A 144179-nucleotide genomic window follows, 5' to 3' on the forward strand; every position below is an offset into this window, starting at 1 on the left:
TGCATTCCACAGTAGCTGGAGCCTTGTTGTTGCTTCCCTTTTTAACTTTAGATACAGTAACACAGTGTGAAAATGACAACTATGTGGTTCTCTGGGGCCAAGAGAAAGGAGTGAAGTTACCTAAGAAGAATAAGGTATTTTTCACCACTGGGTAGCTAGACTTAGTAACAAGACCCAGAGTCTCCCCAGCACTTTGACAAGAGGGGAGACACACTTGGCAGAAGAGAAGGTCAGTATCTTGCCCAGCTCTTCAAAACTCTTCCCCTTTATAATGAGCATTATGGGGCTTAGCTGGCACTACCTATTTCTCATCCATACATTGATCTCTTGAAGGCATCACAACATCCTTGCAATTGCTCTGGTTGTGTCTGTATTCCATTATACCTCGGTACATGGGGAGATTTCTAGCCAGTTAAAAAACAGAGGAACTATCCATTTTATTCTTATATAATCTAGATTCTTTGCTGAGAATAAGATTCATAAATGATAACATTCAGTAGTTCCAGAGTAGCAGCCGTGTTAGTCTGTATCCACAAAAAGAAAAGGAGGACTTGTGGCACCTTAGAGACTAACAAATTTATTTGAGCATAAGCTTTCATGCGCTACAGCAGATCTCAACTCAACTCCCTCACTCAGAATGTTCCCTTTGTCCTGAAACACAGTATCCCCTTATCCTTGTTTTAAACCCCTACTCCATGATCAAGGCATTTGGCCTTTTAGCTTGTCTACTGAGGAAATGAATTATTGCCTTGTAAAATGGGGCACCACTTCAGATTTGGAGGAAACCACAGGCTACATCTATACTATGAACCAGGAGTGTGATTGCCTTGCTCATGTTCACCGAGTACATACCTGAAACCATCAGATATGTACTCGGTGAAGCTCAGCCATGCCTCCACTGCCGCCACCTAAGCTACTGTGCCTACACTAATATTTATATTTATTCTATCTCAATGAGAGCTAGTGTAAGTGTGTGTACACAAGCAGGGTAATCACACCCTCCGCTTGTAGCCTTAGAGTACCAAATTCTGTTCTTAGTTACACTGGTGTAAATCCAGAGTAAGTGCATGTAAGTTAATAGATTTATACCAGTGCAGCAGAGAACAAGAACGAGGCAAAAAAATCACCTTGAAACTAAGGTACTATTTTCATTCCTAAATCCTACCCTATATCACACGGTAGGATAGTTTACTATTCTGCATAGACGTTACTTGATCCTCTTATGTTGCTGGACCAGACATTGGTTGAAGAAAACCCACATTTTCCCTGTTTGCTTCTTTATCCTTTCTTTACACTGTACTGTTCTGACAGGAAATGGCAAACAGATGCCCCTGTGACCTTTTGTTCCCCTAAGGTGACCAATCAAAGTGCAACATGTGGTCCCCTCATTTGGGCAGGAGCCAAAGTCTGTGCTCTTTAATTGGCTGTGCAGTCCCCTACAGCTGCAACAGATTAGTGACAAATTCTTTTCAAATAAAGCTGTGTTTTTTGTGTGTTTTTTTTGTTTGGTTTTATCATGCCTGGAGAAAAAAAGTGAAGTTAATAAAAATGTCAGGTAGGCAAACAAAATACCATTCATTATTAAACAGCAATAAAAGACTGCATTGATGGGTGTAAAGAAACAGGCAATGAGGAAGCTTCAAGAGGGAGGAAGAGAAGTAGAATCCTACGAATCATTACAAAAGTTTGCTCCATTCTTCACAATCTAGACTTCGCAATCTACTTTCTTTTTTACCTTAACATTTTAAGTCCCTAGCATAGGGCCAAACTCTCACGCTTCCTCCCAGACCTACAGATGTATATGGCTGAAAGGTAGTGAAACCAGTATGGCTCTGTTGTGATGCCACTGTGAAAAGAGGTCTGAGGCAAGTCAGAGACCCAGGGGAGTCTCCATAATACCAGTGCTCCATGGGTGAGGGAAGGGGCTAGATTAATGGCAATGAGCAGGGAATTTTGAAGATGAGTGTAGAGGGGGTGTATATATCTATAAGGATCCACTGACGATAACCTTCTCAAGAAAGTGGCCATACTGCTGGTCAATGGGCACTCCACGGCCTGTCTGTGGGAATTATTCTGTCCCCCACTCTCATATTTCTCACTACAAAAACACCTTTGCTCAGGCATTGCAGAGGTTATGAGGGATTTGTTCATAATGCCGTGCTTTTTTTCACAGCAGAATATTGATAGTGTGCTATCCTTTCCATAGTGTGCATTATATTCTGGGAAGTGCTTTTTTTAAACAAAAAAAAAGTGGGGGGCTATGTTTTGCTCACAACTAACTATAAATTAGCCAAAATCAAGTCTCTAGATCTGTATATCACAAAATATAGGGTGCTGGAAATCCCAAACTTATCTGAATGCAAGTGTCCATCTCTATACCTAATCACTGGGAAACAGCTGTCATCTTTTTTGGCGAGGAAAATGAATGCAATGCCATAGTACAAAATAGACACTCATTTTAGTGTCATCTCAAAGAGCAGAACCAATATAATCTCTCTCAGACACTGAAGACCCCAAATAATGCTCTAATTAATTATAGGTGAAATAATATTTTGTTATTTTATTTAGAGACTTCCTCAGATGTCCCAAGGCCAACAGTACACACTAACCTATCTTTTGTATGGTATGTTCATTACAGAAGTGCTTTTACATACTGTACATTCAGAACAGAGATGTCTAGCTAATTTTTCAGCTGAATTTCTAAACAGATTTTTACTCCATCTGCCTTTGCTAGAGCTACCTATGAAGAAGAGAGCAATTCATTCTTAGCAAAAATTTCAGTGGAAGCTGCTGACTATCTGTACCTTACAGACTTTTAGACACCCAGTTTCTGAATACCTGAGAGCAGACTCCTCTTCCCACTAGAGATGGCTCTAAAAAAAAAAACAGATCTAGAATATGAATCCTCCAAAGTTTAATGATGGGAGAGAAGAGCCATAACAAAATCTGGACTTGGGTCAACATTGGGATTCCTTCCAGCCTCCCCCTGCAAGGTTTCAAAGTGTTCAGAGCTGGGGGGTTTCCTTTGAGCCCATCCCCAACTTCAAGCAGATTAAAGAGAGACTCATTTTGCCTTGGGAGAGCCTATTCCTCCCTGCTCTTCCTAATTATCTGGTTTTGGTTTTCCCCAGCAGGGAATCTTAAATAGAAAAATCAAAGAACAATGGAGGAGTGGAGTAAATCTTTGTGGTGATTCAAATCTTTAATAAGATTGTAATGCTTCCAAGAGGACTCTTTAGTTATATCTGTTCACATGAAGGGGTATTTTCTTCTCATCGTACATATTAGCATTCATACATTGGTGTTGCATATGTGCCTTGCAAGGGAAATACCCTCATAAAATGTTCACATAGTCTTCTGCATTTACTTCAGAGTTATTCTTAAAAGTTTCATCAGCTAGAGTTGATAGGTACTTATTGTGTATTTCATCATATCAAAACCAAATATAATGTCTCACAGCGCTAAATATAGTCTTTTCTTGGGCAGTAAAGTGATTTTACATCACACTTTTTGAACAGGCTGCCAAAAGGGTGGGAATAAGCCTAGCACAAGTTCTCGTTATATCCTCAGATTGCTAACGTCCCACAAACAAACACAAGAACAAAACAAAACAAAAAGGTATTTTGTGCTGGGAATTTTTGCCTCACTGATTCAGAAGCAACAATGAGGTTCTTTGGGCATTAAACCAAGGTTCCCACACGCTGATTTTTTCCTCTATTCAGCTAAACCATGAAGTATTTGAGGAAAACAAGATTGATAAATTCTTTGATAGCCACCTGTTTATTGAAGCCACAATCTTCCCCTCACTGCCAGCAATCAAAACTTGTCCATGAGCTGTAATTTCTTTATTATTCCACTTCATTAAAAAGTGGTTTTCCATTACACAGGACAATTGCTAGTTCATCAACTACTGGAACACATCACCAAAAGGAAACATCTTCAGAGGCATGAGCAAAACCACACAAATTTTTGCACATGCTGCCCAACATATGATGGCTACATACAGAAAAGTGGAGTCCCCCCCCAAATGTATAGTGAACCCTAATTTGCATGACTCATTGTACTACTTGCCTAACCTGAATTAGATGCATAGTTGCTTGAAAATTTGGCCCCGAAACTGCTACCTCAAGTATGCTTTACGCAGTTGCATAAGTACATTTTACAAAAGATTATTTTATATGTTCTCAGTGCAACCTCTATTTATACATCATTAATCCACAGACTCAAGACTTTAATTTAGCTGGATAACTTCAGTGATCATGTAGCTTTCCAGTGCCCCTTGCCTTGTCCTGTCTTATCCTACAACCATGCACATGGAACCCTTCCATAGAAGACACCATAGCTCTGCTCCCACACTGTGCTTTGGCTAAACACAAGTCTACTGGACCTGTGGGAGTAGAAAACAATATACTTCCACCTCCTGCACCTCAGCAAATCCGCATGAAGGGAGGAATGTGTGTTTGAGGGGGAGGCTGATCAACATGCAGAGCAAGAACCTCAACAACATCTTAGGGCTAAGTTCAGCTCAGGACTGGAAGAAGCAAAGTAGCTTGAGGCCCCTCTCATTCTTGACCAGGTTCAGCAGTTGTGATACACAGGCAGGGAACTAGGAAGCAGTCCAACCTGCTGCACTGGGGCCTCAACTCCAGGCGTACCTGTTAAGTTCCTCAGTTTTGTGCCTGGAAGTCATGTGGCCTGCAAAGAGAGAAAGGCACAATGAGCCTTCACCTTGAGGCCCTTCACATGTGGGCCAGTCACCATTGCAATCGCTGTGCTTCCCCATGCACAGGAAGAACTACTTCCTTCAAGAACACCTGCCGGGAGCCCAGAAAGGACAGAGTGGCAACTGGGTTGTACAGTGCACTTCACCCGGCTGTCAGTAATAAGGGAGGGTGTAGAGAGTGTGCTCTGCCTGTCGGCAGGGCCGGCTTTAGGCACCAACTTACCAAGCTGGTGCCTGGGGCGGCACTGCTGAAGGGGCAGCACTCCCACTGTTTTTGGGGTGGCACTCCGGCAGCAGCCGCGGCGGCAATTCGGCGGCAGCCCCTCTCCGTGTGTTCCTGCGGCGGCAATTCGGTGGCGACCCTTCTGACTCGGGTCTTGCCGTCGGCGGCAATTCAGTGGCAGCTCCCTTCGATGTTCCTGTTCTCTCCAGCGGCGGTGTATTTGGCAGGTTTTTTTTGCTGCTTGGGGTGGCAAAAAACGTAGAGCCGGCCCTGCCTGTGGGCAGACTTTCTGCAGACACTAATAGAATCCAAGAAGTGACTCGGGCCAATGAAGAATAAAATAGATATTTTCTCTCTTTCTATTTATAGAGTTCTAAAAATAATGGTAGCAATAATAATAAAGTGCCATATTGTATTACATTTGGGATCTTTCTAACATTGCCTGGATCAAAGACTGCACATATATACTCAGAGATTAGTCTGGAGTAACTCCTCTGTCTTTCACTCCCTACCAGTTAACTAGCCCTGCCCCACTTGATTGAGATATGCTGCCTTTAAAAAGGTAGAGTGCACACAAGTTTGTGGGACTTGCCAGCCTTTGTTTCAGTGGAAATAAGCAGTGAAAGTCATTAGGACTGAATAACGGTCGTTTATATGGAACATTAAAATCCCCTACCCTTTTAACATTATGTTTAATATCATCCTTTCTGTAAGGAGAAAAAATGCCTTTATTCATTTTTCATTGTATTAGCCTTCTACAAAAGATAAACAAAATGAGAGGAGAGAAGATGGGTTTCATTATTTCTGTCATGACCCACAGGTCTCAAACCCAGGCCTGCTGGGTTCATAGGAAAACTCATGCACCAACCCTTCACCTAGTAGCCTGCTGACAACTACTTACCTGGGACCCAGGAAACCCAGTCCTAATGTGAGGCTCCAGTTCTGAGGTCTGATTGGTATAGTTCAGAGTTGCTGATGGGCTCACTGAAACCTACTAAAGACGGCAGCAGGGACAGGAAGCTGTCTGAATAGCTGGGCTTCACCCTGCTTGATTTCAGGGCCTCCAGGTTGGCTCCTGCCTCTGACCTGGCCCGACACCTGCTTCTGATCTCCATTTTGTCTCCAGCTTCCCATCTCCTGGTATCCTGACCCAGCTGACTCTTGACGCCTGTTGTGTTATTGTGGACTGCTCTGACTACTAGGTCTGGCTGCCCATAACCCAGTCATGATAATTTCCATTTTTTGTTGAGCTATGAAGCTAATTTCCTTAAGATTTGTAAAATGCTTGGAGGTGCTGGAGGGCAGGTCCTGTAAGAAGGAAAAAAAAGTTATCCTTTAGGATACAAGCTCATCTTCACATACAGTTTTTGATCCCTAGGAGCTGAGTAGTCCCTTAAAGTTTCAGGCAAGCCACTTGGGGGTGTAGGAGAAGAGGTGGTTTGTGGCCTCTGGAATACAGTGGTGGCAGAGATGCTTGGGAAGACATCATGCTGAAGATAGAGAAGAATCAGCACAGAGTGGGGAAGGCTAGGGAGAGGGGCAGTAGACAGGAAGCCAGTTAGCACTGTCAGCTAGGGTCTATCAAAGGGTACGTTCCAGTGCTCAGCCATGAACAAGGGAAAGCTGGGGAGGTGTGATGGCTTTGTTTACCTGAGAGGAAAAACTGAGTCCAGGCTTTTGCTGGGGAAATGGGGACTGGGAAGATGTAAAGGTCAAGTTTACTCAGCTTCAGTCCCATGGTAGGAAGCAGTAAAGGAGAAGGACCAGATTTCTAAAAACTCTCAGCACCTGGCAACTCCACAGAGAATACTGAGCTCCCCTTTGAAAACATAGTCAGCTAATTAGATGCTTAAATAAATTCTGAGATCTTTTGAAAATCTGTCCTGAGTACACTTTAGCAGAAGTATGTAGAATACACTGTATTGATTACACATGAATAAGTGTTTTCAGGAAAAGACAAAGTGTGAGACAGGAAACAGACTTCCCTAGGGCCACACAGCCAGTCAGTGGCAGAGCAACAATAGTCTCCAGGGTCCCAGTCCAGTGCCCTACACATGTTAGATGTGGGGATAAGCTAACGTGGAAATTGCACTGCACTGCATAAAGTAATAAGTGACTCTGATAGAGTATGGGAGTTCACCTATTTCAACCCTTAACTTTCATATATGCATACTTCTTTAATCCCTTTCCCAGAAATAAAGATTTTAAAGAAAGTCTTGTGCTTGGAAGAGAAGAAAAATATTTCTTAATGTTCTTATCTTATGAACACAAGTAATGAGACTGCAAACCGTTTTTTTAACTAAAAAGAAATGTGGAAAATAATTGATTTCCCAAGAGTTAAGCCCCTTTTATCTGCCATTCCCCGCCCCCACACTTTTGCCCCCAACTGATACTTTTCTTGTACTTGCCATAAATGACGGCTTACTAGCGTTAAATTTAAAAAAAAAATTGCGGCAAAGTGACCCAAAAGCATATGAAAATCCAAAATGATGGACATTTTCAAAATGGGCTAAAATTTCACCCTTTACATTTTCTACTGCCAATAAATACATTTTAAAAATATTTAATTTTTGGCATTTTCGGTTTTACAATCACTAGTTCCCAAAGAGAAAAGGAGTACTAAGGGCACCTTAGAGACTAACCAATTTATTTGAGCATAAGCTTTCATGAGCTACAGCTCACTTCATCGGATGCATTCAGTGGAAAATACAGTGAGGAGATTTATATACACACAGAACATGAAACAATGGGTGTTACCATACACACTGTAATAAGAGTGATCACTTAAGGTGAGCTATTACCAGCAGGAGAGCAGGGAGGAAAAAACATTTTGTAGTGATAATCAAGGTGGGCCATTTCCAGCAGTTAACAGGAACATCCAAGGAGCAATGGGGGGTGGGGGAGGGGGAATAAACATGGGGAAATAGTTTTACTTTGTGTAATGACACATCCACTCCCAGTCTCTATTCAAGCCTAAGTTAATTGTATCCAGTTTGCAAATTAATTCCAATTCAGCAGTCTCTCGTTGGAGTCTGTTTTTGAAGACTTTTTGTTGTAATATTGTGACCTTTAGGTCTGAAATCGAGTGACCAGAGAGATTGAAGTGTTCTCCGACTGGTTTATGAATGTTATAATTCTTGACATCTGATTTGTGTCCATTTATTCTTTTACGTAGAGACTGTCCAGTTTGACCAATGTACATGGCAGAGGGGCATGGCATATATCACATTGATAGATGTGCAGGTGAACGAGCCGCTGATAGTGTGGCTGATGTGATTAGGCCCTATGATGGTGTCTCCTGACTAGATATGTGGGCACAGTTGGCAACGGGCTTTGTTGCAAGGATAGGTTCCTGGGTTAGTGGTTCTGTTGTGTGGTGTGTGGTTGCTGGTGAGTATTTGCTTCAGGTTGGGGGGCTGTCTGTAGGCAAAGACTGGCCTGTCTCCCAAGATTTGTGAGAGTGATGGGTCGTCCTTCAGGATAGGTTGTAGATCTTTGATGATGCGTTGGAGAGGTTTTAGTTGGGGGCTGAAGGTGATGGCTAGTGGCGTTCTGTTATTATCTTTGTTGGGCCTGTCCTGTGGTACGTGACTTCTGGGTACTCTTCTGGCTCTGTCAATTCGTTTCTTCACTTCAGCAGGTGGGTATTGTAGTTGTAAGAATCCTTGATAGAAATCTTGTAGGTGTTTGTCTTTGTCTGAGGGGTTGGAGCAAATGCGGTTGTATCGTAAAGCTTGGCTGTAGACGATGGATCGTGTGGTGTGGTCTGGGTGAAAGCTGGAGGCATGTAGGTAGGAATAGCGGTCAGTAGGTTTCCGGTATAGGGTGCTGTTTATGTGACCATCGCTTATTAGCATCGTAGTGTCCAGGAAGTCGATCTCTTTTGTGGACTGATCCAGGCTGAGGTTGATGTTGGGATGGAAGTTGTTGAAATCATGGTGGAATTCCTCAAGGGCTTCTTTTCCATGGGTCCAGATGATGAAGATGTCATCAATGTAGCGCAAGTAGAGTAGGGGCATTAGAGGACGAGAGCTGAGGAAGCGTTGTTCTAAGTTGGCCATAAAAATGTTGGCATACTGTGGGGCCATGCGGGTACCCATAACAGTGCCGCTGCTTTGAAAGTTTACATTGTCCCCAAAGTAAATCCCAGCAGTCTGCTGATTTTTCTAAGTGCAGAGTGAGAATTTTCCATCCAATCTTGCATCAGGTTCATACATAAATCATGTTTCTGCAGGGAAATGTGGCACGACTATCTGTAGGGAAAGTCAGATCTTAGTCAGTAGTCAGCATTTTTGTAACATTATATTGTCATGAACTCCTATTGTGAACTCCAGATCAGTTGTAGTTCCTGACATTTATGTAACTGCACTGCTAAGCAGTAGACATATTTTGGTTGGTTGATATTTCTTACCGGCTAAATGGATTAATAAGCCTTTTTTTCCCCCTCCCTCTTTCTACGAGAGTATGTCTACTCTTGACATCTTCTTTTAAAGTTGGGCAGAGAGTTTCATTCAAACTGAAATACACAACAAACTCTGGTATTATGAAATATCCAGCTGCTCTTCTATTGTTAAGGAACTGTCACCACCTCCATTTTAAACCCTCTTTTTAAGGAGTTTAACACTCAGCTGTAAATAATTGCTTTGGACTGAAGCTTGGCATACTAGGCTACATAGCTTTCCCTCCCCCCAGATTTCAGTTAGTTTTGTTCTGCTGAGGGCTGAGAAGAGTTGGTAGGTCCAGGCCAAAAAGAAAATAAAGACGTTATGATTTCAGAAACATTGGTCAACTTTTAAAGTTTTATATTTTATTTAAAATCTATTTTATTGACAGAAATATCTAATCTGTATCTATATATATCTCCAAAGTGTGTGTATATGTTATTAAAAAAATGTAATGGGGGAGGTGTTCGGATTTGACCATCACCTAAGGTCTGATTTTCCAACACTAACTCATATGAGTCAATGCGACCACTCGTCAATGGAGATTACTCATGTTAATAAGAGCTGCAAGATTGTACACCTGCCATACAGTACTACGCATTCTGCAGTCTATTCTTTTTATCCTCATAATAGATCAATACAGTAGACTGCTATGTTATGTTTTAATAGCGCTGAAGTAGCCATTAGGTTATTGTGCTTCAATTCCGTGACTTGCTGATTGATGCATTCAAGTTACACATTAGTGCAAAATAAATCTATTATATATATTGTGTCAATAATCTGCGGCACCCAGTAAAAACCCTACATTGTTGACATGATATATTATCAATGGCTAAGACTTAATGTACTGACACGATGAACAGGCTAGATATGTTGAAAAACTGGCATACAGCAATTGCTGGAGTGATTATCAATAGATTAGTTTAGGACCCTCCTGCATGAAGTCCACATCTCCCTAAAAGATCTTTGCACTGAGACAAAGTTCAGGATCTAACAAACCTGTGTACTACCTGTATTGTTATAAGGGTCAGAAACTGGACTCTCTTACACAAGTCTTGGAGTGGCTAGAGGCATTCCATGTGCACTGCCAGCAACAAATCCTGAGCATAAAGTGGTTTGACTTTGCGCGAAATGTCACAAACTCGCAAAGATCCAGTCTTCCTTCAGTCGCTCAATTTATTCTAAAGTGGTGCTGCATGCTCTTCGCCCATGTGATAGTGATGAACAAAACACCCCAGCTCACCGCGCTTTCAAACTGTCCATTGATGTACAAAGGGGTGCATGCCCTGACCCTACCTAGCTTTGCCTGTGGGGCTACTCCAGAGATTTGTAGGACTGAGCCAGATTTGGGAACTTCATTACATGATGCCTGGTGCAACGCCACCAACTGTGGTCGCTCTGGCTGGTGCAACGGTCTTTTGTAGACTGTGCTTCTTTGATTATGATCTATCCTTATCAAACCCTTCTGTATGTAGGCACTAGTCGATTGCATACATTGTTTTGATTTATTTTATGTACACCTGGCACAGAAGGGTACGTTAAGGAAGGAGCTTCAGCTTTCACCCAAAATTCCCTCATTTTTGTTGATTTTATTTAGAACGTGGAGAAAAATTTTAAAAGGTAGATTTCTACTTAGCTTACATGTGTGTACAAAATTGTGTGCACACTTACCCGCAGCCACATGTAAAAATACAAGTACCTGCAATGAATTTTAATATCTGCTCATAAATACTAGAGCGCATTATATATATAAAAGTATCTGCATTTCAAAAACCCATTGGACCAACTCAAAAAGTTGTAAAGACAGATGTTAGATGATTTTAAATATGTGTTCTGGTATCAATTTGTAAGCGGATATGCACATACAACTTTGGGACTGCCAAAATAGAAGACACCCTTTGGAAATTTAGAAACGTAGGATGTGCCATAGTAGATCAGGTATTTGTTCTGTCTAGTCTGATATCCTGTCTCTGATAACTGCCAATACCACAAGTTTCAGAAGGTGTGCAAGAACCTCATAATGTAAAAATATGCTGTGGCCCCTTTAAAACCTCATCCTGAGGCAGAGGAAGTGGTGAGGGAGGGGGATTGTTTGTTTTTTACTCTGAGGTACTTGGTACAAGTGGCCCTAGGGTAGAAGGTAGTTTCCATCCTGTGTTTCCCTACACAGGCTTTTTCTTGGACATAGCGCTCCTGCAGAGCAGTCTCCATCTTGGTCACAAGGGTGCAACAATTACACTGGAATAACCCACCATATAGTAAATTCAGTTAATGGTTGACTCATGCACTGTAGCAGATTGGCTAGAAAAGAAGTTTAATGCATTTAAAATAACTGTGGATTTTATCAATAGCCATGTAGCTATCTAATCTTTTGTAAATCCCACATAACTCTTAGCCTATCTGATGTCTTGAAGCAACGAGATTCACTGGTTAATTAGGCATTATTTTTAAAAGTACTTTTTACCTTTCAATTTCATTTAATGTCCTCTTATTTTGTACATCTGAAAGGATAAGTGGGAATACTCAATTCATAGTTTCCTTAGCATTCATTGTTTTATATATCTCTATTGTAGTCTCTTCTTCCCTCTCCTTCCTAACAAGCTGTCCTAATCTTTTCATTCTCTTGCCATATTAGTCTTTTCACACATTTAAGCATTATTTACTCCTAATGCCAAACTTCAATAAGTTGTATTTTAAAAATTGTGTCTACTTCCTTAAAGAAGTTTCTTCTGACTCTTACTTATGTGGTACAAGTGTACACAGTTTACCAAAGAAAATTAAATACTGAGTTCTTCATACAGTTATGGCTGATGGGATGACAAATAACTCCATAGCAAAGGACTGTTTTCATTGGTTTTAACTGATCCCTGTCTCTTCCCAAAATTATTGAAATTTTACACATGGAACTACTCTATACTTTCTACATTAAGTGGTTCCAACAGAGAGAGGAAACCCAAATAGGATCTTGCATGGTGGTTTTTCCCCTGAAAATGTACCTTTGAGTTTCTGAAGCTATAAGGAATGGAAATACGGAAATAATTGGAAATATATCACTGGCTATTTCCATTAGTGGTATGTAATCCAAGACAACTTTTAGTAAGTTTCACACAAGTGTAAGTTCATCAAACAAACAAAATAATTTTTCACAAAAAAGAAATGGCAAATCCTCCTTATTGGTAAAAGACAAACACGTGTCTCAAGTGATTTAACATGTTAAAGTTAGAAAAATGACCTACATTTTTAATTGATCTATATAAAAAGTTAGGTGACTTTGGAGTCAAAGCCCCAGCCATTATGGCATGTGCATCCTTCATAATGTATCATGACACACAAAAAAGACAGACATTAAAATTTAAGTTCAATTTCAACTTTCCGCTGGAAACCTTGGGTCAGGCTTCTACAGTCTAAAATTTGCCACTGTTTGGGCTAAATGAACTGTTCCTTACAGCTCTAATCATGATGTACAACACAATGTTAGCCATGACTATTTCCTCTCTGTCAGACATCCATCCAAAGTTACTGTTGGATCCAATGTGCATGAGTGGATTGATTTCTTGACATTCTGTCAGTGCCACTTCTCCCTGCATGACCGCTGATCTGATTAGAGAAAGAAATCTGCCTTGGTGAAAGGCATGTGTTCCATTTCCTGCCCTTGGCAGAAATAAGCTCTGCAGGGTTCCCCCTTCAGCTAGTGTTCAGTAAATCTCTTCTCTTCCCCCTCTCCCCATCACCATGGAGTGGCTGAAGAGGAAGAAAAGTTGCAAAAAACACAAGTAAACAGCTTGAGAAATCAATACAGGCAGAAAATTACTCACTGTCCCTAATTCTTTTTCTCCTCTTTTCAGAATACAATGGATCAGACTGGCTTGATTTTAACACTTTGCAGCCAAGGATGGTACAAAATAACAAAATGATAAGTGTACGAGAGGCACGGAGACAATGAACTCCCACATTGTGATCTTAAGCAACTCAGTGAATAGAAAGCAACACTTACTCCCATTCTATGATTGTGCACTATAAACACTAGTATTACTTTCCCACACTGAAAGGTCAAGGGGCAGCCTGGAAAAAAACTGGAATGAGCTGCTAACTAAGCATCCCAATGAAGTGTTTTAGTGGAGCCAGGACTGCCAACTACCCTGATTAGTGGCCCCAAAGCCATCTTTACAATTCAAGAGGTTGTTGCAACCATAGGTGTATTTCACTGAGTTCTTGGAAGCAGAATACAATCCCTGAAGAAGAAAGATTGAGAACGGTTAGAAGAGGAGGATGAGTGAAGAAAGGGAGAAGAGAGATAGATGGGCTTTAGAAGTATATAGGATAAATATCCATGGCTGAGCACTTTACAAGCAGTCACCACATCACCACTAACAAGAGGAAAAAGGCAATGGAATTCAAACTTGAACCTTGATTGTTACTATACTTCAAAAGCATTTTGACCTATTAAAGCATCAGCTTTGTTAAAGTGTTTCCACATCTCCAGCATTGCTCTTTCCCACAGCAACACTTATATGCTGTGGCTGTTCTAGTCATAACATATTTTTGCTGCACAAAATATTTTAAAAAACAACAAAACTTGCATTTTCTTGATGGAAGGCAAGGAGGGAGTTTGTCTCGCTCACCCAAAAATGTGACCATACATGCAGTAGTGATGGGCTCTTCACTCCCCCACACTGTATGAAGCAGGGTCAGATGTTTTTGGCTGGCTGGGCTGAGTATCTAGATAACCACTCCCACTGAAAAGCGTCCCCCCCAAAAAAAATGTTGCTTCCAAAATTAATAACTGTAATAACTGAGTAAAAAAGCTTTCAAAATGTATTAACAATAAGAGATAAAATTGCCCAACACTAAGTAGTAGTAACTGTCCAAGCTAAGGGAAAAAGTACATATAAATCTGGATGACCTTGAAGGCCATTGATTAATGTAAGGACACAGTTTTCTTCAGTTCTTCCTCAAAATAAAAAAAAGCAAAACCACACACAAACCAGCAAGGGTACTGAGAATTAGCTTCCTCTAAGGAGGAGATCAAAAATACAGGGTGGCATGAATTTATGGACCCATCCCCCCCACCAGAATGAAAAAATTGCAGGAGTACAAGACATTTTCTCATTCTCACTGTGGGGATGGGTCCACAAATTCGGGAATTTTTTGTAGCAGTACTCCCTCTCCAGCCAGCTACTATCAATTGTTGGATGGTCTTAGGGTGAGCTATGGTTTGCAGAACCTTCCTGTCAAAGACTCAACTGAAGTCTATTTTATAGAACGTTGTAAAAGTGCAGGGATAACTAAGTTGCTGCCCTGCAAATTTAGTCATATGGTGCACTGGACCTGTCTGCCTGTGTAGCAGCCATTGACCTTGTGGAACAGGTTTCAATCTTGAATGGAGAAGTTTTCCCTTTGATTTTATATGCCTCAGAAATTTACTACCTAATATATCTTCTTGTGGAGGACCTGGAATTTTTCTGTGCCCTAGCACTTCACATATTAAAACGAAGTGAAGATTTTTCTGAAGGGCTTTGTTCTTTTAATATAGATCTTATTTGCTTTCTTTACATCTAAGGTTCCATGACCTTTCTTTCAGATGAGCTGGATTTAGGCAAAAGGAAGGGACTGAAATCTCCTGGGACCAGTGGAAGAAAGAATGTATCTTAGGGATGAATGAAGGATCTGTTTGTAGTACCACCCTGACATTATGGAAAACACAATTTTGAGGGAGAACAGAGAGAGCTCCTAATTCTGAGACTCTTCACAGGATGTCATGGACACTAGAAAAGTGACTTTAAATATCAGGAAATATAGGGATGCTTTGGACAAACATTTGAAGGACCCAAGAGTGCATTCAATGATAGGGAAAGATCCCATGGGGCTACACCGGTAAGGCTGGAAGTTTTGAGGAATTTTTTTTATTTGATGGCAATGGAATAAGGGAGAGCATCCCTTAGCTGATAGAACTGAGGATATAACCACCAGTTAAGTCTTAAGCATGTGTTATACTGCAGCCCTATAGACAGACCTGCTTGTAAGAGTTCTAGGAGCAGCTTGACTGAAGCTGATACTGCCATCTGTCTTCTTGATGTGCACCAGAAATCAAATCTTCTCCATATTATTGTATACTGAGAACTGGTGGAAGAGTTTCTGGACTTCATTAGGGTTGATATCATATCATTGTTTATCCTAGTTCATTTCAATGTGACCTTCCAATAACCAGGCAATCAGGTTCAGAGTTGCTGGGCTGAAGTGGAACAGATGTCCCTGAGTTAGTAGATCTGGAATGGATCATAGTGGTAGTGGAGTTGGCTGCAGACATCTCCTCAAGGTCTGAAAATCATGCCAGTGTGCTGTAATCATAATCATGGTAGCTTGTTATCTCTATATGCCTTGGATAGCATGTGTTATCATGGGAAAAGGAGAGAATGCATATAGCAGAGCCCTTGCCCAAACCTGGGAGAAGGTATGGTTTTCCCTGGTCCAAAGTTCTCTCTTGCTAGCACAGAAATTGTTTGTTTTGCCTTTGGAGTTGGATGCCAAGAGATTTTGCAGCTCAGCCAATCAGTTTGTCTTTGATATGCATAGCTTGGACTGACAGAATTTTCTTCTTGGCCCACCTGAAGAAGGCTGTGGCTCCTGCTTGAAATAATCTCAACCTGGTGCCTCCTTGTCTGTTATATATGCCATAATAATAGCATTGTCTATGAATACAAGTATGTGTCTGTAGTTTAAAGTAGGAAGCAGTGCCGGAAGAGCTAGATGAATCATCCACAGTTCCAAATGGTTTATTGTGTAGTGAGATTCCATCTTCAACTGCTGACCTATCCCTCCAAGCTGGCAGTTGTCGTTATGGCCAGTGTGCAATTCTGCCTACTGGATAACGTGTGTGAACCTTGTTGTATGCAGCTGCTGTCTGATAGACCTTTTTACCATGCAGGGAAGTCTTACAGTAAGAGAGCTGGAAATGCGAGTGAGAGTAGGGAAGCTCATCAGGTACTACTGCAGACACCTGAGATGAAACTTTACCCAGGGAAATAGGTATATGCATGAAACACACTTGCCCAGTAACTAGAGTAAGTCCTTCATGGGGGAGCATGGACTATGAAGGATCTTGTATGTTTGCTCCAGAATCCTATTTCTGGAGAGGAAGGCCTTGTTCATTGTGGTCTCCATCAAAACACCCTCGTGATCTATTGGCTGTTTAGGGATAAACTGGCTTTCCTCCAGATTCATTATACTGTAAGAGTTGTGTTATCCGGCACTTCACCAACTGGAAAGCTCTAGAAACTGGCATTTCGGGATGGAGTGCAGGGCATGGCTCTGGGAGGGACTTTGGGTGAAGGAGGGGGTTCAGGGCAAGGGGTTGGGACACAGGAGGGGTTTCCGGGTATCAGATCCGGGCAGCACTCACCTCAGGCGGCTCCCCGCAAGCAGCAACAGTCCCTGTTGCTCCTAGGCAGAGGAATGGCCACAGGGGCTCTGTGCGCTGCCCCTGCTCTGCCCCGAGTGCTTGCTCCGCAGCTCCCATTGGCCATGGACCACTTTTTATACTTAATAAAAATTAGTTTTATTAGTAAACCCAGAGTAAGTGATTAATACCTGGGGGAGCAAACAGCTGTGCATCTCTCTCTAGCAGTGTTATTGAGGGTGGAAAATGTATGTGTTTACCCTGTATAAGCTTTATACAGAGTAAAATGGATTTATTTGGGGTTTGGATCCCATTGGGAGCTGGGTGTCTGGGTGCTGGAGATAGGTGACCTGCTGAGAAGTTTTTGGTTAAAGTTTGCAGCTTTAGGGGTGTGGACCAGACCCTGGGTCTGTGTTGCAGCTGGCTAACATGGCTGGCTCAACAAGGCAGGGTACTGGAGTCCCAAGCTGGCAGGGAAAACGGGCTCAGGAGCAGTTTCAGCACATCAGGTGGTAGTCCCAAGGCGGTCTCTGTGACCGAACCCGTCACAGTATAAACACGTTGTAAGAGAAAGCACTTGTCCCGAAGATCTTACAAACTAATTGAAAAGGCCGACAGAGGGTACCAGGGGAAACAGAGGTACAAGAAGTGAAGTAATTTGCCTAAAGTTACAGGGGAGGTTAGTGGTAGAGCTCAGAACAGAATGCAAGTCCCCTGACTTCAATCCAGTACCTTATACACCAGAGCCCACTGGCTCTTCTGCTTGTAGGCAAGCTTAATTTTAAATATTGAGAAGTAGGTCTGTGTATGGGAAGAAACACACACAGTACTAGAAACCGTTTTCAACAAATATGCCTATCTAAAACAAAAACACAAGCGTTCTAACCCCCTTAAAATACATCAATGCAGAGTGTTTGGTTTATAAAGTTTTTTAATCCAAACTTTTCACTTCAAGAAACACAGGGTTTTTTAATAAACATGCTGATGACAGCATTTTCTCTCTGCTCTAGATGTATAAAATATATCTGGGATAAAGGCTCACGTGCTTTGTTTATCCACAAAAAAACAGATAAAACAGCAATGTTGCTTTCCCTGCCAGGGAACCTCTAGGTGTCCTTGGGAATTCATGGAAGTTCTGTGCTCCAACAGATTGCAGGACTGCTCTCCTACTGAGCATCATTGCTGACCTGGAGGGAGGAGTAGTTCAGTCATCATGCATGCGTGGGTCTCTCTCATAAGATTTCTATATCAGATACTAGTGATGGCTTTGGTCAAGGAACAGCTGGGCTGAGAACATGAACTCAGTTTACATAAGCCTCCAAATGGAAACAAACTACCTTACTGTTAGCCTAGTCTACATTAAAAGCAAAGGTGAAAGTCTTCATATCCCATTACTGTCCTATAAGCCATTTAAATTCATTTTTAGAATGGGAGGCGGGGGGAAAGAGAGAGGAAACCAGAATAAAATAATTTGTTGAGCAAGACAAGGTCAGAACACCACAGCATTAAGCAAAATATATATATATAGTTTCCTTCTTAGAGCATATGCTAATCAAAAGAAGGCTGACAAGGTTGTTACAATATGACTGCCCCCTCAATGGCTTATGACAAGTTGTTGTGAATTGCAGGTGTCATAAATATAAAGGGAATGGTAACCACCTTTCTGTATACAGTGCTATAAAATCCCTCCTGGTCAGAGGCAAAACCCTTTCACTGGTAAAGGGTTAAGAAGCTAAGGTAACCCCGATGGCACCTGACCCAAAATGGCCGATGAGGGAACAAGACTCTTTCAAATCTGGAGGCAGGGGGGACAAAGGTTTTGGTCTGTCTGTGTGATGCTTTTGCTGGAAACAGATCAGGAATACAGCCTTACAACTCCTGTAAAGTTAGTAAGTAATCTATAAGTAATCTAGCTAAAAAATGTGTTAGATTTTCTTTTGCTTAATGGCTGGTAAAATAAACTGTGCTGGATGGAATGTATATTCCTGTTTTTGTGTCTTTTGTAACTTAAGGTTTTGCCTAGAGGGAGTCTCTATGTTTTGAATCTGATTACCCTGTAAGGTATTTACCATCCTGATTTTACAGAGGTGATTCTTTTACTTTTTCTTTAATTAAAATTCTTCTTTTAAGAACCTGATTGATTTTTCATTGTTCTTAAGATCCAAGGGTTTGGGTCTGTGTTGACCTGTACAAATTGGGGAGGATTCTTATCAATCCCTCCCCAGGAAAGGAGGTGTAGAGCTTGGGGGGATATTTTGGGGGAAGACGTCTCCAAGTGGGCTCTTTCCCTGTTCTTTGTTTAAAACGCTTGGTGGTGGCAGCATACTGTTCAAGGACAAGGCAAAGTTTGTACCTTGGGGAAGTTTTTAACCTAAACTGGTAAGAATAAGCTTAGGGGGTCTTTCATGCAGGTCCTCACATCTGTACCCTAAAGTTCAGAGTGGGGAAGGAATCTTGACAGCTGGTTTGAGTCCAGTTCCTAGAATATAATTGTTTTGTTTGGTGAAAGCCTGTCACAGTGGCAATCTCAGCAGGGCAGAAAGAGTTAACCATCACTGTGCCTTACAGTAGGTTCTTCTCCCCGGTAGCAGAAGCACATTGATGAGGTAATTTAAAAGAAGCTACTCTGTTCGATCTATTCTGAGGATACATAGAGGAGTTTTAGCCTGATACTTCTTCAAGAGCATTATATTCACTTTAAGGAATATATATTTAAATGTTAAAAGTAGTGATAAGACAACGAAACAAGATTACAAGCTTATACTTTGTGAGCAGTGTTTGTGTTTAATTAAAATAATCCTAATTGTTTTTAAAGACATTCAGAATGAATGGCAAATTGATAAGCAATTTTGCTTTGATAGCCTTACAGTGCCAGGGGTTTCTTTTAATTAATTTCTATTTTCCCAGTGAAAGGGATTTGCAGATAGTAATTGAAGAAGACATCTTCATTGTCAGATTAGATCTATTTTTGGTCTCTGGAACAGGTGCAGCTGACCTTTTCTCAAATGCAAAATCCCATTGAACTTCATGAGGACTACTCATGTAAGTAGAGTGAACAGGATTTGGTTCTGTAAATAAAGACATTGAGAAAGGTGTGTTTTGAAACTTGTGCCACAAAACAATTATATAAATATTAACCATTACAAAGATGGCAAACAAAGTATGAGGAAACAGATAGGTAGAAGCCTCTGGCCAGTCACATTAGGGACTAGAAACACATTTGGAGATGGGCAAAAATCAAGACAACTTTGATTTTGTAAAATCTCAGTCAGGTTCTGTTTGGTCAAAAGTCAGTTTAAAACCAAAGCAAGTTGATCTAGGTGCCATTTTAGATGAAACTGCAAAGGGCTAGATGGTGAACCATTTAGTCTCCTCATGAGCACTGAACATTTACTTGCCCAAATAGTCATTATAGACTCCCATGCACATAACTTCATGCATCTGATGAAGTGAGCTGTAGCTCACGAAAGCTTATGCTCAAATAAATTTGTTAGTCTCTAAGGTGCCACAAGTACTCCTTTTCTTTTTGCGGATACAGACTAACACAGCTGCTACTCTGAAACTTCAGACCAGTAATACTAAGAGGTCATTATATAGCCAAAGTTTAAGAGGACAGAGAGTGCATAGAAATAGTTCCAGTTTTTGGAAAATTAGAATTAAATATTCCTACTTGTTACATACATGAAAGGAAGCTGGCAAAAGGATGTACTAAAGATCACAGCACCAGTTAGAAAACTGCATCTGATTCTAATCCCACAGGGACACTGAAGTATCTGCAGTAAAGAGTTTCAGTGGTTCAAAATTGGTGAGGAATCAGTTTCATATCCATTGCTGCTCTGTGTTGTCCTTTCCTCCTAGTAATGAGTGGAGAGGGGAAGGAAGACACTCTCTTTCATTCACTGGCAATGGTGCTCAGATTATGAGAGAAGACTTCACAATTTTTATTTCCAAATATTCTAGCCTTCTTTAATTCAGTCAATATAATGGGCTAAAATAAAGTATCTGGATTGTCACACATTTATGTCACAAGATTAAATGTACTTTAAAGGTGAAGAACCCCAAGTTTTAATTAACACTGTACATGAATGAGTTTTGTGATTCCATATAGTAAAGGGCTCCTCTAGAAGTGGAAAAAATGTGATGTTTTCATTACATGTCAGAAGCAGTCTGGCCCAGTAGATAGAACACTAGACTGGGACCCAGGAGATTGAGGGGGGTCTATTCTCTGCTCTGCTACTGAACTACTGTTTGACCTTGGGTATATCATTTAATCCTTCTGTGCCTTTTTCCCTGTACATGTTTATTGATATTGAAAGCTCTTTGGGTAGTAATGGTTTCACTCTACATAGTTGTACATCTAGACACAGTTGGACCCTGGTCTTAGTTGGGTCCTCTATGCACTGCCATAATACAGATATTGCCGTAATCATCTGTGAGTGAAGCAGAAAGCATGCCCCATTTATGCATCATTAGGCATTCTTCTCATTAGCTTTCAGAAAACAAATGATTTCCTTTCAAACCAAAGAGAAAAATAAATCAAAGGGTTCTTGTTCTGATCTCACACCAGTGAAGTAAAACAGGAGTGACTCCATTTAAGTCAGTGAAGTCACACTAGTGTAAAAGCATGATAAGAGAGATCAGAATGCCAGTGCAGAACAGGTACCATTATGATAATATTCACATCTTCATCAAGTTAACACCCATCCCATTAATGATGTTGGTTTATTATGGAGGCTTTGCCAATTCATCAGTTGTACATCACCAAAGATGCATGAACTGTTGAGATTGAAAAAAATAGCTCATTCTTCCCTTATGTAGACAGTAGTTTGGTAAGTTGTTCCTTTGACCGTGCAAAGAGTTTGGGGGACCAGTGTTTGGGTTTCCACTTACCCAGTTTTGATTCCCTTAGCTCAGTTCCCCTAGTTTCCAAGGTTAGATTCCAGATTTTTTTTTAATAAATATGAATATTTTTACTGAAGCCTGACCTGACCCATGGTTTGGAAACAACTCCTCCCCAGTATGGATCTGCTGCAGTGCTGAATGACAATAAGAGGAAGAAGAAGAAGAATCCCGAGGATGAAAAGTATCAGGAGGACAAATGCAGAAAACTTATATTTTTAATAAAAAAGTAGTACAGCAAATTTAAAAACTAATAGTGCAAAGAGGTCTGTCATCCTGTTGATGCACAAGAGAATAATGTGCAGTATTCTTATTAGACCTAATAAGAGCTACACACATATTCCCCTACAGAGAGAGGTGAGAACAGACCACATAGTGTTTAGTAATTATTGCTGTTTCTTTTCAAGGTGTGTAAACTAGTTGAACTTGCCAAGTTAAGGATAAATTATATTGATTCAGCCACATTAGTAGTAGCACCCATGCTGGCAATCGGATTTCACCCATGGAAAAAAAAAATTCTACATCAAAATTATTTGTTATAACTAGCTGCTGTCTGTGGACATTCAAATTTGTCTCCTAAAAGCAAGATGTATTGAGCCAACATCCCTCGACATTTATAACCAATTTAAAAAAAAAAAAAAAAACAACAGCCCTGCAGGTTTTCAAGTTTATTTTCCAACAGGCTATCAAATTAATAGTAAAGAAACATAATTCAGAACTGTGAGATAGGAAGAAGTTGCATGATAAACAGCTGAAATCCACCAGCAACTATAATCACAGAGTATGAAGAAATACAGCCCTTTTTCATTTGTTTGTTTTAAACTGGGGAAATGTGAAGTGTGTATTATTTAAATTAAGGAGAGAGAATCTGAAGGGATTTTTCTTAGCTTCATTGGAGTATTTATTTTAGTTATATACCTGCTTTATCACAAGGCTGTCACTATTCTGGTTAGAATTGTAATACATGAACCAAAATGGAAGCAACTCTATAGATTTCATTGGAGTTTACACCAGTAGAGTTGAAAGCAAAATCTGAGCCCAAGAGCCAAATGCAGCACCTACTGAAGTCAATGGGGCCCAGATTTTCAAATTTATCTAAGGGCATGTTTTCACTAGCAATGTTAAAGCACTGCCGCGGCAGTGCTGTCACGATAGCGCTTTAACGTGGCTGTTTAGTCACAGCACCAGAGCTGGGAGAGAGCTCTTCCAGTGCTATAAAAACCCCACCTCCATGAGGGGAATAGCTACTAGCACTGGGAGCATGGCTCCCAGCGCTGGTGCACTGTCTACACTGGCACTTTACAGCGCTGAAACTTGCAGCACTCAGGGGGGTGTTTTTTCACACCCCTGAGCGTGACAGTTGCGGCGCTGTAAAGTGCCAGTGTAGACAAGCCCTAAGCTCTTAACTTCCATTGAAAGCAGTGGAAGATAGGAGTGTAAATACCTTTGAAGAATCTGGGCCTAGGAGCAGGATTCAGCCCTGTATAGTAATAAACATTTTAGATGATTCAATATTACTTTTGAACTATAGTATACTATGGATTTGAGAGTCATTTTCTCACATGGAGTATGTGGTTAAGACAAAAGTCTGATGCATGAATATGCTTGAGATAAGCAATGACTAACTACTGTAGTTAGAGGCAGTGGTGTTGTAGGCATGTTGGTCCCAGGATATTAGAGAGACAAGGTGGGTGAGGTAGTATCTTTTATTGGACCAACTTCTGTCAGCGAGAGAGACAAGCTGAAAAAGAACCCTGTGTAGCTTGACAGCTCGTCTCTCTCACCGACAGAAGTTGGTCCAATAAAAGATATTACCTCACCCACTTTGTTTCTCCAATACCATAGGAGATCTCATTTCAGCAATCCTCGCTGTTGAGTGGTGGGGGCTCTTTTATTCAGGAATCAGAGCTATCCCCAGGAAGACTTCTTATGTGGATTGGAGTCTCCCAAGGCCCATTGCCCTTTAATGACAGGTTTCAGAGTAGCAGCCATGTTAGTCTGTATTCGCAAAAAGAAAAGGAGGACTTGTGGCACCTTAGAGACTAACCAATTTATTTGAGCATAAGCTTTCGTGAGCTATAGCTCACTTCATCCGATGAAGTGAGCTGTAACTCACGAAAGGTTATGCTCAAATAAATTTATTAGTCTCTAAGGTGCCACAAGTCCTCCTTTTCTTATTGCCCTTTAAGTGTTTCTTGATTGGGCACTTAATTTGCAAATTCCTTTCTCAAGAAGCTGACAAAATGCTTTACTAAGGCTACTTCAGAATCAAAACACATTGATATAAAAGTACATAGCCAATATTCCTAACTTCAACTACAAAAATGATACACATATACAGGTAGCATAATTATAGCCAGCGAATCATAACCTTCCCATAGACACCTCACACGACAACCTTTGTACAATATTTGCTACAAATATATAACAGTGGTTGCCACAGTGATCTATATGGTTACAGATTCTGTCAATAACATCACACCAGGGAAAGAGATGTAGAAAAGAGCCTACAAGATGAAAATGTTGTTTTATGATCAGAATGTTTCAACACTGCATAAATTATACAGAAAGAGGCACAATGGGATTAAAATATCAATTTGTCCTACCTCAGCAACATCTGGGAAAACATCTACCTCAGCTGTAGGTATTCTATCATGCACATAGCTTTGAATGGTATTACAAAGAAGCAATGCTAAATACAGGTTAGATCAGCAGCTACTGTAAATAGATATGGCTCTAATGAAGCTAATGGAACCGGACCCATATTCCAAGCAAGCCTTTCCAAATCCACTTTTACCTCAAAATTCTGCAATAGTCAATCTGTGAAAGCTCAGGCCTTAAAAAAGGACTTTCAGTTTGTCCTACTAGCTCTTGTTATATAAACAGATTGAAGAACTGATTGCATTCCTACCAAAATGCCCCTAATAACTCTTTAGAGAGTAACAGCATTTTTTCACTAATAGTAGAAATATCTAACAGGTGCTTGGAACTTTTATATCTGTATGCCAATTAAAAAAAGATTTTAATTTGGAAAACTACAAAGGGCTTTTGACTCCAATTACAGGCTCCATATCAGTTAAAAATAAAAAAAGTCATTGCTAATTCAAAGACAAAGACGGAGAATAGGAAAGCACCACAAAGAATTGTGGTGTAGTTCAAGATACAGGAGTGTTACCTGGTCCCCAGCGAACAACAGATTAACTGCAGTTCAGATTTCTCATCCTCTTGCGTGGGTTCTTAGACAAAGGGCTCTAAGAGTGGCTGGTGGGAGAGAATGAGAGATTATACATGGGGTCATAGGGCTGGGATGAACCTAAAGTGGGGAGTTTTCCATTCACTTTTTAATTATGTTCATTCATTTTAAATTGTTGTAAAGACTACCCAAGGGAAGACACATTGCTGACTACAACTATGCTTTTCTTTTCAGCTGACTCATTCTACCATCATGCATGTTCGTCCTGTATCTCATTTCTTAGCTTTGATACGATTCCAAATCCATGTTGTAACCACATCACACATGCAAGTGTATATCTCCTGCAGCTGAGGTTTCCAAAAAGATTCTCCTGTATTTCCACACCTTTATTCTTCATTATTCCCATAAAAGCTTGGCTACAGATTCTTGACCCCCTTGCACTGTTTGTGTTCTGCTGCAGGCTGAACCAATTCCAGAATCCAGGGGAGGACAGCTGTATGTTGTGGGGAGGGAAGCTTTGCAGCCACCTTTATACTCCTCCCTCAGATCCAGTATTGAGAGCTACTCAGCTGGACCCAAGAATTGGGCTTCCTATTCCTAGATCAAGGAATGCAGCTCTTTGAACTCATCAAAACACACATGATTCAGATGGCAAATCCAAAAAAGGAAGTCGCCTTCTTGCAGACTTAGCCCCACCTGGCTCGATCTCCAACTGTGGTCTGGCTGGATATCCAGTTTCTATCCATCACTGGTCATCTTACAGCGTCACTGAAAATTTTGGCAGCCACATCATCATCGGCCATATAGCGGCATTCCTCTGCCAAATATGCATCATAATTCATTGGTCTTGCATCCTAATATTATGTCTGTACCACAAAAGTGGCTGACACTGAAGCTGTGCTGATGGAGGCAGTTTCTAGATTTGGCTATGTATATCCTCACTGCGGCTTTTGTCCTGACCCTTAATATGGAGCAGCTGACAAAAGACAAAAATCAGAAATGTCTATCAGCCACTCTTCAGGCTTCCTCATTGCCCTGTTTCACAGCTGTACAATAGAGTTTGTATAACCATAGTTCGATATATCTGCAGCTTCATAGCAAGCCTGATGTCACAACGTCCCCCCAGAGGCCACTGAAGGGCCCAAACCATAGCAGCAGCAGCTGCTACAGGAGTGTCCACTTCTTTCAAGCATCCTCCAGCACTTTCTATTATGCTTTCCAAGTAATCCCAGGATATAGCACTGTTTGATAAATGAACCATTTATCATATTTCTTTACCTGCTTACTTGACTGCAGTCTCATAATGAGTGTTAACAGGCCAACCTTAAACACTAAGGGGTACATTTTCAGCACAATATAGAGAGATTTGGCTGCACAATTTCCCATTAACACTAATGGGCATTGCATGACTAAATCCCTGAACACCAAGCTGAAAATTTAGCTTCAAATGTGCCCATTATGTTATTTTTACACTCGTAACTCTATTAAACCCTCAAAGCAAACATTCAGTGCTCTCACACTAACAACCGAGAGAAATTGTCTCATGTGGTTTTTAGCCTCAATTTAAAGAGCTGAACATGGGATCCAGTTCACACATTAAAGAACACTTTTAAAGTGCAGTTAGAACAGGCAGTGGTTAAGAACTTCATAGCTTTAGAGGAAGAGAATCTATGAATAGAACGTAAAAGCTTTAGATAAATTCATGACAGCTGAATTTGTCATCCACAGTGAGAATAATACAATTTCTCTCTGATGCAATTTCAAGACAATGCTAAACATTTTTAATGGCAATGAGTGCTAGTTTCCTACACTGATTTGCCATGAGTCTTGGATATTTAATAAAACCCTCAGGAGTCTGTACACTCAATCACGTTTGCAATAAATGGGATATTTGCAGAATTAGAAACAACTGTTAGTATCTTGGGTCTCATGTCTGAGATGTGAATGAGCTGATTGTATTTAAAAGGTTGGCAGAGTTCATAAGAGTAGGAACTGCAGAATCAGACAAGATTTTAATTATGGGACAGATTTCAGTATTGCCAAACAAGCATTCAAAAAATCAAAAGCCAGGCTTCCCAAAACCCACTGCCTGGCCTAAAAATCATGAGGTTTTAAGAACGCTCATTTTGATTCTATTTGCCTTCTATACACCCATAGCGGGGCACAAAGACGGGAGAGCACAAGGAGTATACTACACAATTGTTCATAATTGCCATCCCTGTGCTTTACTGTACACAGAGATTGCTCTCTGTGCTAATGCTCTATTCCCATCCCCACCCCACATGCAAGTAGTGCTTTAATGGCACATATGTACCACTTTTATTTCTAAATCTTCAAGAGTTGCCCAATCCAAACATCCCTTACTTCCGTTGACTTCTGCTGAAATGGGAGTTTTCTCAGAAAAAAGGGCACACAGCACTGAGTCCAGTATTTCCTTTGCTCAAATTTGTCAGTGTGGGAATTGAAACTGCTAAGGGCTCAGTTCCCTTCTCTGTCACATCGAGGTAAATCCAGGAACTCCCCTGAAGCCTTAGACATTTCAAATTTACACTAGTGTGAACAAAAGCAGGATCTAGACTCATGAACAGACTTAGTTAATAGATTGATGCAAATACTATGCAGCAAAGTCACTCTGTATTTCTTCCCGGGGCCTCTTTTTAGTGGCTTTGTGAAGTGGGCTATTGTCCATTACAGGCAGGCATTTAACTTTTCAAAATGCTCATTTATTCTTACGAGACAATAAAATACTTCCTCTTGCACCAGCAGGTGAGCACTGAAGGCATCTTAAAAATCTGACCCCAAGTGGTAAAGACGCTGAATAATCTTTAAAGTTACGTACAATGCCACTTCCTCCCTGTTACCAGGATGTTGTAAAATGCCCTAATTAGTCTTTATAATAATGCTGACACCTCTGCAGCACATAAAAGAAGACTTTTAATTTGTAAGAGACAGTTCTGGATGTCTTGATTTTTTACCTTTAATTAGACTATAACAGCCAGCTCCTTGAGACTGTAGACTAGCAATACATTAATTTGGCAGCTAACCCACATGAGGTGTTCATTTAGAGTACAAGTTAGATTTGTGAGGGGGTTTTTAAAGCTGTTTTCTAATATTTTGAATGGATTTTAATACATGCTGTTTCATGGATTATTTAACCCTTTAATGAGGTAGAAAGAAATATTAAAGCCAACTTTTTAAATGCCAGGCAAGTGAGCAAGTAAAGCAAAGGAAGACTTTTCTGTTTCTTTTCCTTGATCTGGTACCAATAACTGCCTGGCTTTTGGAAGGAACTCTGATGTTTGGATTTTATATTGGCGAAATAATCATGCACAGTAGGGTACTGTACCTATGTGCAAAATTCATTTAAAAAAGAAGAGGCATGATGTAAGATATAGCAAAGTCAGAAGACCCAAAGGAAAGGCATGATGTAAGATATAGCAAAGTCAGAAGACCCAAAGGAAATAGAAATAATTTGAATATGAAATCTTTCCTGCACCAACATTAAGTCAAAATTGCCATACTGGTATGCTGTATTACAATGGCAGGTAAATGCACAGGTTTGTGTAAAGGAGCAATGGCAAATAGAGTCCACTTTTTAGAATTGTCTCTCTCATGGAATCAAAGATAATGGGCAATATATATCTTAGCATTTAATGAAATATTATAGGTTAGATGGTGGTTTTAATACAAGCCCTGAGTAAGGGGCAACACAGTCTGCTTTTGGGGTGGCAAAGCTAAGGACCATCCTGTCCCTCAGTATGGTCCTGGTGCCTCATTTGCTCGGTGGGTGGAAATGCACAGCCCTACATCAGACTGTTGACTTCCCCCTCCATGCCAGATCATTTGAAAGGGAGCAAGGTTGCATCCTGCCCACTCCCCACTTGCATAAGAGGGGAGTAGTATCTTTGAGATTGCTGCTAGCACCCCTAATTGTGACCAATGATACAAGGAACCCATTCCTAAGGCTCTGTCTGTGGCCACATAATATAGGTTATAACTGTTCCTTATACTAACCTTTCAAAAGCAGCCTTAAAATTCACCAGTCCAGAGAAAAAAATATCAATCTAATTGACCATCTTGTACCATGATGGGTACAGAGTTCTGGAAAACATTTTCTATCCCACAGGAAATTCCAATATTTCAGCATTGGGTTTACATCCTGAAGTGGGACAAAGTCAAAATATCAAAAGTTTTCATGGAACCAAAAAGTTGCAAAATATTTTGATCCAGAAATGTCAATTTATAACTCAGTGTTTTGAGTTCTCCCACCCACGGGAGGCAGGGGCTGGGTGAGGGGCAAGAATCAGAAAAATTTGTCCAAATCAACATTTGATGATATATTATTAATCCTTTGTCATGGAATCTCAATTAGTTGAAGCTCAAGATTGTCTCAGGTTTTCTTGTGCTTTGAAGATCATCCCTGATGTGCTGCCATTATAATAAGAGTCTCCCACTAAAAACTCCCACCCCATACAATTCATGAAAAAATCCTTTGTCCATGGGGTATATGCCTATTTCATGCAACACATGTCTGAGCCTATGAGGTGCTGAAGGTGTTCAGCACAATTGATTTGGCTCCAATATAATTAACCCCTGGAACTCATTGCCTCTTGATAAATACTGAGAAAATAGCTTAGTGAAAACTCAAGAAAAGGATTAGAATATAAATAAAAAAGCATCTCAATGATATCATCTAGGAGAAAATTTCAAGGGCTACCAGTCCCATGATTCAGGGTATAAACTGACCACAGCTAATGATTCTCCTCCCACAACTCATTTTGCCACCCCACCCCCCAGTCCCCCCATTGTGGGAGTTTACCTGTATGATATTTGGCATTGGTCACATGAGGAGAGAGGATACTAGATTTGATGAACCATTTGTTTACCCCAGCATGACATTTCCAGTAGGCCAAGTACTAATGCTCATACTCAGGGACAGATTATGCCTATTTACGCAAACACCAGTGCAGGGTCCAGGAAATGCTGTGAGGTTGCCCTTATGTAATAGCTTCAATGGTCACAATTTGTGGCAGGACAACTTTGCCCCTTCATGGAAGAAACTGGAAGCCATGTCACAAGCCCCAGGGTTCCCCAAGATCCACAGCAATCTTGGCAACCCACCAGGGGCACAGGCCATCAGTGTGGAAAGCTTCACATCCACAGGAGCTCTGGGGCCCTGCAGCTCTGCCACAGCTCCCTGCCAGCCCATCTCCCTGACCTGGAAATGATCCCTAAATGAGCTAACCCAGTGCAAAGGGCACTTTACTGAAATGTTAATGCAATCTTTGCACTTGTGCTGTGTACAGCAAGGAACAATGAGTGACCCTATTCCAGCACTGCCTTTCCTCTTGGGTTCATACCTCAATGGGCAAATGGCCCTCAGCATACACTGAGGGAAGTGGAGAAGAGGTCATGGAAGCAGCCAATCCCCCTTCCTATGAGGACAGGGAGAAACATGCACTAGGAGTTTTTTCCACATGTAGATCCTAAAGGCACAATCTGGTCTCAATGACCATCTCAGGAAATCCTAAGGGACCAGAGTTGTTACTAACAACCGAACAAGGACTGCAGAAGCTGGCTTTATATTCATGTTTGCATGCTACCGTGTTATGCTTTTTGGTTTTGTTTTAAATTGTTGCTCCAAAAGTCAGGAGAGAAAGTTTAAGTTTTTAATAATTAAAGCAAACACTTATCTATTCTATAAGACATAATTAAAAATTTAGAAGGTTCATTATGATTGTCTGTTTGCTTCCATTGAAAATGCTGGAAAGAAGACATGAGGGGATTAAATATAAATAAATTAAAATAACAAAAAAAAACCCTATTCAAAATGTGTGAGCAAAAGAAGCAGTTGTCACAGATAAAAAGTCACTTGGGATATTTGTGTGTGCATTATCCCTTGCAAGGCTGAATATTAGGCTAAAGAATGGGATGGGGAATAAAACCAAACACACTGTAATGTCTTTATATAAAAATCAGTGATGCAGGCTCACCTGGAGCACTGGCCACTACATCTTCAAAAGCATATTGCAGAACTAGACAGGAGCCAGAGATTACCAACAAAATTGGTCCAAAGGTTTCAAATGCTTCTCATACGAAGAGAGGCTGAAAACATTGGGATTGTGTATCTTCAAAAGGAGATGATGGATGAAAGGGGAGATGATAAAAGCATATAAAATAAATAATGAATGGTCTAGAGGAGGAGATAGGGAACAGATGTTCCCCCTGGCTCATAACACAAGAACAAGAGGACATTCAACTGACTTAAAGGTAGAAAATTCAACACCAATAAAATTAAATATTATGTGAAAATATTTCCTTAAATTGTGGAACTCATTGCCACCTGATGCCCTTGAGGACACAAATTCAGCAAGATTTCAAAAGGGATTAGCTACTTCTATGGCTATCAAGAATATCCAGAGTTATAATTAATTACAACAACAATTTTGGAAGGATTAAGTTTCATGCTTCAGGGCATTAGCTGATCTCTAACTATTGTAGACCATGATGAGACCTATGTCGAAGGCAGACGGCTTTACATATGCCCTGTAGGCTTCTTATGCCATCCTCCAAGACATCTTATTCTGCCTACCATCAGAGACAGCATACTAAACTATATGACCCACTTGTCAGATCCAATCTGCCAATTCCTACACTCCTATTCCTGGAATACAACTTCAGTTTTACTTTTTTGAAGTCGGGGCAAATTCCCTTTACTCCATTGAAGCCACTGAGCCACAGAAGCAGAGTTTGTCCCTTTATCGAAGGCAGGCAAAATGGACTTAACCTGAGATGCCCCATAATCACTTACATGAAGTTGCTAGGGCAATCCAGCAGGTTCTATAGCTAGTGCAGTAAACTTTATTGCTTAACTTTTTTACTCTTTGTGAAACTGTTTGTACTAAAGCATCTTGGCTGAACATGATTTTCATTTTTCCTGCCTCAGATAAAGGGACAAACTCTAACCAGTGGGCCATATAGTTGAGTATGCTGTCTCTGATGGTAGCCAGAACCAGATGTGTTGGAGGATGGGGGATTTGCAGCCTTTTTTAAATGTTTTTTTTTAAATGGAATTCTTCACTGAAGTTTTATAATAATTTCTATGGGAGCAGTAGTAGAAGCAGCTGCCACCCTAAGCTGGAGTGAGAGTGGCTCCAGCAGTGGAGAACAAACAACAGTGAGTGATATAGTAAGGCCAAGGTAGTTCAGCAGTGAGCGGAGGAGATGGTCCAACAGAGGAGCTAGAGAAGGAATCCTTCCTTGTGCCACTGCCCCTCCACCTCCATTGTGTTGGATGATTCAGTTGGAGGTGGCGAGTAATTTCTATAGGACACAAACTTCTGTAGAATCTTATCATTTTCATCTCTCTAAAGTTCTAGTGAGCTTTTCCACAAGGGGAATGGATGAGGGACTGTGATGAGAGTAAAGGGAAGGGAAGTAAAGAAGCTGAGGACAAAAAAAAAAAAAAAAAAAAAGCTGGGAAGATTTTTCCTAAAAGAGAGCTACCCTGGTGAAAATAGTACCCTTGTTTATGGAAACTACAGCTCTATTCTGTACTCCTATATGAATGATTTACTCAACATCACAGGACTCAACAAATAAGATATACAGGAAAGCCTGAGCAGATAGAACAAAGTAAATCTACACCTACTGACTACCACGACCCAATTTCTGCAAAAACCTTCTTGTTGCAAATTCTCTAGTTTGCTTTGTCTTCAAAACACACACACACCTCCCTGCTGAGAGAGTTACAAGTCCCAATCTGACAAGACTGACATTCTGGCAGCAGCCTGGAGTGTGGTAAATCCCAAGTCTGCAGTGCCAAGAGAACAGCAGATAAATGCTTGACTTAGCCACTATAGACAGGTACCTTCCTTCCAAAGTGATCTGATAACAATGGAAACAGGAACTGAAATGAATAAGCTTGCTGTTGAAGATTTCTTTGCTTAACTGTTCCTTTGCTTAACTGTTCCTTTCCTTTATTCTAAATGTAAATGCCTCAAATTATAGTTGTACACTTAGGGCTAGATTGTGTTCCCGCTGAAGTCAAGCAGGGGTTTGTAATTGACTTCAATGGGAGCAAAATTCGGCCTGTAATGATTTTACCATTACAAGACTGCTTTGTTTTGCTATTGCAAATCATAATCCACAACCAATCAGCCAAGTGGGCAGGAATGCAGGAAGCCTCGGAAGTCATTTCTTTTATTCCTCACACAGAGTCTACCGGAAATGAAATGCCCTTCTCTAGTTTCAATTTCTTCTGTTAAGAGAGTTGCAGTGGGCTGTATTTTGGCATATGCTGTTAAATCAATCACTGTAAAATGTATTAACCCCACACAGGCTAAAAAAACACCTGTGTCATCATAACCTTAGTATTACATGAAAAACAAAAAGCAACCAAAGCAAGGCTATTGACATTTAAAAAGGACACTCCATCTTCACCTCATCTTCTTGTGCTTCAGGGTTATAGCCCATATGGCACATATCTGTTGTATTAGGCTCTTACACTGCACCGTTCACCATGGTACCGAGCACCTTTCAATAGAGCATTAAACAATACAAATAGCATCTGTCCAGTGTGGTTCATTTCTTCTCTCTCTTCCTCTCCCCAGGAGCAAACTGCATGTGGATTTTTTATATTTCATTTTTCTCAAGATCCACATCAGCTGCTGTGTGCATTTTTGTTAGCGAAGTGAAGGTTGAAGAAATGTGCTTTATACGTGGAATAGAAGGGGATGAGGTCTATCGTGGTTCTTAGATCTTGAGGGAGTTTGTACCCCAGTCATTGACTGGCCCCTGAGAAAGCTGTGCCCCCTTCACAAATAAGCTTTATCTTTCTGCTAGATAGAACTATTATACCACAGGAGTCAAACAGTTGACTGCAAATGTTGTCATCAGCCTTGACTGAATTATTTAACTGATTGGTTTAATGCCTATGTAAGCCAGTTCTAAACTTATATAAAAGAGTATCCACATAGGGGCTTGCACCAGTTTAACTAATATTAATTAAAAAAACAAACAACCCCCCCCCCCAAACACGCGCTTAGTTAAACCAGTAGAGGAGGCCTATTTTGCTCATGTGTCGGACCTAAACAATACTTCAAAAAAGTATCATGCTTTAGTATGTTGATTTGATTTCTGTTTCACTGTTTGAGCGGTTACACTTCCAGGAAGGGTGTAGGTTATCACTATGGAAAAGCAGGACTACCATCTTTCTCAAGCTGTGGTTGCACAAGTTATTTGTGCACTCATCAGGAGTGACACAGTTCATCACATCATAACTGTTTCTTATGGAGTTGTTATTTCAATGTAAAATATATGTTCACATATAACCAAGCCATTGGACATTTCATAAGCGAAGGGGGAGACTCAATTTCTATTTGTGACTTGTCTCCTAAATCCCATAGTATGGTTTCTGCTTCCTAACTGGATGAAGCTTTTAAACAGAATTGCAAAAAGACTCAACCACTTTGGATATGAATAATCAGTTATTCTAAAAATTGATAAACTTTCCAAATTTGTGACTATTTTCTTGAATAATCTAGTGTTTGGCAGAATAGTCTTAGAAAATATGACCTCATGGACCACAGAAGAGTGAACTCACTGAATGACATTCTAGGCCCATTGAAATCAATCACAAAACTCCCATTGACTTCATGGGGCCATAATATCACCCATTGTGTATAATTGTGATAATCTTAATGAATTATTGTGGTATTTTGTTGCTCAGGCTGTATATTGAAGTCAAGAATTGGCCCTTAGAGCTCTTCTGAAAACTATATACAATATCCCCAAATGTAATGAAAGTCTGAAAGGTTATAACACTGCAAAATAATAATGTGTTAAAAAATAGTAATTTTATTTAAAGGGCTCCACTATATTAAGTTGCCCTATCATAATGAGTTGGGGTTAACACATACACACACATACACAGGAACCTGAAACTTTCAGCTTTTAACTCTGAAAAGAATGAAATGTCTCACCATATTTAATAAAATAAAACTACAATAAACTATTGTAGTTAAGGGATTGACAAAGTTTCCATTATAGATCACCCAATTTCAGAGTCTATAAACTCAATTAAAATCTCTTGTCTGGGCTACAACGAAGTTTGAAAACATTTTTTCATGACTAATTTAAAATTGTGCAAATAGAAAATTAAGATCTTTATCAGTAGGATAAATTATTGTGTTTGTACAACACAAAAGCAATTAATTAGATGGGCGGAGATCAGTCCAAACTACTCATGTAAATGATTCAGGATAGTTGAATATTGAAAGGTTCACAGGTCTACTTTCGCTAAGTACCAGAAGCTTTAGGCCTTACATCAGCAATGTGCTTAAGGACATTCTTATCTTTAAACATGTGAGTAGCCCAATTGAAGTTAGAGAGTACTCACATGATTAATGTTAGGCATATGTGTACCATGCTGAACCAGAGCCTGATTCTGCATCAGAAATGTATCAAATCATCTTGAGTTTTAAAGTCAGGCTCATGAAAGTTTGGGACTTCCTGCTTCCAAGTGAACAGGAAATGCTACAAGGACACTGGTATTTCTTATGCTTTCTAGTGCTTCTGCCTCTTGTCTGAGAAGCAGCCTGATAGTGCAGACACACACACACACATGAAAATTCATGAAAAAAAAATAGCCAAATTATTCTGGAACAAACAGAAGGTTTTGTTCAGGTTTGGTTCAAGCTGCCGGCTTGATATCTGTTGAATTTGAAATGGTCTCACCTCTAAATAACTGCAAGATAGAAAACCTACAGTTTGATTCTGCACTATAGAAGTAAACAGGAATTTTGCACAAGTGGACCCAGAGTCAAAATTCAGATCCAGATCTGGATATCCAGTCTCCAGTGTTTGGATATGTTTGGTTTCAGGGCATGGATTCAGACAGAAAGATTACAGCTGGCTGCAAAATTCAGGCCTCTATTATGAACTAGGGTCAGGTTGGTTAAATAAGTGGCAGCTTTCTTCCAAGCTCCACCTACAACCTAAGTAATGCTCACTTATGACACCAACAGTAAGATATGGATAGAATAATGGTATCAAGATACAGAAATATAAGTGGGTAGGTAATAAGGTGTAGTTGACAGAGGAAGAGAAAAAACTGAACGTTAAGGTCTAAATTCAAACTGCTCTATGAGATAGAGTTCGGTTAAGAGGTGGGATTTTGTTTTGTTGTTTATGTTTTGGTGTGGTTTTGTGTCTTTAAAAAAAGTGTTCATTGGGGTCAGGGAAAGAACAATGAGAAGAAAACAATTTAAAGATAAATTGAGATGATTTGAGCCTGTATAGGTAAGTGTGCAGTATTAATCGAAGTGTGGCTTCAACTTTTCAAGCAGTCTGTCTACTAGGAAAAGCTTTCTAAATAGAAGGATAGTTGCATACTGGAACCAGGTTACTTAGGGAGGCCGTGGAATCCCTGTCCTTGGAGGTTTTTAAGAACAGCTTAGACAAATCTGTCAGGGGTGGTCTAGGTATATTTAATCCTGCCTCAGTGCAGAAGGATGGATTAGATGACCTCTCAAGGTCCCTTCCAGCCCTATATGTCTATGATTCTACATTGACTTATTTTGAGACATTGGCTATTAGACACCAAATGAGAGAAAGCCCTTAAATATAAAAGGGATGAGTGGTCAAATTATATTGATACCATTACTTTATTGCACTAAATGCTCCTAATGACAGACACTAAAAAGCACTTTTCTTCTCCTTACTAACTTCTACGCTTTAGTTCTTCCAGCCTTCCCGACTCTCTCTCCCCACACACACACCAGCCAACTCATCACAGTTGGGCAGGCTGGCTGGCTGAGCTAGGTGTTAGTGAACCCTTGCTCAAACATCCTCTGCCTGCCCACCCAAGCTTTAAAGGGACAACCCAGATTGGAATTAAAGAGACTTATTTCCACTGAGATGTTCTTAAATGGCTAGTGAATTCCACTAAAAACACATTCCTGTCATTCCTTGGGTTCCTTTGAAGCCTTCTGGCCTGAACATACTGTACATACTAAAAGGTCTGGAGCTCAGAAGCCAAGGACTGAGCGGATCTGCTGGGCCCAGAATGTAAGGACAATGTTAAAGTCTGCATGTTTCATTTTATCTTCATTCTCTACGCTGTAGCTCCATTCTCCCTTTATTAATATACTCCCTGTTTTCTACACTGTAGCTCGTGTATCTTTATTCTTTATATGTGTTCTTTTCACATTACAAAACTCTACCATTCTAATATTCAGACACTAGTCCAGTCTTGCATTAGATGCTCCCCACATCTAATTTTACACACACTCTAGACTCCATTTATGCATTTTAGATGAAATGGCTCTCTTGAATTCAGTTGCTTGCGATATCCTGGTAGCCCTAGACATATGAAATATACAAATTGGCTATTTAGTCCGTGGTTTATCCCTTATTGAGTGTAAAATATCCAACCCCAATATTACAAGTGTCTCTACTTAAGAAGAGCCTAGAACATCATAGATGCTGCAGGTTTGGAAGATGGTTTCAGTTTACCTATCTGTAAAATAGATATAGAACCTATATTACCATACGGCTATTGCAATACACAATCAGTACTATATTATAGCTTTCAAAGCCACTATGTACTGTAACAGCGCAGTGGTGTTCGCTAGCGCATCTGATTACAGGACTGTGGCTTAACAGTCAATAAGTCTTTCCCTTCTATAAGCTTTTTAAAATTCTCCAAGTTAAATTAATGGGGGGGAGGAGGAGAGGGGAAGGGAGAGGAGAGGAGATAATCTGTTCAGTGCAAAGCTGGACTGGATTGTAAAAACTCTGGGAAACATGCACAAGTTTTTTAAGTCTAACAAAGTTATATGCACAAATCGAGAGGGTTTAATTAAAAGCAGAGGATGAGGATGGATTCTGAACATTTTTCAGGATCAAATGACCTAGAAAAGAGAGAAATCCCTGTGTGGATAAAGACTGTTTAGAGTATAAATGAGAAAAAAAAATAAAGTTCAAATAACAAATGTACGTAATTTAAATTGTGAAAGGAACATCAAAAAAGGATTTGCAGTAAGAAACTCTGGGAATTATACACATAATGATATTGGACGCTTCGTATAAAGTCAAAACTTTTTTCCCTTCATTTTTGCATATTCCTTACCCCTCTTTCTCCTGCCTTTTAGTTGCTTCAATAGCTCAGTGTTAATGGTTATTTACACTTTCGATTATTACTATTTTCACTATAAAAGCCAGAGCTTAATTTGTAAAGGAAGAGGTGCCAGGACTCGAGCAATAATGATAATACTGTTCCTAAGAACCACACGTCCAAAATTAAAACAAATTTGAAAGAATACTTACCACTACTAATAGGGCTGTGCTCTACATCTCCAAAAAGGCCCACAAAATCACCTTGGGATATTATCACAGCCACCAGTGGTGTAACTGAGCCAGAATATGCTGGAACGCCATTCTGGTGCTTTTGGGCTTACCGATTCTTTAGAAAGGTGGCACTTTTCACCCAGTTATGGCCTGTGGGTTTTTCGGCTTGAGCTTTTCTTGTAGAGCTTGCTGTACAGACAGTGCCATTTTGCAGTGTGTTGCTCTGCCCCCGCTGGTATGACCTCACTTGCAAGGTGAATGGAGAACACCCTAACAGAAGAGGTGCCAGGGCTGAGCCCCAGCACCAAGTAAGCTTGGACAGTAGCCCCAGCTGTGAACTGGATCCCATTGTACTAAGTTCTGTATGTGCACAAAGAGACTAGAGGAGACATCCAATGGGAGTTCAGCACCTGGGCAACAGTCCCTGCCCTGAAAAGTTGACAATCTAGAACCCTGATTCTGCAAAGATACACACGCGCTTTCTCTTTTCAATAAGATAACCACATACTTGTCCACTGCAAGTAATAGGGACTGCTCACATAAGAACAAGCATGCGCAGTCTTTGCAGGATCAGGGCTTTCAGTAGGGTTCAGATTCTTCTCTCCTGCCCAGACCGTGAGAGCGCTTAGGCAAGTTATTCACTTTCTCTGCACCTCAGTTCTCCATTTGTCAAACCCCACTTATAATACTTCCTTTGTCTCCTCTAATTAGATGGTAAGCTCTTTGGGGTAAGAACTCTTACAATGTGAGCATACAGCACCTCGCGCAATGAGACCCCAATCTTGGTTGCAGGGCCCCTACATGCTACCACAATCCAGAGTAATAAGCACCCTGTGATGATTCAACAAATCACAAACTGTCTTACAGGGAGAAAAATTACTGCTAGCCCAGCCTGTGCAAGAGAGGTGAGAAATCACTCCCACTCTGGTCCAGAATTGGCCTTGAAATTTCTGGGTCCTAAACTATTGGGGCTAAGACAAGGAACTCAGACTGCAAGTTGCATCTTCCTCTAGACCCACAATTGCAGGGGGAAATCACTCACAGTCCTGTTTTTCCATTCCCCACCTTCCCACTTCCAGCCATTTAGGGTATTACAAACCCCCCTTTCTGATTATCATTTCAAAGCTCACGAGCTCACATCATGGCAGAAAAGCTTTCTGAAAACTCATCCTTCAGTTCTTCATTGAGGGCAGTTCTCGACATATCACAAGAAGCCTTAACAATCACAACCTGAGAATTAAAAAAAAAAAAGGGGGGGGGGGGTATATTATGGGTCCTCCAGACCTTTCACTGCATCTTTCCCGGAGACAGAAAAGCACAGTTCTGAGATTTGTTGCCTGCTTCCACCTTCACTGAAGTCAAATGCAAAATCCCCTGTAACTTAAATAGGATCAGGCCCACAATTACATTACAGAATGGAGCCACTGTAAAAACCAAGGGTCCCTAGATTCTAGTCACTAGGATTGATCTGAACTACCATCCTTGTCTGTGTAATCCAAGAAAATGAGCTGTAAGAATTCAGGATATAACAGAGACGATTAAAATGGATCAAGAGCTGCTTAGCTCATGTGGGGGAAAAGCTAAGTCTTCCTGACTCTAATCTTCCCTGACCCTCCATTTCCCCAAGAAGAAAAAAGAAAGGGGTGATGGACTGGGGAAAATACACACAGGCAGGCTTACTAATTAACAGTTCTCATTAGTGTTTAATGGCAATGATAATGATAATCATATCACCGTGAGCCTAGAGAGGCTGCTACTTCAGCTGGATCCCAGATGCTTATTTTTCTTCAGAACTTAAATCAATATCTGCTGAAACATGACAGAGAATTTCATGAAAAAGTGATCAGAGAGTCACTTTTCATTTCTGGAATAAACTGGGAAAGTGCTTAACTATGGAGAAAGGCGAAAGCACTGGTTTGAGTAAAACAGTACTTAAGTGCCTAAAATAAGCTGTTTGCTGTCCCATACAGACAGCCTTTGATTTGAAACTGTCAGATACCTACACAACCAACAGAACTAATCTCCACAATTAGAGCCAATCTAGCTATGCACAATGACAGAACTCCTCTCAGCCCTACATCCTTATGTATTGATGAAAGAGGATCATCTATTGCTTAACCTAATGAAAGATCTGTGTGTCGGTTTAAGAAGTACTATCAATAAAAACACAACACTGTAGAGGATCTGGAACAAACCCATTTTGAGTCCAAACGCCAAATAAAACCAATGGATCTAAAAGGATGCCATGTCCAACTCCCTTATTGTGTTGGTTTTATCCAGACCAAGCACCAAGATGGGGCACAGAGTATATGTCCAGGTAAGGAATACCTCACCACAGAGGGCTGAAGTGCTGTTCTACAGAGTCTACTTCAGTTCTACATCTGACATAACCTACACAAGGTATTTACCTGACCATCCCATGGGAATGTGGAGGAAGGGTGAGGAGTCTGTGGAGTGGAAGATTCTCTGGAACATCCATGCCCACCTTGTGCTGTCCCCTGCACACTGGATTCACACACAGCAGGATTCTAAGCCATGCAGTGCGTGTAACAGTCCCCCAGTCTCGTAGCCCAGAGATCAGCAACCTTTGGCACGCGGCCCATCAGAGAAAGCTGCTGTCAGGCCAGGATGCTTTGTTTACCTGCAGCGTCTTCAGGTTCGGCCGATTGCAGCTCCCACTGGCCACGGTTCACCATTCCAGGCCAATGGGGGCCGCGAGAAGCGGTGTGGGCTGAGGGATGTGCAGGCTGCAGCTTTCCGCAACCCTCATTGGCCTGGAACGGTGAACCGCAGCCAGTGGGAGCTGCAATTGGCCGAGCCTGCAGATGCTGCAGCTAAACAAACCGTCCCGGACTGCCAGTGGATTTCCCTGACGGGCCGCGTGCCAAAGGTTGCTGATCCCTGCCCTAGACATTTGCCTTGCACAGTGGAACTACACCAGTTGTGCTGGTTGTCCTGTGGCTCCCTGTGGCTCCAGGAAGAATGGGCTGGATTTGACCCATTATCACTTAATCAAAATTTGTGGATCAGTCTTTTTAAAAATAGACACACAAACAGAATTCAGAACACATCAGCAAGTTTTCCTTTGGGCCTTGACATAAAATTGGGAAATCGAGGCCAAGATCCTCTAGACCCTCTGAACTGTACTTAGTGCAAGTAGGGAAGGGGGCAGGCAAAAGGGACACTCAGCCAAATATGTGGTTCTGCTATTCTGGTGCCAGCACAAGCCCACCCTTGTCCCTAGAGGCAGTGTGGTTTAGCAGATAGGGTTCTGGTCCTGGAGTTTGGAGACCTAGTTCTGTTCCCAAATCTGCCACTAACCTGCTGTTTGACCTTGGAAAAGTCCCTTCACCTTTCTGTACCTCTGTTTCCTCATCTGTCAGTCAGTCATCATGCTACTTCCCACCCTTTGTAAAGCACTTTGTAGTATCCAGATGAAAAAAATCCCTTAAGGCTCCATGGCACTAGGCCTACTCATGTGATTAAAGTTAAACCTTCCATGTGCACGTGTGCTTTGCTGGACTGGACCAACAAGAACTAAGTAAAGACAGCTCTTCTACCAGCTACCAAGTACCCTCAAGTGCCACTTGGTTACACACCCTTTCCTTTGGGCAACCTCGGCTGTTGGTTCCATATAAAGCATGTGGCATAAGAGCTGCTATGCCTCCCTATAGTGCTCCAGGCATACAGAAATCTCAACTGACTGTATACATGACAAGTTAAAGTCTGTTTTGAACTGCACTGTTCAAAGAACCAGGGCAAGCTGCTGAGAACTAGTTTTATGTGTTCTCCTCCACCTGCCCTGCTAAGGAGACGACAGGCAGGCATGTTTTGGACAAACGGTAGCTTCAACATGGCTTCCACTGTAGGCCCTAGATAGAAAATATTTCAATAACGGTCTGAGTATGGGAGGTGTAGCAGGTTGTGCAGAGTTTATGGAGGAGACCCCCAGACTTACTCTATGCTGAGGCACTCCATTCCAGGATGCGGCTCTCTATGCCAGTGGAGCACGAGGCTGGGAATAGGATGGTGGCAGACTGGAGAGAGAAAAGGGAGAGGCAACTGAATCAGACAACATCTGTGCAGCTGCTCCACACCAAAACAACATATTGTAGGCAGGATTCTTCACCCTTCATCTACTCTAAAATGCCCTGTACTAAGCTAATTTACTCTGACTCTTCCCAGGAGCAGAGGCCAGCACAAGGCACGATGGAGATTGCTACAATAAGTGTCCTCAGACAATTTGTTTTACTTCTAGGGTGTGAAAACATTTGATGCTCACAAGCTGTATTATTCCAGTCAATTACACTAAATTATTTAAAGATGATTCCTTTGAGCGTCTTTTGAATGGAGAATGTCAACTGTGTGCTTACAAGGGGCTGATCAAACAGGTGTCATTTTTAGTGGAGTTCTACACAAACATTTCACTGGTACATTTTGCATGATCTTCATGATTTTGTTTTCCATAAAATTTTGAGGACCCCAAAAGTTACTAAACAGTTTTCACAAGTCAATTTGTAAGATTCTCGTCTAACTTCGAATTTCACACAAAAGTACCAAGGCAGCCATTTTTGACCAAGAAGACAGGAGGGAAAGACCCAAAGTCACAGACATTTTTGAACAGGTTACAAACACATGCTCAACCGGCACACACACACCCTTCTAATCTGCACTTCCTTTCTTTTTAGTCACCAGCCAGCTCCTTCCCCAGCTGGTCTTCATCTTTAATTAGGCCTGACCCACCATCCAAGTGCATCCGGATGGATCAGTTGGCCTCTAAGGCCCATGTTAGCTCTCTCAGAGCCAGCATGGGTATATACTCCATCATATCCCCATTTATCCAGTGGTCCTTACAGTATATTTATTCCCTAGACTATTCACCTAATGCAAACACAGCCAAAGCAAATTCAGTTGTTTATTCCAGTGAATATTCACACCCAGATGGAGATATTTAGTCAGCTCTAATTAGCAGTTTTTTTGGAAAAAAAAAAGTATTGGGGGGGTAAGGGGGATGATGAAAAATTGCCTTTCCTCCCCTACATTTTTCCTTTAATTTGTTTTTGTTTCTTTGACGTTTCTGTTTTTTTCCTGTTAAAAAACAAACAAAAAAACACTAAAAAACCCATCCCACCTGGTTTTCAAAAAGCCATTTAAAAGCTAGGACATTTTGGATGTTTGGGTGTTTGCTGGGGGAGGTGGGAATAGGGTGACCAGACAGCAAGTGTGAAAAATCAGGACAGGGGGTGGGGGGTAATAGGAGCCTATATAAGAAAAAAAAACCCAAAACGGGCTTGTCCCTATAAAATTGGAATGTCTGGTCACCCTAGGTGGGAAAGACACACCAGAAGATGTACACAAAAAGGCTAATTTCTTCCAAAGTATTTCTATGGATAATACATACCATTGTCTGACCAGCTCTACTAGCCACCACCTATAGGTGCCCAACGGGAGACAATGAGGACTTAATTTCACAGGAAGGGAGCACCATGCCCTGAATGACCCTCAAGGCAGGTGCCCAACATTAGAAGCACCAAATAATTATTTTTTAAATACATAGGCCCCAGTGTCTGCAAACAAAGATCATCACATGAAGACAGGCATTAGAACAGGAAAATACTGTAAAGAATGCAGCTGTAGCAGCCAGAGCAGATCTGGGGAGGGAAGAAGGGAGGCAGGCCAGCCGGGTATGCTCCCACTATGTCCCTGACTGAGGTACTAAGTCCCCATATCACTCCAACCTCCCCTTGATAAGATTCTCTCAACAGGTTAGCAGAATCCACCAAGGGATGCCCCACAAGATTCTTGCCCCCCTGTGAGGTTGTAAAGTCTGGAGCAGCACCAGGGAAAGGGGAGCAGGTCAAGCTGGTCAGCCATGTCCCATTCCCAAGACATTGGGACACAAATAGTTAATATTTCTCATATCTGTTGGACATGACCCCAAACAAAAATCCTGCAACGAAAACTCAACACACTTTGTGGGAGAGGGAAGCTCAAAATCTATATGGAGAAGTTGTCCCTGTTCATCTCTGTAAACTGAATGGCAACTTCATTAAAGAATTGATAATTTGGAGGGCACAAAGCGCCAGGCAGGAAAGTGTCACTGTAAATCAATCTAAAATAACTCTATGCTCATGTAGAGCAATTACTTCCAAACCTGTTCCTGCAGAATGTAGGATCAAAAAATCAAAACTAGATACTGTGTAATTAAGCAGTGAGACGCAATATGGAGGATAATATGGGCCTAGATGCTTTATTAATAATGATGCTGAAGGCTGGGACTGTCAAAGCAGATGGAAGTGCATTATTTTATTGCAAAGCTTGTAAAGACCTCTCCTAGGGTAACACATGTAACATACACTGTGCCTGTTGAGATTTTGCCACATTCTACATCTACCTCTCTTCCTCATTACGCCTACCTCAATTGGCTTTCTTCTTCATCAGGCCCCATCCCTTCTACCCCACTAGTTTTGCTTCTTCCCTATACTAATTTCTTTGGCTCTCTGTTTTCAGCATCTGAGATTACAAGCCACCCAGAGACCAGCAGTACAGAATGAAAGAGTTTGGGGTAACAGGGTTTGGCAAAGATGGGTGAAAGTGCTGATAGGAGATGGTGAAGCGATTTGCTGATAGCTGCCCAAACTCTCAAAACTACTCTTCCTTTAAAATATCCACTCCAGCAGCATGTCTAACTTGCTCTGCTGTCCAAATATGACATACTGAATATAAGAGAGGGAGTTCACTCATAGGGAATAATGTAAGGAGGCATCAGAAGGACATCCTTACTGGCCAGTGAACTTTGTATATGCAGTCTCTAGAGAACACAAATTCAAGCAGTCAGGACTGGAAAAAAAAATTGTGCTGCTGACTTCCTGCTCAGGTGCTTATAGCTCTAACTGTAAGGGAGTATGTGATGTGTTGGTAGTATCGTCCCAGTCCCTTCAGAGACAAGCCGGCAGAAGCAGGAGGGAGGACAGAAACGGGAGGTTGAAGGGGGCCAACCCTCAACTTGCAAATATAAGGAGACCTCCCTACAGCCGGGATCAAGTTCGTACAATCCAGCTATGCTTTTGGTTTGCAGCTGGGACTTTTGCTTTTTGCTTGTGAAATGATTTGGTCTCATTTGCCAAAAATGTCTGATTCGACTCACTGTTCTGATTCGCCTAGATTATTTTATTTACTAGCAGATAAATCACTCTGGAGAAAATTCTCTCTGGATGGGGCAACAGAAATGAAATATTTCCATGAATGTCCTTTCCCCCCCTCTTTCTCCCCTCCCGCACTCCATTAAACAGAGCAGAAGTTTAGAACAGACCTGAACAAAGCAGTTCTTCATTAAATGCAATTTTGCCCCCTTTCCCCTCCAAGAAGGTGATAGAGTCCTGGGAATCATCCAGAGAATTCTCATAACTCAGATTGACTAGACTTCTAGTTTATTATAGCAGTAGAACACTAGATGATCACATTGAGGGATTACCTCCAGAGACTGTAGTGAGAATAAGTAAGGTTTATACTGCATCATTTCCCATTTTCATTATGTCACAGGCAAGGATTTAAAGTCTGTTGTATGCCATTGTCTGTTCTTTTTACAATCTCTGTCACTGAAATGAAACATCAAGAATGTAATGCCAACTATAGTCCCTGAAAGACAGTAATACATGGAATTCCTTTATATTTTATAAGTCAATTTGCTGGGCATTCTAGTCCATCCGTATAGGTTGTTGCAGTTGTAGAAGGGGAGAGAGCAAAGATTTTTATTACATGCTAAACCAACACACAGTAGACATCTTTCATAGAATGTATGTCAGTACAAAGCATAGCCTTGTGTCAAAAATTGTCAAGCATGTAACAAGAAACAGTACAAACTTAACACGTTCTCATTTTGATTTTAAAACTGTATCAATGAGGCCCTGTTCTAACGCTGTTATACATTATTTATTTCAACAGAAGGAAAGCCAAGATCTCCTTGCCACCTTTGATAATGAAGGATAAGTTCCCTGAAGCCCCACACATCCTTTATCATATTACAATATAATGTTTTCCTCCTTAGTTTTCTCCTTTTCCCTCCTCTCTCATGTTTCCCTATTTTTCTCATATTTGGTACTGGCACAGATTAACGTCCATCTGTTTTAATGTTAATTCTTCCCCATCCCCAGAACTGATAGCCCATTCAATAGAGCTCTATTGAGGTGTCCCTTTCTGAAAAGTCTCAGTTCACTCACACAGCCCAGTAACAGTGAATGACTCAGATAGCCACACAATATTGGGTCTCCTTACTGTTCACTAGCCCACTGCTTTTCCTACCCCAAATGTAGCCTGGTTCCAAGGATTCCTCTCCTCTCCTCTCCCCTCCCCTCCATATTTTCTTTGGGCACATGGACCTTTACCATGGGAAAGAAGCTAGTTAATGCCTCTTTTATTCTCTTATTAGTTAATGCTGATCTGGGCAGCAACACAGACAAAGGCAGTCCTCTACCTTATCCTAGCCTCAGGCTTTGTAGTCCTGAACTGCACAGGCTGAATCCACCAGAGGAATTTCTGGGGTTGCAGGGTGGGATGCAAGAGAAGGGAGTATATTATGACTCCAGAATTCTACTTTTCTGCACCTCTTCTACCAAAATCTGCAGGTTTGTCCTGCCATCTGAGTATCTAGCCCACTGAAATGGGACTGAATCTCCAAGCTATGCCAATACTTTTCTCTAATTAAGACCAGAGGCAGCACATTATAATCAGGTAGGAATAAGACAAAGACATTTCAGCTGTTCTAGATTCACAAGATAGAGGGAGCTCTGTAGTTAGGGCTATATTCTGCAGCCATTACTTAGTCCTCGTTCATTCTTATTTAGGCAAAACATCTGTTGAGTGGGAGTTTTATCTGAGTATGTGATGATAAAAAGATTGCAAGATTCAACTCTTATTGAAGAGAGGCTAAAAGGAACCATTTTACACTGATGGTTCATTCTCTGCTTCTCAGAGACCCATCCAGCTCAGAATGAAATGCAAGAGTACAGAGTGTGATGTATCATTCTGTAACTTTACAGTCCTTGCTAAAATACACCAGAGAGAACTGAATTTCTCTGGTCTTGCAGAAGTGTTGCAAGGCCAATGCTTGACAGCTTGGCTATGTATGAAACAGCCTCCTGCAGAAAGCCTTTTGCATCAAGGAAACCCTGCATTAAGCCTCTGCAGGGGATAGACCAGGTGCAGTGGCGACAGAAGGAGATCTTCACCACCTTCTCCATTATTTCCCCAAACACGCTGCAATAAAAGCATTACTGTGGGGTAGCTCAGAAAAGTTAAACTCGTTCCATCTCATGTTGATCCAGTGGCACCAAACTTTCAAAGAGAAGTGAGCTGCGAAGCAAACAGCCACTGTGCTGGTATCAGGGCTAGGCTGGAGGAGCTTGCATGGATGCAAACATCCTCAGCCCTCATGGAGTTCCCCATACACCACCATCATAATCAGGCTTTGTAACGGGAAGGCTGAATTTTGGTATTTCACCCTGTATGCATACACCTTAGTGCAACTGTGTCTCTTATCTTTTGACTGGGTGAAACTTAAATGCTCCTTTTCTCTTTGAGGCATACACAGCCAGCAGCTATTGCTTGGGGTTTTTGTTTTGGTTAGTTGGTTGGTTTTGGGGGGTTTTTTTTGTGGTCTGTGCCTAAGAAGCAATTAACCCCTCCCCCCCAAAAAAACCCTTTGATCTATAGCTTTTTGTAGTAAAAGCAATAATGTGCCTGACAAAAAACATTCCTTTCACTTCCCTGCTTTACTTAGACTCAGTTAGCTAAACTACACTCAAGTAATCAATTACCATTTGTTGGCCCATTTGTCTCCTAGCCTCTGTGGTGCAGGATCTGTACAGTCAAAAGCAAAAAAACCAAATAAACAGTGCAATGCAATCAGAGCAAAGGCAACACAATTAGGAGAGAACTGTGCTGTCTGAAGATCAGGTAAAACAGCATTTATAGACAAGTGGTAGTAATGGAGATGCCATGCTGTCCTGGCATTTATAGAGGTATACACCGTCAGTTATACTGATGGAAATCTAGAGTTACCCCATTAACTCCAAATTACTTACTTCCCATTTTCACCAGTGTAAACCCAAACATGATTTGGCTCATAAGATTTAAGATTGTTGTTGATTGAGTTTAGCCAAGTCATAGAGGGAAATATGCTTAGTCTTTAATCAGAGAGACTCCTGAACATGTCACTCCTGAACTGAGGGGATACAATTTTCTCTTGCATCTGTGAAACACAAACTGAAGTTTGCTCAATTCTAATGCAACATGGATCTCATGAAATGGTCTCCCCTGCAGGCCAAATTTCAATCCAAACTACTGGGCTATTTCAAGAGACCACTCAAAGTTGAAGGAATTAGTATGATACATAAATAGAGAGACCCATGAAGAGATTTATTAACATGCTTGTTTTTTTAAATGCTTTAAATTATTTTTAACTTTGTGAAAGTAAGACAAAGAATGGGTGGGCAAGGACCGGAAAAGTTCACAGAGAGGATACATAACCACATATGAAAGACAGAATCATATTAATCGAGAGGTCCATCATGGTTACATTAAGCAAAAGTTCCACAGTGTGATATTTGAGGAACAGGGTTATCCTAATGATGAGGCACAGAGATGGTCAGGTGGGAAGAGCAGATGCAAATATAAACAGTGCAGGGAGCCTGGTAAGTGGGGTTGGCAGAATTTGATTTTGTATTGGTTTATAATCTTCACAGATAATATCAATGTTAATTTTTAAGCATTTTTTAAATTTGTTATCAATTTAAATGTTTACAGTTATGGGACACTATGGGAAGGGGGTCTAAATATAATTATTTCATGCCCATAGATGTTGAGATTCAACAAGTTAAAGCTTTATAACTGTTGACCCACAAATAGTCAACATCACATATCAAAATATACAAAGTAAATTTCTTCAACAAATGAATAAGTTTGCAAGCAGCATTTTTCTTACTTTAAATTTCATTATTGGTTTGTATGTGTACGGTGAAATCAACATCTACTGATAAAAATCTAAGCCTTCGAAGACTACTTGTAAATCACCTGGCAACTTGACACAGGTTTAGCAGCTCTGGGTGGGTGTGGGAGGGGTTGTGCACATTGGCAAAGAGGCATGACAACTGATGGCTCAAGCAGGGAGGAGCTGCAGAGCTGGCTGAAAAGAGCCAATAGTGTGTTAAGCAAAGATTGCAGTGTCGTGGAATCAATCATTTGGTTTCTGACCTGCTGGCATATCAGAGTTAATATAAGGCTTATGGAAGGAACAAAATGTTAGCATCTGTGCATGTGACTTGGGCCAATTTGGCCCGAACAAAATACTAGACCAGAAAGTGATGTTCTGCTCTAATGTCAAACACTTACTAGAAATATACTACTTTGAGCAGACAATTCAGAACAACTTATAAATCACAAAGGTTCACAGATCTAGGCCTAATTGGCTTCAATAGTGAGATCTAACTGAAAGCTCATAGCTCCTCCGTCTTCAGTCCTTTCTTTTGCATGGTATGTTATCTTTTATAGATGTGACAGATAGATTTGATTATACAGCTATACAATTCCTATATGTTGAACTTACTCCGAAACTTGCAACCCTTTCAGTGTTTCTCTTGACCGTTGCTGTTATTATCATCACATATTGTTCTGGAGAATTGCTTATACTCTTATGTGGCATGACCACAGAGAGCTGGGGCTTCAGCCCAAGCCCAAACATCTACACAGCAATTTTACAGCCCCACAAGCCTGAATCAGCTGACCCAAGCCAGCAGTGGGTGTTTAATTGCTGGATGGACATACCAAAAATGTTATAAAAAGGGAGATGTTTGTCATATTGTAAAAGTATACAAGTGGAATTTGAAATCAAAGCCAATCGGAAAGCCCTCTTCTAGAGAAATGGGTAAGAAAAGAAGCCCCTAAATATCTTTTTGAGTAATTCTGGCAATAGTTACAGTACAGGTGCACCTTGGTCCCTCTTATTCTCTGCCTGTGGCACACAATAATCTAGTCTCCTGTAGGCTGCAATACTTTGGTCTTACAGGAGGTGGGACTAGATGACCCAGTGGTCCCTTAAAGCCTATACTCTATGTGCTCTGTCTGAGGGTGGGGTGTTTGTGTTTCAAAATATTGTATCTTTATAATAGCAAACATACAAAAAACTTCAGTGTGAACTTCTGGCATTTAAACCATATGTTCTGGTGAAATAATATATACTGTACAAACTCCAATTGTTCTTCCTATTTGGCCCATGCTAGACAACATACCCAATTTAACCTGGTAAAAAACTGGGTATTGGGTTTTAAGGCTGACAGAGACACTGCACTCTAATCCTGTAAACCTGATGCAAGTAGTCCTTGCTCAGATGAGTGGGCCTTCTGACTTCAATGGGCTTTCCCATTTGATTTTAGGTTTACGTGTGTGAGCAGGTGTTACTAGGTGGGGCCCAGCAGTTCTGATCTTGCTCCTATTGAAGTCATAAGCAAAACTCCTGTTGACTTCAACAGGAGCAGGATCAAGCCCAGAGTAAACATATGCAACATTTAACAGCCTATTCCAAGTATTAATGTACAATACTATAAGCAAGATAATATAGTAGGGGCAATTTAGAAATGAGTGTAATAACAAATTAATAATAAAAAAAGTCTATTCAGTAGTTAGCCTTAAAATAAATGATGAGCCAACACAGAGGCACTGCTTTTCCAGAGTTACAATGTGATATCTGAAGCTCCTCAGGGTGACTCTATGCATGGATCATGTGCTGTAAGTCAACAATAAGACAAATATCCTCAGAGCTGTAAAAGAACATCTGAGAGAATTCCAGTCAAGGACGCAAGAGTCATTCTCCATTCAATCTACCACTCGAGTAATTTGCAATAGCCAGCAAGCTTGTCTTCAGAAGCTTAAGTAATAAAGCAAGCAAAAATAGTTGAATGTGTAGCTTTGCTTAACATGCCAAGTACTTTGCTATACAAACACAGGCCTAATTGCTATGGAGGATAAAATGTGGATATTTTACAGCAAGTTGGGGGTGGTGGGAAGATTTTTAATGAAAAGATAATTAGCAATATGGTGACCCAATGCAGAGTATTACAATACTTAGGAAACCTTTAACAGTTCTATGAAGAATTAATGAAGTTAAAATTGCAATGTATGTAGGCTGTTGCATGAGTGTCTTCGCCATTAGTTTTCTGTTTCCTAAAATACATTGTTTTATTGTGGTATTTGACTGCAGAATGAAGCCACATATTGGAAAATATCTGTTGTCCTGTGTTATAACTAAATTTTAGAGGATGGGTAAAATGGGTTAAAAAAATAATTTTTCACTTTTGTTTTTTAGCCCGTCTGTTTTGCATTGTTTTGTACCATCTTCATTTTAGGGATTTGTTTTTTTCCCCATGAAGTAGCCCATTTCCTTCCAGACTGATTGGCTCATACAATCTACTAATAGCTTGAAATTTCAAGCAATTTTCAAATTTTTGCACATTTGAAATTTCACAGAGCTGTTCCGTAGCAGCTATATTTGGCAATTTGGGCTTATGGAGCAAAGCCAGAGAGGGACTGAGCAAAAAAGAGAGTCTAATTGTGTTGCAACTCGCTGTAATTGTTGATCCCTTTTCACTAGTGAAGGGATGGGTCTATTCTTTTCAGTATTCCTTGTTAGACTTGGTGTTTGGCAATCAGTGAAAATGAATCCAAATTTCTCCCCAGAGGAGGGAATGGAAGAGAGCCGCATATGAGAATGAAACAGATTTAATGTGACCACCAACACTGCTTCAGAGCCTTTAGAGAGTAGTCTGTTAACAAGTATCTAAGCTCCTAGCCACTTCAGTCTGAATACATCAGTTTAAACATGCAAAGGCCTTCTGCTAGTCACACCATACATATTTTACTATATGAACAATAGTACCCACTTATTTATTTTCTGGTTTTGAACTGGGCTTTCACAAATCAAAGTTGAACTGGGAAGTTTCAGAAATGCTTTGGTATCACTTTGCACTACTTTACCCCCTCGTTAAAATAAATTAGTAAAGTTTTCTTGTGCAAACACTTTCAGTTATAAGGCAATAAAGTCATGCAGCCATGTTGATAACACAAACCATGTTCTTGAATGGGTGCAAATTCTGTTTGATACAAGGAAATAGTGGTCCCTTTCAGCCACTCTCTTACAGGAAGGACTCGTGGTTTCTACAGACTGTGGTTACAGACCTCCACTGTAGCACCATTCCTCTTGTCTAGCCTTGTAATTTTTTTTCAGGTACTCTGTACATAAAGCTGTTTAATTTCATTTGCCCTAAGGGTTGCTTGCTCTCTAACTAAGAGGAAGCTTGATGATACTTTGTTTTAACACAGCAAAATGTGATAAATCTGTAAAATTCCACCAGGAAGGAAACTACTGGTTTTATTTTAATGGACTATATTTCATAATCTTTAGCCCTACATTAGCAAGGCAATTTATATTTTTTCAAGATAGATCTTTTACTGGGGTTTGAGGCTGTATTTAAAAAAAATCATTGGTAGTTTAAAACACTGCCTTTATACACACACACACACACAAAATGTGGTAGGTAGCTGTGAATTTTCTTCACTTAAAAGAAACAAGAACAACATGCTCATAAAAACCAAAAATCTCATCTTTGATTCCCATGAATCAGCTCAGCAATGACCATCAATAGTTGTTGTTTTTTTAAATGTCCTTATTGACTTAACAAAAACAACGTGCCAGATCTACAGCTGTTGCAAATCAGTGTAGCTGCCCTGACATTAATGAAACTAGGACAGTTTATACTGCTGAAGATCTGGCCCCCATATAGTAGCTGTAATTAGAGATGGGCCACGGAGGCTGTCTATTATTTTTGATTTTGCAGAACCTGATCAGAGACTGTTGCAGAGCCAAACTCAAAACCAGTGTTGGTTCTCATCTAAGCAGGGACAGTTTTAGGGTCTCATTACTGAGAGGGGGCAAGTGGGTGTTCTTGGGGGAGGTCATGGATGTTGCTCTTTAAAAAATATTCAGTCTTCAAGGAATCCAGGGGCTAGCTAGAACCCTGGAAAAACTTGGATTTTAAGAATTTTTAAAAGTTACAATTTGGCCACTGTGTCAGTATTTTGCTGTGCTTTTATAATTATGATGCCTCAGGCTGCTGCTGTTCACTGCTTAACATTGAATAGCTTTGTACATATTTTGGCTTTCTCACAATAATTTGGGCACCCTAGAAGATTGTTTCAGAGGAGGAGCAAATATCTTGCATGCTAGTTCCACTTTATTCAAATTCCCAATATTCAGATTAAAAAATTCAATTTTTCATACATCTCATGCTATATCAGATATACATGCAGAGTCAGTTTAAATTCCCAAACACACATGCTGTATATTCCTTGCATAAAGCTTTTCATGAGTGCATCCAAGCATCATTCTTCTCACACTAATCCAATCAGGGAAGAGCTATATTGAGGACTATTTAACAATGTAGTCTTGTTTACGGTACATGCTGGAAAAAGATTTGAGACTTGACAGATGAAGTGACAAATGTGATTCATGCTACCCATGGAGTACTTTACTTTAGCTATGTTTCACTTTTTTATCCATTACTGTTTTTCTAGAACCTAACAATAGTGTGTATCCCATTCTTGATCACTGGGGTTATGTACCTGTGCATTATTATTGTTGATCATCATAGGTAGCCACAGAGAGTTAACTGATGGGCTCTAGAGGACTACTTTATTTGTAGCCAGAATCCTACATCTACTATGGAGCCAGAATGTAGGAATTATGAGGGAATGTCAACCTATGTGCACAAACTTTCTCTGATCATCACATCCAGTCCAGCATTTTGCCTGTTTTAGGATCATATTTATTCCCCCATGGGATTGCACATACAGTAAATTCTGTAGAATGGTCTATAAAACAGCTCCGACCTCTTGGCAAAAACAGAAATGTTTCTTGGCATTGGATTGTATTTCCTCCCATAAATACTTGTTTTACAATATAATTGCCAATTCTTTTTTGGAAAAAAAAATATGGAGCTTTAGTTATTATAAATACCTTGAAGAGAAACATAGCATTTCTGTAATTAGGAGAATTAGTTCTTAATGTATTTGAGGATTTGTAATAGTCACATACTGTTAGCTTAAGTGTATTTTAGCCAACATGATCCAACGGATTAGCACTGGACTGGTAAGACAGGGGCCTGGGTTCTATTCCTGGCTTTATCACTGACCTGTTGTGTGACTTTTGACAAGTCTCTTTGTCTTAATGTTCCCATCTGCAAAAAGGGGATGATGCTTTCTCTCCTTTGTAAAAAAACCAGACCTTCAGATGAAGTGTGTGGGCTATTTATCAATATTATTATGAGGACATTTCCCCCCTAATATGATAGATATTTTAATGTCCTTATCTTTTCCCATGAATAAAGATCCTGATCCTGCCCCAATGATGTCAATGGAAGTTTTGCAAATGACTCCAACTGGAGGGTTGACCTCTAAAATAAAAAAATATTGGATTTAACTTGTAAATTACTGTTCCCATTACTGAGTTAAAAATAAATTAGCAGTCAAGTGAGAATATGGTAAAAAAATCATATCAGAGAGCTTCCTCGTTATTTTCTTGTGGAATTCATACACCAGGAATTTCTGAGACGTTATGCTCTCATCAATACAGAGGGGAGTTTTATATAAAAGTATCTAAATCCTCTTCACATACATACACTGTAAATCTTTCTAGTAATAACAAGGGGATGGAACCTCACATGTAAAATTAAAGACACTATTTTGTGGCCCATGTTAACACCTACTGATTATTTCTTGACTGTAGGTTTCATGTAGTTCTAACTAACTATATTATAAAAAAATAACAGGGCTGAGTACCTAAGTGTATTTTTAAAGATTTTAGGCAACATCTTGATTAATGGAACATTGCTGGAATTCTTTGGGGGAGTATATCATGTTAATAAGAAGCTTTTTAATACAGATCTTTGAAATTGTGTTCACAGTGGATATTCATATGGGTCTTAGTCCTGCATGATCTATTTATATGCATGGATTAGAAATGACAGCATGTCCTTTATGTTGAGCTGTCTCATGTGTCTCCCACAATGACTGCAAAGTATAGGCAAGCAGTTTTCAGAGTGAAACATTCTACAGCCCCGATGACCTATAATGTATTAGGTTATATGCTACCAAAGAAAGCATATAAATATTTAATAATGCCGAGTACACAAAAAAGCATCTTTATTTTTATTATATGGTGTTTCATGCCAAGAACAGAAGCGCTGTGGATTGTAAGGGCACTGATTCTGCATTTTATACACATATGAACTGTATTTGATAGCCATATATATCAATCAAATCAGTCCCTTTGTGTTAATAAAACTCCTCCTATAGAGCATTTGTTGGCAAGAAAGTGTTTTTGTTACAAGAGTTCCACACTAGATAAATTTTTTATGATGAAAAGTAGGCTAAAGCTTTGGAATTCAGTTTGCATAGGACCATCCTCTTCCCCTCCCCCACCCATCCTTAACTGCTACGCTACTACATTACTTGATATTGGGTACATAAACTTAGATCCCAATGAGAAGAGAGGCCAGTATAAAGCATTTAACTTCCTAAACAGCATAGACGAAATGTAAAAATGACCTTTTCGATTCTGGAACTTCTTTGAAAATTCAACATGACACACATAAAATCTTTATTGTCAGCAGCCAAGCAGTTCAGAGCTAGTTCTGTAATCCCTGTGCGGGGCCTAAAGTGCACACAGGAAGCTGGATTCAATTTTTCACTTAATTCCAGAGGTTATCCATTTTCCTTCCTCCCTGAGTAAAAAGGGTTACTTTTCTTTGGCATGCTCTTTGGTATGCAGAGCAAACATTGGGATTCAGTCATAAATGACCTGTCAGTATACATTAGATTATCTCATTACAATTGAACATTGTATTGTAGATGTCATATTTGAACTATGAATTACATGAGTCAAAAATCCATTTTTAAAATAAGCTGAGCAGTGTCTGTACCCCCAAAATAGCTACCCTCTTATGTTCTACCCCAGTGCTGGTGGTACCCAGAATGAGCCACACCTTTATGTATGTATAGTATTATTTCACAAGTATCATAATAGTTTATGTCTTAATAAGGGATCTCTCTTACAGCAATACAAGGGAAAGACATCTCAGCCCACAGGGTTTTATTAATCAATAACAATTACAAAGAAACCTGATACAATATGTAGATCTTTAATATCAATAACATAAAACAACATCACTAAGAAGATATATTAATGTATTGATTGGTTGTGCAAGAAAGTGTATGCTTGTTTTGCTTCCATTTGCTAGCGTAGATATATCGTATTGCGCTGGCTACTGATATCTTAAAACCCATCTTTTCCTTCCTCCCCCCACAAGCTGGGACCCATTATACTTGGCATGAAGTAAGGATGTGCAGAACAATGCTAATGTCTATCCTGCAAAAGCTCAACTCACTTATAACAGAGATAAGTTTAAGCACTGGGCACAACTGGAGGTGGTGTGGGCAGGTTCCCCCTTGGCAATTTTTACTGTGTTTTTTTTAAATAAACCTGGTATGTTTTAGCAATCAGAGTTTGTAAGATGCTTCTTCTAGCACACTGAAAGAAAGGATGATTCATGCATGAATCTCTACAAAAAAGTCTAAGATGAATGCAGATTATCTTAAAAGAACAGCTCTTTATTTGCAGGTCCTTCTAACTCCAGGGGGGAAATACTCTGTAGAAGAGGCAGAGGGGAAAAGAAATAATTGTTTCAAGGTCAATTACTTCTTTATTACAGAACACAAGGGCCTACTTCAGTAAGACCAATACACACAGTCGCAGATTTTCTACCGCACCTACCTCTCCCCACCCTGGGCACAGCAGAGAGAAGGGTTGGGGCTGCAAAGGATGGGCCTGTGACTCCTTGATTCTTAGGCTGCATCCAGCCAGGGCCCCAGGATAGCTTAGAGGAGCCTGTGGACTGCTCTAAAGAATACCATCCCATAATTGCTTCCCAGGGGGTATCTCATCAGCTGACGATAGCCAGAGTGTCCCGTCCTGCCCCTGCCATCTCCCAGCATGCCCTCCTACTGCAGTGCTGAGAGCTGTCAGCATCACGACAATTGAAAAATCAGCCATTTTGAAGGGATTTTCAGATGATGAAATCAAGCCAGGTTCCAATCCTGTTGCAGCATCAGAACTGCACAAAAGGGCTAGAATAAGCTTGAGACTTTAGCCCACAGACTTTATTATAATTGATGTCCTTGAGGTGGCCTCATTACAGCAACCCGTGTCATGATTCACAGGTATTTGCCTTTAGCCTTTATGACTGAGCGATCTGTCACACACCTAAAACTTATAACTTCTTACTCCAACTGCAACTCCTCAGAGAGCAAGTTACACGACCTTAGATATTGAAATAGTAGGCATAAGTAGCATTAAGGGAGCTGAGTGAAAGGAGTTTTAATTTACACATTGCCTCTGGATTTGGCCCAGGTTTTTGGGGTTTTTTTAAACTTAGGCCTATTATATTGATACAGGCCAGCTGCAAAGTTTGGATCTCTAGCCAGGTCTGAACTTCTAAAGTTTCACAGGAGTTTGGAATCAGGTTTTGCTTTGGCTGACTTCTAGAAAAAATATTGAAAGAGTTTTTCCTCAGCTAAGAACAGCTCTCTTTACTAGTACTGTCAATGACAAATTAAGAGGTTAGTAACTTTAGACTTAAAAAATGATCATTTTGGATCAAAGGTTTGTTTTTTACATACATTTTTAGTGAAGTCTACAGAGGGAAAGAGGAGGAGGGAAAGAGAGAGAGCAGCTTTTAATTATGCTATGTGTTCTTGCAGGTTGACTGCTTAGAATATTAATTCTCTGATAGCTGTGGGCTATCAGAGAATTAATAGGAGAGAATTGCCGACCAAATCAAAGACAAGAAAAATAGAGCTCAATATTCTCTGCAGAACTTCAGCACATAGGGAGTTTCACACTACATTTTGTTGCTTTGCTTGTTTTTTATTTTTTTTTAAAAGCACGTGTATTTCTCCTCAGCCATAAACGCAACTGCAAGCCATAAACGCAACACACTGAAATGTGGTCATGCTTGGTGGCTATCTTGAGATTTTGCAACAAACAACCATCAGAGAGACATTTCTCAAGTCTCACTTTTACAAGTAGTAGGTCCAAGGTTTTTGGGCCTGATTAAGTAAAGCACTTGATCACATGTTTATGTTTAAGCATATGCTTTAGTCCCATTGAAATCAACAAGATTAAGATTTTAGTTGGAGTTAGGCACCTAGACACTTCGGAAAATCCCATGAGGCACCTAAATACCTTTAAAAAATCTGGCACATGAACTAAACAGGAGCTCATGAGAGATGCTGTTTTCATACTGCTAGAAGGGCATGGAAACAGACAAAAAATATGTTGCTGTAGTTAATATTGTAGCCAACACCCGTGTTTAATTAATCAGGAGAATGCATTATACAAAAGAGCTGTCCAGGAGAATAGCTTGGAAACTCCTAGAGAGATGCATGGTGCAGGTTTAGGTTGGCTGCATTAGTGTATTGCTCTCTAAAATCTCCAAAGACTCCGTCTTCATTAAAAAAGATAACCTTTTTGTTTAGGAAGTAAAGGAATCTTGGAGATATTTCAGTACAGAACAGCTCACAGTTTCTGAACTATGTAGCTGTGCAAGCATCTTCTGTCCATATTAATATTTAATGCAGAACTTCAAACTCAGGCTAAGCTCAACTGGGTTTGAGGTTTATGTGAATGTTTTGCACAAGTCTATAAGAGACGTCTGCTTAGCCACAATTTCTTTGGGGGATGATCTACAACGGGTGATGTCAGCCTTTAGAACCCACTTGGGTTCTTTTGTTAGTAACATCAAGACAAATTTGTATTCGTCTTTATCTCATTTTTATTACATGGCTTGGGGACCCATGGTTAGAGGTGGGCAAAGTTTTTTGGACAGAAAATGGTTGAAAAAGACAATGTTTCATTTAGGTATTTTCAAAATGAAAGGTTTCAATTTTTGGTTTCAAAATGTGGTTCAATTTAATTTTAAAAACTTGAAAACAAAAAGATCAGTTTTGAGTTGACCAGAATATTTCATTTGACCTGAAATGATTGATTGTTTTTGTTTGTTTGTTTGTTTTGCCAAAAAGTTCAAAAAATGCATTTCAGGTCAACCACAAACAATTGTTTTTTGATTCTGCTACTAAATAAACCAAAAAGCCCCATACAGCTCTACCCACAACAACTTATTACAAGCTACTCAATAATATATTATTTAAAACCATAAGCCTAAATCCAGGAGAGCATTACAGAAAAACAGTTTTCTTTTAACTAATAGAAAAAGCCCTACAAAGTGTAATAGAGATTAAACTAATTGGGTTCTATAGCAGTTACTCTAAAAACGTACATATTTTATTAGAGAATGATACCCCTTTCTATAGTGTTTTAAACATCCTATAGAACTCGCTATAACAACCGTCTAATTCTCTGTCTAGTTCTTAAGGATGGTTGACAAATTCTATGCAGAGGTTACTTTCTATGCAGGTCTTTCATAAGGGAAAATAAAGGGAAAGTCACTGTAAGTCCCTCAGGAGTCGAGCTATGAAAACTCTATAGAGGCTGGCCCTCCAAAGCTGTGGCCTTTTCTTTTAAAACAGTCCTCACATACAGTTCAACCTTTACAAAATATATTTCCTACAGAAATATCCCAGGAGACTTGAGTATCATTGGCAGATATACTGTTGGACAATTACTGTGTAAGAATTTGCATTATAGCTTTTTAAGATAAAAAGTTAACTGAAACAGATCATTCAATAGAAAGAGCTCAAATTTCCATTTTGTGGCTTTTAAGGCCTCACATTAGTAAGTATATTAAAAATACTGTGAAAACTATTCCCTACCACTTGCTTCCAGAGAATTCCATTACCTCTTCAATTTCCATGTTTATTATGTTACTTTTCAAACATCAGTCACATTAGTGAAGTTATTGTGAATACTAAAGATTTACCTTTTGCACTATAGATGACACCTAAATGGTAAGTGGGAATGGGAAAACATGAAGCTTAGATTTTACAATGTCAGAAAATTAATTATTTTCCCTGATATCAATGGGGCATTAAATCTGTAACTAATTCCATATGTGTGAAAGCTGTAAGGATTAGAAGTGTATAAGGATGTTGTAGAATAAATCAAAACCATAGCAAATTGTGCAAGGTTGATGAAATGAGCCACTGTAGGCAATCAGGATATGAAAACTAAATCCATTTACTATGGGCCAAATCCTGCTTGCAGTAGTCATGGGAATATTAATAGTTATGTGCATTATAGTAGCGACCAGAAGTCCCAGCCCCAGTACTTCTGGCACTGTCCCCCTATATACAAAATGAGAATCCTTCCCCCATAAGGCTTCTAATCTAAGTATTCCCATTGAATCCTTTTTGTCTAATTTCTAACACTCACAAATCAATGGTCTGAAAGTTCAACTTCAACTCTATCACTCTTGGGTTCACATAGATGGTGGGTGGGGAGAGAACAGAAAGGGGGAAAGAGAAATTCTAATGGAAGAAATAGATACAGTGAGCCAAATCTTGTCATTGGATTAATAGATTTTCAGGCAAGAAGGGGCCATTGTGATCATCTAGTCTGACCTCCTGCATAGCACAGGCCAAGGCACCTCAGGCAATAATGTCAGCCTTGAGCCCATAACTTTTGTTTGAGCTATACTATATCATTTAGAAAGAGATCTAATCTTGACATAAAGACTACAAGAGATGGAGAATCCTTCTCATCCCAATGGTTTATTAATCTTGCTGTTAGAACGGTCTTCCATGGCCAAGACAGCCTGGTACTCACTTGATTGTATGTTGGAACCTGCCTTCATTACCTCTGGCTCCCACAGTACCTCTCTCTCTTGCAGCTGTCCCAGTCATAAATTAAAGTTATTTGATTATAATTGTTTTGGGGCAGGAATTCTCTCTACCTGGGTGTCTGGACAACATGTAGCACAATGGGGGTGCTGATCCTCATTGACACCTCAGGGCACGGCCATAACATAAATAAAGCTGCTGCAGATCGGTTCTTTTTATGTTCCCTCATAACAGACCATTGATAGGCGCATATAGTGAGTGGCTTGCTCTCCTACCCATCTCCATTTGCCTTGTATCTGTGACTGACTTCATTTTCAGTGGTGTGCTCACCTCGAGACTGCTGCCAGCGCTACGTGCCCATCGGTCTGCTCAAGCTCGTACATCAGCCTTCCAAGTTTTGGTGCTTGTCACCATGCTGACCAACTCCCAAGCACCCACTCATGGCCTCAGGTCACTCTACAGGCAGCCTGACTCAGTTTCCCCTCTTGGTTTCTCAATAAACTAAAATAAAAAGACTTTGACAAGTCCATTAATGAGACCCTTCCTTAGGATCTGATTTATCCACATAAAGTTCAGGCTTAAACACAAAAATCCTTGCTTCAGTCTCAAGCTGGGCACAGCCTAAAATTCCCCGATGTCTCTGAATTTTCCTGCTTTAGCATGATACTCCCAGTCCCTCCCCCACCCCATCCCCCGCTTATCACTGCTCTTTATAGAGACATCCCCTCATACCTCTCAGGAGTGACTCGTTCAGTAATCAGGGTTGACTGGCCTCGGGCCTTCCAACCCTGTTACGCTGCTATCTGCACATTTTCCCCTCCATTTTATCTTGCCTCATTTTCGTCTCATGCCCAGTATAGAAGCAACAGGATGATTGGACTCTCTGGGCCAGATCCTCAGCTGGCAAGAACTTTGCATAGAACCATTAAAATCAGTGGAGCTAGGCCAATTTATAGCAGCTGAGACCCTTTGTCTTTTAACAGCCATGTGGTAAAAGTTCAGATTTTAGGCTCACTGTCCTGGTGTTCCAAGGTCGATATAATGGGGCCTCCCTTTAGAATAGTCAAATGAATTTCTTTAGCTGTCTTCTGTTATACATCAGCTCCGTTAATCAAATAACGGAGGAAAGCTCATAAAAATAAGTAAACAAACATAAAAGGCTGGACCTGAGTGCTATAGTATTTCAGAGTTAGCTCAGTGCTCCTGTTAAAGGGCTGCTGCAGACATATACAAAGAATCACATGAATAATGTTGGAGCCATCTACCTACAGCATGGAAATGTGATCTTTTCTGTTCGAATGTGGTTGAAATTTGTTGGAACTGGAAAATAGATTATTCTTTCCTTAAAAGGACATCTTCTCATGTGTACTGCCTATTCTGCAACAGAGCTGGGGGTGGGGAGCTGGAGAAGTATTTGGTCCTTGCTAACTTAATAGCTTTAACATATTTCTTTCTGATTAAGATGAAAAACTAGAGTTGTAAAAGTGGATCATAGAAAGAAAGGAAGGTGTTTAACCAATGAAGGAAAAAAAAGTAGGGAACCTAGTTAAATAAAGTAATGCTCAAAACATTACAACAATGCAAAAGTCTGACCGCTCTATTTCACTGATCTGAGAGGGGTTTGTCATAGATTTTTTGTTTTGTTTTCTGTGGCAGGAAAATTTGGACTAGAGATGATTAACTTTAAAAACAAAGCAAATGACTTTAGCAAATAGACATTCTTCATAAAGAGATCATCCTAAGAAATACAATATGCTGAAAGACAGCAACCAATTGTAACAGTCACGGACTCAGGGTTTAATGAGCTAGCCTCTGAGTTATTTGCTGAAGGAATAGTCTAGAATACATAATATTAGGATAAGTTGCTTCAAGAATACAAGCTAAAAGAATGTTACAAGTAGTAAGAATAGAGATTTTAAGAGGTTAAACATAGAAAGTTGAAACTGGCACATGTAAAAAAAATAATTTTCTAATACAGCACCTACCTGAGTCACCACTTCACACACGGGAGTTCCAGAGACAGGAGAACTGTAAATGACCAGCCCTAAAAGTGTGCAGTGTACATGTAGCCATGTTGGACCCAGGATGTTAGAGAGACAAGGTAACAACTACAACCCATACTCGATGGGGACCCCAGTCTGAAAGAAATTTTTCCTGAACCCCCACTTTTGGTCTTCAAACAACCCCCTCAACCTCTCCAAGCTCATCATCAGAAGCCAGGTCCCCACAGATCAGGACAAACCAACTCAAAGCAGCACCAGACCCTGCCAGAACAACTGATGCAAAACCTGCAGACATATCTCCACTGCTACAATGATCAATACCCCCACTACACACCTTTCAAGATCCATAGGTCTTATACATGCTTATCACAACATGTAGTGTACCTTATCCAGTGCACTAAATGCCCCAACAACTATATGGGTGAAACCAGACAATCTTTACACTCATGAATGAATTCACACAGGAAAATGATAAAAGACAAAAACATCCTCTCTCACTTGTGGGTGAACACTTTGCACAAAGCGATCACTTTCTATCTGACCTATCAGTTCTCGTCCTCAAAGAAAACCTACACAACACTTAAGAACCTAAAAACGGCCATACTGGGTCAGACCAAAGGTCCATCTAGCCCAGTATCCTGTCTTCCGACAGTGGCCAATGCCAGGTGCCCCAGAGGTAATAATCAAGTGATCCATCTCCTGTCGCTCAGTGATCCATCTCCTGTCGCTCATTCCCAGCTTCTGGCAAACAGAGGCTAGGAACACCATCCCTGTTCATCCTGGCCAATAACCACTGATGAACTTATCCTTCATGAACTTACCTAGTTATTTTTTTAACCCTGTTATAGTCTTGGCCTTCACATCATCCTCTGGCAAGGAGTTCCACAGGTTGACTGTGCATTGTGTGACAACATACTTCCTTTTGTTTTTTTTTAAACATGCTGCCTATTTATTTCATTTGGTGACCCCTAGTTCTTGTGTTATGAGAAGGAGTAAATAACACTTCCTTATTTACTTTCTCCACACCAGTTATGATTTTATAGACCTCTATCATATCCCCCCTTAGTCATCTTTTTTTCCAAGCTGAAAAGTCCCAGTCTCATTAATCTCTCCTCATATGGCAGATGCGCCATACCCCTAGTCATTTTTGTTGCCCTTTTCAGAACCTTTTCCAATATATCATTTTCGAGATGGGGCAACCACATCTGCACACAATATTCAAGTTGTGGGCATACCATGGATTTCTATAGAGGCAATATATTTTCTGTCATATTATCTATCCCTTTCTTAATGATTCCCAGTCTGCCTGGGACTTAACTATCTGGAGTAGTTTTGTATCATCTGCAAATTTTGCCATCTCACTGTTTACCCCTTTTTTCAGATCATTTATGACTATGTTGAATAGGATTGGTCCTAGTACAGACCCTTGGGGGACACGACTATTTACCTCTCTGAAAACTGACCATTTATTCCTACCCTTTGTTTCCTATCTTTTAATCAGTTACCAATCCATGAGAGGACCTTCCCTCTTATTCCATGACTGCTTACTTTGCTTAATAGCCTTTGGTGAGAGACCTTGTCAAAGTGTTTCTGAAAATCTAAATACACTATATCCACTGGATCTCCCTTGTCCACATGCTTTTTAACCCCCTCAGAGAATTTTAGTAGATTGGTGAAGCATGATTTCCCTTTACAAAAACCACATTGACTATTCCCCAACAAATTATGTTCATCTGTGTCTGACAATTTTGTTCTTTGCTATAGTTTCAACCAGTTTGCCCAGTACTGAAGTCAGGCTTAGCAGCCTATAATTGCCGGGGTCACCTCTGGAGCCCTTTTTAAAAATTGGCATCACATTAGCTATCCTCCAGTCATTTGGTACAGAAGATGATTTAAATGATAGGTTACAGACTACAGTTAGTAGTCCTAAAATTTCACATTTCAGTTCCTTCAGAACTCTTGAGTGAATACCATCTGGGCCTGGTGATTTATTACTGTTTAGTTTATCAATTTGTTACCAAACCTCCTCTAATGACACCTCAATCTAGGACAGTTCCTCAGATTTGTCAATTAAAAAGAATGGCTCAGGTTTGGGAATCTCCCAACTTTCAAAAGATGAGCCTGGGAGCTTAAATTCATTACTCTACTAGACATCAAATATCAAGGACTGAACAGAGATACTGGATTTATGGCTTATTACAACGCTGTAACCCATTGACCCCCTCTTTTTGTCCTATGACTGCAGAGGTGTTAATGGACTGCTCTACCTTGAATTGTCCCTTACAATATGTGCTAACTACTTGTGCTAAATAGTCTGTCCCACCTTGCATTTTGCTGTGAGGCTGGGCATTCCTTTCCCAGACCTGAAGAAGAGCTGTGTGACTCAAAAGATTGTCTCTCTTACCAACAGAAGTTAATCCAATAAATGATACCACAGCCCTAAAAGTAAACTTTTAAAAATATGTTATCTCCAAAATTTTCTTTAAAGTTCAAACATAGGTTGGTTACATATCTAGAGCACAGAGTAGACGACTGAGTTATGCAATACATTTTTACTTGAATTACAGACTAATTTCAGATTATCCCTTGTTCACAGTGGCTTGCATTTGTGAACCAGCACTAGTTGATTAGAACCTTTATGTGCACATGAAACCTTATTCAAATTATCCCTGCTACCTGGGAACATTTTGAAGCTGCTCTTCAAAATATATTTTGAGTTTGAACAATGTTACTTGGGACAGATCATGTGGGACAAGTCACGGTATTTCACCAATGCCCCATTGGTTGATCCTATATCATGTGATCAGCTGCACAGACTCCCTCTTCATTTGATTTGTGATTTGTAGAGGCTGCATTTAAATTGAGTTCTCTGATTCATCTAGAAAAGTCAGAAAAAAATAAACCATTTCCCTTCTAGCCACTGACTAGTCCCTGACTGACAAACTGTGATCTAATTATGTTATCACTTTCTGTAATTCCCATTGTTAGTCTGAAATGCCTTATTTTATATTATGGACCAAATAAATAGATGCCAATTTTACAAAGGGAAAATGTCTTTTGCTGAGATGAAGAGTTCTATTTTCACATCAGAGTAGATGTCTAATCTATGTATTCTTGCCAGGAGCCTGCACTGATACCTCCTGGAATTCCCTCTGTGATAGGCCACTGTGTCATTATTTTATATGTAGACGCACATTAGATCCTAGGTTTAAAAGTGACATGACTTCTGTTTCAAACTTCCTTTTATTCCCTATTTAATTTTGCTGTGGACTGTACCGCTACAAACACTGCATCCTCTCTGGAACATCAAGAGGTGATGGAAGGAAGATGGTGAAAGCAGGTTCTATGTTGCTATCTCTGACCTGACAGGGGTGTGGTAATGTAGAGCAGTAAGAGGATCAAATCACTGTGTGTTTCAGGGATCTCTTGCTCTCATTCTATTTCAGCTCTTCTCCCCTCCAGTATCCCACTGTGAGCTTGTGCAAGCCTGTGTGGACCAGAATCTTTAGGTTTTAGTAAGACTCAGAACACAGGAAAACCAGGTTTTCCAGAGGGTGGGAACCTGAACCCCTTCAAATTTCAAGGCTAGGAAAATGTGCTCTCGCCCCAGCAATTAGAAAGAGAACTCATGGCAAGTGTTTGCAGCTGGAAGAGAGGGAATTGCAGCAAGCACTTGCCAGCTATAATATGGCCTCATTAGGGCAGCAGCTGCTTGGCTTTGCTATATTTAAAGGGCCAGTCCCAGAAAGTCATAATGGTAAGAAGGGTATGTCTACACTAAAATTAGATACCTGCGGCTGGCCTGTGCCAGCTGACTCAGGCTTGCAGGTCTTAGACTAAGGGGCTGTTTAATTGTGGTGTAGATATTTGGGCTTGTACTGCAGCCTAAGATCTGGGACCCTCCCACCTCCGAACCTCGGCACTGCAGTTAAACAGCTCCTTAGCTGGAGACCTGTGAGCCTGAGTCAGCTGGCACAGGCCAGCCGTGAGTTTTTAATTGCAATGTAGACCTATCCTAACAGGGCAACTGTGCATGGAGGGGAAGAGTTATTAGTGACTGAGCAGTCAGATGCTCGGCAGGGCTGCTTTTGTGTGTTGCATATCACAGAGGCCTTTAGGATCTGTACTGATCAGTTCTGTGCAATTAAAACATAATTACAGGGGGGCCTGAGCTGAGTTTAAATCTGGATCCACACTTCCCAAAAGTTGGAAGCAAATCAGATCTGATATTCTCAGTGAGGCCCATATTTAATTTTGCTACTGGGAAAAAGTGCTAACTCATTGCAACAAACCCAGCTTTGGGTCACCTACTCCTGGAGGCCTAGAAACATGGAGGAGAATCTCTGAGTGGGGGTGGGTTTGTTCATTGCCCCCTTCCTTTAAAGTAGTAATAAATTAACCGTCTTTTGGTATCCTAAAGCCAGCCCCATGCAGCATGGCGTATGTGATCACACTACACAAGAGATTGTTACAGTTACAGAAGGCTGAGAAACTGCTCACTGACCAACCCCTCAACTGCCAACGCCAATTCTGCAAAAGGAATATAGCTGAAATAGAAGGTATCCTCCTGATAAAGCCTGATAATTTCCTCTGTTGAACCAGGGAAATATTTACTAGAAACACCCCCCAAAATAAACCCTTCTCCCCACCCCCAGACATATTGCTGGCTGATGGGTGCTCGGTTTTTCTCTAAATTTTTAAAATCAGCTTCCTAGTTCAAGGAAAAATAATATAGTCTTTCAACTACTCCATATAACCAATGCCAAATATGACAGGTGGTATTAATATAATAAATTGCATAATTATATTAAAGATAATTTGTATAGCTTTATACAAATAAATATTAGAAACTGTTTAGAACTCAAATCAACTATCCTGTATCAGTAGACATAACAATCACAAATGAATAAAATTTTAAAAGTAATGAAAAATCAGCTTTTCCATTTACTTACTTACCATGACCCAGATTCAGCACATTTGTGTAAACTCAGTACCGAAGTTGAAGACAACCTGTTAATCTGCACTCCCTGCACCACAGCCTTCTAGGGAGCCACTGGGGGTGTCCTCAGCACCTGTATGGAAAATAGAACTCAAGACACAGGGTAGAACTGAAGACACAGTTAGGGCTGGCTGGCAAAGAAGAATTCTATTTCACAAAAAATGCTGAGGTATCAACATTTGTTTGCATTGCTGTCTTGGCACGAAAATGAAATCTTTTGAAATTTGTTGTGAAAATTTAAAAGGCAGAACCCAGAATAGTTGGGCGGTTACAGCCCTCACTTCAGATGTGGGAGACCTGGCTATGGCTACATTAGAGAGTTTACAGCGGTGCAGCTGTGCCACTCTAAGCTCTCAACTGCTCCTAGCCGGTGGGAGAGAGCTCTCCTGTGGGCTTAATAACTCCAGCCCCCGAGAGCAGCAGTAACTATGTTGGTGGGAGAAGCGCTCCCGCCAACAGAGTGCTGTCCACACCGGTGCTTAAGTCGGTGTAACTTACATTGCTCGGGGGGTGGCTAATTCACACTACTGAGCGACATAACTCATGTCAACTTAAGCTGTAGTGTAGCCGTAGCCCTAGATTCAAATCTCCACTCCACCTGATCTGGAGGAGGAACTTGAACCTGACTCTCCCACATCCCACTTGAGTGCTTTAACCACTAGACTATACAGGGGGTAGATCTCTCTCTCTTCCTACCTCCCCTCTGAAATTCCATCCTGCACCTCAGAAACCAATACATGTCATCAGAAAAAAATCAACCAGAAGCAGTTACAATCCAGCCACCCTTGCTTATTGGAGTAGTTGCATTGAAGTCAATAGGATTACTTCCATAAAAAAAAAAGTTACAAGAGCTGTCTTTGGCAGTTGCTGTAAATGAAGAGTGATTTTCAGATTATTTGGTTTAGAACAGAAGGGCTTAATTATGGCTCCAATGAGGCTGAGCCACATGGGTCAGGATCATCAGCATCAGCTGGCTGCCAGTGCCAAGAGTCATTATAGAGCACATTTGAAAGATGCTAGAGCAAGCACTCTGGACAGTGAGGCCTTGACCCAAAGGTGCCCTTAGCAACTCCCACAGCAAAACTCTGAAGGGTGCAAGGGAGTGGAGCTAAATTAGGGCTCATCCCTGCATGGAATGAGGTTGGAAAGGCTTCCTAACACTCCCCTTTCTAGTGCTCTCCTGCAGGACCACACATAATCTGGCTTTGTTTGTACTAGTGAGTGTTAGATAAGCACCTGAATCTATTACAGATTTGGGGTCTTAAACAAGTAAAACAAAATGTATGAGGGCTTCTCAGCTCACGTGTATGGAACCAGTTTAAAGGAAAACAAGCAATTTTAATCTCTCCTCAATGGCAAGTGAGTTTCTGTATGCTTCCAAATCCATCAGAAGGCCAAATTCTGTTGTAAATTACCCCCAGACCCTCAGTTTGCAATACAAGTTTACTTTTTTGTTTGTTTGCTTTATGCAGAGCAGTGATAACTTAGACCTCAGTGGCTCAGGAGTCAATTATCGATCAACATTACCCAAAAGAGCCACAGTGGTGTGAATTCATTGTTTCATTTACTCTCTCTCTCTCTCTCTGTATAATTTATGTATTCTCACAGGAAAATGACTGACAAAGTATTATTATATTATGAACTACAGTGGTTAATAACATAGTAAAAGCATCCTGATTGGTTAATGACTTAGACTGGTTAACAGTTAAATCACACAGTGTTTTTATATCATGAGCTGCAAAGAGCTGCAGGAGACACATTAAAGAGCCACTTGCAGTTCACGAGCCTTAGTCTGAGTATCACTGATCTAGAGTATACTCCACTTAATTGAGAGGCCCAGGGATATGTCAGCTCCTATAACGGTTTCACTCACATAATCGCTCATTAAAACCAGTACAACTACTCACATGAGTGAGGACTGTTATCAAAAGATCCATTGTTGGATGTAGCCTTTAAAGAAATGATTTAGCTTAATAGTGAATACCGATGCCTGTTCTTTATTAGGAGAGTGTTTGCAAAAATGCCACTTGTGCATTCAGCCTGTGGCCAAAATCAAAAAAATTTGAGGATGCACTTGGCCAATGCCTAAGGGTTAAGCAAGTGTTCAATAGGCTTAAAAGTTAAGTTCTGATATCTTCATGCAGACTTCATAAAGGCTACAGACCTGATCCTGTACAGATATGAGGATGCTCAGAACCATACAGGGCCAGGCTTCCTCTGAAGAAGAAATAAAGATGAGATATAGTGAATACGAATCTGGTTTTGCACACACTGACCACAAGGACAAGCTCCCATTCACATCAATGATACCATGATTAGGTCTTATATTTACTGTTGTTACTAAGTAACAGCAATTCTCCATTTTAAATATTTTCTAGCTGTTCTAGAAAATGGTCTATTCAGCTGCCTGACTGCTCTACAGACACCATTGCAGGCCAACAACTGGAATAGTCTCCATCAGCTCATTAGAAAACCCTCCAGTACAAGATTCATGTAGCAGTGGAGACTCAGGCCATCCTGGACCCAGCCTCACTCACCCCTGCATGTTTCCGCCCAGGGAGCTTGCACAGGGCTGTTCAAGGAATGCATGTGCATTTCTATTCCCCTATCAAACCACCAGCACCCCAACCACTCATCCCATACACTCATCATGTGCAGTGGGTTTTGAAGTGTTGTTTAACCATGTGTCTAAAAAAACCTAAGGTAAGGTTTAGTTGTATTTTAAATCAATATTTTTACCACAGTTCCTGTAAAAACACCTAATGCTCTAAGCAAAACGTCTAATACCATTTTAAATACGTCTAAAAAACCATATGTATAAATCCACCCCCCCCTCCCCCCAAGGTAGTCTGGGTGTGTCAAACAAGCAGTTAATAACCAGTCATAGTCCAGTGTAATTAAAATGAAATTAAGGAGGGTAGGCTCAGGCTTTGGTAAGGGAATACAGAGCATTTCACCCCTAGGTCACTCTTGGAATCCAGCCCAGGGATTGAATGTTTATACCATATAATTGGTGCTGGATTGCTCATTTGAAGTGAGTTGGTGGTCTCAGACCAGTTCCAAGTGAACACGTATTCAAACTAAAGCACATCCTCAAACCTGGCACAGTTCCTGCACATTTAGCAGAGGCGCAAAATGCAGGAGAAACGGGCATGGAGACTAGACTGCCCTCCTCCCCCTGTTGACGATCCATTCAGTTCAGGGAATGAATCACATTGGTGGGGCACTGTAAGAGCATTGCTCCTTCCTGTGCTCTACTACAGGGGACTTCATTTACAAATCCACCAGTCTGACACCTTTAATAAGCGCTAAGGGCCTGATTCAAAGCCCACTAAAGCCAAGGCTTCAATATGACTTCAGTGGACTTTGGATCAGGCCCTAAAACAATTAACACAAGGCAAAAATCCTACCTTAAGAATTATTAAAAGCAAATGTGAAAATTAGCCATGCTGAACAGTGTTTGTTCTCTTCAGCTCCTTCTTTTCTCATCTTTCTTTGTGACTTAATTTCTGTATCTCAGGGTCTGCAGCCCTCCCCATCTGTGCTCATCACAGGAAACCATAGTAGCTCAAGAGTCTAAAATCTAATGGTACGGTATAAAATATATATACAAATTGAATTCACCTCAGTAATAGCAATTGCACAATTGAATTCTTATATATTTATAGGATCAGACTCCAGAATGTCCAAGCTGAAGCAGCAGTGACAGCAGCCAAGATGGCCTTTCTAACTGTGAATTGTCTTTTTTTCCTGTGTCATTTATGAGTCTGCCAACACTGGTTTTAAGGTAAGCTCAGAGGCCACTACTTCCATAGGATACTGAAAAGTGGCATCTACCCTTAAAAGAAAAATATCAATGTATATTTATGCACTACTTTCTATTATTTTACTAAAAAGAAAAGGAGTACTTGTGGCACCTTAGAGACTAACAAACTAGACTAAGGTGCCACAAGTACTCCTTTTCTTTTTGCGAATACAGACTAACACGGCTGCTACTCTGAAACCTATTATTTTACTGCCTGCTGTATATGTTGCAATGCCTGTTAAAAATTCATTAAGAAAATGGTACTATTTGAGGATGTACATATCACAGAAACAATCTGTTTGGGCATTTTGGTTGCAAAACACCAACCACCTTCTGCTCTCCTACTTCGTAGCCTCAGCAGCACTCCTTGAGGAAAGTATAGGTGTCAGTTTCATGGTTACAAACTTCAAGCTGGATGTTTATAAAGTGGGAACTCTTCTCCACCAGTCACCTTGAGCCAGCCAGGTCCCCGTGAAGGAGAGGTGCATGCAGGGACTAATGCAATAAATTAGTGATGCGTGGCATATATATTTATAAAACAGTATTGTCTTTGATTTCTGTGTACTGCATCTTTAAATTGTAAGAACACTTCCTGTGTGCAGAGGCAGCAGATATTTTATTCTACAGTTACTGAGGCTTGTTACACGAGACATGCATTGTGATCTCTCAGAAAGACTTTACCTGAGTTCTTTCTTGGTATTGTTTCTTGTTGGAGTCTGTTTTTGAAGAGGTTTTAGCCCATGAAAGCTTATGCCCAAATAAATTTGTTAGTCTCTAAAGTGCCACAAGAACTCCTCGTCGTTTTTGCTGATACAGACAAACATGACTACCACTCTGAAACCTGTCTCCCTTTCTAGAGTCCTGAAAACATAGGATTGATCTCAGTGTATGGAAAAGTGTATTTAATACTTTTGTCCACTGTTTCTTCATCTTTTCCCCCCCTGTTTGTTAACAAGCTCTGGACCAAAACATAAATATGGCATAGCTGTGTTGTTCCTATTATGGCACTTCTGTTCTTATTACGGCTAGGAGCCCCAGTCATAGGTCAGGACTCCATGGTGCTAGGTGATGTACAAAGACAGAGAGCTTGTATTTAACAATATCTTTATTTTTATTTAAGCATTCTATAACTAACACAACAGCCACCAGAGCCTGCTGCTGACTGCAGCCTGTAGCCCCCTGCAATCCAACACCCCACTTACAAGAGGGAGGGTGACCCCGGACTTCTGAAGCCACATCCCAGATACTAAGCAATAACAGCTGCTCCACACATTACCCATATATCCAGCCAAACAAGCAGGGGCCTGAACTATGTAGAACCATTTCAGACCATATGATTCTAACATCCAGATGTACCTTATACACAATATGGGGACTGGCAAGTAGAGACAGATACAATGTTTCTGACCTTTACGCTTCAGTGGCTGAACCAAAAAAAAAAATGTATATATTAGTTATAGTTTCAGGTTGACCCAAAATGGATTTTTTCCTCTCACTGAAATGAAAAAAAAAAAAATTAGGATCAAACCAAATGTTTTATTTGCCCCCAAACAATGTGTTTTTTTACTCTTTTTCTTCTTAAATAAATCTAGCTAAATTTCACAATGAAACATCATTTCAAAATAAGAAGTCTATGCATTTTATTTCAAAGTGTTGAAATGAAATGTGACTTTTCAAAATGTTTACTTTTTTTCCTGTCCAAAACTGTATTTTCTGGGCAAATAAACCCCTAGTAAAAAAATTTTATCCCAGGTCTTACGGCAAATCACTTAAGGATATGCTTAGACTTTAAACATGTTACTAAGTGGGAATACTCACGCACAAAGTTAAATCATGAGTGCTTTGCTAGATCAGCGCCTTTTGTAGTGTTAATCTCTCTTGGCCTACCTAATTTTTCATCATCTATTGTTAAAAGGCTTGATTCCGCTCTCAGATACAACCACTTATCTTGTAAAATCAGCAGCTGCGTCAAATCACAACAAACATAGGTGTTGATTTTAAAAGATATGTGGCAACATGAGCCTACAGTGAGTATCTGAGAACAAGATCAAGCCCTGAATATTTTCAGCTGGATTAATGGATACATATTGATCCTCAAATTCCTAAAACCAGACAAGTCTTGTTTGACTAACAGGAAGACCCAGAGCACTTAAAGCATGTCCCAGTCTAAGAAGACACCTTCCTGCAGAACATCCGTGTAGCATTTTGCTAGCAATTAATTTGTCACTTCAGAATAGAATGCTAGAGACTTCAGAACATTTCTTTAGCCTACACTCTATTCTCTCTTCATTGCAGTATTTTAGGTTGAAGCCAAAAACACCCACCCGGAATTATTTTTAAATCCAGCGTTAAAAGACTCTGAACATTGATTGAGCTTTAGGGCCTGATTCTGTCAGATCTTAAGCATATTGCATACATTGCTGGGCACTCTCAATGGCTCTAGAAGGCAAGAGGGGTTGAGGATTCTCAGCACCTTGCAGGACTAGGCCCTAAGTCACTTCACATACTTGTTTAAACTGTACTGTAATTCTTCATCTGCCTAAAAGACAAGAAAATTATTCATTTTCCAAAATTAAACAAAACAATCTTACTTGTTTTTCAAAGAATCTCTGAATATATTTATATTCATTCATGTCAATTTTCAAATTTTAAAAGACCATTCTGATGTAATTTACTTTAAAAAAATTAAGAAAACATGAAAAGCTGAATTTTTAGAAGAGAAAATTGCATTCAAGTATAAATAACTATTTACATTTGCATTCCTGTGTCTATAGGAATTTATGTTCTTTCAAGACATAATAAGAATGCACATAACCAATAACCAATTGTGACCCTAAGAGCATCCCAGTGCCAGAGGGCAAGGGACTCACTGCTATTAGATAAGGAGTTTAAGCTGGCATGACCACTTCAGTGTACCCCAACTCACTATAATTGTAATCTGTATCTAAAAGGTGTCATGTAATATGTCACTGGAAAACTAACAACTCACTGATCATTAATATTCTTGTGTGATGTATGTACACAGTGTATATTAAGAGTTATGGATATATGCTGGAATGATGATTAAAACATGTTTAAGCCAGGCATGTCATGGGGAGTGGGTAAATAGGTCTGCCTTAGACAAAGGGATGTATTTGGTTCTCTGACCAGCCCAGTCCTCCTGCAGAGACAATGAAGGTACATTTACATATCAGGTAAACAAAGCTATTAAGATAACAAGTGGGGGAGGAGACAGCACGGCATCTGTATCCAAGCAGGAGTGAGAGAAGCTTCGTCTGGGTTTTAACTTTCAAAGAATACAGTGCAAAGTTTTACTGGTCTATAAAGACAGGGACTGAAGCCATCTTTGGCATCCATCACCAGAAAGACACAAGGGAACAGAGCTCTTGCAAGCTGAGGAAGATGGGTCCTTCAACTAAGGTGAGGGATGAAGTCTCTGGAAACTGAATATAAGGTGAGAATCCTGCTTAGGCAAAAATCTTTCACCTACAAAGACAGGGGAAACCAGCCTCTTGTACTTCCATGGAAGGTCCTGAATGAGGGAAAGCCAATCAAGGCTGGTGGAAGCCAGAGTGGGGCTGTAGACAGGCTGCTAGGGTCAGAGATGCTGAACCGGGCATGCAGACCAGCACTTCTGTGACCCACATGCTTGCTGCTGATTGTGAGTGTCCCAGACAGAGAGTTACAGTAGCAGAGCATTGTAACGCTGAGTGCCTCACAGAGTAAGAGATGACACAACCCCTCACAGGCCTGTATTGCACCCCATAACTGTGACACCAATCGTGGAATTTCAGTGTGGAATTTCTTGTACTTTTAAGGTTGAGTAATGCTAATTGCTTTCCTCATTCTTCTCTTGCTCTTATAAAATCTAAATGGAAGGAGGTGAATTATTTGTATTTGCAAAATCAGCTTTGGGGGAAAAAACAATGAGTATCCAGTAATATATTATTTTTAAAGGTTCAGTTCTTTTCCATTGTTCATTTTCTGCAAAAAATAGTGACATACAGCAAAGTAGGGCACAGTTCAGAAAATCGTTGGGCTTTAGCCATTGGCATACAGGGAGTTTATTCATTTTGACTTCTTTTTAATTAGATAATGATTTTAATGAGTTTCAGCATTTATATACTGTTCAGGTCTGTCTCACTTTAATCCAACTTTCAGCCACTTAGGAGAAATGCATTTATAACAAGAATGTGGTAAAGCATGGTTGTCAAACACTAGTGGTTGACAGCACAATGCTGACCTTGACTCCTTGTTTTATGAAAAAGGGCTAACGCTGAAGAAAGATGCTAGATTGAGAGAACTGGAAGTTAAATACCTTCATTCACCTGCAGAGCAAGAGTAGAGAGCATCGGCATTATTCATAAGAACTACCTAAAAACCCACAGTGGCTTCAACCCTAGACTTCAAACCACCTTTGTGTAGAATTTCCAAGTTACTTCAGTCTGTGGTATCTCTGCTGGAACAATAATTAACAATGTCAATTAAGACTGGAAGTTTGGGCACTATCCTAGGACTCAGGATTCCCAGGTTCAATTCAGCTCCACCACAGACTTCTGGTATAACCTTGGGAAACTATCAGTCTCCCTGTGCTTCAGTTTCCTACCTCACAGGTGTGCTGTGAGGCTAAATACATTAAAGACTGTGAAGTGCTCATATACTATGGTGATGGAGGCCATATAAAATCTTAGAGTAAACAGAACTATGAAAGTAGAACTTGACCCACTGAAGTCAATGGGACTCTTTCCAGTGACTTCAGTAGTGGCTGATCATGCCGTTTGTGACACTTGTCCATCAGGGATTAGAATGAGACCACTTGCAATTATACAACCCATGATAGGGCAGCAGTTTAGCCAATCAGTACAATGGTCTCTCTCCAAATTCCCACCAGTTAGCCATATTTCATATCATTACTAAACTCAGCTGTTGAAGTTCTTCATTAACAGGCAGTATTAGGGTGTACACAGTAAGAGCACTATATAGCAACAGCCCTAAAAAATTTTCCATTTGCCTTTAATAACCAAGGGCTAGATTCTTGGCCCTTATTCAGCCATGCAATGCAAAGGTAAGGGAATAAGTAGCATTCACCCACTCTAGTGCCCCCCCATGTAAGTACCAAGCAGAACTCTGCATTTGGGAGAGCATAGGACTGCTACTAAAATGTCTCTTCTGGAATATATGGAAGCCCAAAGGGGGCAAAGAGAGTCAGGCAGTTGTCAGACCCATCGTTCCACTCCCTTCCTTCACCACTCAAATACAAGCCATCAGGGGAAGTACATACCTTAAACATTGGGGCTGAAAATGTCCCTGCTTTGTTCCATCACAGATGTGACTTTTCATCGGAAATCTGAGGAGATTCTATTCAACCATTTATGAATTAGAGAAAGTAGAGAAAAAGATATAGAGATATGTTTCCATCAAGAAAAATGAAGACGTTTTGCTCACTAATAATAACACTGGCTGAACACTTAAAGCTTCAGACTTGCTGTGTCTCCTTGAGAAATATATATTTTAAGATTGGGCATTTAAAAATGCTTATGAGCATGCTCAGGACATGCTAAGATTTTAATAGAGTCTGAGTAAACATTGGCCACTAAGTGGGCAAACACTTTTTCCCATCCTAGTCTTACCAGATACCCTGCTAAGAAGTTCTGCCATGTTCAGGGAGCTCAAATGAGTTGATTGAGGAATATACTAAATATCTAATGAAAACCCCCAGAAAAGTCCATCAGAAATCTGCCCTAGCCACAGAGTATGATAAATCATGAGGTGAGAATAAGGTGCAGCTGACAGTTTTAGGGTTACTCTACAATTTTTTGCTGCATTCCGTTTTTTTTTTTTTTTTAATTTTAAACTTCTCATTTAGGGTTATTTTTTCCTATCTGAAGATACAGCTGTCCCAATGTAAACCAAGGGTTGCTGCCCAGTTATATTACATCCTGTCAACACAGCTGATTTTTGTACTATAGGCTGTGTGCTAGACTTGCAGAAAATTTTTCCCAGCCAACCAATAGCAACAGCAAAAGTGCTACTTTCTCTCCCCAACCCCATTCACCTTTAAAGAACTTCAAAGCCTACATGGAATACTTAAGACCTTCCTATAGGTCACATTTTACTGTGTTGGACACCTTGTTAAAACTTCATCTTGTCTATACGGTTGGAGCAAGCCATGTTCTAATTATATTGTGGAACAGTGGCCAGTTTATAATGCTCATTGGCCCACTCCCACAGGCCAGGAAAACCATGTCATAAAAGCTGGAACATTACTGTGTTATAACCCACCAGGTAACTCTGCATGACAGTGAATAACATTATTAAGCTTGAGATATAATCCCCCCCATTCCCATTTCTTCCCAAAGAACAGAAAGTAAATGAAAAGAAGTACTGAGGAACATTAATGGAATAAGGAACAATTCAGGATGACTAAGAAGGCAGAATCTGACCCTAAGTAGCAGGACATGGAAAATATAAGGTTCTGGTAGCAACATTATCTTACCAAGATGTACGTACATTCTATTAAAGTTAGACTGTTAAATGCATATCAAATTATAATATATCATATTATATTTTTACAAGGGGTTCCTTTCTCATTGCCCAAACTCTCAGCCATTCTTGAATAATCTTAGAGAGAGGCAAACAGTGGGAACGTTTATTAGGTAATAAGTATACTAAATTCAGTTTGCAATTTGAGCTGTAATATTTGTAACCTTTCTTGGTTGCTTTTCTGCAACAACTGATGTGACTATCATTCATACTAAAATGTTTGAGAAGGAGCTTTTATTCTTACAAATGGGTATTTGTGCATGAGCAAGATTATTCACACATGAACAAGCACATGTGCACTGGAAATACAAGCCTAGCAGAACTATATTATATACTGTGTATGCAATGACTTGGTGGCCATGTGATAAGACATAAGAGATAGCCAATAAGTCTGACTTTTATCTTTGTTTCTCTCTGAGTCAGAAAGGAAAGTAGTTATTAAAATTTGGGATCCACATACAATACCTAGCTAAATATTATGCTATTTCTTGTGTCAGCTAGTGACTTAAAACATCCAATTTTTTTCTAGGATTGCATTTCTCTTTAAAGTGCTCCTCCCTCCTCTCGCCAAGTGATTTGAAGTCTGAATGATTTCTTTGGACATTACTTTTATTTCCTAATCTGGGAGCAGAAACACCATCATTTCACTCAGTGACTCAGCCCAAATATAGAATTAAGAATAACAAATCGCTGAAGGACTATTAGCTACAACTTCTTTGTGAAAGAATATAGGGAGCCAAAATGTAGGATCAGTTTGTAGATGCGGGTGGGGCAAGACCAAATCTCATAAATAAAATAGCTCAGAATGACTAGTTCACCCAGCTATAGTCATGATTAATTTCATTTCCCTCCTGATTTATTAATAGATCTATATTGCCCCTACAATTTCTCTTTCCGCTCATATCCTTATATGGGAAGAAGGAAGACCTCCAGAGATTTAGAATCTAAAGGTGACTGATGTTATCTAGCAAGACCTATGTTCAAATACAAACATTTCATAGCTCGCATTAGCTCTGTGTCTGTTTGGGTTGCCCACTGTGACACACATCTTTAAAGAACATCACCTTAGAGGTACCAGGTAAGAAAACTACAAGAGGTAAATATATATAGGACCTCTTTTAGGGAACATCCCTTTTATTTTTGGAAGCCCAGCCATCTGTTAAGTTGCCCACTCTGGGCCTTATCCAAAGCCCACTGAAGTAAATGAGAGTCTTTCCAATGACTTGAGAGGGCTTTGGGTCATTCCCTACAAGCCTGACCCTGCAACCTTGAATTAAAGGGGAGCTGGAAAAGTCTGCCTGATCTTGTCATGTCAAAAGGATAGCTGAATGGAACAAAAGGGTGGGAAAGGAGACTAGAGGAGCACATATGCTCCCCCAAAGAATTTGGCAGTCTGTGAAAACTAGGAAGAAACAATCTTCCCCTCCAAAAAGTTCAGCTTCCATTCCCTCCCCTGTCGACTGTAGAGCCACCTGCATCCTCAGGAAATTCTAAGAAATGTCTTTAAAACTATGTATTGTTTTTATCTGTGTTTAAAAACAGGAAAAAATGGGAAGGCATGGAGTGATGTGATTGGCATCTCTTAACTCTACCCTGATGGATAGAAAAGAAGCGAGCAGAGTCTAAGTATTTTGCCATTCTCCTTTTTCATTACTCTTTTCAGATTATTACACACACCACCCATGGTGGAACCTCAGTAGATTGCTTCAGAGTCAGCACCTGCTCTCCCAAAAGATCAGATCAGCACCTTTCACATTTGATACGGTCAGTGTGCTGCCGAGTACGGCGTCATCTTCCTACTAGTAGTAATAAGAATCTTTGACGCACACTTGGTTAGCCCTAAGCAGGAATCACATGTCAATTGTATCTCTCTTTGGACATCTCTTTCTTTTAGTCTGAGATTTGTCCTTTATCCAGTGCTTTGCAATTCACTCTGAGGGATCCTGCATCTTAAAGGATGAATTGTAGGCCAAGAGTAAGGAGCAGGGCACTGCTACAGTGGGAGTCAGCAATGGCTCTGGGCCCAGTGCTGCATACATGCCTATGTGTGCTGCAGCAGCTATGCTGGCTTGTACATTGAGGGGAGAGGGAGTGAGAAGGCTCCGTCCAGTCCCTGTTTCATTCCTCCTCCTCCCACACACCTGCACAAGGGGTTGTAGGGAGGAGGAAGATGTAGCCGGTCAACAAAGCATGTTTCCCCTCCTGCTCCCTGCCCATGGTATGGATAACTGACATGGACTTTACGGAGATGCAAGGTATAGCCAAGCCACAATTTGTCTCTTTAGTGAGTAGAAAACTACATTCAATAAGCTCAACTTATTATCTTTCTTTTGGAAAACACTATCATTTTTAGCATTGCTACCTATACAATACGTAGCTACAAACAATTCTGATATTGGGTCTTTCAAATCCCTCTGAACCAGCAAAGACAAAGTGACCTACATTACTCTGAAGACTAAGATTCACGCTCAGCTTTGAATCTTTTCTTTGCTTTTGTAGGTTTACATCAGGCCTTTAACATTATTAGCATATAGTTGCTATGGTTTGGGTAAGCAGAATAGACTCCCTCAGAAAACATTATGTACAGTGATGATTTAAACTATGATTAGCACGTTTCAGACTTGGGGGTTTTAACTTCCATTTGTACAACTCAGACTTACTGTACAATGATGACATTCTCTCAAACAAATAAAAGACTGGGGTGACTGGAAGAAGCCTGTTAAAAGAGCAGATTTTCCGTGCTCGGAGACTGCTCATTTGCAGTTTTTCCACAGTATTTGGGAGCATCTCCCTTGCACCAAGTTCATCAGAAATTTGTTTCATATTCTCAGGATACGCAGTGCCCACATGTTGCAAAAGAGATCCTTGCAAGTGGAGTGGGGGTGGGAGGAACCAGCATTAGAACATATCCTTGAATTTACAGCACTGCATATTCTATGGGCGAAAGGGGCTTGAGATACTCATTATTTAAGAAATAGATAGATACAGGCACCATTTCAAATGTAACGTGTTAACTCCTCCTGACCAGGAGACATGCCTGAATTGTTGACAGACATGAGGATGGAGGTAAACAAAGGCTTGCCCCTAGTAGATCCAGGGAAAATAGTCACCATGAAAAGGAGAGGGAGGGATGTTCCTCACTCAAAATTTTTTCCCCACATTTTTTTTTTAAAGTTTGTGAAATCTCTGCTTTCCACATCCCTCCCCTGGAAGTTTGTGTTAGTGCAGGACTCCAAGAAGCATCATGGTCCTAGTGGACTGAGCACCAGACTGGGAGCCAGGTACTCAGTAATGTTCTCACCTCTGGTACATAGCAAGGGAGCACAGTTTGTTGCATTCCAATGCCAGTGCAAGCAGCAGCTTCACATAAGCACGAGTAAGACGGAGCGGTAGGCACAGTGCACCACCCTGAGCCCACCTGTTGTTACCTTACTCTCAAAAGCACAGGGTGAAAAACAGGCTGGCTATAGATGGACAAATCAGAGGTGACATTGATCCTCTGCATACGAATAAGAGATGTACTTTCACATTCCTCTCTTTACCCTTACCCTTCCTACTAGGCAGGCATAACTTGGTGCAAAACACACATTTGATGCAGTTCCCAAGCTCGCTGTTCTGCCCATCATTTTTAACTTTGTACTTGTACGTGTAACACTCTGCACCTCAACCGTGGAGGATTAAATGAACAGTATGTTACAAACATTATTTAGCTATGTTTCAGAGTAGCAGCCGTGTTAGTCTGTATTCGCAAAAAGAAAAGGAGTACTTGTGGCACCTTAGAGACTAACCAATTTATTTGAGCATAAGCTTTCGTGAGCTACAGCTCACTTCATCGGATGCATCAGATGAAGTGAGCTGTAGCTCACGAAAGCTTATGCTCAAATAAATTTGTTAGTCTCTAAGGTGCCACAAGTACTCCTTTTCTATTTAGCTATGCTTTCCAATACCCTTGGAGGGGAGAGATGAAGAGGTATTTAGTTGCTTTTGAACATCTCACTGGGCACCTACCTGGATCTTCAGGTAGCTAAATACTTAAAAAATCTGGCCTAAGTGACCTGCACACAGTCTGACAAGTCTGTGTCAGAACCAGAATTAAAACACAGGGGCCTGCTCATGTTAAATTGTGCCCATGCCCAGACACACACAGTTGCTGAATCTGTGCTGAAGCAGTGAGGTGCTGTCTGTACAGGACCACTCCACTCAGCAGCAAGTGTTGGTAGATGTAATACACCATACACGGACTTGAAGCAGACCCTTAAGAGTAGGTCTACTCCCTACTTATGTAGGTACTTACATGTCCCTCACCACTGCAGTATCGTTACGTGATTGATTCATCCTCTCAACACTGTGAGGGAAGTAATGATTATTCTCCCAGTTTTACAGATGGGGAACTCTGGCACACAGAGAATAAGAGACTTGCCCAAGGTCACACAGGAAGTCTGTGGTACAGCTGGAAACTTTACTCAGATCTCGTGAATCACAGTCTAGTTCTTTAGGAAGGGATCCAGACACCACAGAGGCTGATGAGCCCCAGTGAGGGATGCTGCTGCCAGTGGTTTTCCTGGTAGTGGGGGCAGGGGAAGGTCTGACATAGAAGCTCCCAAACTGGATTGCAGTCAGAGGAAAGATTTGCAAAGGCACATGTGGCATTTAGGCACTTACATGCATTCAAACAGAAATGAATGAAGTGCCTTTGGAAATTTCCCCCACCAACAAAAGAACATCAGTAAGTAGAGCTGGAGTCCAAACGGGGATGTGTGAGCTGAGCAGTCCAGAGGAAAAAGCTGTTAATACATCAATATATATCTAACAGTCATACATGATGATGTAAAAACCTTTTAATCCAGGCTGAGAACTAACACAGCCTCCTTCAGATGGGCCAACGGCCAGTAGCACTCCGGTAGGGCTCTGAATTGGGTTGTTTGAGGAGGTTACAGTTAAGGACTGCCCCCATTCTGAATGTTCATTTTTATTTTAATTGACAAGAATACTCCAGCTGTAGGAACTACAGAGTTAAAAAGGGTATGGGGGTAGGGACCTATAAAGAGGGACTGAAGAGCACAATGTGTGCATATTTTAATAGATTAATTCTTGCTATCCCCTAGTGCCACCTCTGGTTGGAACTCACTAACTATGAAAAGCTAATAAGCATTTCTAGGGGAAAGTGAAGGGTAATGTGCTAGACAATTCCTCGCTCAGGCAGAGTAAGGGAATCCTGCTGAGTTCACCACCTTTTCAAACAGATAGTCAAACACTGAATTCCACTGCTCCTCCAACTGAGCAAATGTCTCCTATTCCCACACTATTAATGTTGATGATGAGTTGTTAGCAGTAAGTGGACAGCTTGATTTTCATAACTCCTTAGGCTGCATATATGCTACGGAGAAAGCACACATCCAGTGGCCCTCATTTAAAAGGCTCACTTCACACTGTATTATCTGGAAAAAAATAATTTTTTGTTTCACTATTAGAGTCATCGGCGATACCACCATGTTTTTATTTATTTATCTGTGGTAACAACTGACATACTCTGAGGCCCTGATCCTCAGCTGCTGTAAAATGGCCTACCTTCCAGGGAAGTCAGTGAAGCTTTGCTGATTTACACCAGCTAAAGATGTAGCCCTGGCGGTTTAATGGTGACCACTGAATAAACACTGTATGTCTGCCACTCCACTGCTCAACATCATATTGATGGATGACGTGTGCCTTCAAACATCCATAAGTATGTAGCATAGAGCTGGCCCACTTCATGGGGCACAGAGAAGCAAAAATATGTATTGGAAGAGTAAAGGAAAATATCAATGTACAATCTACAGTATATATGTGTGTGCATCTCTACACCTACACACATGTATACATATATCAAGCTACATATATACACACATATATTTTAACACTTACATATATACATGCACATATGTATACATACAAAGATAATAAATACATGCATGAACATGTACATGCATTTATAAATCATTCATCTAAGATATGCAACTATATTATGATCAGATGTAGAGCTGTTACAAAATGACACCCCCCCACACACTGATATATTGTAAAGTGACAAAACAGACTGTATGTTTGCTCAAAGCTGATGAATAAAAAAATTGAAATACTACATCAAACAGCTGCAAAAAGCTCACAGACCTTCCAGCTGCTGCTTTAAAATTTCAGGTTGATGGTTGCTGCGGGAAGTCAGATTTCCTCTCCCATGCTGAGAGCCAGACTGACTTTGCTTCTACAGTATTTTTACTTCTAGATATTGTGAGCTACAAAATCTAGCCCAAGTATTGTTTTTCTCTGGAGCTATTGCATTGCTAAAACAAATAGGTTGCACTTCAAGGCTGGCAGAATTAGGTATTTAAAAAGAGAAACTGCATCTGGTAGCTCTGTGTGGCACTGGTTATGGTCCTCTTTGACTATTATTACAGAAACCACAAACTGGGTTATGGTAACTCATTCTGCACCAAGGGATTTTCAGCTCAGGATTAGAAAGTCAGCCAAGAGCTCCTCATCTTTCTCGCCCTGATCCCAATCCAAGCATTTCTAATATTACTAGGGGGGACAGCAGAGGAAACAACACCCGATATTTGCAATGTTCATTACAATGCAATGTATATAATTATAATATATAATTTGAAAATGAGTGACGGTGTGATGTTCATGTGCCCATGCGCCTTTGCCCTCATTGCAAAGATAGAGGCATTCCTGCCTCTCAGTGTTTTCTTCTGATGACATCCAGGTCAGTCACTGGCTGCTGTCCTGCAGCCTATCTTGGGGCTGGACCTGTGCCGTCACTGGGTGCCACATGCAACAACCATCCATTTACTTTCGCTAGCTTGCACGCTTGATTGGACACTTGACAAATTTATAGTCTTCAGGTCTATTGTATGTCACATATTTCAGGGAATGGTTGTACCCTATGGGATAGAATTTCAAAAGTGTTCAGCACTCATATTGGGACTGATTTTTTTTTAAGAAAAAGATTAGCTCCCATTTAGACACCTAACTGAAGAGATCAGATTTTCAAGAGAGTCAGCACCAAACAGCTCCCGAATATATGGCCACTTATTTAGATGCCCAGCTAGGAACTGTTGGTTGCTAAGCTCTTCTGAAAGCATGGCCCTAACATTTAATTATATTTATTTAGATTTAAAATGATTAAGCCACCTATCCAAGGCTCTAGATGCTCTGATATAATTAATCATAAAATAAATATAATTAAATTAAAAATCAGCAGCATTGAAATCCATTTCACAGGAACTCAGATGGCCAGCCAGCCACTAACCCCCTTCATCATCTAAGAAGCAGGCCTTCAGCCTTCTTCAGAGACCCTCTCAAACCGATGTCTTTTGTACATGCCTGGAAAGTCACCAGAGCTGGGCTATTTTTGACTAAGGGGAGGAGCAAGTTCCAGAGTCACAAAGGACTCCCTGCCAGCTGCCCCTCTTTATAATGAGAGGATCCAGCTCGAGACCCTGCTGTGGCAGGATGATACAGGGAGAGAGGTGGTTGCTCAAGTAGGCCATGTCTAACCCTTTAAGGCTTCATAGCTCATAAGCAACACCTTAAAATCCACCCTGAGAAAATACACTGAACGTGAGTCAGAAATAGCAGCATTTATACTGCATGGTGACATTTCAGCAAGTTTTTCTGGGTCAAAGAGTTAGATTGTGCCCCACACACCAGTTTCCATGATCTGTGCAGTCCCTGTGTTCAGGAGGTGCAAGGAGTTCAAACCATCTCCCTGCAGGGGGAGGGGACTAAAGGAGTTACTCTGGGAGTGAATTTAGCCCCATTCGTTACTATTGGTAAACACGAGTTATTTCATAGCCTTGGTGTAATCTCCAAGTCAGTGCTTTGGCAGGGGCAAATCAGTTGTCACCCCTAATATTAAAATGTATAACCAGCCACGCCACCGCTAGAACCTATAATGTGAAACACAGGGTGAGGGAAGGAACAAACAAAGAATTCACAGTAATTGATGTTTCCAGACAATGATCTTGGCATCTCTTTAAATCTATTTGTAATTGCTTGGTCCCTGGCCCTGAATATGTATAGGATACTTCACCCATGAAGGGTGAGTACTCTGTTTCTTTCCTGCTTATGAAAGACACATAACTCAAAAGGGCCGCAGCCCAGAGAGAGATGAAAGGCACTTTTTTTTAAACAAGTGAAAGACTGGTAATCACCCTTCATGGGTGAGATAGTCTATTTGTTCTCTAGGGATTCAGTTCTGGTCCTTTTAAATTAAGATTTTAAAAAGAGATTGAATCCAGGAAGCAGACAGTCAGAGAATGAGGTAAATGGGTCTGGAGCAGGTAGTAACAGTGCCTTGGAGGTATGGCACTGTGAACCTCCAGGGAGAATTAATGCGGGCCAGGGCCCTGAAAACAGATAGTGAGTGTGAGTGAAAACAAAAGAATAGAAAGGAGAATGGATGGTGTTTGGGAGGGACTGGCTTTGCTGGAAGCAAAGGAAAACAAACATAGCCCCGGAAGCAGCTAGAGACAGCGACAGTAACCTGGAAACACCAGAGTGGGCTCTATGCTGGAGTATTTGGCCCCCCATCCAACCCAGAATCTCATGGGGTGGTGTTATGCTTAATGTTATGGTCACCAATAGAAGCTATCCCACAGCGGGATTCTGAGGCTGTACATTGGCACAATCTCTCTCCATATTCCCTGGGATGCAGTGGAGATACACAGACTGCACATCATTCAAGATTATGGTGCAGTCTGCTCCCTGTACTGGTCCCAGCCCTGTCATAGAGGACATATGTGGAGGCAATATCCACAAGATAAACTGCAGAGTCATGTAATAAATTGTATTTACCAGCCACCTTTGCCTACCTTATTTGCATTCAGCTTGCTAGTCCATCTCTGTCAGGTCTAACACCCCAAACAGCTTCAAAGAGCGGGCATTTATTTTATCAGCTTAACAAAGAAATGTTTCCTTCCACACTTCCCCCAACTATGAAATTTCCCTCCACAAATTATACTAGCCAAAGGCCCAGCAATATTGAGTACTGTATGCACCAGTGACAAGTTTAAGGTCCAATATGTTGCAATCCTGCTGAGCTACAAATTGAAGCTTCATACCACTGAGGATGAGATATTGCCAGCTTCCCAATGGGGCACTGTGATCAGCACCTGCCCACACTAGGCTCTAAGGGGTTAATAGAGCCCTAGGGAAACTGCGTAGGAGGCAGTCAGTGAGAGACCTGGCAGGCCCCTATAAGAACAGCTGCAGGGCAGAGCAGCTTCAGTCACTCCCTGGAGCTCAAGGGAGGGAGGGCGACTGGCTGCCTTGCTGGGGCCACGGGGGAAATGGCCCAGGGAAATATACTGAAGAGTTGGAGGGGACCGCAGCAAGCAGTGGCCATCTACAGGGACCCAGAATAGTGGGCAGACCCAGGTGTCTCCCCCCTCAGTCACCACTGAGAGAAATGATGGGTCAAGGACAGCAGAGATGTCCCCTGGAAGTGGGGAGCACAGAGTGTGGCACGGCCAGACAGCTGTGTCACTGAAGAGGACACCATGGTCCTTGGAGGGCCATGGGTCTAAGAGGAGAAGAGATGACAGGCGGAGCACCACCAGAGCAGGGCACACTGGCAACCAGAGCTAATTCCCATATCGGCCACAAGGAGGCACCGGAGTGGTGATTGAACCCCATTACAGACACACAGTATTTGTGTCTAACTCTGGAATCATAGAATCATAGACTATCAAGGTTGGAAGGGACCTCAGGAGGTCATCTAGTCCAATCCTCTGCTCAAAGCAGGACCAATCCCCAATTTTTGCCCCAGATCCCTAAATGGCCCCCTCAAGGATTGAACTCACAACCCTGGGTTTAGCAGGCCAATGTCCCAAGATGTGTTAAAGCTGTGATACTTCTTTATATATATAAAACTTATTTGATTTGTGTGTGTAGATTTTTATGAATTCCATTTTGCAAAGGAGTTTTAGATTTCAAAATTTGTCTTTGTTCTGAACACAAAAGAAAACAGAAAATTCTCCACAAAGAAAAATTCAAAAATGAATTTTGTTTCAAGTCCTTTCAAAATAATATTTTTTAGAAAGATACTTTTTGTTCTGAAATGTCAAAATAGGATGTTTTGACTTTGTTGGAACTTTTCCAGTATTCTTCAAAAATGAAATTTCAGCAAAGTGACCTGATTTTGCTAAGCATTTTGATGGAACTACATATTCCAACAGAATATGGTTCTTTCAAAATTTCTTCTATCAGCTTTACTATGAAATAGTTGCATTATTACTAATTGCACACAGTAAAACTCAGACTTGATTTTTAGGGGGTACTAAATACATGGTCTTCAGCTGGTATGGGTGCTCAGCACATTTGAAAATAAGGACCATACACTGGCTTCTCAGCCAAAGGTATACAAGAAATGGTCCCAATAAAATGTCTAAAAAGTCTGCAAGACATCAATAAGAGTTATTCTCCCACTTCTCTAATAGATCTTGCATATACAGATTACAAAATGGTGTGGTATATACAATTCTGTAGATATAAATAATATCATTTTCTTGAGCAATAGTGAAGCTACTGGTAAGGTGTCCTGAATGCTTTCAATATTTCCAGTTTTCATTTGCTCATAAGTAACTTTCCAAAGCTTTCATCTTTTATAGTGAAAGTTTCTAGGTATAGTATCTTCCCAAAAGTAGAAAAATTGCAAATTTGGAATAAAAACAAATACTTTGCCCACTTTTAAATGCAAGGACAGTGGAAAAACAACATCTTGCCTATTGTAAAAAAAAATGCAAACATTTATATAATGGCTCCTATGCATCGTAGACAACAGAATTTCTGCAATGGAACAACAGAACGGCTGTCAACTACTTTAATGTTATGTTACAAATTAAGAAAAAAATAGTATAACATGAAAAATACTTTACCACATCCTGTTCAAGATTCAGTCAGAGTCCTTCCAGGGTCTTGCATATGAGTCTAGTAATCTTCTTTGTTCTAGCATCCCTATTTATTCATGAAAGCAAATATCAGATTAGTGAGTTATTGCTTGTTCATATGTGAAACCAAAGATACAGAATTGGGAGGTCATTATCTATTTGAGATCTGTATCCCTTAACTGATGGCTTAGATAGATGTTTGGTGTCCAACAAATGTCATAAGTGGAATTATGTCATCTCTAATAATCTGTATATTTAAGTTTTCAAGTTACTTAGGGATGAAAGGTACAATGAAGTGTAAGATTGTTATCAGAGCTCATTAGGAATTTTCTGTTATGGATTTTGATGAAAAATGTATTTTCTACAAAACTGAAATTTTCTGCAGGAAAATTCTGATTTTCCTGAAAAATTTTGATTTTCCATTAGGGGGAAAAAATCAATGGAAAATCAGAATGAAATATTATGTTTCAGGTTGGGTCAACCTGAACTGGAATAGTTTGGGTTGCCAAGCAGAATAAAAATGTTTTGTTTTAGGGTCAGCTTTGCATTAATCTCTTTCTCTCTGAGCTGCCACAATGCCTCATAAGAACTTTAGTTTGGGCGCCTCATGCCCCCATTCTCCTCTAGGGTCTTACTAGCTAAACTAGATCTCCCATGATGTATCAAGTATCCCCTCTGGTAGAACTGCCACAGAGTATCATGAGAGTGCCATGACAATGGTGCATCCTGGGAGGTGCAGTCCAACTAGGATGTTCAGTCCATAGGGAAGAATGAGGCTCCCAAATTACAACTCCCAGGCTCCATTGCACTAGCTTGGACAGTTGCAGTTCACTGTCAAACCAAGCTGAAATAAAAATAAACATTTCAGCATTCCCAAATCAATGTTTTATATCTTTCTGCTCCAAGAAAAGCAATCCGAAATTTTGATTCCCCTCCACTGCACAATTCAGTATGAAAGTAAATGCTGAAATATCAGAATTTCCCACCAGGTGGAAATTACATTTTTTGACCAGCTCTAACTAGTTATTAAGAACAGTGAGTATAGTGTGTGGTTTAATAACTCCAAGAGCTTCCTGATCTAGATGCATGAAGACAGGCCAAATCTACCCTGCGAAGCATTTTAGTGCTTTCATCAGATCAGTCAAGGACTCCTCTGAGCTATGTCTTCAGCTGCAGATCAGTCCAACTATGAGCCATTTCACTGTCATCCTCCCAGATGGGAATCATCAGAGGCTTCAGTTATGTCATGTATCTGCATCATGGGTGTTTACCAAGGACAGGATTTCTGAATGTCTGTGTGTTAATTTTACACCAAGGAAACTAAAGGGCAACTGATGTCTCTTAGAAAAAAACAAAAAACTATGTTTTGTAACACAATTTCTGTGTTTTTCATCTCCCCACCAAGCCCCATTTTATTAATAATAACAGGATTTTTATTTTTAAGAGTACACCTGTCTCTGCTCTACTTGCTGTCCAAACTCCCTATCTATGACATCTTGGTTGCTGTGGAGATGATTATGAAATCACAAAAGGAAGATTATGACTTCAGGTTAGGAATAAACAGGAGCAAATTATCTCCTACAAAACAAAGATCCTGTTTTCATGAAAACAGCTCTATTAGTAAAAGAACCAAGGACAAGAACAATAAACTAAAAATATGTTGCATAGTTGTTTCCAGGTACAAGTACAATATCTTTCAAAGATACTCTTTAAGGGCATAATCCAGAGTCATACTGGAGTTCAGAGAGCTTTGGATCAGGCCCCGAAGAGATATGCCATCATGCTATTTAAGAGACAGAGAACGAAATGGCTTCTTTAGCAGCTGAACGGTCTGTTTTTTGTTTCTTTGTTTGTTTTTGTTCTGTTGATTTGAAGCTTGTTTTTGCTATATCTGGTGGGAAGAATTAGGAGTCTTAATCCACATCTGATACTGCCTGCCAGACCTTTGAGGAACTGAACAAAACATGTTTTTAGAAGCCACATGGTCAACAGCAGACTAGCCTTCTGGGTTGTATAACCATATACCTCAGGCTAGCAGTAACATAAAATAAACCGTAACATTTCATTTGACTAGACTCCTATATTAGATATTACTAGAATAGACCAAATGAATCCTAAATGTAACTCCATTAAAGTCAATGAAGTTGTACAAGGGAAATTTGACCCACTGACATTTCTGTGAGAATGTTTGATTCTACAAGAGCTGTATGACATATGAATCCAATGAACAGTTCAGAGGAGGAGAACATTAGTTGTTAGGATGTAAATAGCAACTGGAGTTTAACCATTCCTAATTATCTTCCAAACATTTCCATTAACATTCTTTCAGGGAAGATGAAAGTTCCTCTGGAAATCATGTCAAGACTAAATTTTCTGGTTTCATCATTACCATTTACAAACAAAGTAAATTATATCCTTGGAAAATAATAAGATTCATTTTATATCAAAAAAACTTTGTAGCCCACAGCATGCTTCTAAACAACAGGCTTCCTTGTTCCATACATCACACCCCACTTTGCTCAACACCTTGTATTGAATCACCCCAATGCGACTGGGAGGCTCTCGTGGCAAACAGCAGGCATAGAAGCCACTCAAGCTGCTCTAACTATGGTGCAAGGGAACATGCATATAGATCCATGTATAGCAACAAGATTAGAGCATAGCTCTGTGATCCTTAAACCACCATAGCACGCACATACACCCTGACTTTTGCTGTGTGCAGTTCAGCTGTCACTTAGGCAATTAGGATGCACAGATGCTGTAGCTCAGATAATTCCATTTCAACACAGTATCATCTAAATACTGTTTTCAGTGCATATGTGCAAAGCAGCAATGATGCTGGGGAAAGTAATGCATATTTTTGATGATATATCGGAAGATATAGCTTGTCTGAATTACATTATGAGTTACCCATCATGTTCAGCGTTGCTCTACTTTTGATTTACACTCGTGATCACACTCTTATGATTTTATAGTCACATAGAGGCATAAATGTTTTTTACAGCATAAACTGCACCATTAAGTGTTATATTTGTTACATCAAACAGTTCATAATTGTCACTGTTCTACATTGGGCTTTAAGTTCTCCTCTCCATAAATGAAATTAGAAAAGAAAGAAATACATACACAAATATAATACAGCAAATGATTTTCAGTAGCCCAGAATCCATAAATCCTATAGAGCATAAAATTGCTGTAGTTGGCATAAGATCTAAAGATGAAACCATTTCAATTGTTTACATTATTAGAGCCTGATTTTACTAATGTAACGCATCGTGGTAGGGTATATTTTTGTTTGTTTGTTTTCAATTTCCCAGAGTTACACTTGGGAAATTGCCAGCATAGCTGAGCAGGATGCACCAGCCCCAGTGTATGTTAACCAGAGACAATTAAACAGCACACCAGGAGAAAGAGAGCTTCGTTAGTGAAAAGTTATTGTTGTCACCCTGAATATCAATATAAATTACACGAACAAAAACTACATTAAAAGAACATTACAGTTGCTAAGCCAAGCACTCAAAAGTTAGGAAATGCCAGAATTAAGATTGCCTGTGCAACCTTAATTGACTTTAATGATTATTTATCCAAAGTGGAACAGCTTCAACTGGAGAGACAGAGGAGCCCCCTCCCAAATAGCCAATAGTCCTGTCGACAGGGCACTTGACTGGGTTCAAGTCCCTGCTCAAACCTGCATCTCCCACATCCCAAGTGAGTGCCCTAATCACTGGGTGTAAGGGGGTCCCCCTAGCACCACCATCTGCTTTTTGGTTTTGTGACTCAAGGCATTCATTTTCTTTTCTAAAAAAATAAAGGAAAGGTTTAAGATGGCTGAAACTGAAACAAATCATTTAATTCAAACTGAAATGATTTCTTTTTCTGATTTTTTTTAAATTGAAAATACTGCAAAAATTCTGTTTCTATTTCTACCTGAACCAATTTTTTAAATTATTTTTATGAACTATCAGCACACTGAAAAGCCAGTTATTTGCCCAGGTCTCATTCTGGTACGGTTTTTAATTACGTGATTATACACTGTTTTTTTAATCTGCAGTACCCAGCTGGGTTCAGTCCCCGCACCATCTCCTCCCAGTCTCCTTGCTCAGCTAGTCCCAGGCTCCTCTCCACCCCAGTTCAATTCCATTCTCCTTGCCCAATTAGTCCCAGCCTCCCCTTTCTCCCTGGCTCCCAGTCCCCATCTGCTTGCCCAGCCAATCCCAGTCTCTCTTTCCCCCAGTCCCATCATCACCAGACTCCTTGTCCTAAGCTACTCTTCACCCATTGCCCTCCACCCCACCCCACCCCGCCTAGCTCTTTTCCCCTCTTCAGTAGTGTCAGGTAGCTGCATGCTACCTGAGTAACAGCAATTTGATTATTAGAGCACAGGAGGAATAGGCTCCCTGCTCTCAGTTCCTGTGTTTGGCCTGGAGCAACCAGGACCAGTTTCATCTCTAGCACTGGTCTGGAGGGAGCACATTTAGTCACTATGGTATGAAGTATGTGCTGTCTGGTGACATGTAAGGTGCATGATTTTAGCAACCTAGAACATATTTTTATTACATACAACAAATTCTGCCCTATGTTATTTCCTTGTCTTTTGTTGTTTTGTTTTATTTTAAAGAACTAGAATTTGCTTTTACCTATTATGTAACAAACCAGTCACATGTCACCACTAGGGTTTAAACCCTCAAATTTCTTCACTGACATCTAAGATTTGAGCTACATGGCACAAAGAAAATGCACTTCTCTAACCCCAGAGCTTTCTCCCTGATGAACTTTGAAGGCTTTCGCCAAACAATAGTGGTGTTAGAGCTTCTCAAAAAGTTGGAAAAATCTTTGATAATGGAAATGTTAGTCAACTAAATAGAGGTCAATCAGTTCCTGCTAATTATTTGTTTTGGGATAGCACCTAGCGATTCCTATCATGTATCTGGTGCCTCTTGTGCCGGGCACTGTACAAACACAGAACAAAAAGACAGTCCCTGTCCCGAAGAGTTTACAATCTTGTAAGTGAACTGCTGCACCTGAGTGGTGCCCCACTGAAATCTGTGGTCTTCTGTGAAGACACATAGCCCATCCAAACCAGACACATTGTAGAATCTGGGTGTTAAGTCCATGGATAACTTTACACATGGAAATAGTTCCAGTTTATTCATGCAAGTAGTCCAATTTATGGAACTATTCATGTGTTCAAAGAAATGCACTTAAGGCTCTGCAAGATTAAGGTTCTAGTGAATTCAAGCCATTGCACTAGCCATGACTTATATTTCTAACACCCCAACCTTGTATCTGTAGGTATTCCATTTTGAAACTATAAAGTGCTTGGGGCTCTTCCCAAACATGCATATTGACAGGGATATATCTTCCAAAGCACAACAAATAAGTGTTTTCAGTTATCACTAATATTCATTGTTACTCACTAAAATAGATCTATATTTTAGCCAGTACTAAAGGATTGCAATTATGCTGAATTACACACTGTTCTAACTATGCAATATCCAGCAACATATTTGTTTTCTGTCCATTTGGTTGGAAAGGTTCCTAGTTCTGAAGTGTAATCATGACTGTTAATAGCTTCACCAGGGCCTCCAGGCAAAGAAAACGAAGTGGGGAGTCTGGAACCTGTGTTAAATTCAAAGCTAAAGGCCAGGTTCCTACAAGAGCCCTTTTCAGCTTACTATTACTTCTTAAAAATACTGTTGAATCCTGGCCTCTTATTGCAGGGGTCTCTGGTACTGCAAACCTGATGATGGGCATATTGCTGTGAATTTCCATCACTGTATTACACAAGCTATACAAACTGAAGTTCCCGCAGAAACAAAGTGTAGCATTGTGGACGCTGATTTTTATAGACCAGACGCTGCTGTGGTGTAAATCCACTGAAGTCAATTGAATCACTCTGTATTTTCACAGAAACTGGCCTTGGGGTCAGAAAATCAACAAAAGTGATTATTAGAAAATACGAATATATTATTGTTCCAATTAATTCAGATCTCTGGCAGCACCAAATCAGAAAAATTACCTTTCACTTGATGTTCTCTGAATTCTTTCATGTTCTAGTTTCTTAAGAGGCAACAGGAAGAACACAAATAAGTTAATTTAACTCTGAATCGTAAATTAGACTATCACAACAAAGAAGTATGTCTAGACACAAACATAGTGAAAAGGCTTTTATTTCAGTGCTGTTATTAGCATATTTTAGCATGTTACCTACTGTATAAGTGTTGAGTAACTTAGCATACTAATATACTGCGGCTAAAAGATAAAAATTCTAGGCAGTTTACATACGATTGAAGTACCCCCCCCTTCTAAATTCTCTATTCTGTACTCCTTGTGAAACATACAATATGGTTATTAAGATGAAGAACACTGAATATTTCCCACATGTGGCAGATATGAATTATGATTAAGAATCCTCGTTTATATCATGCTGCAAATTCACCCAGCACTTTTCTAACACACCATCTCAGACATTTAACATACAAGATGGTTCCAAATGATAAAGTCCATGGCTCTCCAGAGAGAAATGATGGAGACTCTAAAAAAGGCAGGATGATGGGGAGTGGGGTGAAAAGAAGAAAAATTGTGCTTTACATGTACATTAGTCTCAGGGTTTTAGATGCAGCCAGTTTTGATGAAATTAATGCAATGAAAGACATAGGAATCAAAATCAGAGTATAAAAACTTGCTCACTGTGCAGTGTACCCTTAGCCCAGTTCAGCAAGATACATAATCATGTGCCTTATCTTACGCAGGTGATTAGTCCCATTAACTTTATTACTCTGTATATAAAATAAGACATGTGCTTAGGTATCTCATTGAATGAGGTTCATAAATATCAGATGTGGGCCTAAAGCAACATTCGAATTTTGGGGTTTTCAAAATCTGGATATGGAACCAAATTTGCAGCTTGATCCCATTGCACTAAACATGTTACCAAACATTCACACACAGAGGACTAATGAAATCAGTTTTGTATTGTTACTGTCCCTTTCTATAGAATTATATTAGATTATTTTAAAAAACCACAGCCCTAAATCAGATTTAGTATTGAACGGAAAGGGTGACCACGCAGAGTTTTCCCATCACTATTTTGTTTCCTGTTAGTGAAAGTAAGTTTCATTAGTACATGACTAGTCATTCCCCCTGAGGAAAAATAACAGTAGAAGGGGCAAAACCTATGATGTGTCATCTACAGTCTTAGAAGGATAGATCTAAGTTTGGCTGACATTTATAAATAGGTTTTAAAAGGTGCTGGCTTTACACTGTGGATTTATTCTGGGTTTTTCACCTAGGTTTAGGCACCCAACTCCCATTGGCTTGTATGGAAGATATGCACCTAAGTCCCTGAAACTCCTTTAAAATCCTAGTTTTCAGAGCACTAAGGAGACAGCATTCACTTGTTGGACATTTACCTTGATTTTTCTGGTTTTGAAAATACTTCTTCACTGGTAGAAATGTGCGGTGGTGGCGATGGGGAAATAAAGGGGGATTGTTGTTGGATAAAAATATAACACTGAATGTCCTAATCAGCTACTACAAGCTGCCAAGAGTCTTACCGGAATATCAGGCTGGTCATCTAATAGTTCATTTTCTTAGTAAGCATTTTGAGTGGAGGTTATTGATTAATAGTTTGAAGCAAGTGGTAAAGAGCTTCTTCATCAAAAGCCTGTAATTACAGTAACAAGACTATTGCCCTTGACAGCTTGTTCTGTCAAAGTGCTGCAGCCAGCTGAAGAAGCCACAGCCACTCCTGCACATTTTGGCTGCTGAGACTGGGGTGTAGTTTTGGGACGTGTTCTTGAAGATGCTGAATTTATAGGTACATTCATTCTGAACGACCTGAAGTGATCCTTCTCAGCACGGCTGACAAGTGGTTATTGGCAGTGTGCTAGGGTCACCAACCCTCCAGGACTGGCCTGGAGTCTCCGGGAATTAAAGATTAATCTTTAAAGATCGTCATGTGATTAAATGTCCAGGAATACGTCCAACCAAAATTGGCAACCCTAACAAAGAAAATTTGATCCAGGAAACCTGTGGTGAACAGCCTGCTGGGTTACTGACCTTAGTGTTTCTAGTTTATTCAGAAGCAGAATACATCTGGCTTTCAAGGTAGAGGACTGAGTTTACTGATGCCCTGCCACAGTGGTGTGATGGACCTATTTGTGGACTTGTGCTCGGCTTTTCCACGCCTCCTCATCCTTCTGATCAACAACTGTTGTTGCTCAGAGGAAGTGTGTCCTGGAGGACAAACAGGTGAGGATTCTCTAGGGGAATCCTGTGGTGAGATTTAATACCATCTGTGTGATTTTTCTTTTTGGTATTTCTTCCTTACCAGGTGTTGGTAATGATCACAATATTGGACAAATTAAAGCCAGTTGGTTCTGGCCCCCTGCCTACTGTTTCCTTTAATTCAATTTTCGAGATTCCATGATTTTTTATTTCCTGCTGTTTATCCTGGGATCCCTCCTTACTGCGCCTGAAGCACTGCTACGTAGCATTGATTCCCAAATCTGAGGGATAGCTTGACAGCCACCTGAACTCCAGCTCTCATGCTGCTAAGCTTCACTTTGTCGTATACAACTATTATTGAGGAACCTTCTGAAGTTTGCTCTTTAGTATATGGTCTGAAAGGAATCAGGTGCTTAATAATACATGATACCATCTGTGGTCAGGACTAGGTACGTTGTTCTTATTTATGTCTGCCTATGGGCACATTCTGCATCTACATGAGATTTACCTAGCTACTCCCCATATCCCCACCTCTCTGATCAATACATGTCTGTGTGAGGGAGAAGGGGAGTTCTATTTGTTCTTTTATCAAGACTTATACCTTTTCTGCTTTGGAGCATTGTGGCAGGGCCCACTCACCCTCAGAGCGCTCCCTTCCATCAGTGGGAGATGTTGTCGCACTCTTTGGCTCCAGCACCTCCTGCCCAGCCACCTGCTTGCCCCCAGGTGCAGATCTTCTGTAGCTAGGCCCTTCAGCCAAATCACCTATTCTGGGTATCATGAACAAGTCCAAACACATCTGAATAGTTCTCCTATCCTACTGGACTACTGAAGTCTTTTCCTCTCTACTTACAAAGCATATCTCAGGACTTCCTTTGCACAAGCCTACACTACCCCTGTAGTGCACTGCTGCCATTGCCTCTGCCAGCATATCCTAACCCAAGGCTTCCTTCAGGCAGTGAGACCTGTCTTCTCAGCTGACCACCTTCAGTCTACTTACTATGGTTTAGCTCTGCCCGCTCTGGCCAGAGCCAATTAGCTACTCACCTCCCAGGTACAAAGCATGACTAATTGGGTGCCTTTGCTGGCTTTGCAGGTGATGGGGGCTAGGGCCCATCAGATGCATTTTTCCTTTTCTTGGCCACTGCTCTATTTGCCTGAAAACCAGTCAGATATTTTCTCTGTGTATTTAATTAAGTAACATCATAAAGGTCAATAACAGTATGGGCCCAATCCTCTTTTCTCTGCAAGATTAAAACACCCACTGACTGAGTGGGTGCAATAGATCATGTCTTGTATCATAGAAAGAAACCCTGGTTAAAATAGCAGGGAGAAAATCCTAGTTCTGTTGGAGACAGTGAGAGATTTGTCATTGACTTCAGTGAGAGCACGATGAGGTCCTAAATTAGGATTTCTTCTGATTTTTTACAAAAAATTTACATGGTTAATCTAGATTTTTTTAGTTAATCTCCATTCACTGCTATACTGGCAGTGTTAAGATGCAACTCTTATATGTACTGTAGGCTGTCCTATCATCTCCATTTATCTAAGCTGTAGGAGAAGTAAGGGAAAACAAACACTGCTTCCAGCGACTAGTCACAAACACCCAGTTAATTTACTAATTATGATTAATTCACTGACTTGTGACAACACAAATGTGAGATAATAGTGTTTCCCTTATTGTAGATGGGACTGAAAAGCAAAGCTGTGAAACTAATACAATGAATATGTAGTAATTCAAGAACATTTCCCAGACATGCAGCACTAGTATGAGTCTGCACAATTTGTACTTGCAGTTAAACTGCATATGCTAGGTAATTGCCCCTCAACTATAGCAATGCAGATCAGGTAGTTAAAAGGGCAAGTACTCCAACGTATACCTACTATCCACCATTGCAGGCACAAAAGGCTCAAGGCCTGTGGGAACAAACTACACCTGAAACAGTAAAGCTCAGCCTCTGCCAGCTCCAGATATTCTCCTATATAAAGAAGAAAATGGAGGGGTGAAAAGAAAAAAAAAGGATCATGATGCACAAAGTAATCCCTAATTTAGGGAGCAATGCATACCCCATCATTTAATGTTCGCTTTCATTATCTGACATGCCCATAGATTTTAAACACCAGGGAAGAATTTCCAGACTTTGCAGATCATTTAAAAGCTTAAGGGATTATCAAACCAGTCATTTAAAATGACATTTTCACTGTGCAAATATTTGTCTATTAAATAGGCTGCATGGCAGAGGACCTGATCAGCCTTGGCAGTGTTACAGGTTCTTCATGCACTCCAAACCCCACTGTTTCCTCATAAAGCTGTCAAGTCTCGGTTTAATGAAACATATATAAACTCAATGATGTTAGCCATGTCTCGGCAAGCTAATTCATTTTGGCTTTTTTCCTGTTGAGTTCCCCTATTAGGACTTTTATCAATTTATCCTTCTGGGAACTCCCCAGTAGGTCTGCTGCTGGCACTGTGATGCGAAATCTAAGAACGTGTTTAATTTTCAAACAACCAAAACATTTACATATACAAAATAAAAGTCTCTTGTACAAATGTGATTATGTTAACTCACAGAAGGCAGACTATTTGGTTTTTATTAGAAAAGATCTGGTAAAGTCCACAAACAAACAACAACCTAGTTCTTTTTATTCTCCCCCAAATTCTTTTTACCTATTGCAACGGTTCACTCTGAGCTATATTCCAGTGCCTTCCCCTTATAATTGCACGACATGGAATCTATTATTCATAGGCAGGGCCCCATAGAAACATTTTTCGGTGTTAAGTGCATATTTGTTTTCAAAGAGATTCTGCACAGTTTCACCAATTTTGCCATTTCACTAAAAACCTGGCATTTCATTCTGAGTTTGGGAAAGATGAATAGAGGCTTTTCATTGTGTTTTGCCTTCTGTCAGAATATGCAGACCTAACAGGCTAGGTAGAACAGTTGGTTAATTCAGTAGCATTTTGCCTCTCGAGAGTTGGCTTCAAACCCTATTTAGGTCATAAGTTTTGTTTTGTTTTGTTTTTATAGTTAGCTTTATGGTTATAGAATAGTTCTTAGGGGATGTATGTCCATATCCCAAGACCTCCTCATATTTCCCAGCATAAATACTACCACTGGTAGTCAGTGCTCAAGAGAGGAAAGGTACATAAATAGCAAAGGTAATGCAGGTTCAGGACTGGAGGTATGCAAGATGACTTACATTGTTGGTAAAACTCAAGAAAAAACATTTGCAATGAAAGCAGTAAACAATTTCCACAGATGAAAAACAAAACAAAAAACTCCACAAAAGGTGTTTTCACTCCCAAAGTACTACATTTCTACCTTGGCACAAACTCACTGTTGTGCCGAGGAGCTGGTGGGTCACCAAAGCCTGCTGTAGATGGCAAAATTTCACCCTGGATCAAATTCACAAATACTCATGGCAGAGCGAATACTCCAGAAACAAGGTGCGTATGTTTCATTTCAACACAAAACTAGTCAAAGTCCAGAGATTGAGTCAGATATGCCAGTTCAGGTCACATTCAGTCAATTTACATGCAACAAGTTACTGGTCTGAACATCTGTTTTCTAGTGGATACGTAAATTGTCAGCCTAAGAACCAAAAAAACAAAAACAAAAACCAAGAAACCCAACAACAACAACAACAAACCAAAACAAGAAAGAAGCAACCTACCAAATTTGGCACGACTGGTGTCAGTCACAGCAGAGGGGCTAAGGGAGCTTGAACAAATCTCATGGTCAGGCTCAAGACACATTGTTGGAAAGCTGATGCCACTACTACCCAAGCTGCACAGTTCTGAAGACAGACAACTGAAATCTCTATTGTTTGGAGAGCGCCAGATTCAGAAACACTCAATTTACTGATTTTAAAAAGTTGCAGGGGAAATCCAAAACACCCACCCACCCACCCCCCCACACACACACCCCACCAAGCCAACCACCACCACCAAACTAAGCTAATCTACTCTCGGGAAAAACTTGAACAGCTCTATTGAATATACTTTTTTTCCTTCTTCTTCTTAATTATTTTCTGGGATGTTTACTTTCTAGTTTTGAATTTCCACAGATCCTGAGGCTGGGGTTACTTTTGAGTAGTTTTGTCAATGAAGACATTTCTGACTTTTGCTATCCGCTATTGCTTTTCTTAAAAAAGAACAAAACAAAACCCTCTTAGAGTATATATGATGAGAGCAGAGACAATAATTCAAATAACATACTGTGAATCTTTACTTAAATTTTTGAGTGAATTTACTTTGACTGTGTTTTTGTCCCTGTATATTTGCACTCTACAAATATCCTAGCAAACAATTTATCTGGCAGAAATATTTCCTGAAAGAACCAATTTTAAGTGAACATGGCAGGATAGTCACAGAAAGTGAATTGTACTGGAAAATTTTCAGTCAAGAAACAGAAATACAGCATCGGTTCCATAAGTACAAAAACATAAATAGAATTTTTGAGTATTGAATACTTGGAATGAACTAATAAACAAATCACAGTTCAAGGCTGTTTTGCTGAACGTTTCTGAACAAATAAATTTGAGGAAAATCAGTCTGTTCCCAGAAAATTTGAAAAAATAAAAGAGAAAAAAAAGGAGGAAATATTCCATCAATAAATTCTTCATGATGAATCATGTGTCCAGCCTTATTTATGATCCTAGTTGCGGTTAATTAAGTCTGCAGAGAATTTTAAAATAAAGGAAGAAAGTTACGACAGCATGAAAAAACACATGCTTGCAATTAACCTGGCTTTTCTCTGGTGGATCTCACCCATGATCTATCCTAGCCTAAGCAAAGCCAAATAAGCACGTGTACCTTGGAGTGGCAAACAGCTGTGTGTATATGCCCCATACTTCCCAGCAATAGGAAAGAGGGATCAAATATAGATTGAGAGGTTCAGAGAGATGGCCACTATTACTAATCTTCCTCTTCCGCAACAGGCACAGTATTAGAGCCAAAATCAGTGCTACGATAATAGTAATCCTTCCTTCGCTGTTGTTGGCTCTGGGGAGATGATTTTGATGGAAGTTAGACAGCCACCTGCAGAGCCTTTTTAGTTCTTGTTAGTGTTCTGTGTAAGCCTTCTCACAGCATGTTGACTGACAGGGTGGGTGGCTGCGTTTTGATGCTTTTCAACACTAGTGCTGCTGATTTTCTCAAGTTCACAAAAAGCAGTTTGTTTGCACTGTTCCTGAATGTTGCCAAAGCATTTAGGATCTAACAAGGGTTCTAGGCTTCTGCCCACGCGCTATTTTATAGCACAGACCTTTAGGCAATGAGATCCACGTATCAAATGCCAATTTTTGAAGGCTGTTATTATTAGGTGAAACTGCTCTTTCTTCAAGTGACTGTGTTTGCGTTGGTGTGGGTTTAATTTGATTTTTATATTTCATTTGCAAATTATAGAAGAAATCAATTGAAAATTATAGAAGAAATCAATTTTTGGACTACTCCCTATAGGCAATTGTTATACAACAACAGCAGAGGCAGCAATCTTGTCCTACAACACAAGTGCAGACCCTACAGGGCACTAGACTGGGACTCAGGAGACCTAGGTTCTGTTTCTGACTACAACTGGTCTGACCTTGGACAAGTCACTTGTCACTCTGTGCCTCTGTCTCCCTTCCTACCCTTTGTATGTTTATTTAATCTAAGTTCTTCAGCGCAGAAAGTGTCTCTTACTATGTGTATATCCAGTGCACACACCAGGGCTCTGCTCCAAGCTGGGGTCTCTGGGTGCTATTGTAATACAAATAATAACCATTTGCATTTATATAGCACTGTTTAACTAAGGATCTGAAAGCAATGAGCCTATTATCCTCCCAAATTTTATTCAAAGGGAAACTAATGCACATGGATAGCCTCAGGGTACATCTTCACTACCCACCGGCTTGGCGGGTAGTGATTGATCTATCGGGGATCGATTTATCGTGTCTTGTCTAGACGCGATAAATCAATCCCCAAATTGACGCCTGTACTCCACCTCGGCAGGAGGAGTAAGTGGAGTCAATGGGGGAACCGCTGCGGTCGACTCGCCGCCGTGAGGACGGCCAGGTAACTCGAACTAAAATACTTCGACTTCAGCTACGTGAATAGCATAGTGGAAGTTGTGTATCTTAGTTCGAACCCCCGCCCCTCCCCCCAGTGTAGCCCAGGCCTCAGTGATTGGAAACCAGGTAATTTGTGAGGTAGTGACAGAGCTGTAAATAGAACCCAGGTGTCCTGATTCCTAGTCCCCTTCTTTTACTGCTAGATCTCACTGTCTTCTACAATATTTGTAACGGCATCAACTCTCAATTCTTTCCTCCCATTTTTGCTGTATGGATGCCACTGAGCTTTCTTTCCGATTCAAAATCTAAAGTGCTTCTCCTGTATCCTCCCCGTCTGGTCACAAATATACTCAAACAAAATGAATCTCTTGAACACTATTATTGCAAAATGCCACTTTGCTTTCTTCCTATGTGTGTGAGAGTTGTTTGTTCCCTTTAGCAGTTTTCAAAGTTGTGAAGGAAAAATAAAGTTTGACTCTCTCTCATTTGCTCTTCAGGGAGGGAGGGAGAAAGAAGAGATCCCACTTAGTATAACCTCATCCAGGCTTCTCACTTCTCTCTCCTCTCAAGCTGTAGTGGGTGACAAGTTACTCTATAATGATCTTTTGGAGTTCCCCCAGATTCTCCAGGACTACACAGTAAAGTAGAGCTGCAGCGTATCTGGATCTCTCCCCTCTTCCTGCCCCAGTCCCACTACATTGTTGTTACCTATTTTGGAATGTTTCCATGCTATGTACCATACATATGTAACAGTGACTTCCAGCTGGGAAAGGCTTATCACATCTCCTATCGACACAGCTAGCGGAAGGCTTTCCTGTAGCAAACCTGTAGAGACCTTGCCTGCAGACCCCCAGGATCTCAGTTAAAGCCTTAGCTACTGATAGTCTGCAGGCCGCACATGCAGTTAGTTCTGGTAATGCTGAGTCCATTCACAGCATCCAGCCACCATGTGTCAGATACAAGCTTTATCATAGTGTGTTATCCTTCAGCAGCTCCACTGGCTCCTATGCTGAGAAGGGTTGGATCTCCTGGTGACTTAGTAGTAGAGTTTGACTTTTGTCCTTGGATGGGATTAAGAAGATTATGTTGCAAACATACCAGGGATCCTAAGCACTTGTTCATCAGAGTTCACAGGTCACAGCTACATCTATCACTCTGCTGCAGCTCTTCTTTCATTTAAAAAAAAGAACGAGGAGTACTTGTGGCACCTTAGAGACTAACCAATTTATTTGAGCATAAGCTTTCGTGGGCTACAGCCCACTTCATCAGATGCATAGAATGGAACATATAGTAAGAAGATATATAGATACATACAGAGAACATGGAAAGATGGAAGTAGCCATACCAACTGTAAGAGGCTAATTAATTAAGATGAGCTATTATCAGCAGGAGAAAAAAACTTTTGTAGTGATAATCAGGATGGCCCATTTAGACAGTTGACAAGAAGGTGTGGGGATACTTAACATGGGGAAATAGATTCAATATGTGTAATGACCCAGCCACTTCCAGTCTCTATTCAAACCCAAGTTAACAGTATCTAGTTTGCATATTAATTCAAGCTCAGCAGTTACTTGTTGGAGTCTGTTTTTGAAGCTTTTCTGTTGCAAAATTTCCACCTTTAAGAGTCACTCAGAGCACCTGAACCTTAGTCATCTTAAAACTCCAAGTCAGCAACAACTAGAATTGCAGATTTCAGCAGTGTTCTGAACATGATAATCTAAAAAGCTTCATGTATTTCCTGAAGGATCTTCAGACTAAGGTTTCCATTTTTCCGTTACTTGATGCTAAGCCTCATGTTGTGTTTTGTGACAGAGGAGGGATAAATATCACCAGGAGGATCCATATTCCTAGTCAACCCTTCCACCCTTCAATTTATGGTCTTGAAATAAAGGCATTTTGTGATAAATATATTGTCAACATTATTTATATTAATATAAAGAAAAAATTACACTAGAGCTCTAGGACCCCCTATGGATGTACACTGATTTCACACACATTTTCCACACATCTCTTTTGGCTCTGCTTGAAATCACATATTAAAACCCACCAATCTTTCCAGTACAGACCGATGAAAGCCTCAGCAGAAACAGCTGCACTTCACATGTGGTTTAAGTTAATATCTTATCCTGAATGTTTAACTCTAGTTGGCCATGCTGCTTTTATAATATTCACAAACCCCTTTTGTTTCACATTAAGAGTAGGCTGCTCCTCCACTCACCAGTGTTGGAGAACACAATGAGGCTGGTAGCACTTCATTTCTGCAGTGTCCAAAATAACTTTCTTTTATGGCATGTAACATGAGGCCTGAAACATGTTTGATATCCTGTAAGCACATAAAACAGTTACACAGCTACAGCATAACCAAACACTAATCTGTTTGCATAGCAACATTTCCTTCCACCAAAAATGGAGCATTAGCAACAGTAAGTTTCACAAAACATTTCAGCTGAAAATGTTTTTTAAAAACATTACAATATGAGAAACACAAACGAATCTATATTTTCTTTTGTTCTCTGGATGGCCCTGAAATAAATCTCAACTATCTACTAGGAGTTGCCTATTGCCTTTTAAATAGTGGCCCTTGGGTGGCACACTTGGGAGTGGGAGTAGAAGACCCTTGTACACTCACTCCATGCACCTGTGTAAGGGATACCAAACTGTGGCCTTAGGTAAGGGTGTTCAGTCAATCAAATGTGTTTTTCATACACACAACCACATTTCAATGTCTCTCCTACACATGACTCAAACCAACGTGCTACAGCTTTTCTTTGCAAACTCATTTCAGGCTTCAAGAAACATTTTGCCAGGTTACTTAACAACACCATCACAGGACCTAACCAGATCAGCCACACCATCACCTGCACATCCACCAATGTAATATACACCATCATGTGCCAGCAATGCCCCTCTGCTATGTACATCGGCCAAACGGGACAGTCCCTACGTAAAAGGATAAATGGACACCAATCAGATATTAGGAATGGCAATATTCAAAAACCTGTAGGAGAACACTTCAACCTCCCTGGACAAACAATAGCAGATTTAAAGGTAGCCATCCTGCAGCAAAAAAATGTCAGGACCAGACTTCAAAGAGAAACTGCTGAGCTTCAGTTCATTTGCAAATTTGACACTATCAGCTCAGGATTAAACAAAGACTGTGAATGGCTAGCCAACTACAAAAGCAGTTTCTCCTCCCTTGGTGTTCACACCTCAACTGCTAGAAGAGGGCCTCATCCTCCCTGATTGAACTAACCTCGTTATCCCTAGCCTGATTCCTGCTTGCATATTTATACCTGCCTCTAGAAATATCCACTACATGCATCCGACGAAGTGGGTATTCACCCACAAAAGCTTATGCTCCAATAAGTCTGTTAGTCTATAAGGTGCCACAGGACTCTTTGACGCTTTTAAAGTTAGCTAAGTTGTCAAAGAAATATTTTATTACTTTTTCAGAGGAAAGAAAAGAGAAAAAGGAACAACCAATGTGATTAAGCCTCCCAGTGGAGCTTTACAAGCAAAAGAAGAAAGGCACAAATAGAAGAGAGGTCATGGAAGCACATGTAATTAACATAATCAATGTAGGAGAGGTGTCTGCAAATTAGAATGAAAGAACCCCATGTCATCCACAATACAGGCCTTGGGCCATGCAGTGCAAGTGCACAGAAGTATGGAGTGCATGTTTATTAGCATAAAGAAAGCAATTAAATGACAGGGACACAAGCCATGGACGAATGCCTGTGTACCACAGTATCTAAGATATCCTGTAATTGGATTTCAAAAGTTAACAGTCAGGCCGCAGCATTTTGCATAGTTTCATATTTGCAAAGACAAATTCCAAAAAAATTCTAAGACTGCCTTTTCTCCCCTTTTCAATCTGAATACGCCTTTTCCATGGGGATAATACTTACAGGGCTTGAGCCTGCTCCCACTGAACATCAGTGACAAAATTCCCATTCACTTCAATGAGAGCAGGACTATGACCCATCTGTCCTTCAGCCATTCTGTGGGTAAAGGTTTAGTCTTAGCATTCTGCTTCAGGGCAATGCTTGGCACCAAGGCAAGCTACTGTTCATGGGTAAATCACTTCCTATGCTTATTTCGTAGGAAGCGATTTTCAATATGAAAAAAATGCAATGCTTGGGGATCAGGGAGAACATGGACTTTTTTCCCTTCTCTTTCTAATCCATCTACTTAGACATGACAGACCGCTGTGGTATCTATTTTTTGCTGCTCATACCACATCAGAGTTTCCTGTAAAACAGTTATAAAACTTTACAAATGAATTCTGATGAATCCCTATTTCCACATTTTATATTGCATTGTCAAAAGTGTGTTTCCTTTTTCTGTATCTTAAAAGGATCCTAGAAAAACTATTTATAGAGATCACTGTAGAATTCAGAGCTCATACTATCCTCATCCGTGGAAAAATCTGCAGAGGAGACAACTTACATATACAGTTCTTGTGAAATCCCATTTGTATCAGGGCAGCTCTCTCCCATCGTTCTCTTGATTAGCAGGGAGAAGAAGCTTTGAAAAGAGGCAAAGGGGCAGACTGAGGTGTTAGTGTCAGTAAGGGATTGCTGGGAAAACCTAGTCCAATCTCAACGATCTCAATCAGACAAATGGAAACAATGTTCCTCTTATTATTATTTATTATATTATTTGTAATTGTGCTGGACAAAAGACAAATATAAAGCCACACAGAGCTTGCTACGGCCTTAGCATGTGACAAAAGACAACAGAAGATGCAGCAAAGGAATGGGAGGCGATGATATGACAAGGTGAACTTCACATAATAAGCTGCAGACACAGCATGGCAGCATCCTGACTTTATGGATTTCCCATAACAGTAAGAGCTGGCTCTGGTGCCATGCTGCAACTGGCTTCCCCACCATGGCTCCACACACACTATACCCCCTTCCACAGAGAGTTTAATGATATTATGGAGGTCTTAAACAGGGGCTCCATGCTGGTTTTAATAATCTCCAAATCATTTTGCGCACAGGATCTGCTCTTTCATACCCCAGGGCTTCTGGCCAGCCATGCCCTCCATTTTCACCAGAGCACATGGTCCCCTATCATCCTCCTTCATATAGTGGCCTTCCTCCATGAAGCAAAAGGAGATGGAGGGAACTTGCTCCATATTCTCTCAGGTAAGATATCAAATACTCTCAGTAAGATTACATTGTGGGAAATGTTTTATATTACAGAAGTGGCTTTCCACACCTGGACCCCATTTTCCATACAGGGAAATCTTCCTTCCAGCCACCTGCAATCTAACCAGGATTTCCCTTTTATTTAGCAATATGGGAAGGGTAGGCCTGTCCCGAGTGACCTCCTGAAACCTGTTTGCAAACCCCAAGTTAGTACTCCGCATTACAGTGTAATGTGCATCATGTTGTTTTCTCACCTGTGCAAAAAGCTGCTCATCTCACTCATGCACACAGTTCCACTGAAAACATTTAGATTACTCACCTAATAATGAGAGTGGGATTTGTCACATTAGGATATTAATATGACTAACATTTTTATTGTGCCTTTCATCTAGAAGAATCCAAAATTTCTCCCAAGCTATAGGGGAATTTCTGTTCTCAGATCTGCACATTCTCATCTTTGAAAAGGTTAAATCTGCAGCCAGGTAGATGGTGATTTTACACCTTGCAGAGGAGCTTTTGAAAAAATAATCCTTTGGGTAATGAGGTCCATGATACGGACTGCTCCCTAATTACAGGATATTGTGACACAGAGCCCAGTCCCACAAAGAGATCTACAAGTGTGCACTGTGCAGAGTACCATTAAACTCAAAGGGATTTCACTCAGGAGTTGGGTTCTGACCATGTGAATCCACCGATAAAATCAGAGACTTAATACTTCTTCACAGACTGCAGATAATCCAATATTTTTTACTGCATATCTACATCCCTTCTTTCCCTTTCCCAGAATTGGAGATGGAGAGAACTTGGGAAGATTTAGTGGAAGGATACAAAGCCTTGCTTAGATATCAAAGCAATAGACACCTAAACAGATGGACACATCTAGATGGTTTATAAATATGCATTTTTACAGTCTACATTCTAATCATACCTTAGCTCTTATATAGGTAGTTTACATCCATAATTCTTACAGCTTTGTAACAAAGGAAAGTGTACATATAATTCTCGCTGCTTTACAGATGGAAACTCTGAACCAAAGTGCAGAAATGACTTGCTCAAGGCCTTACAACAGGCCAACAGCCTAGCCAAGAAGGACTAGAACTCTGGTTACCTGATGCCTAGTCTGGTACCCTATCCACTGGACCACACAGCTTGTAATGTAATGCCTTACACTGCTATATTCTGTGATTTCACGGCCAAGTTGTAGGTGTTTCCATTTTATTATTTTTTTCAACATATTTCACAAAAATGAATAATTTCCAATGTTTAAAATATTTTTGTTTTTATTTTTAATATTTTTTCTATTTCCAATTTGTTTTAAATCTTTTTTTTTAAATATTTTTATTTTACAAACTTGTTTGCATCTGCTGTTTAATTCACAGTGCTGGTCCAAAGGAAATGAGAATAGCTAACTTTTAAATAACAAGAAGCAGATATGTGTCACTGGTTTATTTTATTTTATTTTATGGCATCACACTCCTCGGGGGATCCTCTAGGGTGTAGAAGTAATAGGATGTTTTAGACCCCAAATCTGAAAAGAGTTACACAGACAGTTAATTTTCCGCAGTGTGAGTTGTCCAAATTTCCTAACATGGGAGCGTAAGGGTGGGAGTTTCAAAAACAAGGCACAAGTCCCAGTAAAGTAATAGAAGCTTGTGCTCCTAAATCATTTAGGTGCTTTTGACAAATCCCACCATAAACAAACAAATGCATGTATACAAGTTCAGGAGTTGCAGCACTATCAGCTTTGTGCTGGAGTTACTGCACAATGAAATGGATTAAATGTGCACCCCAAATCACCCTAATTAAGTGGTTCCTGGGTGAAAGAATTTACATGATTTGGTCATTGTGCCAAACATACTTTTTTTGGCCCCAAACATTCCCTTTCCTGTAACTCCTTACAAAGGCAAAAACCCTGTTAAAGAGTATGTGTGTGTGTGTGTATACTAGAATTGCCAACTCTGACAGAAGGTATTCCGGGAGATTTTTTCCCCCAACATGATGTAAGGTCATTTTAAAAAAAATATCCTATTAAAATCTCCCAGATTGCTTTCAATAGTCACCGGCAGATTGATGCTGATTCCAGGAGACTCCAGGCCAATCCTAGAGGGTTGGCAAACCTAGTATATACGCGTACACATGTGAAAGCACTTCGCCCACCCACACAAATGTCATCAGCTCTGGAAGAGAAATGCAACAACTGCTCAGAACAACACTATACATATAGGTAAGATAAGAAGTGACAATAGGCCTAATTCTCTACTGCCTTGCACATTGTGAAGTCATTTTTATTGTGGAAAGTATGGGTAAAATGCTACCAAATCACAAACCTAGAGTTTTACAGAGAAGCAAATGACAACACAAAGTGTCATGCAGTGGAGAATCAGGCTCACTTTAACCCATTGAAAACATGTGGAGAATTCAAGACAGGAAGAATGCAATTAACCACATTGGAATAAGATAAGAAATGATATGGGATCTTCATTGACCACAAATGGTCATGACCTCAACTGGATGTCTCAGATGAAAGACTGAAACTCCAAGAAGCACAGAGTTCCGTAACACCAAGGAATAGCTTTGATTTAGTACTCACTCGCATGGAAAACAGCCACCATGCTGAGTCACTAAGCACCTGGCTTTTGGTTCAGTGTCTGAGACTAAGCTTCATAGAATCATAGAATATCAGGGTTGGAAGGGACCTCAGGAGGTCATCTAGTCCAACCCCCTGCTCAAAGCAGGACCAATCCCCAATCAAATCATCCCAGCCAAGGCTTTGTCAAGCCTGACCTTAAAAACTTCCAAGGAAGGAGATTCTACCACCTCCCTAGGTAACGCATTCCATTGTTTCACCACCCTCCTGGTGAAAAAGTTTTTCCTAATATCCAACCTAAACCTCCCCCACTGCAACTTGAGACCATTACTCCTTGTCCTGTCCTCTTCTACCACTGAGAATAGTCTAGAACCATCCTCTTTGGAACCACCTCTCAGGTAGTTGAAAGCAGCTATCAAATCCCCCCTCATTCTTCTCTTCTGCAGACTAAACAATCCCAGTTCCCTCAGCCTCTCCTCATAAGTCATGTGTTCCAGACCCCTAATCATTTTTGTTGCCCTTCGTTGGACTCTCTCCAATTTATCCACATCCTTCTTGTAGTGTGGGGCCCAAAACTGGACACAGTACTCCAGATGAGGCCTCACCAATGTCGAATAGAGGGGAACGATCACATCCCTCGATCTGCTCGCTATGCCCCTACTTATACATCCCAAAATGCCATTGGCCTTCTTGGCAACAAGGGCACACTGCTGACTCATATCCAGCTTCTCGTCCACTGTAACCCCTAGGTCCTTTTCCGCAGAACTGCTGCCTAGCCATTCGGTCCCTAGTCTGTAGCTGTGCATTGGGTTCTTCCGTCCTAAGTGCAGGACCCTGCACTTATCCTTATTGAACCTCATCAGGTTTCTTTTGGCCCAATCCTCCAATTTGTCTAGGTCCCTCTGTATCCTATCTCTGCCCTCCAGCGTATCTACCACTCCTCCCAGTTTAGTATCATCCGCAAATTTGCTTAGAGTGCAATCCACACCATCCTCCAGGTCATTTATGAAGATATTGAACAAAACCGGCCCCAGGACCGACCCCTGGGGCACTCCACTTGACACCAGCTGCCAACTAGACATGGAGCCATTGATCACTACCAGTTGAGCCCGACAATCTAGCCAACTTTCTACCCACCTTATAGTACATTCATCCAGCCCATACTTCTTTAACTTGCTGACAAGAATACTGTGGGAGACCGTGTCAAAAGCTTTGCTAAAGTCAAGAAACAATACATCCACTGCTTTCCCTTCATCCACAGAATCAGTAATCTCATCATAGAAGGCGATTAGATTAGTCAGGCATGACCTTCCCTTGGTGAATCCATGCTGACTGTTCCTGATCACTTTCCTCTCGTGTAAGTGCTTCAGGATTGATTCCTTGAGGACCTGCTCCATGATTTTTCCGGGGACGGAGGTGAGGCTGACTGGCCTGTAGTTCCCAGGATCCTCCTTCTTCCCTTTTTTAAAGATTGGCACTTCCATTCATGTCTTTCCCGCTGCTCTACTCGGAAGATTTCTTCTGCCTGATGGAGTATGATGCTAGAAATACAGGAAAAGACTGGCAAAATACTGGTATATCAAGGCTCATGCCATGGCAGGAGCAGGGTCCTTCACCCAGGGGTGGGAAACACTCCCTAGTTAAGGGCACTGCTTCCTACTACCAAATTCAACCATCAGGGGCAGTAGTGGAAGCACTCCCTGCCTCCCTACCTTCCTCCCACAATCATTCATGAAGTGTCACCGCTATGTGCTCACACTTCTTAACTCAGAACTGGAAAAAAAGGAGAATTGCATTGAGACCTGTGGCTCCTGCCTGGCATGTGCTACCAGTAATCAAACATAGATTTTTTCATTTGGGAAAAAAAATCATGATTCAACTCAGCCATGTAGCAAGAGTTTCTCAGCCATCAAAAGGTTTATTCTTTCCATTTTGTCATACCGCCTGCTCTGTTAAAAACCAACAGAAATCAAACCCTGAACAGTCAGCATTAAACGGCTACAGCGTTCCTTATATTCAGGTGTGGGTTTAGGATGGTTTGATAAACAACAACCCTGAGAGGGGCCTGGTAGGAGAGAGGAGGAAGGTTAGAGGAGAGTCAGGCTAATTATTAGCTTGACTTCTAAAACAAAGAAAATGTCTCTCCAGATGCAAAGGTTTTGAAATACAGTAAGACCCAGAGTTGCTTCCCCAGTCTATGTAGCAGCTTGCTCACAGCCTACAGATGCCACTTTTCCACTGCAAAGCAAAGACAACAAACTGACAGCAAACAACTCCCTCCCACTTTGCATATTCCAATCTACCATTTCAAACAGACTCCTTTGCTTTTTATCCTAAAGTGGTACTTGTTAAAGGACCTGTGACCACTCAGGCTATTTCCTTTGAGGATGATAACACTGCTGCAGAAGCTTCATTATTATGCTAATCGAGCACAGTCTGAGCAGCTTTCATAACTGCCACATTAAATCATCTACCAAGGGGAGGCCTCAAGAGCCATTTACATTGCACCATATGCATATTAATGAAGCCGGTAGCTGCAGAGTTGTTTTGGAAGCAATAGTCAGTTTAAAAAAAAAACAAAAAGCCCACATAATTTTGAATTTGAATGTCTGAAAAATTTGAGGTGGTTAAACTTCAGAAAGGTTTTGCAAGTTCAGTTCTGAGGAATTATTCTTTAGTCAGCAATTAGGACTGAGGAAAAAATCAAAGAGCAGAAAGCTGGTTCTGAAAAGATATACCTCTGAACTTATGCAATGGCTCAAAAATATCCATTCACCACAGCAATACATATGCTAGCTCTTGGTTTTGACTAGGTGAGTAGAAAGAATCCCCTTCGGTTCCCCGCCACACATTAGTTCTGATTCACTTGATGAATCTAATGTATCTATAATATTGGGTTCTTGAACATGCCTGCAGACTGGAAAAAAATCACATAAGCTACAAGGAGGTGCATGTTTATCAAATCTAAACCAAAAGGATAAAATTAAACAAGAGCGGCCTAGAACTGTCTAGGGATGCAGTCCTTGTAAAATGCCAGGCCTGTCCCAAAGAAACAAAAGACAAGGCACGACAGGTGAATGAGACAAGCAGACCAATCAGGGTGGAGAAACAAAATAGCAAAGGTGTTATTCTTATTCAATTAGGGATACTAATCGCCATTCCTCTCCTGCTAGCCATTAGCATGTTACAGTTTTTCATAGGCATTATGGGAGAGATTAATTCTGAGGCGGGACTTGAAGGAGAATAAATTGGTCATTTTACAGATTTTGACTGGGAGCTTTTCCCACTCATAAGGGGAGAGAGGTGTGTGAGAGTGCTCAGTAGAGAATAAGGTGAATAATGTTGGTGTCCTTAGCAAAACAAAGACAGCAGTTGACCTGCAATAAGATAAGTAGAGCTAGGCATTAAAGAATAAATTAAATGCTGTATGGAGGAAGAGGATATGTGCTGGGAAATAAGAGCATTCTATTCACTTTCAAAACCCAATTTCCAGCGAAATTTTGGGTTCTGGGTTTTCTCTTCCTCAGCTTTCACCACCTTTCACGACAGCCATCCAGCTCCTTCCTTGACTCCTGCTTCCAAGTCTCCTGGACCCAGGGAGCCCTAGACTGAAATCTATCATGTCCTTGGGGACTTCATAATCAGATCTTCCCCAGGTAGCATGGCACATTGGATAGAGAAAAGCCAGAGTTCACTAGTGCAAGAATTCACCTGGACCTATACAAAGGGGAGACTTGTCTTCTTTAAGAGTAAAAAATGTCTATTCATAGTCCCACCTGAAATCCATGGACGTTAACATTATATTTTTGCAGAAATTAGACAATTACTGTGGGTTATTGCTATGGAAACACCACAGTAAGCCTAATGCCATTACACATGTGCCAAAAAAAGAATAAAGAGCAGGGATTCACACGACCTTCTATCTAGCCTTTACTGGAAATGGAGCTGCCTTTGCTTGCCAAAAAAAGGCAGCACTAAAAACAAATAGCAAAAAAGTTTGGAAGTAGATCTCTTAAATTGTACAAAGAGAAAAGAATGAACTGGAGATGGAATGAGTCTGCTCTCAAGATGCCTGTCTCCACAGTCATAACCTACATAATAGGGAAAACTCTGGATTACCATTTTGCTGGAATTTATTTGCACAAAAAGATGTGTTTCCTTGCAATGTGGCTTTCAATAACATGGGAGATATTCTCTACCCACTCTATCTATAATTTACTCTCAAAAATCCACAAAGTGTCCAATATACTTTCACAATCCTATTTCCCATTCATTTCTAGAATCTGTTTCCTGTCTGATTTATTTTTGTATTGATTAAGTCCCACTCAGCAGCCAATTCCCTCCTTTCCATAGCCTCCCCCACAACACTGAAGTTCCATCCTTCCCACTTTTGAAACTTTTCCTACTAAATACTACCTTTGCCATATCAGTTTTGTTGGCACCAGTGAGAGGTGCTGTATCCTCCCCTGCATTGGAAAGATCTAAGCTTAAATTGACCTCTCTTTAACATTTGAATGCTGGTTTTAATTTCAGGTCTGGATAATTTAAGCTAAATAGTAGGGTATAAACCTAAATTAGAACAATTTGAGGTTCACCAGCCCCCGATCTGCTACAGATGCTTTTTTAAAAAAATTAATTAGGCATGTAAGCAGTCACATATGGGTATTATAACACCCGTCATTCATGAATCATTTAAGGTAGTTTAAAAATATCAAAATCTTATGGGATTCTAGACTTTACCACTCCTGGAAATGAAGACTGTATTTTGAAATGTGTCTTAACATTCAGTCTGTAACCAAATTTTCAGATATTGCATATGATAATACTATGCTGTAATAGAACAGTGTCATGCCATATTATATAGAGTGATAATATAGCATAAGCTGTGAGATATAAAAAAATAATGCATATGAAATCAGATATTTTTGTACCCAAATCTCGTTCCAGTGAAACTTATAAAAATGGTTTGGGTTACTGCCCAAAGTCAAAGGCTTGGTTTAACAAACATAAAATGTTTCTCATTTAAAAGTATCTAAATGATCTTAAATCATGTTTGTACAGTATATTTTGCTTTTTGCTGTAAAACTTTCCTGCATCTTGGCCTGGTATGTCTATTTAGATTTGAAATGCCTCAGGCCAGGGACTGCATCTTCCTATATGTTTGTAGAACACCTACTGGTAGCGCAGTGAGGCCCATACCTAGCTAGGTCTTTGAGAGCTAATCAAGTGCTGTTACCACTGTTATTAAAAATCATGTATGTATGTGTAGTGAAATACAAGGTGCTCTGTTACAGTGGGTATACACACACACACACACACACTTCAGTGCATTATGGGGGATAATTCTAAGGCTAATTTCCTTTCATTGCTTAAATAATGCAGGTATCCATTAAAACTGAATTTCCTCAAGTGTTGTTATTGCTTTTATAAAATTATTGTTATGTTGTAAGCAAACTAATGAATGCTGACCTTTGTAATGTGAACAGATGTTAGAAGAAGCAGATGTTTCATTAGCTAATAAGATAAAAAGGTATGTTAAACAAGCTAAAGGAAGTTCATATTTAATATACACACAAACACATGTACACAGCCAAATCTTCAATTTAGTTTTGATTTATTCACATGTGCTGTGATTCTTAATGCTGCATTTTAATGAAAATCCAACATATTTGAAAAAAAGGCAAGTTTTGATTGTTTTCCTTTCCTCTGCTAATATTTTGCACTGCACATATGGATATCTCTAGGCTCCATTCATTCAAGAGAAATATAATCTGAAACTCATAGCAATATATCTCTAGAGCACCACACACAGATCTATGTTCATTGCTCCTTCAGATGGTCATACACAGTTTGCCTGTAGCCACCTAATGTAGCTGTGTACCATTACCTTCCTTTCAGTGTTTTGGTTGCCATTAGGCCCACTCCACACCTACCAAGACAAAGAATTTTGTCTTCCTCTGACAGCCATAATTGCCAGAGAGTAACACATTGCCATTGTCATGAACTCATGTTAGTAATCAAGGCCTAAAGGCATGTGGAATAATGAAAGCTTGATGTTAGTCAATGCTGCCTGGCATCACTGCTGTGTGCAGATATGTAATACTAGGGAAATTTCCATCCATTGAAAACAATGGTTCAGCTTCACTGCTGTCAGGAACTTTGTGAGACGTAACATAGATGAACCACCAGCTGCCAGCGTTATTTTGAGCACCATGTCACCTTATCACCATTTGATGACTCAGGGTCACTGCCGCCTTCCTGGCATTCCTCTGCTGCCTGGGTGATTGCTATGCATGCTTCAGTAAAAGCCACTCACTTTTTCCTGTTGAGTTGTTGTGCCTCTTTTCTACTATAGTCTCTTCCTAGATGAGTTATTTTCACAGCAATTGAATCGCAAGAGATCAATCTCTGATTGCAAGGTTGTGGACTACTTAGGATCTGGATGTGCTAAGTGATATTTTGCATCCCCCCTGCCTTTCCTATTGCAGGTATCTCTTGTGAATTCACCTTGTTGGGCACCCCTTTTTATTTATTTATTTATTTTTTTGCTGGCTTGCCTGATTTTCCTGGTCTGGATCCTTACTCTTTATCTTACTGTTAGGGGAATGATACTGTAATGGCATGAGTTTGTGTCCAAAGCAAACAAACATCTTTAGGATACCTTGATTCTATTACTTCCGCAGTCTAACAGATGTCATGGGTCAGACTATGCAACCCTCACTTACTTTGGTGACTATTTACCATTCAAGTGTGCACAGTGAAGTCAATGGGACTATCTGCATGAGCAAGTGCTCACTAACATGAATAAGGGTTGCCAGGTCACACTCTCTGTGCACCATGCTTGTTTCTCACATATAGCAAATATTAATTCAGTAGGCTGTGATTCAGATTGCTGTATGATAAAGCTATTACTGACAGCTGTATTCACATTACAAATTCACTAAGCCTTCTATCTCTACAGTTCCCAATACTGCTGGATAGATCCTTTACTTAAGGCTCTGGACTGATCATATTATTGTTCAAAATAACTACTTAGATTTTTTTTTCAAATTGTTGGCCTCTTTGGAAAACATTTTCTATGTCCCCAATTCATCATGAATATAAACCAGTCAGCTTCTAGACTTCTTCAGTGTCATGTGGATGCTGAGCTAACAAATTGGTGATGTTCAAAACAAAATCTATATTAATTAATAGACTGAGCAAACTAAATACCCAGGTTAAAGGAATACGTACATATGTAACAACACTTCCTAATTTTGTAAGGTGAGTTATTTCACTGCAGGGACAACTTAATACAATAGAGTGCATATACCTGGATACCTGCCAGAACCTGTCTGTTCAGGAATGTCATCCTCATTAATAAACTGCTGGTCTCTGGATCTCAATTAGCCAGACAAGCTGGTGCTATCATACAGAACTCAAAAAAACCCAACAAGATTTCCTAGATTCTCCATCTGAAGATCCTCTGTATAACAATGGATTTTTTTGTAAGTATGACACATACAATGGGATTTAAAATTGTAGGTAACACTCTTATAATTATGAATTACAGTGAAGGAATGAGAAGCTAGAGAAGAAACATTACCATAAGGGCCCAGAACAGGTGTTATTTGTCATGGATTATTTCAGTAATTGTCATCTGGCGAATTAGTTCTATACAAGAAATAGTTTTATATAAGAGCTCTGGTGGAATCCAAAAATATACCAGACCAGTTAACTTTTCCTCACATAAATGTAAGATCTGATTACAGGATTGGGGCCCAGATTTATACAATTATAACTGTGAATCACAGAATATAAACAAAAGGGCTCAGATGACATAATAAATCATGAGAGCTAAACTCCCTTTAAGTAAAAGTCATAAAGGATTTAATGGTGATGGAACCAATAGATTTTTATAGAAATTATGCTAAAAACCCATAAAATTTAATAGATAGGAGTATTCTTTCCATCTGTGTTTCAACCATGTTATACCTTCTGTAATAGTAGTATAATTCTCTATTACATTTTTTAGGAAAGTTCAAATAACCTAGAGAAAGGTTATCATTTTGTATTAAATTCCATAAGTCTGGTCACACTTTCTCTGTCTTTTATGTAGTACAACAAGGGGCAAATCCTCTCCCCCCGATAACTGCTTGAGTAAAGAGAATGTGTGCTGGTGAGTCTGCACTGCATAATAGGGTGACCAGATAGCAAGTGTGAAAAATCGGGACGGGGTGGGGGGTAATAGGTGCCTATATAAGAAAAAGCCCCCAAAATCAGGACTGCCCCTATAAAATGGGGACATCTGGTCACCCTACTGTATAGACAAGAAGGAAAGTTAGTTTGGCCTACGCTTAATTTGTACCTTTTTGTGTGGCACGACTGAAGAATATGGCCCATTTTAACTGGATGGTCTTCTTGCTCTGAAATACTTATTTGATGTGAGACAACCAAAAATATAGGAACATTAAAAGTGAGGATGAACTATTCAGCTCAAATAAAAGTCTCCTTCAAAACTTGAACCAAACATCAAACCAAAACTTGTCGTTCTTTGTGCACCCAGCAGGGTTTGATTTGGGGTGAGACAGGAAGACCATGAAAAGGCTCTTCTTTGGGGCTATGTTATGAGCTAGGGGCATGATTCCGAGTTCATGAGAGCTAGTGCAATAAAACCAGTAGGGTGGCCACAGTAGCGCAGGCAACAGCAGTGAGTGGCATAGGCTCGCCGCGCCAAGTGTGTACCCGCAAGCTTCAAGCGGGTTTGTATTCAGGATGGCTAACCAGTACGGCCTCTGCTGCTCCTCATGCTACCATGGTTACACAACCATTTTTAGCATGAAAGCTCTTGCAAGCCGGGACCCTATCCCTAGCTTGTAGTATAGATGTAGCCTTATAGTGTTTAGCAGGAGAAACTGATATCTCACAAGATATCCTGTTTGTGTGAACTTTACAGTCTGATTTCTAGATCAAAGGGTAAGTTAGTACAAACATCCAAACTTATGGTTGCTCATGGCTCATGAGCTTGTTGTACCCATCTCATTTACCCAGCTTGCATCTCGACCGACTAATAGCATAGGTTACTCCACTTTGGTAAGTGTCTGACTAGTCCTTTTAAATACATATCTACTAGTAGGTGGGTTCTTTTCTGCTGCCATGGCAGGGCATTGCATTTTAACAAAGCTTTGTGTAAACAGATTCCGACTAAATTCTTCCCCTCTTTTTTTAAATATGTATAAACTCTAAGAGAAGTGTCCATATTTATTAATCTCTTCTGAATATAACTGCCAGTCCTCTGTAGTAGATAAAGGGCCCATTTTTCATAGAATTGTAGGACTGGATGGGGCCTCGAGAGGTCATTTAGTCCAATCCTCTGCACTCATGGCAAAACTAAATATAATCTAGACCATCCCTGACAGGTGTATTTCTAAGTTGCTCTTCATACAATTATGGAGATTCCACAACCTCCCTGGACTATTTATTCCAGTGCTTAACTACCCTGACAGGAAGTTTTTCCTAATGTTCAAGCTAAACCACCCTTGCTGCAATTTAAGACCATTGCTTCTTGGTCTATCCTCAGCAGTCAAGGAGAAATTTTTTTCTCCTTCCTCCTTGTAACAACCTTTAATATACTTAAAAACTATTATCATGTCCTCTCCCTGCCTTCTCTTCTCCAGACTAAACAAAACCCGTTTTTTTCAATCTTCCCTCATAGGTAATATTTTCTAGAACTTTAATCATATTTGTTGCTCTTCTCTGGACTTTCTCCAATTTGTCCAGATCTCTCCTGAAATGTAATGCCCAGAACTGGACACAGTACTCCAGTTCAGGCCTAATCAGTGCGGAGTAGAGTAGAAGAATTACTTCTTGTGTCTTGCTTACCACATCCTATTAATACATCCCAGAATGAAGTTTCCTTTTTTTGCAGCAGCGTTACACTGTTGATTCATATTTAGCTTGTAATCCACTATGACACCCATATTCCTTTCTGCAGTACTCCTTCCTAGGCAGTCATTTCCCATTTTGTATGTGTGCAACTGATTGTTCCTTCCTAAGTGGAGTACTTTGCATTTGTCCTTATTAAATTTCATCCTATTTACTTCAAACCATTTATCCAGTTTCTCCAGATCATTTTGAATTTTAACCCTATCCTCCAAAGCACTTGCAACCCCTCCCAGCTTGGTATCATTCGCAAACTGTATTTGTATTAAGTGTACTCTCTATGCCATTATCTAAATCACTGATGAAGATATTAAACAGAACCGGACCCAGAACTGATCCCTTTGGGACTCCACTCAATATGCCCTTCCAGCATGACTGTGAACCACTGATATCTACTCTCTGGGAATGATTGTCCAACCGGTTATGCACCCACCTTTCACAAGCTCCATCTAGGTTGTATTTCCCTAGTTTGTTTATGAGAAGGTAATGAAAAGCCTTACTAAAGTCAAGATATGCCACATCTTCTGCTTCCCCCCATCCACAAGGCTTGTTACCCAGTCTATCTTTTTAATGTGGTTTTGGGATTTCAGGCCTGCGTGCCGGGTTCCCCCTGAGAACTGGCCTCTAGGGACCTGAAAGCAAGATCCCTCAGCTGGGGTTTTCCTTCTCCACTGATGACTCCCAGTTTGTAGAGTTTTGCTGGGAAACTTCCCCAACCAGGCTGAGTTAGCCCTCCAGCTCCCTAGGTGAGACCAGTCACCACATGGTCAGCTCTGCTCTGGCTCCTAGTCCAGGGCAGCTGCCTGCTGAGTGTGTGACTGGACACTAGGGTAGGAGACAACAGTTTGTGTAATCTGCACCTTGAGCCCTGCACCCCTTTGTGGTGAGGGGAAATCCTGGGACCAGAAGCAGCCTGACTCCTGCCTGAAGAGGATTCCTGCCAGCACAGATCAGCCCCTCTGTAGTGACTGAGGAGTCCAGAGTCATCTCTGAACCTGAGGATCATTCATGGTGTTTCTGAGTGCACCATCTTTTAGTTAGGGAAATTGTTTTGGGGACCCCCTACTCCTTGACCTATGTCCTCAAGCCAGGGAGTAAGGGTTTGGGGATTTTATAACCTGCTGCAGGATTTACCACCTCCTCCCACTTGAGAATCCTTTGGGCTGTACTGAACCCAGTCAGACACACTGCCAAACCACTGCAGAGAAGATACCATGGTCATAGGTCATCAAGGGCCCCAACAAAGTATGCGTACCAACAGGACACTGATCTTACATTTGCTACATCAGGTCACGTGACTGGGGGAAGTTACTGGTATTATCAGTGAGGGCACCAATGCCCCTAAGAATAGTGTTTTACCCTGTTATATTTGTCTCCTGTTTAATATAATTACTGTGTTGATATATTGTATGTATTTGTGTTATTTCTTGGGAGTCTCCAACTATCTGGCAAGTAAGTGGGGGTTACCCTATGGTTAGAATTTTCCTCCCAAGCTGCCCTGGTGACCCTGCCAGGAAGGAGCAAGGCGGGTGGAGGCACGGCCAAATAAATTCATAGGGAAAAATAAAGAAGATATACCCTGCTGAGGGGTGGTGGGTGTGATGGATTGGATCACAGAAACCCCCTTGGGAACTGCCAATTGATGTGTTAAGACTACTTCTGTTCCTGCTTTCCTGTCCTGGCAGCTTGGGACTTCAGTGCCCTGCCTGGTTTGAGCCAGACCTGCTAGCCTGCTGCAAACCCAGACCCAGGTCTGAACCACATCCCCTAACAGCTGTAGGCTTAAACTGAAAGCAGCTTAAGAAGTGTTCCTGTCTTTAACACTCAGATGCCCAACTCCCAATGGGGTCCAAACCCCAAATAAATATGTTTTACCTTGTATAAAGCTTATACAGGGTAAACTTATAAATTGTTCGCCCTCTATAACACTGATAGAGAGATATGCACAGCTATTTCCCCCCCCCCCCCAGGTATTAATACATACTCTGGGTTAATTAATAAGTAAAAAGTGATTTTATTAAATACAGAAAGTAGGATTCAAGTGGCTCCAAGTAGTAACAGACAGAACAAAGTGAATTACCAAGTAAAATAAAATAAAACCCACAAGTCTATGCCTAATACAATAAGAAAACTGAATACAGACAAAAACCTCACCCTCAGAGACGTTCCAGTAAGCTTCCTTTTACAGACTAGTCTCCTTCTAGTCTGGGTCCAGCAATCACTCACACCCCTGTAGTTACTGTCCTTTGTTCCAGTTTCTTTCAGGTATCCTTGGGGGTGGAGAGGCTATCTCTTGAGCCTGCTGAAGACAAAATGGACAGGTCTCCCAGGGGTTTAAATAGACTTTCTCTTATGGACAGATACCCCTCCCTCCCCCTGTGTAGAATTCCAGCTACTAGATAGAATTTTGGAGTCACATGTCCATGCATGACTCAGAATTTACAGGTAGCAGCCATGGTTTACATGCTACCTTGAACGTCCTCATGTAGACTTCTTATGTGGATTGGAGCCTTCTAAGATCCATTGTCTGTTAAGTGCTTCTTGATTGGGCACTTAATTTGCACATTCCTTTCTCAAGAAGTTGACCAAATGCTTTACTAAGGCTATTTAAAAATCAAGCAGGTACACAGACAATATTCATAACTTCGAATACAAAAATGATACGTGCATACAAATAGGATGAATGGATTCAGTGGATCATAACCTTTACAGATATATGTTATATGGCATATGTAGCATAAAACATATTCCAATTATGTCATATATACATTCATAAGCATATTCCCATAAAGTTTATGGGGTGTCCCATCACAGTGGGATCCAGAAGAACCCAGACCTGTTCATCAAAACCTGTAAGCAGATTGGCGTTAAAGGAGGTAACCGGGTGGAGAGAGGGTGCTACAATTTCTTTCTATCCTTTTCCATTTTCTTTTCTATATTTCCACATTTACTTAGGTCTGGTGCCACTCTTACTTACCTAATCCCCCTAAATACAGTGATTCATCTTTATCTTTCCTCTAAAGGCTACCCCTGATTCAAAAGGTGTTGACTTAGTGCGCCAGTACAGCTGCACTATTGTAGCGCTTTACTGGAGAGGCTACTATGCCAATAGCAGAGCTTCTCCTGTCTGCGTAGTTAATCTACTTCTGTGAGAGGCGGTAGCTATGTTGACAGGAGAAGCTCTCCCATTGGCATAGCACTGTCTATACTGGGGGTTAGGTTGGTATAACTATGTTGGCCAGGGCTCTGGATTTTTCACACCAGTGTAAGTTTGTAGTGTAGACCTGGCCTCAATCCTTACCATCCATGGACTCATCTAGTTCACATTGAACTAAATTCTCAGGACAATAAATAAAGCCTTATTAAAATGGCTTTTTCAGAGTAGCAGCCGTGTTAGTCTGTATCCGCAAAAAGAACAGGAGTACTTGTGGCACCTTAGAGACTAGCAAATTTATTTGAGCATAAGCTTTCGAATCACTGTTGAACTGAGAGAACGACTCTTCACTCCCAACCAGTCTGCACAGCCAGACCATGGCTACTACTAAAGGACAAGGAGAGGAGTAGGAGACATTGGCTACTTCAGGGCTGGATTTACACCTTACGTGCCCCTAGGCACAGCACCTTCAGCGCCTCCCTCCTTCACCCCCTGCCTACAGCTGACCTTTGTGTTGCACACAATTTTAGAGATATAAGGCACCCCCAGAATGCCGGCGTCCCTAGGTACATGCCTACTGTGCTTCATTGGAAATCCAGCCCTGGGCTACCTGTTCACTTTTAGCACATTTTAGTCTAATGGATACCCTGTCCAGGCAATATTCAGCTTTCTATCTGTTAGATCCCGTCCACTGCTGATGAAAGCTGCAAATTTGTTAGTGCAGAGTGTGTCATCCGGACAGAATGTTGATGTTATATTTAGACAGCCTTATCATCATCCAACCCTAACTAAAAATACCTTGTGGGCTACAGTTTCTACTACACTCTCTAAGCTAAATTCTGTTCCCTGGTGCAAATGAAACTGCCCTCTCCCCTTGATGTGTCTGGGGTGTGTTCATCTCACCATGAATACTGCCATTACATTTCTCATTTTGCCTTGACTCTCTCCAGCATAGCTAATTGATTCAAGAGATGAAATATCTTGTCCACCAGATGTTCCAACTAGCTGACATGTCAGTCAAACAGATTGCTCCTGAATTCAGGGAGCAATATACTGTGCAATGTACACAAACTAGCCCAGCTGCACTGTCGTAAGTAATTACTGAATATCAATTCCTCTGTTTTGCTATTATAGACAGCTATGTGAACAAACACAATCAAAACATTAACTATCTGATAATGAAGAATTAAATGTAAAGATGACCAGTTAGACAGTGACCAGTCTGAATAATTAGTGCCGAAAGTAATACAAATGAACCACAACACTTGCACTTACCATTTACATAACAAAGAGAACTAAAGTATAGACCCTTTATTGTCCCACTTTGCTCTTACCCTAGACAACTAAGGGTCTAATTCAAAGCCATTGAGGTCCTTCCATTGACTTCAGTGGGCTTTAGATCACCTAGTCAATGGCTTTGTTAAAAACATCGTGTCTTCAATTACATGATCACAGACTATCATATTTGGACTTGGCAGAATTTGATTTTTTTATACCAATGGATAATATCAATGTGTATTTCAAGCATTTTTTTTCTTTTTTCTCAATTTAAGTTTTCATGGGCTACTCCTGAAGGTATTCTGTACCAAAAATTTTAAAATTCTGCACACAATATTTTAAGATTCTGCAAAATTCTGCAAATTTTATTTGTCAAATACATGTGGAGGCTCCAGCATGGCATTGGGGAGCACAGGCCAGTGGCTGCACAGAGGTTGGAGATCACTGTGCAGCTCCCATTCGGAACACAGACTCAGCAGCAAGGCTTCACCCAACCCTGATGCAGCCCAAGGACCAGGCCTGCCCCCAAGAAACACCCCAGGGTCCTTCCCCTCCATGACAGATGCACCAGGTGTGGGCAGACAAACTCATCAAGGCAGGATCCAAGTTTGGAGGGGCTTAATGTGGGGGGATCCAGGTGTGTGTTGAGATGGTTCTGTGTGGGGCAATCTGTGTGTGGGTGGCTCAGTGGGGGATCCAGCCGCGGGGGGGATCTGGGTGCACAGGGGCTTGTTGGGGGGTTCTGGGTGCAACAGTAATGGGACTCTGCAGGAGGGTCCAGGTGAAGTGGTTGTGGCTGAGCAGGGGGAGGGTCTGAGTGTGGGGGGGATAGACCTCGGCAGGAGGGTCTGGGTGTGTGGGGGCTCAATGGAGGGTCCAGATGCTGGGGGAGTGGAGCTTAGTGGGGTGGAGATCCAAGTGCAGCTAGTTGGGTCTTGGTGGGATGGGGACCTGGGTGCGTGTGGATCATCAGGGTGGTCCAGGTGCAGGGGAAGTGGGGCTCATCAGGAGGGTTTTGGGGGGCTGAGGCTTGGTGGGAGAGTCTGGGTATGAGGGGGTTTGTATGCATGAGGGTTGGGTGGGTGGAGGAGCAGCTCCCTGTACAGGGATCCCTCCCCCTGCAGCTGAGGAGCGATGGGTGCAGAAAAGGGGGGTGGGGATGGAATGGAGTTTGCAGAGCTTCCTGCAGCTGGGGGAGAAATCTGGAAGTGGGTCTGACCCAGCCCCAGATGCCAGTCAGGGGAAGAGGAAGTCCCATCCTCCCCAGCCCAGCTGAGACTGGTGCAGGGTAGGAGCCACCAGTTGGATCTTTCCCAGTCCTACCTCTGCCCCACAGTCATTTACCTCTCTGCCAGCCGCCATGGGCACCCAAAACATACTGCTGGGGAGGGTTGTCTGACACTCTTGTGGCTTCCCTTTGCTTCCCTGTCAGAAAGTTATTTTTCTGGAGGGAAGCAAATAAATATGTGGGAGACATAAATTCTGTGCATGCACAGTGGTGCAGAATTCCCCCCTGAGTAACAGGCTTAAGCATTTTAAATTTTTTTATCTGTTTACATTTTCATAGTTGTGGGAAATTATGGAGGGGGGGATTTAAAAACGAATTAATGACAGTAGATGTAGATGCTGAGATTCAAAAAGTTAAAGCTTTCTAATCGTTAAAACATGTCAACTGTTAAACTGTTAAAGTCAACATCATATGTTGAAATATACACCGTAAATTAGCCTTATATTAAACTCTAATAAGCTCTCAAGCAGCATTTTCTTACTTTGCCTATCTCTACACTTCGATTACTGTCAATGGAAATATTCGGTATGTGTATGGTCAAATTGATGTTTGCTGACATTTATTTACTGGTACAAATCTAAACCTTCCAAGCATAATCAGTATACATACACACAGGCAACTTTTACTCTGATATTTTCTAACTTTTGAGTGCTTGATTTTGCAACCTTAATCATGTTATTTTAAGATAAGGGGATTTTTATGTGTAATTTCCTAGGTTTTTAAAAAAGTAAACTGAAAAAAAGAAATTCCATCATGTGGCATCATTTTGACACCCACATGAGTCATAAGCAGAGTTGAGATCTTTTGACCCATGGTGCATACCTCAGCAACTTGAACTAATGGAGTAACTGATAGCAGTAGTAGGATGTGATTCTCTATGCACTAGAGGGGGATGAGACACACATATTGCTACATTGCAGAGTAACAGCCGTGTTAGTCTGTATTCGCAAAAAGAAAAGGAGTACTTGTGGCACCTTCGAGACTAACCAATTTATTTGAGCATGAGCTTTCGTGAGCTACAGCTACAGCTCACTTCATCGGATGCTCACGAAAGCTCATGCTCAAATAAATTGGTTAGTCTCTAAGGTGCCACAAGTACTCCTTTTCTTTTTACATATTGCTAATTTACAGATACTTGCTGATAAGAGAAGAATGGTGAGACTCAGGGATCTTGGGTTCCTCTTCAGGGTATGGAGGGGAGAGTACACTAGTTGGCAGACCCTTCTATCCATTCCCTCCAAACTTGACCCCTTTTTTCCTGTACCCTTCACCCTGTCCAAGTCTTATGTCTTTCTCACCCCTGGTTCCTCATCCCAGTCCCATTCTCCTCATATAGCCACTCCCAGTCTCCATGCCTCAGGCTTCTGATCCCAGTCACAGTCTCCTTGCGCAGCCAGTCCCAATCTTCCGCCAGCTCGTAGTTCCAGTTCCATCTCCCGACCTCATGAGACCTGTTGTTCCAGTCCACACCCCTGAGGTCTGGCTCTTGTGCCCTCTGAATTTGAATCAGCCAGCCTCCTACTCCATGCTGCCTAGGTTCAGCAGAGAGAGGTCACAAATCACAGGAAAAAGAGTATCCCTGCTTTTCACTCAGGGGCCTGGACCCGGATCTGATACAGCCCACAACTGCAACTGAAGTGACAGGCCAGCCTGGGGCTGGAGCATGCCCCATATGCACAGAATGTTTAGGAAATTTAGCTATTAAAAATCGAAGACCTCGCTACAAAGTATGCAAACTGCAATTTTTCAACAGCTAACAACATAGTCAAATTTGGGCAGATTTTCATGGGGATAGCAAAAGGCATTTCCCTGTCACAAAGGCCACTCCTTGCCTGCCAAATTTCAAGTTTTGATTCCAAAGTACAGGTGTGCTAGCACTGTTCAGAGAAAAGACCACATTTTTTTAACATGGGCAAAACAATGTATTTTTCCCTAGCCTTGTGTCATGCTGTCTGGAGTGGTTCATGACTGTGAGTGCCAGCCACAGGGCAGACTGTCAAAAAGTAGGTCAGATGCCCCAAATTGTTGGTATGTTCTATAATTGGATTTCACAAATCCAGTAACACACGTGAACTCCTGGATCACCGTACAAGTCTTACCAGGGAGTCACAGACCCTTGGGCACTCCAATCTATCTTGCCACCCAGGCAAGCTGTACTTAGTGATAAATGGTCACTTACACCAAAAATCACAAAATATTCAGGTTGCTTCCAGTTCTAAGAGACCATTCACTTACCCCAGATCAATTTGTACCTTAGATCTCACACCAAAGATAATGCTGGTAGCCAATCCTACAATAAACTAATTAAGGATTTATTAACTAGGAAAAAGAAATGAGAGAGTTATTTACAGGTTAATGCAGGCAACATATAAGCACAAATAAGTTACAGTTTACGGTTCCAAAAGATGACAAGGATGTAGTAATCTGTCACCGAATGTCCTTTAGGTCTAACCCAGGTCTTTTAGGTCTCTGCTTTTGTTTCTTAGCTCCACCCTTGTGACAGGTCAAAAAGATAACAATTTCTTCCTGTGAGCATCTTTATATGCCCATCACCCAGAGTTGAAACCAATGGGTGTTCCTGCAAGTAGCTTCTTGATGAGTGGGTGAAGTAATCAACAAGGTTTTGTCCTACAATGGCCTATTTAATTTTGGTAGTCCTTCTTGATGGGCGGGGAAACCACTCTTCCTGCTTAGGTTCACAAGTTCAGAGCAGGTATTTTCACAATTATAAAGCAAAACATTCATATTACTGTATAACATGAGATACAGACATTACAAAGAAGATTAATACATGCAGCAACTTACAAGCATTTTATAGAGTCTAAACACTGAACACATTCTTACAAGTCTAGCACCTATCTTGATATATAGGTGAGCTGGTCTGGTTTCCAGCTATGAATTTGTCAGTGCTCAGCTGATGCCTACAGAGTTGGCAAGAGCTGGCATGTGGTCTGCCAGCATCACACCTCTGGTTTGGAAATGGCTAAATTGTTCGGCTGAAACTTTCCCAAAAACATGTGTCTGAGGCAGACACATAGCATGGTAAATTTCAGCTCAAACAGGTAAATATTAGCAAACTTATAAAAACTGCAAGCAAGGTCTTATATTGGGAAGTATAAAAAATGTGTGGCCACTGTCTTTTTAAACAAAAGATGAGCTTCATGAAAAAAGGATAAAGAGAAAAAAATCATGGAGAAGGATATTCTACAAGTTCCTTATTTGTTGATCCTCTCCCCCCGCCTCCATTTTGACCCAAGTCTGTATTGTTTTAGTCTTTCTCCTCTTTTCTCTGTGGAAACACCAGCTGTGTGGAAACTGGGATTATAAATGGCCAACCAGCATTGGTGCAATTCTCAGAGTAACAGAAGAATCATGAGTTCCCCCATCCTCTGCTTTACATTGAACTGTGAACTATTTAGTGCTAATAAAACCCCTGTCAGCACTGGTACAACTTGGCTGTATATTCTTGCAGTCACCCCAAAGGGGATTTGCCACATTAGATTATCATGCTCAATGACATGACATAACCTGATTCACACTGTAAATCTTTAATGGGTAGGCTGAGGTCAGGGTATAATAAATTGCATCAGTGTATTTGTGTGAGCAATTGATTGAGAGGTCAAGTATGGCTTAAATCCAAGAGGATATTGGAATGGTCCAGGCACAGGACATTTCCTTGAAATCAATGACTGCTTGAAAGGTTTGATAACTGGAGGCTTTGAGCCATTAATACCAGCTAGTCATTAAGTCCCCAGAAACTGTTATAGGTTTTATAACCTTTCTTATCCAAAGCAAACAATTAAACATTTTAATTACATTATAGGGATGACAGGAGATAATTGGAGTTATCAGGAAGTAATGTGGCTGCATTAATGTGAGTTACTGGGTCATTCCCATTGTTTACCTATGGAATTGTAGTTAGCACAGACAAGAGTTATTGAACAGTAACGATGCAGATAGGCCCAAATTCAGACTGCCTCATCTATGCTAGAGTATACTGTCCAAGTGAGAGATTGCTGTTGGACCCCACAGAGTTGATATTGCAATGTCCCTCCATGGCTGGAGCCAGGGAGGGCACAATCTGATTAAAACCTGGGTTGACGGCCGCCGGTTTTAGCACATATGGAACCCAAATCACCCTTCTCACTCTTATTGAGAAGCCTATAGAAGTGTAATGGGAAAGGATAACTTTTCTATAGGTTTTCTGAAGCATCTGATATTTTCAGTTATTTTCAGTCTAATTATCACTGCTATAGAATAGTTCACAAAACCTATAGGAAGGCTATCAGTCTCTATTCAATTCTAGAAGTTTTCTAATAATTGGTATAGAAGCCTATTGCATTTCATGGGTGTCTCCTGTAATGGTGCATGTGCTTGCTCTTGCTTCTATTAAACCATGGAATGTTTGCAATTTACTTCAGTGAGCCAGGGCAGGACCCACAATGTGTTGCTTTCTCCATGAGGATTAATCTGTGCAGGGGGCTCTGCATGGGGCTGTTCCTAGGTCCAGCATGGATGCTGGTTTGCAGTGTTACTGTACACCAGCCTCCATGGCAAAATAGAGTAGGGCTGGAATTTGCTCTTTACCTTCTGTTACTGTTGTTCTTTTTTTACATAAGTGTCACAGGCAGGTTGAGTCTTAAGGTACAAGAACTGTTTAGTTAATGCCTAGGCAGTGAATGATCAGTTACAGTTTTGTGAATATGAAGAAGAACATGCAGGAAAATATTAACAGACAATCTTTAAGGGGTAAGTTGTGCCCTCATCTCCCTGTACACAGGGGAGCAGGGGAAATGGGGTCCCACACTCATTGTGCAGCCACATAAGAATGGTGCCAGACATGGGTGGTGCTCCATGACCGATGCTCCCCGAGGGACTAGGTGAATAGAGAGAGGGGCAGGGAGTAGGTGAAGCCAGGGCTCTGCCCCCTACACGCCAGTCAGCAGAGCTGGCTTTGTGGAATGGAGGTAGCATGAAGGGCTGTAGCAGACTACTCCCCAGCCAGCACAAAAAGGAGGCAGGGACTCTATGCCGTAGAAGGGTTTCTCCAAGGCACAGTGCCTCCCAAGGCTCCTTACTGGGTAGGGCAGTTTATGCACCACCCCTTGCTCACGGCTGTGTGTAAAGCCATAATCCAGTTCTAAGGCAATGGAAGAAAAACTGTTTCTTTTCAGCTAAGACTCAATGATACTCAGAATGTTTGCTCCCTATCTCTATCAATTAAATACCATTGACAATATTAGCCAGACATTTCTAGGAAATGGGACTTGGAAATTATAGCCTGGAATTTATCATATTTTACCTTTTGTTGGCTCATATTAAAGAAGTTTTGTATTAAAATCACAAATGAGTTTGATTCCCCATAGTTTAAATTCCAGGGTATTACTAATTAAGAGGTCTCTTGGTTTTTGGTACTGTTTCTCTCCCTCTATGTGTGAAACTTGCAAACTGCTAATTGTGTTAGTACATTGTAAGACAGAGTCTGTTCTCAAAGCAATTCACACAGAGAGAGACTCAAAGCAATACTCTGTAACAACAGAAACAGCACCCAGAGACTCCCCGCCCTTTTGTTGTATTAACAATTGTGATTAAAATAGAGACAGAGGATGTATGTGGATGAATGCTTGGTGTGGATAATAACTGAATGATAGGGAGGTGCCAGACTAAGAATCCAGTGTCCATCGGCTGAAGAAGGCGTCAAGTGGAAATAACCAGAGGACCCCCGGAGGGCAGACTGGAATCCACCCAACAGCCTCAAGAATGGGAGAACCAAAGAACAAGATAACATCTAGCAGCACAGAGCTGTCAGGAATGTGCTATCTGCTGATTGATTCAGCAACAGCATGATGAAGCAATTCCCATAGACTGGCATAGGAAGAAATTCCTATAAAAACAGACTCTAGAAAGTGAGAACTTTGGGGTCTGATTCTGCAAACCAACTTCCAGGTGCATATCGATGAGCATCTGACAAGGCCCTGCTCCCTCCTCATGTCCAGGCCACCTGGCCAGTGGCTTGGCATGAGCAACTCTAAGGCTGGTAACTATGATAACAACCTTGCAGAACCTGTGTGTGTGTGTTTGTATGAATGATTGTGTGAATAAATATGAGATTGAATGGAATGTTATAGCTATAACTAACTGCTTACTATGATTCTTTCTATATTCACAATAAATGTGGTATTTTGCCTTTTCCCCTTTAATAAGATCCTGCTGGTTTTTATTTTATTGGTATAACACTTTGATTGGTGTGACATTTTTTCCAAGTTAGCTAGCTCAGTAAAACCTATATACCATTCTGTAATATATTTTTGGCTGATTCCACAGGATTTTTTCTACATTTTTATCAAATAATAACAAAATGATCTGTCAATCAGTTGAAAGCTCATGTAAATGTGGAGAAAGAAGTGGTTCAGGACTATTTAGAAAAGCTGGACGAGCACAAGTCCATGGGGCTGGATGCATTGCATCCGAGGGTGCTGAAGTTGGTGGATATGATTGCAAAGCCTTTGGCCATTATCTTTGAAAACTCATGGCGATCGGGGGGAGGTCCCAGATGACTGGAAAAAGGCTAATGTAGTGCCCACCTTTAAAAAAGGGTAGGAGGAGGATCTGGGGAACTACAGGTCAATCAGCCTCACCTCAGCCCCTGGAAAAATCATGGAGCAGGTCCTCAAGAAATCAATTCTGAAGCACTTAGAGGAAAGGCAAGTGATCAGGAACAGTCAGCTGGGTTCACCAAGGGTAAATCATGCAATGACTAACCTAATTGCCTTCTATGATGAGAGAGCTGGCTCTGTGGATGAGGGGAAAGCAGTGGACATGTTATTCCTTGACTTTAGCAAAGCTTTTGATACGGTCTCTCACAGTATTCCTGCCAGCAAGTTAAAGAAGTATGGGCTGGATGAATGGACTAAAAGGTGGATAGAAAGCTGGCTAGATTGTCAGGCTCAATGGGTAGTGATCAATGGCTCCATGTCTAGTTGGCAGCCGGTATCAAGCGGAGTGCCCCAGGGGTCGGTCCTGGGGCCAGTTTTGCTCAATATCTTCATTAATGAGGAGGATGGCATGGATTGCACCCTCAGCAAGTTTGCAGATGACACTAAACTGGGAGGAGTGGTAGATATGCTGGAGGTAGGGATAGGATACAGAGGGACCTAGACAAATTAGAGGATTGGGCCAAAAGGAATCTGATGAGGTTCAACAAGGACAAGTGCAGAGTCCTGCACTTAGGAAGGAAGAATCCCATGCACCGCTACAGACTAGGGACTGAGTGGCTAGGCAGCAGTTTTGCAGAAAAGGACCTAGGCGGTTACAGTGGACGAGAAGCTGGATATGAGTCAACAGTGTGCCCTTGTGTCCAAGAAGGCTAATGGCATTTTGGGCTGTATAAGTAGGAGCATTACCAGCAGATCGAGGGACGTGATCATTCCCCTCTATTCGGCATTGGTGTGGCCCCATCTGGAGTACTGTGTCCAGTTTTGGGCCCCACACTACAAGAAGGATGTGGAAAAATTGGAAAGAGTCCAGCGGAGGGCAACAAAAATGATTAGGGGGGCTGGAGCACATGACTTATGAGGAGAGGCTGAGGGAACTGGGATTATTTAGTCTGCAGAAGAGAAGACTGAGGGGGGATTTGATAGCTGCTTTCAACTACCTGAAAGGGGGTTCCAAAGAGGATGAATCTAGACTGTTCTGAGTGGTAGCAGATGACAGAACAAGGAGTAATGGTCTCAAGTTGCAGTGTGGGAAGTTTAGGTTGGATATTAGGAAAAACATTTTCACTAGGAGGGTGGTGAAGCACCGGAATGGGAGGTGGTGGAATCTCCTTCCTTAGGAGTTTTTAAGGTCAGGCTTGACAAAGCCTTGGCTGGGATGATTTAGTTGGGGATTGGTCCTGCTTTGAGCAGGGGGTTGGACTAGATGACCTCCTGAGGTCCCTTCCAACCTGATATTCTATGATTCTATGAAATGGCATGTTACTAAGTCCACTAAATAAGTTATCTTTGTGTAAGCAGAGTCAGGATGAGCTCCACCCTGACATCTGGTGGTGAGGTGTGGCAAGTTGTGGAAAAGAACTTCAGGGGCCGATATCATTTGCATAGGCACACCCACCTCGCCTAGAATGAGGCCATAGCTGCACAAATGGTCACTTTGGCTGTTGTGGGATCCCCAGTGTCTCTGTTATTGGGTCAGGAAAAATAAATTGTTATTACCCTGATTATGGGAACTGTGCTTGGAACTGTACTTGGCCTTTTGTTATGATGGAGGGACTCACCATCAACTAAGTAGCACTCGCTAGGCAAGGGACATGGGTTCAAAACTCTGTGAATTGAGAGAGGCTTGAGACAGGTATTAGTACTTGGGGGTGTGAGCCCCTTTGTGAAGCCCCTGAAACACCAATTGCATCTCTGTCTCTCTCTACTGTGGAATGTCAGAGCTAATTTTGGGTCTATTAAGAGTCTTGCTACAGGTACTGTGCTGAATTCACTTTGGCCTTATGGTGCACCAGCACTAAGGCTCCCACTACTATGAGCTGGAATCACTGAGCACTATGTCAAGTAGTGGGGAGCCGGAAGATCTAGAGTGCAATGGTGCTGTCCATGGATAGGCTGGTGGAGCGTTCGTGAGACGGCGAGCTGAGCTGTGCAGAGCGGAGCCGTTCGTGAGACGGCGAGCTGTGCAGAGCGGAGCCCTGTGGGGCAGTCAGCTTCAGGTCACGTAAGGTGCCCCTTACCTCTTTCTCCCACACACACAGGCACATTTTTAGCCAGACTGGGGAGTAACACTCTGCAGATGAACTTTTGAACTCTGGGGCTGGACTTTTTGGACTTTGGGTGATTTGTGGGATTGCTGGACTCAAGAGACGTTTGGGTTCTGGGACTCAAGAACCCGAGGGAAAGGATGTGGCCCAATTTGCTGCGGTGGGTCTTTGCTCATGGTTTGGTTAATGAACACTAGTTGTGGTGTTTCCCCAATTTAATGCTGATGTCATTTACCTCATGTTATTAAAGATTCTCTACTACACCGAGAGGGGAAGTATTGCCTCTTTGAGGCGCCCAGGGGGAGTGTAAGATTTTCCCAGGTCACTGGGTGGGGGCTCGAGCCAGTTTTGCATTTGCTTTGATGAGAGGGAACCCCTGTGTACTGAACCCGGCCCTTGCTGCTATCAACTTGGCCTGGCAGAAGGGTTACATTTGGGTAAACCATAGTTTCAGATCATATTAATTTTTTTTTATTCTCTCATTCTAGATGCAGTGACAATTACAATGGTGGAGTATATTCAAATCAAAGATGATGTTTGAGATTTAATTTCCAGGGTCTTTCTTTGTGTCCTTTTTAGCTTAATTTGTCCTCTGAATCCAGATCCTTTCGGTGAAAGTTCAGCTTTGCCCTCATACAGAAAAATTGGGATATGGATTAGAAACTTGTCTCAGAGAATCTGCTATTGCCTTGTCACGGGGTTTCCACACTCCACTAGTGTGCCTGTTAGTGTCCAGATCTGAGACAGTGGATCTCTCTGCATCTCGTGCAACTTTCTGCCTTTGTTTGCTCTGTGATGGTCTCCCTTTTTGTAACTTGGCTCTCTGGCTAGGTCACCATTTAGTCCACCCCTTGCAGGGTCACAAAGTCCAACAGGGCCACTGTCCAAATGCCTTTTCTGGACAGTGCTCAGCCCCAGTTTGGGGTTCTGTGCCACCACACCAATGTTTGGCCGTGGAACTGTGGCCTACCTGTTACACCAGGTTCCAGCCTCGGGACCCTATCACCAGCAATCCAGGTCAGTTCAGTCCCCATCCCTGTTGCTGTTTCCCTGTGTTCCTTCCTACCAATCCTCTCTGTCTTCTCTCGCCTGCTTCTGGGTTTATCATGGGAGCCTGCTCCACTCACTGTGGCTACTTCACTCTCTTCTAGCTTCAAGTTGCAAGACTTCTTATTCCAGGACAGGCTCTTCAGACTTACTTCCTCCTTGTCCCTGATGTCCTGATTCCTTCCCCTGGAGCTCCTTTTCTGCTTTCAGCTTGCTGGCTGTATAGTACTGTCCCAACCCTTCCCCAGTGGGCTTCAAGTTCAGTTAATTCTGACCCTTCCTTTCTCAGCTGATGCCAGGTAACCAGACTGGCTTCTCAGGCCCTCATTAACGCTATCAGAGCTGGTATGGGATGTACCCCCATCACATGCCTTTTCTTGCAATACAACTTTTTTTTTTTTTGGATTATCACACTGGTCTGCAGTCTCTTACACTGCCTGAGCAGTGATGTCAAGGGATTTGCCCCTGATTTCCACCAGTATAAGCAAGGTGAGAATCAGACCCCAAAAGGTTTAATTTACTTGTTTCTCTAATGAGCTTAATGGAGTTGTATGTGTAAAGTAAACACTGCAGTAGCACTTCTGTGTACAATAACTGAATAACTTACGCTATCCTGAGTGTCCAGAAGTTTTTACACCAGAAATACACAAATGCAGACAAGTGCTCCTTTGGATAGCAAGAGGAGCCAAAGGTACGGCCTTAAATCCACACCTTTATTCTCCTCTGTTCATTTCCTTGTCTCTGCAGGAGCGGTTCACGGGCGTATCATAATCTCTGAATTGATAGTCCTGTCCCTGCTGCTAGGGGAATTTGGAGAGCAGCAGAAGGGTAAGAAGGATCTCCGATGTTTGTATGTGAAAATAGGCACAAGCTGTTCCTAAGGCAAATGCTGAATAAATCTTCAGGGGAAAAATTCCTCTCTGCATAAATTCTCACTCCAGTATCACAGCCACTGTAAAGTTCATCTGAATTTATATTCATGCAATACTCACACGTTAGCCTGGAAAGGCCTCTGCCCACTCCTGACAAGTAAAGCCTGGATCTTTAGCTGACCCTCGCCCTGATAATCTGCTCAGCTGCTTTGTCACCACTTCCTCTCACCTATAACCCCTTTCTGCACACATCTTCTGTGATTTTTACATAATGCCCCTGTGCAAATGTGTTCTGTAAGGGCAACCCTCCCTCTTAAACAAAGGCTAACAGCTTGTGGTTCCCATGGTCCACAGGCCAAGCAATAACCCAGAACAAATATGGAGTATGGAGAAGGAGAACATGAACATGAGAAAGTACATATCTCACTATGAACGGCAGAAGGTAACACACCAACTGTGGTGTCCATAGATGTTCTGAGAAAGTGGGATCCCCTCTCCCAGATTTGGCACCTTTTGGTTACAGCAGCCTCATGGCTGCTTTATCTTAAACCATCCACTGAAAACAACTTTATCCAGATGCTTAGACAGAGAATAAGGGAAGTTTGGATATTTGCAACTACATGGCTTTCTGATTAAGCCACACCTCTTCTGGAATTCACACCAGGGCTTAGAAAACCAGTGAGCATAACTACAGCTTTGCATAAGGGCTAATCACAGTGGTAATATTTAAACACCAACTTTACACACTTTACTCCATAAAGGTCCTGATTCACTTTCCATTTAAATTAATAGAAAGACTCACATTGAGTCCAGTGGGCTTTGGATCAGGTCCAAAGTGAAGAACCTTGGAGAATGAAGTCCTGTACGCCTTCAGTATACATAAGGGGCCACTCCGCTCTCAACTCCACTAATGCAGCCTCAGAATTTGGCCATGAAAATTTAATATTAAAAAGATACTTTTTCCATTTTTCAGATGAAAAAACCCCTGCATGCAGCGCATCTGCTGCAAAGAACAGCTTAAAACCGTGCTGAAAGATTTGTCATGAACTGAAATAATGGTGAACTGAAGCTGTCGACTGGACAGCTCTAAGTGTATGCAAGCCAAAATGTGAATTGGCAGTATTTGCCACTTCAAAGATTCTTAAAAGAGCCACGCTTTCAGACATCCTTATTTTTATGATGCGTCCAAGGGAAATACGTGATTTTTGTGGATTAATGGTTATTATAGCAGTGCTGTTTCTGCCACTAGTTTGTGCACTTTCATTGTGAACCTCTTTGTACAGCGATACATAACTCATCCATAACATTTTGCCTAGAGCTGGAACCTGGCATAAAAGCTAACCTACATGCACTTTTTTAAAAAAAAAATCACTTTGAAAACAAAAGATGGGGCATTGTAAAGTTAGACAAATACAAACTGAATAAAGGGGAACTTGTTTTAAGTGCTGTTTTGTATCAGATTCAACTTACAAAGGGCTAAAATAGATAGAATGTAATAAATAATATCACCTACCCTCTTGTGATCCTTTGATGCTTTAAGACGTTGGGCCAAATCACCACTGGTGTAAGTAGGTGCATCTCAGTTGACTTAGATTTAGATTAGATGCTTATATGGCCCCCATCACCACAGTATCTGAATATCTCACAATCCCTAACATATTTATCCTTACAACAATCGTGAGAGGCAGGAAAGAGGTGCCAGGGGGTGCGGGGAAGCTTGCTGTAAATAGAGGGCTGGGGTGGAGAGTGAGGAGAGCTACTATGAACTCACTGGGGGCCGGGGTGGGGGTGGGGGGGAGATCAACTGACTTCATGCTGGGAAGAGGCATCCTGGCAGTTCTCACTGCCATTCCTCAGTGACTGGTGCCTTGTGTGTCAACACCCCCCTCACCTCCCACCCAGGTGCCAGTGCCTGTCCCCAACCCCACCCTACCCTGGCAGCTGGTGCATGTCCCCCTGCCCCTTCCCCAAGCCAGGTGTCTGTGCTGGGACCCGAGGTGGTAAGAAGAGGAAAGTTGTTTGTACCAGCTCCCCAGTGGATGGCCCAATCATGCCTGCCATGGCAGCTGCTCCAACCCCTCCTCTGGTTCCTGTTCTCAACTTTTTCAAATACTGTGGGGGCAGAAATATACATCATCCCTCCCAAAAATGTCCATACGCTAGCCTCTAGCACTAGCACAGACACTAGCCCCTCTCTTCCCCCTGGTTTCACCACCCATGTAGAAAAGTGCTATTATCCCCATTTACAAATGGGAACTGAGGCCCAGAGAGACTCAGTGACTTGCCCAAGGTCAAACAGGAAGACAGTGGCAGAACAGGCAACTGACCCTGGGGTTCCCAAGGACCTGTCTAGTTCCCTAGCCAATGGTATTTCAGTGGAGTTTTGCCCTCTTAGCCAGAAGTGAATTTAGCCCATTGAGTTTCAAAATGTATTTTAACTCTGTTTTGAAACATAATTTACTTTGATGCCTCTCAACTCTTACAGCGATACAAAACATCACCAGTGACTAAGCAAACAACAGTCCAAGAAGCTAACTCAACCACAAGTTATTGACTTGATTCAAGAAATATAGGTGAAATGTGGTGGCATGTGTTATGCAGCTGACCCCAGCGGTCCCTTCCAACCATAAAAATCTATGACCCTACAACCTTAGGTCATTCCTTATCTCATATCTCCCTGAAAGCTGAACACACCTGTGATATTTGCTAAGCCACCACATTTAACTACAAACTCTTATCTGAGGGAGGCAATGTATCTAGTGGTTAAAGCAGGGGACTTGAGTTTAACATGGTGATCCACACCTTTGTAATCTCCGGGCTGTATTATTGTAAGTCTCTGTGCCTAGAAACAATGAGCCTTAAAACGCTGCAACTTATGCATAACACAACAGCCTCTGACTTCAGCAACACAGGCCACTAAGAGCACATCAGTATATTGCTCTGCTCTCTTCCCTGACTCCTGACTGAATATTGAATCAAATTCAAGATTGCAATCTTCATCTTCAAAGCTTGCCCTAAATTACACAGCCCACTCTATAGAACCACAATCTCCCTCCATAATTGCACTCCACTAAAACAATAGCTGTTGGCCTCTGAACTCAGGCTCATATGTACAGAAGAAAGTTTTCTTAATGAGTAGCCCATGAATCTGGAACGGACTCTCCGAAGAGATCAGGTTGACTATGAGCCTCTTAGACAAAAAATAAAAAATGAAAAAAAAATCCAGTCCCTGGAGGGAAAAGTAAGCAATTGAGATAACTGTATCTTTATGTGCACACTTCATATATTTGTAAAGTGCTCAGAGGATGGGTGCCATAAGAACCTAGATAGGAAGACTTTAATTCAAGATATGTACATGTATCAGAGGGCAGCATTTGTCCTTGTATCATTTCTAAATGGTAAATTGCTCCGTATGGCTTCCTTTCTTCTCTGCTTTTATCCTTAGGACAAAAGCCTTAAAGAGAAAATATATAAACACTGACCATTTTTTTCTGAAGAGAGATGAGGTTGCTGGGATCTAATTCCACAATATTCACTGGAGGATCAGACACTGGAGGATCAGAACAAGCTCATTTTTTTCTGCAAGCAGAAATGCCAGTTTCTTATTAATAGGAAGCATTTATGTTTCTGAACTTGGCTCCAAACAGTGCTGCTTGTAGCCATTCCCCCACAGATCCTTATTGTTTTGGTAACCAATCACTGTTGTGCTTGTGCTGTCCACACTGAGCCTTCCTTGCATGGAGCAGCAGTGGTGGGAGAAAGAGCCTTGCCTTTGATCGTTATCAAAGATAAGCTCTGATCAATGTCTGCAGGCTCACCGCTCTCCTACCGCTCTTGTCCTAGTCTCTTCTTGACAGATTCTCTCTTGTTAAATTGCTACAGTTTGCAGCAGGTCATTCATCTTCCTTGCTGCTTCAGACAACCTCCTGCACATCAAAACCCAACAAACATTGGTATTGCAATAATGCCATACAACTGTCAAATTCTGAAGAGTTCAGTAATTACTACAAAATGACTACATCAGGAAAACAATTTGTTTCAGGTTGCATTCCAACTTGCTTCCTTGGAGTGCTCTGATGGCCAAGCTATCCTACAGAAGCCGGGCAAATATTCTGGTGTTAATTTTACAGCTCCTCATGTAAGGCTGGTTTGGGGCTGCCTACCAGACACATGGCACTGAATTATCTTAGTCAGAACAGATTCTGATTACCAATCAACAGCCTCAGTGTATAATAAACCCAGAGTTCAAGCAAACCCAGAGCCCCTTGCAAAGCCATTTAATTGGGAGCACCCTAGCTCCGAAGTAAGAGCATCCAGCATGTGACTTTCTACAAACCCCTGACTCTGGTCTACCAGCCAGCAAAATGAGGCAGAGTTCAGCATGGGGGAGGAAAGTAGGGGAAAGGTAATGTGTCCAGACTTGCAGAACTGGTCATTGTCAGGAACAGTTAAGGGGACAGTGGATCAATATTTCCTGTGAATCAGGAGAAGAGAACCTGTTTGGTAGTCCTGGAGGGCAACATAGCAAGAGGCATTTCCTCAAATCTTTCTGTCTGGACCAAACCTTACAACTGGCCTATTCCTATGTCATGTGGTTCTCTTATATACAGGTATCAACATGTAATCAGGGTTTGAATGAGCTCTCCCCAGATACATAGTGATGAACAGAGAGAAAATGACTTCAGGAGTAGACCATGTTTGCATAGAAACACCTGCTCTGCCTAGGTGCTCAGCTGATGGAGCTGCTTTGCCAAAGTGGTCCATTTTGACCTGTTTAGTATTGATTCAGGGGTAATGGAATGTTATTATGAGTCAAGGGCAGCAGAAATGTACTTAGCATGCCCTGATTGAGGGGGGTCACCCTAAACTAAACTTTACTTGCTCATCATGTATTGGGCTGTCAAATCTCAGTGAAAGAGAGAGGGGGTGTGGACTCTGTTTAACGAGTCCCGGACACCATCTGACCCTTCCTTTCACTCCTCTCTCCAGTATTAAAGGCAGAGCTGATTAGACTCAATGGAGAGTCCTTGTTTCTGTTCCATGATTACTAGAGCTGAATCACTGATGAGCAGGTCGAGGGGCTGAGCCTGGTGTAGGGACAGTGCTGCAGTAAAAGATCAACAGAAAGGCTGCACTAGCAGTGAGGTTCACTGCTACCCAGTGAAATCACTAAGAGCTGAGCTAAACAGTGGAACCTCAGAACACGGCATCTCAGAAGTGACAGTGAGCGGCAAGCAGCAGAGAGAGCAGTGGCAAACAGTGGCAGAGATAACAGCAACAGCGAGCCAGTTGCAGAGGTGTGCAGCAAAGATATTGCTTAATGCCCCGCCCTTCAGAAGTGGGAGGTGCACTTCTGTGAATGCAGCTCTGAACTTTGGGTCTTTGCTGACCAAGGACAACCAATTGTGAGTGGGGGTGCAGTGAAGGGAAAGGGGAGTGATGTGCTAAAGGAACATCCATTCATTGGACTTTCACATTGCAAGGTGGGTAACTGAGGCAAAGGACACTGTCCAGTGTACTGTGTGGTGGGTGTTTGTTTATGGTTACATGCTTTTGAATCCTTGTGGTGTTTTCTCAAATTAATTCTGGGCTCCACTTCCCTTTTAATTAAAAATATTGTTGTTACACACACACTCAGTGCTTGTGAGTGGGGAAGTGTGGCCTCTTACAGGCATGCAGGGGTGGTAGTTAGTTTTCCCAGATTACTGGGTGGGGGCTCAAGCCGGTTCTGTTTTGTATTGTTAAGAAGAACACCTAGATATTGAACCCGGCCCTTGTTGCTGCCACCACAACCTGACAGAAGGGTTACAAACACAAACTTTTGGAGAGTTGATGTATCCATCTAATTAACTTGTTCTCTTGACAGGATTTAACATTATAGCATTTTGGATCTGAAAGTGCAATTGTTGAAATAGGCGTCATTTCTTTTAGAGCAATCAGCTACCAGCACCACAGCTCGACCTGGGTGAACACAGGGAAAAATAACATTTTCACAAATTCTGAATTGCTTTTCTTGTGGCGATTTGGCTTCCATTTCTGTCTGGTTTTACATGAACGTGGACATGAGACAGGTTTTTTTTTCCCACATGGGTGCTGGGGAGTAGTTGCTTATTTGCACCCACCCCTATTCCCTCTTCACTAGTCCCACTGGAAGTGTTCACTTCTTGTTTATGAGGTTCAAGACTGCCAATAACAGAGCTGAAATAGTACCACAAGACTAGGGTGATCAATAATGCATAGTCAAAGGCATAACTGAAGCAAATCATTTGAGAACAATCTATTGGCTGAACTATACTTACATAAAGAGTTCAAAGAGCTACAAGTAAGTTAATAACAGGTTTCAGAGTAGCAGCCGTGTTAGTCTGTATCTGTAAAACGAAAAGGAGTACTTGTGGCACCTTAGAGACTAACAAATTTATTAGAGCATAAGCT

Source organism: Natator depressus, chromosome 9 (genome assembly GCF_965152275.1).
Source record: "Natator depressus isolate rNatDep1 chromosome 9, rNatDep2.hap1, whole genome shotgun sequence".
Taxonomy (NCBI): domain Eukaryota; kingdom Metazoa; phylum Chordata; order Testudines; family Cheloniidae; genus Natator; species Natator depressus.